General features: G+C 37.7%; 3 protein-coding genes across 7 annotated transcripts; 1 reads left to right on the top strand and 2 right to left on the bottom strand.

The window, feature by feature from the left end:
- Positions 1-3,670: 3,670 nt before the first annotated feature.
- Positions 3,671-30,112, bottom strand: marchf9 (membrane-associated ring finger (C3HC4) 9). The gene is made up of 4 exons (XM_023270997.3): positions 28,550-30,112; positions 11,251-11,406; positions 9,094-9,286; positions 3,671-4,950 (listed from the first exon to the last, which is right to left on the bottom strand). Exons 1-4 carry the CDS (start codon positions 28,886-28,888, stop codon positions 4,619-4,621), a joined length of 1,020 nt encoding a protein of 339 aa, XP_023126765.1. The 5' UTR covers positions 28,889-30,112; the 3' UTR covers positions 3,671-4,618.
- Positions 30,113-51,715: 21,603 nt separating this feature from the next.
- On the bottom strand, positions 51,716-62,726 carry tspan31 (tetraspanin 31). Its single transcript, XM_023296437.3, has 6 exons — positions 62,555-62,726; positions 57,109-57,276; positions 55,798-55,878; positions 55,547-55,699; positions 55,073-55,183; positions 51,716-53,263 (listed from the first exon to the last, which is right to left on the bottom strand). Exons 1-6 carry the CDS (start codon positions 62,615-62,617, stop codon positions 53,189-53,191), a joined length of 651 nt encoding a protein of 216 aa, XP_023152205.1. The 5' UTR covers positions 62,618-62,726; the 3' UTR covers positions 51,716-53,188.
- A 4,425-nt stretch (positions 62,727-67,151) lies between these two features.
- Positions 67,152-111,618, top strand: agap2 (ArfGAP with GTPase domain, ankyrin repeat and PH domain 2). Of its 5 annotated transcripts, none has more exons than XM_055012815.1 (19): positions 67,153-67,448; positions 83,410-83,468; positions 86,229-86,316; positions 86,437-86,522; positions 86,602-86,737; positions 89,766-89,900; positions 90,004-90,122; positions 93,561-93,713; positions 93,830-93,904; positions 94,692-94,796; positions 95,939-96,119; positions 98,257-98,382; positions 98,491-98,625; positions 100,425-100,484; positions 100,789-100,940; positions 104,579-104,669; positions 105,770-105,992; positions 107,411-107,684; positions 110,428-111,618. In XM_055012815.1, the coding sequence occupies exons 1-19, from the start codon at positions 67,289-67,291 to the stop codon at positions 110,635-110,637; spliced, it is 2,568 nt and encodes an 855-aa protein (XP_054868790.1). In that variant the 5' UTR covers positions 67,153-67,288; the 3' UTR covers positions 110,638-111,618. The 5 variants fall into 5 exon arrangements, with proteins under 5 accessions (XP_054868791.1, XP_054868790.1, XP_054868787.1 ...); XM_055012812.1 differs by lacking the exon at positions 67,153-67,448 and adding an exon at positions 75,443-77,682; XM_055012816.1 differs by lacking the exon at positions 100,425-100,484 and having other exon boundaries at positions 67,152-67,448.
- Positions 111,619-111,904: the final 286 nt, after the last annotated feature.

Here is a 111,904-nt window from a genome sequence, read left to right on the forward strand (position 1 = left end):
TTATATTATATTATATCATATTATATTATATTGGTAAAGTTGTATTGAAAGTGTTTTTACGCCCTCTAGCAGCACAAGATGAGATTTGTTTTTTATTTATCCTACAAAGGAATGAAACATTTTGGAGTCAGAGACAATAACAGCAGCTTCCACTGGGGGGCGACAAACTCCGACTGATTTACACTCAGGAGGAGACACAGTACTGATACTTCACAGTACTGATACTTCACAGTACTGACTCTTTATAGTGCTGATACTTGAGTTTCAGTAAAATACACTTTAGTTCTGTCGATGCTTGTAAATGGAGTCCTGCGTTCCAGTAACAGATTGTACTTCCTGTTTTATCAGCTCGTGTTCGTTCATTTTCCTGTAACTCTGACCTGATTCATAGATTCATTTAAACTGCAAATATTCTGACTCATCATCATAACAGGAAAAAATACCATTGATAATAACAATATCTGTGACTCTGTTCAGTTTCTGGTTATAACAACAACAACAACAATAATAATAACATATTTATTGATTATTATTATTATTATTATTATTATTATTATTATTATTATTATTATTATTATTATTATTATTATTATTATTATTATTATTACACGTTGGTCCTCTTTGCCAGTCAGAGGTTCAGTTTTTTGCTTCAGTCTTTCACCATTTTTGCATCTATCTATCTATCTATCTATCTATCTATCTATCTATCTATCTATCTATCTATCTATCTATCTATCTATCTATCTATCTATCTATCTATCTATCTATCTATCTATCTATCTATCTATCTATCTATCTACTGGATTGAAATTAACATGACATTAAATGCAGAGGTTCGTGTTTGCCAGAGGATGAATTTCAGTAACTTTGCATGTGGCGCCACCATCAGGTCAAGTGTTTAATTTGCCTAATATTTAGATTTCTAACCAAATATCTGCAAAAATAGACTTTCCTATGAGTTGATTGTTGTGAAATTTGGTGCAGATATTCATGGTGTCCAGAGGATGAATGTCAGTAGCTTTACGACTGGCGCCACCATCAGGTCTTTTTTTTAATGACCAAAAACCTGCAAAGATACAGATTATCGGATGTACTTTGTGCTTTGTGGTGATGGTAGCACTTGACAAATCGGAACAAAAAATGTGAGGGATGAATCAATAACGAGCTGATAATTAATGATGCGTTAATGAGAATCAGCAGAGTGACTCTGACTAGTAGAAAACTGGAAGATACAAGGTGATGATTAGTTCCCCATTATCTGTGAAACTGAATACATTCTTCCTGAAACACTCATTCATTACTAATTATTTTATCACCAGTTACTGTATTTGTGTTCTCTCTGGTGTGTTTTAAGACTCTAATTATACATCCTAAAGTGAAAACCCTTGTTCGTTCCTGCGTGCTGATGTTTGATTTGCCTCACAAGCAGCTCGTGAACAGTTGGGTCCAAATTTCACACTTTATAATTTACTTTTTCCATCATTTCTCACCCTCACAACTTCATATGTACAGCAGATAGACATGACATTAAACACTGGATAATTTCTGAGTCATTTTTATGTCATATTAGAATATTTTTTTGTAATTTTGGACTTTTTAAAACCATTCTGGATGAGGCTGATCATCAGTGAGCCTTTCAACACCATTAGCTAACACAATGTAGCATTAGAACACAGGAGTGATGGTTGCTGGAAATGTTCCTCTGTACCTCTATGGAGATATTCCATTAAAAATCAACCATTTTTAGCTGGAATAGTCATTTACCACATTAACAATGTCTAGACTGTATTTCTGATTAATTTAATGTTATCTTCATTGAAGAAACTGCTTTTCTTTCAAAAATAAGGACATTTCTAAGTGATGGAATGGTAGTGTATGTCTAAACTACTTTAAGACAGGAAGGAAAAAAATTATTATAATGAAAAAAAAATCTCAGTATGTGACTTTAATAATCAGGGATGAAGTTTTAAGTGATTAATCAATGACTGGAGAGACTCACAACACAAAAGGCTAAACCTTCCCTGAGTTTAAAAATATGCAGGTTCTTCTAAATTACTCATAATGTTAGTTCGACTTTTCAAGGTTAATGTTTTAATGACTAACACAGTTTCCATGAGAACAACTTGACTCATTTGGACCAAAAACAGCCCAAAACATTTTGCTTTCTGTGGAACAAAACAAAGAAAGGCAGCTTCGGCTTAGATTTTTTTTTTCTCAAATCAAGTTATTTTCATTTCTTGTCAAGTTAAAAGACTATTTCTTGCAACTCTGATCAGATGAAAGACATTTCAGTCGGTCTAAGCCCTTAAGCTATGTGCTGTTTTTTTAAAACCTGAAAAAACATTCATAGATTTAGTCCATAGTTGCCGCAAAGAGATGTTTGGGAGAATTTTGAAATTCAGTGACTCTGTCCCAAACAGCACATGTTGATCAAAAAATAGTCATTTCTACCTGTGCCTGGTAAAAAAACAAACAAACTATAAACTAGCAAGTAAAAAATAGCCTGACAAGTGACTCATTAAACTCTGATGTTACTGAACTTGTTTTTAGAACTCATAACTGAACTCTAAGACTATGCACTGAGGAATGCAGCCTTGCCCTCCAATGGTCTGACCCCAAAGTGTTGTCAAAGTAGAAGACACCCTGAAGAAGTCCTCCTAGAACTTGCATTCGCTGATGACGTTGCATTTCTGGAAAACACTCACTGAAGCAGATGACCTTGTGCATCGGGTAGAGCTAGAAACAAGCCAGATCGGACTCTCCCTGAATCCTGGAAAGACGAAGTTCATGCACCTTAACCCAACATCTGAGGAGACATTGCGCGCCCTAGATGGGTCAGAAATTGGAAAAGTTGATGATTTCCTGTATCTTAGAGGCTACACCAACACACTACATGATATAGAAACAAAAATTGGTAAAGCTTGGGGAGCATTGCACTCTCTGCCAACAATATGGGTATTTCCAATTTTAAACGGCGACCAGAATGAGAGTATTCAACGTGTCGATGGAATCCATCTTGCTTTATGGATCTGACTCCTGGTCACTAACGAAGACACTCGCAAAAAGAATTTATGGCACTTATACCAGAATGCTACGGATGGTACAAAACATCTCCTCGAAATCGCACCTCACCAACAAGTTGCTATATGGCTCACATCCACGCTTGTCAGCCATCATTAGGCAACATAGACTAACCCTGGCTGGACATGTGGTGAGACACAACAAAGCAGTTGGTCCAGTAATGTTATGGAAACCTGATAATATCAATGGAAACCTGATACGATCAGAAGGGCTGGCAGGCCTAGCACAACATTAAGGAAGGTGCTAGAAGAAGGCAAAGAGTTTTTGACTGCAATGCAGGACAGAGGGAACTGGATGAAGAACTTTATTCATGTCACCGATTCCGTCGGATGCAATCGACTGACTGACTGAACTGAACTTTGGCCAAATTTGTTGCAACACAAACAAAGCACAACAATCCTGAGTCCATTTTGGTCACAGTAGAAACAAACCACCATCTAAAAATGACATTTTAATACCAGATCCATCCCATTTCCCTGTAAGAGTTAAAATAAGTTAATAAATTTCCTGTTTTATTTCCCTAAAATATCACAGCTTCACCACATTTTCACACCAGAAAACACACAATCCAGGTAAAGAAGAGACAGAGTGAGACTGAGAAGTCAGAGATCATCGGATCCCCATTTTTAATCCAATAGTTTACTTATTATCAAATCTGAATCAGCACACAGCAGCAACAATCTGTATTTTAGCTGAAATAGCCGTAACACACTGCCATTTGTCATGTCGACAAAAAGTTGGTGCAATGAAATCAGATGTTTTTAAAGTGTTTATTTTGGCAAGCACCATTCGAAATAGAGCAAATTTGTCATGTGCTTATGTTATGTGATGAAGAATAAAATTATATACCCATGCAAAATTCCCTGTGAAATGTACATACGTATCTTTATTGCAGAAAGGTTAAAGTGTAACTGAAATCTTTTTGATTTCTTTTTTTTTGTTTTTTTCTTTTTTTCATTTATTCATAATGACTTATTGTTTCTGTCGTCGCCTCTCGTGTTTGTTTCAGTTTTCGGTCTATTTACCAGCATCAGGTTTAGCTTGTAGAAATTTTAAAGATCATTATACATAGTTGTCTGGAAATGCTTGGCATGTATGGAGTTACATGATTTCCTCTAAAATCATACGTCCGTACAAAATCAAAGTGAGTAAAAAAAACAAAACAAAGAAAAAACAAAAAGAATAGATACAAATCAAACCGAGAGGATTAAAAAGAAAATGTGTGTCCTGATATCGAACTGGAAAAAAACGCCTCGTCATCGGCTTGGATCAGGTTCTGAAGCCTGTTTACACTTTTTCCCGCCATATTTGATGTCTTTTAATGCTTTTTTTTTTCTTTTGTCCTTATTTTTAATCAAGTCTTTAATTATTGAAAAGGAGCATCTGGCTTCCTTTTTGTCGTACGAAACAAGAAGGAGAAACCCTCGAGTGTGTGCTGTCTGTTGATGCTCCGGGCGTCGAGGCCTCCGAGTCTTTTAGTTTTTAATATCGGCGAGTCCCTCCGGCCGTTCAACATCTGGACGCATCCGGCACCGCCTCATACAGTGGTGACCCTCATCACCACCTCGCGGTTGGCGGCGGCGCTGATCCGCGGGTCGTTGGGCCTCAGCTGGCTCAGGATGTGCAGGATGGTGTATCCACAGTGGTGGTTCAGAATAGTTCTTAGCCTCCTGCTTGGCCGCCCGCCGCCGCTGCTCGCCAGGCCATGAGGATTCCCACGAGAGCCACGAGCGCCCGCCTTGCCACCCGAACTTACCGGGTCGCCCAAGTCCTTCGATTTCTCATAGTTCAGAACTTTCCACTGCTGGTTGACGGCCTGCCATCGCTTGAAGATCCGATACACCGACGAGCCCTCGTGGATGATGAGGCCTGGAAGAAGAAGAAGAAGCAAGAACATTTTCAGAGGAAACTTTAAGTGCATCAGTGCAACTTTTACCTGTTAATATGTCCGATTTGTAATTACTTCGGAGTTATGTGACAATCAGCCTTGGTTTGTATGTCTGTCTGTCTGCTAGCAACATTACTCAAAAACAGACTAATGGATTTGGATGAAATCTTCAGGGAAGGTCAGAAATGACACAAGGATCAAGTGACTAGATTTTGGCAGTGATGCAGCTTATAGTCTGGATTCATGGATTTGTTAAAGATTTCTGTATCATTGAGAGATAGTGGCACGGTGTCACTGTAACTATGACAACAAGTGAACACTACGTCAGCTGCCTGCTGACTCACATAATTTCGATCCTACTACAAATCCACCGTTGTGGACTTATCAGGACTTATTCATTGGAAATGATCCAAGGAACAATTAATTAAATTGTGGGGGTGTTTCTGAGTCCCATCAATTCCCGCCACCCGCTACATATTTAGGTCACGTGATTTGGTATCCGTATATAATGTACACATGCATAACACATGCCTGTGCTCAGCGCGAGGTCATTTTGTTTGTAGGTACATTTATATTAAATGGCCACGTTCTATAGTACCGTGATTTCCTTCACAAATTTTTATTTAATATTTCAGCCGTTGGAAATGATACAATGAAGGAGCAGCCTTGGCGGAGTACTGCACTCTCTAAGTGCTTTTCTTGTTATAGATGTAAATATGTATAAGGTATCATTTTATTTTGAAAAGCCATATCTTTGAGCTTTTACTTTGAAAGTATCTCAAACAGCCAATCAGCTGTGAGTCACCGGTTGGTTGCAGTGAGCAGAGCAGACAGACTAAGGATTAGACCTTTGAACAGTCACAGCTCAAAAACTGTAAGTGGTATTGAAAACATCCTTTCACCGTGTGATGTACAATCTTGTTGTGAACATTCTGATTCATTTTCATGTCCGTTCTGTGTTTTCTACAGATTTGGTGGCAGGTTAGAGATACTCACAGTTTTTGATTTTAGAGCTCAGATAAAATGGGATTCGAGAGTTTTGGTCGACACCCTCTGAGCTCTGAGGTGATTTATGAAAACACCGTAAATCCTACAGCAATGAGACTCACACTGGGTGAAAGAGGACAAAAATATGTACATTTTTATGTATAAACTGTTCATGTAGAGGAGAAATTGTGAGAAAGAGACGGGGTTAACTGCATTTGTTTTTCAAAAAAAATCATCTTCATTTTAATAAGAGATATTTTATTTTTAATTTCACTTTATTTTTTGTTTGATTCCATTCACCTATCTCTATTTTAATAGTAGGGATTTTATTCTAATTTCATTTTTCTTTTCTTTTATTTCATTCACCTATCTCTAACTTTATAGGAGATATTTTATTTTTATCTTATATTTTATTCGCCTATCTCTATTTTAATAACAGATATGTTTATTTTATTTTATTCACCTATCTATTTTAATATGTATTTATTTTTATCTTATCTTATTTAATTTTTATTTTATTCACCTATCCTTATTTTAAAAATAGATGTTTTATTATTTATCTCATTTTTATTTTAATTTATTCACCTATCTCTATTTGAATCATAGATGCTGTTTTATTTTTATTTTGATCGTATTATATTTCATTTCATTTCATTTTTTAAATTTTATTTTATTCACCAATTACCTCTATTTTAATAGTATATATTCTATTTAATAAGAATTTTATTTTAGTCACCTATTTCTATTTTAACAATAGATATGTTATTTTATTTACGTATCTATTGTAATTACAGATATGTTATTTTACTTTTATTTTGATCTTATTTTATCATTTCATTTTTAATTCTATCTCTGTTTTAATTATATATTCTATTTAATTATATTTTTATTTTATTTTATTCACCTATTTCTATTTTTAGAATATACATTTAATTTAATTTAATTTAATCTTACTTATATATTTATCTTATTTAATCTTGTTTTATTTCATTTTATCTCATTGCGTCTGTTATTAGTGTGTCGTTTTCTGAGTCCTTCATTTATAACTTTATTTTGGGGCCTGTTTGTATTATTTTATTGCATTTTTATTCCTTTTATCTGTGCAGCTCTTTGTTCTGCGTTTCATTTGTGTGACAGGTTTTCTATAAATACAGTCAGACTGTTTTCCATCAAACATTCTTCAGGTAGAAGTTATTCTCCTGCGGATGAGAATAGACAGTTGGCAGTAATGGCGGCGCAGAAATCTGCTGCCATCTGTTCTCCGTGTTGTCTTACACTCACAATTACATAAGAACAGTGAACCTCCTAAAAACACTCTTCTTAGTCTGCAACATCATCACAATTTGTTTGGCTTTTAGCGGAGCTGTTATGTCCTACCTATGCACCATCTGCCGGCTCCATTCTCTCCTTTCTCTGCGACCTTAAGAGCCAAACACCGAATATATGTTTTTTAGTTTGTCCTTGCATAATGCCGCCGATGTTTATTAATATTTTTGTCGTCTCAGAGTGCGTCCTGTTCTGTTTGCTGCTCCTTTCGTTGCATAACGTCCATCAATCGGAGCCTCGAATCTGCATCTTTTCACGTCTTCTGGGTTTAAAGTTGCAGCTGTGAGACTTTCTGGTTGACGTTTTAGTCACTTTTTGCCACGTGAACCTGTGGACATGACGCCTTGTGTCACGTGTGACTTCTGTGCTAGCTCGTTAAATAGGTTTGGAATGTCAATAAGATGTAGTTTACAGGTTATTATAATAATAAACTAGTTAAATATCATGTCTACATTATTCTATAATCCTGTTTGGATGTTTATTCTCCTCCTGAACACAAATGTGCAGATATATTAGCCATAAAATCATAAATTCTACCATCTGACATGTCTGAAATTGAGTTATTTTCTATAGCTGTTAAAAGTATAATCTTAATATGTAGAGTAATTACTAACTATAGTTGGTAAATGTGGAGTAAACTGCACAACATTTATGTCTAAAATGTGTATATGTAATATGTAAATATTGGAAAATCCTGTTTTTAAGTGTCTTAATGTTGCACCAGTCATTATTTACACACAAATAAATTCCAAAAAATGTCAGAAATAAAACTGTAATGGAGTCAATTTAGAATAGATTCAAGTTGGTTTCTAATCTAAACGCTATATTTCTTTGGAAATCACTTATATTTATTGAAAGTAACATATATATTATTGTCTGCGAGTTTAAATTGGAACCGATGTTTTGGTGGCTATTTAAATGGACTCGTCTGCTAGCTTGTTAAATAGGTTTGTAATATGACATAGATTAATGTTTATTATAATAATATATTAGTTAAATATCGGCCCTACACTAATTTATAATCCTATTTGGATCCTCATTAACACAAATATGTGGATATATTATTCACAAAAATCATAATTTCTACCCTCTAACACCTCTGAAATTGAAATAATTGAGTCATAAACCATTTTATAGCAGCTTATATGTGTTTATTTTAATGTATAATCTTAATTGTAGAGTAATTAGTAACTATAGTTGGTAAATGTGAGGAAAAGGTTGAATATTTTTGTCCAAATTATGCAAAAAGTGTAATTTAGCATCAGATGGAAGCGTCTGTCAAAGCTGAACCAGTCACTATTTACACATAAATACTGCAAGAAAATGTAAGAAATAAAAGTGTAATGGAGTCTATTTAGGTTAGATTCGAGCTTGTTTATAATTTAAACACTAAAAAAAGCATAATGAGGAGAGTTTTTCAATCTTATATGTTTTTTAACATATAATCTTAATACGTCCAGTAATTAGTAAGTATAGTTGGTAAATATGGAATAAACAGCACAATATTTATGTATAAAATGTGTATATTTAGTTTGTAAATATTGGAAAATCCTGTTTTTAATTATCTTAACATTGCACCAGTCACTATTTACACACAAATACTGCAAAAAATGTCAGAAATAAAACTCTAATAGAGTCTATTTAGATTAAATTTGAGATTGTTTGTAATTTAAAAACTATATTTGTAGATGTATTAGTCATAAAATTCTAATTTCTGCGTCTGTCATCGAAGCCTCTGCATGTTTTCACATCTTGTGGGTTTAAACTGCAGCCGTGCGACTTTGTGTTTGCGTGTTTTTTGCGTGTTATACCTATGCACACGATGTCCATGAAGCCGTACATGCCGTAGCAGATCTGGAAGAGCAGGTCCTGACGCTGCCACTTGGCCGAGGGGCTGAGCGACGACCAGATGAGCCAGGAGATGCTGGCGATGAGGAACAGCGAGCCCAGAATGATGGCGGCGATCTGGACCTTCTCGATCACCGTCAGGGAGATGGCCTGCCACTGGGAGGGAAACGAGAGTTTTAATTAGAACTAATAATGTAGATTATTTCAGTAAAAGTAGCAGAGAGACAATATAAACACTCATCTAAATGGAGCAGTGCTGCGTTCTACATCCAGGCTTGTTTTGCGTCACTTTACACGCACTAGTTTTTGCCTTGACTACCTTTTAAACTGTCTTTAAGTTTGCACAATTTTTTGCAGCACAAGTTTAGCTAAAAATCTTTATTCATCATTCAGTCGATGTGAGACATGACCAGAAAAAAAATTATATATAATTTTCATATTTATGTATCTCATCATTTTGTGCAGTATTACTTCACTACTTCGGGACTTTTTACTTTTCTGTTCTAGTATTATTTACCTATCTTTATTTTAATAGTAGGTTTTATTTTTACCTTATCTTATTTCATTTCATTTTTATTTTATTTTATTCACCTTTCTCGAATAATATTTTATTTTTATCTTTTCTATTTTTATCTAACCTATCTATTTTAGTAATAGATATGTTTTTATTTTATTCACATAGCTATTTTAATAATAGGTATTTTATTTTATTTTTTTTATTTTATTCACCTATCTCTAGTTTGATAACAGATATTTTATTTTTATCTTATTTTATTCACCTATCTCTATTTTAACAATAGATATTATTTTCATGTTGATCTTTTTTTATTTTATTTAATTTTTTGTTTTATTTATTCACCTATTACCTCTATTTTAATATTATCTATTCTATTTAATTAGAATTTTATTTTATTCACCTATTTCTATTTTAATAATAGATGTTTTTATTTTATCTACATATTAGATTATACATTAAAAAACACACAAAAACATCCCCTCATAGTGCTTTTTTAGTGTTTAAATTAAAAACAAGCTTGAATCTAATCTAACTCTATTGCAGTTTTATTTCTTACATTTTCTTGCAGTATTTGTATGTAAATAGTGACTGATGCTAATTTGGGAAACTGATACTTAAATACAGCATTTGAATTTTGTGCTACATGTCATTTTTTATGCATTTTAGACAGAAATATCCTCATTTAATGATTATAATTCATAAATGATCTACATATTAAGATTATACATTTAAAAAACATATAATAAGCTTGATTTTTTTGTTTGTTTTTAATGTATAATCTAGATTCATTAGAAACTATAGTTGGCAAATGGAGGAAACTGTAGAAAATGGGCAAAAAGTCTAATGTAGCATCAAATGAAGGCTCTGTTTTTAGGTATAAGTCTGTCAAAACTGCACCAGTCACTATTTACACATAAACACTGCAAGAAAAGGTAAGAAATAAACCTGCAATAGAGTCTGTTGAGATCAGATTCAAGCTTGCTTTAAATTTAAACACTAAAAAGCACAACGAGGGGATTTTTTCAAGCTTATGTGTTTTTTAACGTATACTCTTAATGTGTAGAGTAATTAGTAACTATGGCTGGTAAATGTGAAGGAAAATTTTGAATATTGCTGTCTAAAATGTGCAATAAGCGTAATTAAGCATCAGTTGAAGGCGTTTTTAGGTATAAGTCTGTCAGAACTGCATTCGAGACAAAAATCCACACACATGACCAATGCACACACACACACACACACACACACACACACACACACACACACACACACACACACACACACACACACACACACACACACTGATGGCTTCCTTTCAGTAGTTTTTAGAGTTTGGCTGCCTCTGAGGGCAGACGGACGGTGACGCAGAGGGAAAATGTGTCAGCACAATATGGCGAACCGTCGTCACACGCAGAGCTACGTTCCAGAAAAGACTCCGTTTGCAATGTCGGGTGTTTTATTGTGAAAGGCTGGCTCTTCCTGTCATGGAATGAAACCATCCGGCTTCGTTCAGTTGAGTGTTGTGTTTTTACATCAGTCAGGGTGAACTGTGTGAGTCAGAATCAGTGGGTTTGTGTGTGATTTCAGCGACTCTCTGTTGTGTTACCTGCAGCGGGTTCTTGGTGCTGATGGCCAGAACCTGGTACTTGAAGTAGCAGAGTTCGCAGCTCCAGGATCCCCGTTCGCTGATCCAGCGGATGAGGCAGGGCTGGTGGGTGCAGCGCACTGATCCGTCACAGCGGCAGGGGCTCAGCAGCTCACCCTGCAGGACGCACAGGAAACAAATAGCACAAAATAAATCTACTGTGAGGTGAAATATGTGGATGTAGTCTATCCAGAGAGCTGTGGGAAAAGAGGTTAGGGCGACTTTCTGCAGGAAAACACAAGCATCAAACACAATTTCTTCCATTCTGGTGAATTTTTATGCACAAATTCGATCCTTTTCTGCATCGATTTACGAAAAATCATCCCTTTACTAATTTGTAATACTATTTTGCTCCTAAACACAAACATGTGGATGTACACTACTGTTCAAAAGTTTGGGGTCACCCAGACAATTTCATGTTCTCCATGAAAACTCACACTTTTATTCATGTGCTAACATAACTGCACAAGGGTTTTCTAATCATCAATGAGCCTTTCAACATCATTAGCTAACACAATGTAGCATTAGAACACAGGAGTGATGGTTGCTGGAAATGTTCCTCTGTACCCCTATGGAGATATTCCATTAAAAATCAGCTGTTTCCAGCTAGAATAGTCATTTATCACATTAACAATGTCTAGACTGCATTTCTGATTAATCTAATGTTATCTTCATTGAAAAAAATGTTTTTCTTTCAAAAATAAGCACATTTCTATGTGACCCCAAACATTTGAACGGTAGTGTATATTATTCATAAACCCTCTGACACTTCTGAAAGGGAAATTGAGTCATAAGTCAGATAAAAGTTGTATTTTCTTTGCTTTTCACTCATCAAAGTGATGTTTCTCTCGTTGTATGTGACAAGTCTCACATTAGAACGCTGTGTTTGAATTATAGGAGTTTTTTAGCAAAAAGCAGTTCTGTCGACAGCCACTAGAGGCAGCCTCCCAAAGCGAGTCAGTCCTCATAGACCTCCATGTTAAAATGAACAACTTTAGAACAAAAATGAATACGTTTACATCCCAGTACAAAAAAAAAGAGTTTGGTCTCTGTAGCTAGTTTCATCATTCATGTTAACTATACAAGCGATAAATATTTATATAAGTCACCCGTTTTAAATGTATTAGGGTTTAAAGTTTTCCTATCTGTTGTAGTGGAAGAAGTACTTCAAATACTAGTCTTTAAAAATACACAATTACATGTAGAAGTTCTGCATGTATGATATTACTACAGTAAAGGGAGGGAAATGTAATTAACCTATTAAAAGGAATAGTACTGAATGCAGTAAAGTGTCCATTGTGTCTCTTTGTATGTATTACTAAGAGTTAAATAGTTTGGAATGACGACTTTAAAAAAAAAATCTTCTTTTCGATTTTTCAAATTAATGGAAATTTTGGTTTGTAAAAATTCTAAAATAATTCTAAGTGGCATTTTCACAGTGCTTGTTTTCCCCAAACAGCCCTAAAAATGAGTAAAAAATAACAAACAAATAATTAAAACGGTTGAAAGGCCCAATTGGAGAAGTCTATTTCTTTTCAAGATGGCTGTTTGTTTCTGCTTTAATTGTGTTTACTCTTTGGTAGTTTATTCTAATACACAATACGAAAACATAATATTATAAAAGCTCTTGTAAAAATCCTCATTTGTAAAGCAAGTATGCTGTCGTATGTACAGTACAGGAATTTATTTTACTGATCACACGTCTTTTAAAGCAGGTTCTCCCATCTGTCAACCACATAAACAGGACTTTACATATTAAGTTAGAAACTCACTGAGCGCTGAGCTTTTTCTTCCCCTCTTAATATTTGGCATTAGAAGCAGAGTTTAATCTCTTCGGCTCTAAAAATGGAAGTCTGATGTGACTCCATGCAAATTAAATGTTGTACTTCAGCAGGGCAGTAGATGAAATGAAGCCTCCTGGAGAGCAAAAGCAGATTCCCCCTAAAAGCCTCGGTGTATTTTTAACACTGAAGTAAATTTAAATGCTGGGTGGGAATAAAAAAATAAATAAAGGACATCAGACTACTGTCCACTCAGCAGAAATAGAAATGAGAATAAGACGACGGATGAGGCGGCGTTCAGACTGTCTCTTCGGCACCACGGCAGCACCTGAAGCCTGTTGGCAGATCCGCCACATTAGGGATGACCGCATTCAGCCTGTCGCCGCCGCTCAGCATCAAACATCCATTTTGTCAGACGACTTAGCATCTGATGGTACGTTTTCACTTCTCTTCTTCTCCAAACCCAGCCGAATGAGAGCTTTCTGAAACGGCGGCGTTGAGGGACGGATATCAGTGTGAATCATTAGTGAATCAATGAATGAGCACAGCTTGATGCAGGGCCCAGTTGGCGAAGGGACATGCTAGCGTTCTGCAGCAACAGCAGGGAAGGAAGAGGCTTCAAGGGCAGCCAGGTGAAGGGAAGAGGAGGTCTGAAGCTCAACGCTGATTCACAAAAACTCAATTTAACTCCGTCAACCTCTAACAAACTGCATCTTGTTTTTTTTTTTTGTTTTTTTTTAAATTTCATTTTAAGGCGAGTTTCCCCTGATTTCAGTCTTGATGCTAAGCTACGCTAACCACCTCTTGGTATTGCAGTGCCACATTTAACCGAGAGACTTTAGAGTGGTTTTGGTTTATAAATAGTATGTTTTGTCTCTATTTTATTCCCGAGGTGTGGTAAACACAAGACAGACGTAGCACAGGATTTCTAGAGATTTTAGAACTTCCCAATCTAAATTCTCCAGAAATCCTGTGTCATTTCTGCTTCTACCTCTAGAATAAAATTGAGTTCAACTCTGTCAACCTCTAACCAACTGTATCTTGTTTTTTTATTTAATTTTGATGAAAGTTTCCCTCTGCTTTCAGCCTTTATGCTAAGCTACGCTAACCACCTCTTGGCATTGCAGGGCTACATTTAACCAAGAGACATTATAGTGGTCCCAAACACATAAACTGTGTTGACAAGTTACTTAAAACTGTGATAAATTATTCAGTACACATTGAGAATACTTTACCCACTACTCAGCAGCAAAAGGTACCATCAAGACACTTTCTGTCTTTTAACATTTGCAGGATCAAAAAAAAAAAAGAGACGCTTTTGTTTTACAAGCAGCCAGAATACAATCTGGAGGGATTTACTGACCATCCTGCACTTAGTTTAGCCTCAGGTTCTGCTCACAGCTCTCCAGCAAACCAACTACAGGCCTGTTTCACGGCAGGCATTGTAACATGAACAGCATACAGGTGTAGTTACCAACATCAAGGAAGGTTCTGGTCTGTTTATGTACAGAACTTTAACTAATGTACTGCTGTTTTTCTGAAATTGGACTCCCAAGATGAATTTGAACGGTCATGAGATGATAAATTGGATAAATGTTTTTGAATTTAATTCAATTCAATTCAATTTTATTTATATAGCACTAATTACAGTCAAATTGTCTCGAGACGCTTTACAGAACCCATATGCCTGACCCCCAGAGCAAGCCAAAAGGCGACAGTGGCAAGGAAAACACCCTTTTAACAGGGAAAAAAACCTCGAGCAGAACCCGGCTATAATGTGGGGGGACCCATCTGCTGCTGGCCGGGCGGGTTGAGAGGGACAGAAGAGGTAGAAAGGTAGAGATAGAGGGGTAGAGGTAGAGATAGACGGATACAGATAGAGGGGTAGAGATAGAGAGGTGGGGGGGTGGGACACAAGGACCATAAAACACAACCACACATCTGAAGCATCCAGCATCCAGCTCTGGGACCAGGGACACTCGGAGAAAGGACACAGAAAGAAACAGAGTGAATGTAATGCAATAATGGTATATATAGTAAATACATAGGTAGTTAGAGAAAGGCTCAGTGCATCCAGAGAGGTTCCCCAGCAGCCTAGGCCTATAGCAGCATAACTAGGGGCAAACTAAAGGGACGTCAAGAGGGGAAGTCAGTTGTGCAAATGAAAACACCAGCTCACCCCGTCAGGGTCCCCCAGTCAGCCCTAACTATAAGCTTTGTCAAAAAGGAAGGTTTTAAGCCTGGTCTTAAAAATAGAGAGGGTGTCCGCCTCCCGAACCCAAACTGGGAGCTGGTTCCACAGGAGAGGTGCCTGATAACTGAAGGCTCTGCCTCCCATTCTACTTTTAGAGATTCTAGGAACAACAAGTAAGCCTGCAGTCTGAGAGCGAAGAGTTCTGCTAGGATAATATGGTACTATCAGGTCTTTAAGATATGATGGAGATTGGTTGTTAAGAGCTTTATATGTCAGAAGAAGGATTTTGAATTCTATTCTAGATTTAACAGGGAGCCAATGAAGAGAAACCAGTATAGGAGAAATATGATCTCTCTTGCTAACTCCCGTCAGTACTCTGGCTGCAGCGTTTTGGATCAGCTGTAGATGTTTCAGAGAGCTATTGGGACAACCTGATAATAAGGAATTACAGTAGTCAAGCCTAGAAGTAACAATACTTAAGTATATACAACAATATTTAAGTATATTTTTTGCTGAATATTGGAGAGTATTTGCTTTTTTAGGGCCTCAACAGTTGCTAAATAAAATCATGTGAGAAGTTTAGAGGAAAAATATCTTTTCACTGGACTTGCAAGCGGAGTCCAAGTAGACGCAAGTCTCAAAAGCTAAATGAGTTGAAACCACAACTTCAGTCCTTAAATACAATATAATGATAATAAAATACAATTTGATTTAATATGCTTGTAGTATTGTTTTGTTAATGTAGAATCTTAAAATGAACATTTATGTGCAATAAACTGCAATGGGGCAGCTGTGGCTCAGGTGGTAGAGCAGGTCGTCTAATGATCAAAGGGTCGACGGTTCGATTCCCACTCTGTCCTCGTCATGTGCTGTTGTGTCCTTGGGTAAGACAATTTACCCGCCTTGCTTCCAGTGCTGCTACTCACACTGGAGTGTGAATGTTGGTGGGGGTCAGAGGGGCTGTTTGGCGTGGATTGGCGACCGTGCTTCCATCAGTTTGCCCCAGGGTTGCTGTGGCTACAAATGTAGTTCACCACCACCAGAGTGAGAATGTGTGAGATTCATTGTAAAAGTGCCTTGAAAAAGCGCTATATAAATCTAATCCATTATTATAATGCAATGGGAGCATAAAGTGGCATAAAACGGAAATGATAACAAAAAAGTATATTAAACTTTTACTTAAGCACATTAAATCCAGTTTTAATCATGCCTCTAAATGTTACTGGGCTTAAGACTTGTACTGAATTTTCAACTGTAACTACTCATTATTGAAAAAAGTAATCACATTACTGCCAAACACGAGGTACTTAGCAGTTTCTTCTGAGTCACGTTGCTTCGTGATCAACATATAAGATATTCTTTTTAACCAAGATGACAGAATTATTGGAAATATTATCAATGAATAATGAAATAAAGCCATTGCACCTGATTTATTACCTTAAAGATTAAAGGAATTCAGTGTGAAGTGTGTATTTTTTCCTGTGCATTGACTGCAAAGATGGTGGAAAATGAGTCTAATTAGTCAGAGGCAGATTACTGTTTGCTTGTGTTTGTGTAAAAAATGTTCCACTCAGAAATGTGAACCAGAGTCTGTTGACAGAGTATTAACTGCTTAATCAGTGCAGGTTTTATGCAGCAGAGAACAGCGCTGACACAAATAACACTTCATGTTTTGTTTTTTTTCTGTCCGTCTGCATTCTGTCGTTTCCCCATCTGGCTGGTTTGACCTTCCCACTTATAATAAAAGACTTCCAGTGTCCCAGCGTATAAAAAGCAGCGGGTTTGGCAGATGAGCCACATGCCACTCATAAACTTTAAAATAACTTGGCTGCTGACATTATAAAGATAACTCGGAGAAGGTCAGGAGCATATGAGGGGCTAAATAAAAACAATATGGATGCAAACATTTCTAAAATGTCACGCCGCCGTCGTCTGAGAGGTGCGTCTGCGTTACGAGAAAGCGTTTCCAGGGAAGTTAATGCCACGATCAGCAAGAACAAAACAAAAACAAAGACCTTTAGAAGCTGCGATTATCATTTTAAACCTCGAACGGGAGGAGAAAATGTGATACATCAACGATCTCAGTTTTGCTCCAGCAGACATCAAATGAAGTTTTTTTTTCCCCCCATTAATGAGGAATAAAAGATCATATTGTAGTAAAATGGTAAAGCTTGTGTTGTTTGCAGATTCTTCAGTGTCTCCTGAATTTATCCCAAAATCTGCTTCAAGACTGTAAATCTGCGGGTGAACGTTTGATGTTTGCACATATTGATCATCCTGCCGAAGATCACATGAGTGAATTCAGTTGTGGGAAACCAAAGGGAATCTGTGAAAGATGTTTTTGATGTACAGAAGTACAATAATGACTGAACAAGTGAAACAAAACAAACTGGATGCAGCAGAACAAACAGAAATCATTAAATACAAATTCACCACAATTAGAGCTGCAAGGTTATCTCAGAAAACGGCACCACTAATAAGCTGTTAAAGGTGTTTAATCAGCTTTTTGAAATAATAGTGTTAGCACTAAATAGCCTGTTTTTGTTAAAATTCTTGTTTTGCATTCACAGTTTCCACTTTTGTGAGTTGATCCATGTACCTGAAGGCAAAACACAGAGTAAAAAATACAGAATGAGACATAAAAGGTCACATCTGGACCAGCAGGATGAACCCACACTGAAAAAAATAGAGCATGTAGTGAGAGCCTGGGTTTGAGCAAACAAAGAAGTCGACTCTAAAGCAACATCATGCTTAAATTGAACCTAATTGTAAGAGATAGTCTATGATTTATCATGGTTAAATGCCCATTTGTGACACTGAGATGTGACATAAATGGGTCCTAAACATGTCGTTTCCTTTTAAAAGTATGCTTTGTGTTTTCCTTAAACAGCTGGGCATTGTAGTTTTCTGCAAACGTTACGTCAAAAGGTGGAAACACGGCATTTGTTAGGGACTACCTTCAGCAGCAGATTAATACACATTTGGTGCTCTAGTGAGTATTTAGGACAGCAGGATGGTGTATCTGGCTCGGTTTCACAATAAACTGACTGTTCATTGCACACCCAGTACAACGATGTGACACATTAACCCCTTAATGCACTGGGTTTTCTAAAGCTGCAATTTTAGTAACTATACGTTCTTTAAAAGCTCCGAATTTCATGGTTCAAAATGGTGAAAACCATTTTAAGATACCAACATCACGGCAACAGCAATTCTTCACTTTGTAACTAGAAAAGCACTCAGAGAGCACAGTACTCTGCCAAGGCTGCTATGTCATTGTATCATTTCTGACGGATGAAATCTTTAATAAAAAATGACCTTGCGCTGAGCACAGGCGTGTGTTATGCATGTGTACGTTATGTACAGATACTGAATAGCGCAACCTAAATATGTAGCAGGGGGCAAGAATTGATGGGACTCAGAAACACCCCCACAATTTCATCAATTGTTCCTTCTATCATTACCGATGCATCAGTCCCGATAAGTCCACAGCAGTGGATTTGTAGTAGGATCACAATCATGTGATCATCAGCAGGCAGCTGATGTAGTGTTCACTTGTTGTCATAGTTACAGTGACACCGTGCCGCTATCTTGCAATGATAGGGAAATCTTTAACAAATCTGTGGATCCAGACTTTAAGCCGCATCACTGCTGAAATCTAATCACTTGGTCCTTGTGTCATTTCTGACCTTCCCTGAAAATTTCATCCAAATCTGTTAATCCGTTTTTGAGTAATGTTGCTAACAGACAGACAGACAGACAGACAAACGTATGCCGATCGTCACGTAACTCTGCCGCATTCTTTGGCAGAGTAATAAGAGCATGAGCACAGCAGAACAGTAGTTTCTCATGTTTTCTGTTGTCGGTAGGTATGTGTAGAATCCCTGTCACAGTCCGACTCACCAAATGTAGAAATCTTGAGCCTGAAATTTCTTTCACACATTTCACACAGCTCTCTGTTATCAGTTTTAGAATCCCCTTCACTACAGGAGACAACGACCTCCAAACAGCAACGTACATGCTGAAAATTTCTATTTTTGTCGAAGATTTGGATCAGATTTCTGTTGTCTGTAGGTATGTATTGAATCACGGTTGTCATAGTCTGACTCACCAAATGTAGACTTCGGGTGTAAGCCTGAATTCTTCTCCGCACATTTCACGCAGCTATCTGTTATCAGTTTTAAAATCCTTTTCACTATGGAAAACGACAACCTCCAAACAGCAATGCACAGCTGAAAATTTCACGTTTTACCAAAGATTTTGAACACGTAGAACGGCGGCCATGCTGGCTTTTTCAGAGAAATAGCTATTTTAATCACAATGCGCGCCTCTCTCCATGCTGAATAATTCCTCGTCACTATTGTGCAGCTGCGCTAAAAACTAAAACTACTGTGACTGTTTTGAAGGAATATAAATAAGTCATAGTGTGTTTTCCCCCGTATAGCAGAATAATAAGGAGGTGCAGTCGGACTATTCTACAGCACTGAGAAACATCCCTGTAGTGGTACGTTTCTGCAGAATCCCTCATTTCCCATTTATTGTCAATAAAAGCAACTGTGCAATGCATTCTGGTCGCGTCATGTTGTGTTTTAGAAGACACGGTGTCACATTAGCCGGTAATCATTAAATTGAGGCCTCTACTACTTTATGCATATCATGGACATTAAATACGATTTGCCACTCCAATAAAGCCGTGTAGAATTTGTCCAATTATATTATTGCTTTATATTATTGCAGCTTCATTTATCAAAATAAAAGGACAGTAAATGGAAAAAACAGCCAAGGATATCACTTTCCGAATCAAAATGAACAAACTGACTCCTCGACTTTAACTGAAAAAATTACCCAAAAGAGATTCAAAATAACCAAAATGAGACACAAAAGGAACACAATTGAACAAAAAACAACCTTAAAAAGATCCAAAATCACCACATACACTATGGTCTATGGCCACCCTTCGAAAATCTCTAATATCCTTGAAGCTAACTGTTGTCAATCTGAAATGAAGCCAGATTCAACAACTGCATGGTGTATTTCTTGCTTCAGCACCAATTTCAGTGAACAATTTATAAGAGAAAGTTTTCAAAGTGTTCGTCCAATCAGGTACAGCCAGGAAGTGCTTGTTGCAGGAGGTGCATGTTTTACTGCCGGGCAACGATGAAGATTCGTTGTCTTGTTCTGCTCATGGCAAATGACAGCAAGTTGTGCAAACAATCCTGTATTTATACATTATTACTAGCCCTCTAATGTTTAAAATAAAGGCAGGAAATTGAGTTCTTAGCTCCTCTGTCAGGGAAGGAGCGCAAATATAAACCATATATTGTACTTCGACTCACCAGATGTAGGATGTGGGTATGGCTCAGTATCATTTTAGTCAGCTTTGTCCTTTTTTTCCCTCCTTTTCTTTGCTACTGAAACAGCAACAACCTATGAACTAGCAACCTGCCACATTGAAAATTTACAGTTTTGCAGAGGTTTTGGATCATGCAGTGAGGCAGCTTTTGGTCTTTTTGTGTTACAGTTCCATTCGTCACTATTTTGAGGAAAAACCAAACCTGCATTCTTCACTTTGCTCTGCCTATGATGACTCCGATTGGTTTAAAGAAATACAAACAAACCTGAGCATTTCTTGCCCCTATAGCACCATGATAATGTGGTGCAGTCAGACCATGATTCTTTACAGAATGGTCTGGCAAAGAAAGACTAGTGTACATCCATTGTGATACCACCCAGTACGTCGTCCGTCAAGAGTACAATGTGGGAAGAGGTTCAACCCCTTTGTGGATGCATAAAAACAAACAAAATGCTCCCAAGCCTTGAGTCTTTCTTTGCAAAAACGATGGTGAAAGTTATGCAATTAAAGGGGCATGCAAGCTCCCAAGTTTCAATTAATGCAAGTGTCCAGAAACATCGTATGTTTAAGTTTGACTAATCTGATTCCCCCGATGTAAGATTCGGGTATAAACCTGCCATTGATCACTCAGTTCAGGCCATTATGTCCTTCCCTTTTGTTATCTCTGTTAGTTTATTTGCTACGGGAAACAACAGCAACAGTATTCGAACTAGCATCTGACCACACTGGAAACTTCAGATTTAGCAGAAGTTTTGGATCATGCAGCAAGGCAGCCCTGCTGTTTTTATGTGGTACAGTTCCACCATCACTATTTTGTGGGAACACCAAAGCAGCATCATTCGCTTAGCCCACCTCTGATGACTCTGATTGGCTTAAAGAAATATAAACAAACCTGCGCATTTGTTGCCCTTGTAGCTGAATGAGAACGTGGTGGCAAAGTGAGACCACTGTACTTCCATTGTGATACCACCCAGCAAACTCATCCGTCAAGCATCCAATGATTGGATAGTGGATACTTGGAGACGAGTACCATTAGTCCCAATAAGAAAATGCTTTCAACCTTTTACTCTTTTTTTAGTAAAGGAGGTGGGGAATGATGTGTGATTAAAGGGTGATCCTAAAAAGTGGAAGTTCCCAAATTTCAGTGAATACAACCTGGGACAATTATGATCCTCATGTGCAAAACAACAGTATCAGACATTTTACCAAGTGTCCAAAAACAACATATTTGATTAGTTGGACTGACTGGATGTAAGATTTGGGTATAAACCTGCCCTTTGGCCACTCAATTCAGGCCATTATTTGATTCCTTTTTGTTATCTTTGTGTTAGTTTATTTGCTAAGGTAAACAACTGCATCCGAACTACCAACCAACCACACCAATGGATTTCATTTGTGCAGTAAGGCGGCCCTGTTTGTTTTTTGTCTTCCTACATGTAATTGTTCCACCACAACAGTTCCATTGTCACTGTTTTGAGGGAACACCAAGCCACCAAAGCCAGGGAATGATAGTGAGGTGCAGTCAGACTATTATGTTCTACAGAATGGACTGGATAAACAAGACTAATGAACAAGAAAGTCAAATGATAGCATTATAGAGAAACCAAGTAGAGCTACAAAGTTGTGTCAACCAATTATGCCCATTGAATCATTACAGATCATTACCATACCTATGGGCCAGAAGGGACCTTCTCCACCTTATAGTACAAGGAGTAGCAGTAATAGTTAACGGAACTGGAGCTCTTTGTAAAGAAGAGTAATGGTTCCATGTGGGGCATAAAAATCAACTGTAAAGGATACAAGCTATGTCTCTACCTTCCCTCTGACATTTAACTTTGTGGTTTTGTCAAACTGGAAGCATTGCCTGTATGACATACTCTAACCATTTTGGTCAAAAATAAGTTTTTTTCAAGACGTAAATGCAGTTTAGTTGTGTAGGAACATAATTTTTATGGGACACAATTGATTAGGAGGGAATTTTTTTAACGTATTTTTTTGGCACATATTTTTAGACATATAATGGTTCCATGTGGGACATAATATCAACAGTAAAGGATGCAAGTTATGCCCCCACCTTCCATCCAACGTTTTAAAATGTCCTTTGTGGCTCTTTCAACCTGGAATTGTCCCCTGTTACATCATAGTTTTACATTTCAGGTCAAAAATGAGTTTCTTTCAAGACGTAAATGCAGTTTAGTTGTGTAGGAATGTAATTTCTGTGGGTAAAAAAAGCGATTTTTTGACGTATTTGCCAATTGATTTGGTTTCCCTCAAACATTTTAACATGGACTTTTCGGCTCTTTCAGACTGTCACCTGTTATGTCATATTCTAACCTTTTGGGTCAAAAATAAGTTCCTTTTGAGATGCAAAAGCAGTTTAGTTGTCTAGAAATGTAATTTTTGTGGGACAAAGTTGGTTTTATTGGCATTTTTTTCACAATTTTCCAAATTAGGGGAAGTATTTGCCTCTAATTTGGAGGATTTGTATTTTTTTTAATATATGTAACATTGGAGCTCCATATAGACAAGAATAATGGTTCCATGTGGAATATGAAATCCTGGGATGAAGTTTTGATTCAGGTTATACCTCCATGTTCCCATGCAGCCTGCTGCTATTCCTTTAAGTGTTGGGATTTTCACGACATAAATGCAGTTTAATTGTGTAGGAATGTAATTTTTGTGGGACAAAATTAGTTAGGAGGGAATTTTCTTGATTTTTTTTTGGCGCAAAATATTTAGACATAATATGGTTCAATGTGGGACATAATATCAACAGTAAAGGATACAAGGCCATCCAGCCTTCCAAAATGGGCTAGGGTTAGGGCTAGGGTTATGGTTAGGGCTCTTTCAAACTTGACATTGTTGCCTGTTAGATCATAGTTTTACATTTTATGTCAAAAATGAGTGTCTTTCAAGATCTAAAGGCAGTTTAGTTATGTAGGAATGTTAAAGGATTTGTGTTTTTTATCTGAAACATTGGAGCTCCATATAGAGATGAATAATAGTTCCATGTGGGACCTGAAATCCAGGGATGAAGGTCTTGATGCAGGTTATACCTCCATGTTCCTATGCAGCCTGCTGCTATTTCTTTAAGTGTTGGAAACAAGACTATAGTCTATTCAGATGGTGGTGTTACTCCGTAATTTTTGTGGGACAAAACTGATTTTGAAGGCATTTTTTAAAAAGTTTTTGACACTTAATTGGAAGGATTTTTTTTGGATTTTATATGCAATATTAGAGGTCTATGTAGAGAAGAATAATGGCTCCACATGGGACATGAAATCCAGGGTGAAGGTCCTGATGCAGGTTTTGCCTCCACCTTCTCTCCAACATTAAACTTTGTGGTTTTGTCAAACTGGAAGTGTCGCCTACTACATCATATTCTAACCTTTTGGGTCAAAAATAAGTTTCTTTTAAGACAGAAATGCTGTTTAGTTGTATCGGAATGTAATTTTTGTGGGACAAATTTGGTTAAGAGGGGTTTTTTTATGTAGAACTTTTAGACATATAATGGTTCCACGTGGGACATAAAATCAATGGTAAAGAATTAAAGTTGTTCCTCTACCTTCATTCAAACCCTTTAAGACGGACTTTGATTCTGTCAAACTGTAAATTGTCACTTATTGCATCATATTCTAACCTTCTGGGTCAAAAGTAAGTTTCTTTCAAGACATGAATGCAGTTTAATTGTTTTGAAATGTCATTTTTGTGGGACAGTTGATTTAGGGGGGTATTTTTTGATGTATTTGTAAATGAATTTGTTGGATTTGTGTTCCAACATTGGAGCTCTGACCCTGAAATTGAAATTAACCGTAACCAGCAGTCAGAAGGTTGACTATGGTGTTGGTGTCTCAGCCTGCTGCTGTTTCTTTCAGTATTGGAAATAAGACTATAGTCTGCTCAGATGATGGTGTTACTCCGTCATTTTTGTGGGACAGAGTTGGAGTTATGAAGTGATGCCTTCACTCTGACTCCAACATTTTAATATGGATTTTGTGGCTCGTTCAAACTGGAATTGTCATATTATATCCTTTTTGGTCAAACCTAAATTTCTTTTAAGTCATAAATACAGTTTAGTTGAATAGGAATGTAATTTTTGTTGGAATAAATTGGTTTTTGGGGCATTTTTTGATGTATTTGCCAATTAAGTCAGAGGATTTTGTGCTTTTTATGACCAACACTGGAACTCCACATATAGAAACTAGATATACGAGGCTTAGAAAACACAGACAACACTTGTTAGGGGGTTCAGTTCATTGCTGGGGCTCAGTGAGATAAATCTACAGCATCACCAGATTTATCCGACAAACACAAAGGCTGCCAGCTGCACACTAACACACTCTCCTCCCGCTCGAATGATCTGGCGTGGGTTTGTCCCTCAAGGCCACTTGGCCAAGCATGAAGGTGTTAATTTAGTGTGTCACTTCATGACTAAGAAGATGGTCTTCTTCCTCAGACGCAACCTTTACGCAAGAATTCAGTGTGGAAGCTGGTTTGGAGGCTGGCTGAAAGAAGAAAAGGCCGAGCGGAGGGTTCATCACCTCCACCAGCCTCCTCTTCTTCTGTGATTCCCCACCGGAGCTTTGCAGCGACTTCTGTGGATGCAGACGGCGTTAAGTGGAACCGGGCTACTGTAGCTGTGACAGACAGTTAATAAGGATTCATACGGGATGCGGCCCACAGAGCAGGTGATTATGTCTGCAGGTAATTGGCCTGCTGACAGCGACATGATCTCCGGCCCCCGTTGTGACCTGCTTGAATAATGAAATAACAATAAAATGGCAAACGTGAGCTTCCTCTGACGTCGCACCCAAGGAGGCAGGAGGCACTTTACCTTTTATCTACATAAGTTTATTTTTCTTTAAATTATTTTTCTTTGGTTTTGAAAACAGATTTATTAGATTCCAGTCGTATTCCCAATTTTATTTAAGTAGCAGCAGACTCAGACCATTAAGATAAACTGGGATAAGTTGCCCCAACACTATAATCCCACTTCTGATCACTAGATATGGTTAATTTGTGTCATTTTACACAATGCTGTACCTCTAAATTTTTTAATTTTATTTCCTTATTATTTTATCTGCGACCCTGAAGTACTACCTGAGACAGGCCATTGTTACTTTTATTGTGCTTTTTTTTTTGTTATTTTTTAAGTTAAGTAACATTGTTTTTTCAAGACTGTTGTCTTATTCCCAACACTTAGTAAACATCTGTCTGTTCAAATGGTGTTGCTCCAAAATGTACCTTTTTAAAAATATTTGGGACTTCCAGATGGTGATTTGGCTCCAAAATGTACTCTTTTTTTGCTATTTAGGACCCAAAACTAAGACCTAAGACAGGACATATTTACATTTATTATGTTTTTTTTGGTGTTTTTTTTTTTAAGGTTAAGTAACCTTATAATAATAATTTATAATATCAATAAATTCAATAGACAATAGTCTTATTCAACTTAGTTAATATCTATCTGTTCAGATGGTGGTGTTGCTCCAAAATTACGTTTTTTTGTTATTTGGGACCCAAAACTGCACTGAAAAACAAGCATTGTTGGACCAAATTTTGCATGGATACCCTGAGACAGGCCATTTTCACATTCATTGTGGGTTTTTTGTTTTGTGTTTTCTTATTTTTATATTGATTAATCTTTTTTAATTGGTTTCTAAAGTCGATTTAATAGACTATAGTCTTCTGCCCAACACTTAGTTCAATATCTGTCTGTTCACATGAGACCCAAAATTACACTGAAAAAAAGAGAAATATTGGAACAAACTGTACATGGATCCCATTTTTACATTTATTGTGGGGGTTTTTTTGGTGTTGTTTTCTTTTTTTTTTTTTACATGAAGTAACCTTATTTTTCTTGGTTTCTAAAGTAGACCTGATAGGTTATAGTCTTATTCCTAACACAGAGTTTAACATCTGTCTGTTCAGATGCTGGTGTTGCTCCAATAGCAATTTCTTGTGTGTTATTTGCAACCCAAAACTACACTGAAAAACAAGATTTGTTGAACCAAACTTTACTGTGTTGCCCTGAGACAGGACATTTTTGCATCGTCTTTTGTTTTTACATCATCTTTTCTTATTCCCACCACTTTATTAAATAACAGAAGACTGAGACCATTAAGCTGAAGCAGGATAAGATGATCCAACACTATAATCCTCCACCTGACCACTAGGTATGATTAGTTTTAATTTCAGGGTAAAATTGTGTCATTTCAGATGGTGATGTTGCTGCACCATTTACTTCTTTTTTTTACCCAAAACTGCACTGAAAAAAAAGAACTGTTGGATCAAATTTTTTGATTAACACCACCATCTGAAATAACACAAAATAATCCTGAAATTAAAATGAACCATATCTAGTGGTCAGAGGGAGGATTATAGTCGGAGGACATCTTATCCTTGTTTACCTTAATGGTCTCAGCCTGCTGCTATTTAACGAAGTCGACTAAGACTGTATTCTATTAAATCTATCTAAGAAATATAATTTAATTCAATGTGAAAAACAAAAGATGTAAAAATGGAATGCTTTGAGGATGAGAATATGAAAATCTGAGGTCTGAAAACGTGAAAAATTCTCAAAATTCATCCTAAATCATAAATGTTACCTCTTCTGTACATGTGAAAGTAAAGAAATGTTAGAATAAGGCGTGCGGAGCTGCTGATGTAGTAAAAAGTGTAGTTCAGGGTTTTCCCTCGGTGCTTTGTTTGCTTTGCTCTTTGTCTGTAGCTAAAAGAGGCAGCTCAGAGCCACGATGAGTCACCTTGCCGGAGAACCTAAAAGCACCAAAACATGAACCTTTTCATCACGGCAACATGTCTGAGTGGGCAAAGACAGCTACCTGGGGTTGATCCCTGTCTGCAGCAGCATCCACAGCACGCCCCGAGTAATTTATACTCCACAGTTTACTATGTCTCACAATACAAACTCCCAAGGCAGATGTCATAAATTAGCACATGGGCTGCAATAACACTATACGCTGATCTCAGAGAAGTGACTAAATGGTAATATCCATCTGTGCTCCTACAGGATTTACAGTGTTTCTAATTATCTCGGGCTTCAGGGCTACCTGCTGATCCAGGCGGCGCAGGTTTTCTTGCACATCTGGTGAGACCAACATTTGGCTGCAGACCAAAGACGAGCAGCAGCAGCAGCAGCAGCTAGTTATTGTTTTGTTTGGACTCGAGCAGCAGAGCAGGAATGAAAATACATGAGGAATCCGGCGATGCTCATCATCTCAGGATCAATAGTTTGATCATCCTGCTCTGACACACGAGGACAGTCGATTTACATTTTACTAAATGATTGTGACTCATGCATATTCAGTCGCTCTCTCACTCTGTTTGTCATCCTGCAGACCTAATTGGCTAACTTTCTTTGTTGCTATGCTGGCCAGATTTCACGTGTGGGAACTGCTGCCTTTTTTTTCCACCACTGATTAGCTTTAGTTATGAAAACAGTGTTATTTAGATAACCAGATCACTGAGCAGTCATCCTCACACACAGGGAAGAAAGGAAAAAGGACAATAGTTGCCTCTGATGTGATGCTGGGAGGCTTTGCTGCACACTGGAGGCCAATTTGGGTGATTGTTTTTAAGGCTGTGAATGTAAAGATGTTAAGAAACCGCCTGATTTGGCCTCATCCTAGATTGTTTTTTCTCCAAAAGGATGTATTGGAGGGGAAGGTGGGTGGGAGAGAGAGAGAATGTAGGACAGGATGGTTGTAGTAGCTCCACTGAATCACAGAGAGCCTTTGTGATTTGCTGTATAACAAAAAAAAAAAAAAAAAATCAAAATGGCAGATTAGAGGAAAAGATTGTTTGATTTTTACGCATAGCGCTCGTCTTTTTTACGCACAAGAAAATGTGACACAAACAACATCCCCAATCAGCATTAGGAGCCCCTTTCCGGTTCTGCTGCGTGGTTTTTACCTGCTCGGGGCCTTGGAAGCAGATCCGACACTGGGGGGTCCGCAGGCTGCTGGCGGTGCTGGCCAGGGACACGGCGTCCAGGCCCACTTGCAGCTTGGGCTCCTTGTCCTCGAACGCCAGGCTCCGGGGCCGCGGGTCGCTGCCGTAGTACTCCTCCTCGTCGTCCCGGGAATGGCAGTCGACGAAAGGCGGCCAACCGCAGCCGCCCATCCCCAGACCGCGCATGGTTCCGCCGGACCTGGATCTCTCTGCGTCTGAGCCGGACTGTCTCGAATCGGATCGCATAAACACCAGGACTTTCAGTTCATTAAAAAACATGCGGATCCGATACTTGAACATGTTTGGCTACATAAAGAATCCAAATAAATAAACGCTTTTTGTCCACTTTTCTCCCCCTTATTATTATTGTTATTATAATAAATATGATTATCACTCCTCATACACCCGATATGTTCATGTTTAATGCCGTATTTTCCACATTTATTAACAGGAAATCCACAGAAATGAGAGCCTCTCGCCCCACTGATGGCATGTGTGTCTAAGCCAATGCGGATGAAAGATTTTCCCTTTCAGCTGGACTCTTTCAATATTCATCACTCAAACAACTCGTCTAGATGCATCTTTCCACCACCGCACCCCATCCTAGATCATCTCCAGATTTTACATTCGCCTTCCTCTTTTTCTGTTTTTTTTTTTTTTGTTGTTCTTTTAATCTCACATGCAGCAGAGAGCAGCCTACATGTTTTTTTTCTTCTCGTGTTTTTTTCTCTGCTACCCGAAGCCTGCCAGAGAGTGGACGAGTGGAAGAGAGCGCAGCGCCGAGCCACGAACCAGGAGCTGCTGCTGGGAAAGAAAAAAACACAACGACATGCCATCCACAGCACAGTCACATCTGGGGCTCCTGTCAAGAATCATAATCCAAAAAAAATACGCACGAAAAGATGGGAGTTTGGCTTGAATTCAGCTTTTTTTTTCTGGTTTATTGTCCCTCAGTGGAGCGTCCCGAGCGTCAAATCATCGTGTTCGTGTGTTTCATCTCCTCTGCTGTGTGAAGCCTCCACGATGAATCCGGAAAAACACAATCCTCTTCATCATTTGCATTTTCACAAGCCTGGCTGGAAACACGGCGGCGGCACAAAACCCCCACAGAGGCTCCGGATCCGCGCCTCGATGTCCATCAGCTGAAACGTCTCAGAGGGTTTTTATTTGCAGTCAGAGCCAGAAGAAAAACAGAAACGTCTCCGCAGCGCTGCCATTGATTATCAGATAGAAGCCGCTGCTGCTGCTGCTGCTGCTTTTCTTCTCTCTCCTCCTCGAAATGGTCGGTTTGTGGAGATTGAACCGACGCAGCAGCTACTTCCGGAACAGGGAGGTGAAAAAATAAAAAAATAAAAAACCTTCCGTGGCTGTCATCGTGTAAACAAGCCGCTGTTGTTGCTTTGTTTTGTTTTTGTTTTAGTTTTTAAATTATTTTTCTGATTATTTCCTCCGGTCCTCCTCCTCCTCCCTCCGGTGAAGAAGCGCCTCTCCCGGTTCCTCCCAGCGGCTCCGGTGCTGTCCGCGGTGCTGATCCGCTGCTGACGTAACAGCCGCGGCCACATGCAGCGGGAGCGCGCCAAGTACGAACCGGACCCGGAGATCCAGTTTATACAGAGAGAGGCTGGGATCTGTTGGAACAGAGGTGTCAGACTCATTTTAGTTCAGGGGCCACATGCAGCCCAATTTGATTTCAAGTGATCAGTAAAATCAGAGCATAATAAACTATAGGTTAGGTTAAGGAAAAATATGAAAAGAGCAAAAAAGTACATTGTGAACATGTTCACATATAAGGAATCATCTTTTAACAAAACATCATGAACAACCTGAAATATAGGAAAAAACTGTTCAATTTCAACAACATTATGCCTCAGTTTGTTAGTTACACATTACAACTTACAGATGACAGTTTATATACAAAGGCACAAAATATTTAGTCACAGGTATCTGGAGCTGAATGACATAGTATTTTACTTTTAAAAATACAAAAAACAAGACAAAATATTACAAAAAATGAGACACAACGACAAAAGCAAGAAACAAAATGATTTTTTAAAAAGAGACAAATGACATGAAACAAAACAAAAAGAGACACAAAATTAGACGAAAAAGTTACAAAGCAACCAAAAAATGGACCAACGACACAAAACAAGACAAAAAATGACAAAAGCGTGTATCAAAACAGCAAAAATGAGAAACAAAACACAAAAGACAAGAATAAGACAAAAACACAAGTGAGACAAAAAGGAAACGTATAGCAACAAAAGTCAGACAAAAAAAGACAAAAAACAACAAAAACAAGATAAAATATTAGAAAAATGAGACACAAAATTACCAAAGAACAATGAGCCATCTAGTATTTTACTTTATGATCAAAACAACTTGTCATGGTCTAGAAATTATTTTATAGTTTTACAAATTTAAAATTTGCAGTTCATGTTTTTTGTGTAATTTTTACAAAATCGTCCCGTGGGTCAGATTAGACCCTCTGGTGGCCCAAAACCGGCCTGCTGGCCACATGTTTGACACCCCGTGTTAGAATAAGAAGAAAACCAGATATAACACCATTAGTGATCACTAGATGTGGTTAGTTCTAATTTCAGGGTCGTTTTTTGTCATTTCTGATGGTTCTGTTGCTCTAAAATGCACTTTTTTGGTTATTTGAGACATAAAAAACTACACTGAAAAAGAGAAATATTGGACCAAATTTTACTCTGATACACTGAGTTTTAATTTCAGGGTGAGTTTTTGTCATTTCAGATGGTGGCGTTGCTCCAAAATGTACTCTTTGTTTTGGTTATTTAGCACCTGAAATAAGACAAATTTTGAACCAAATTTTACACTTATTTTACTTTTTTCAGTTTTTTACATTAAGTTAAAAGTGTAACTCTTTATATGGAAAAAATACAAAAGCATGTGTAAAAACAAAAGAAAAAAAAATCCCTTAAATCATGCCAAATATTTCACGAAACCTATGTTGCTCCAAGATTATTGCTCCATAATTTGCTTAAACCAGGATAAGATGCCCCCTAAAGCCACCGCCAACCACTAAATATGGTTTATTTAAATGTCAGAGGCAGCTTGTGTCATTTCAGATGCTGGTGTTGGTCTAAAATGTGTTTTGGTTTTTTGGGGGGGGTTTTTGGGTTATTTGGAACCCAAAACTACACTAAGAGAACTGTTGGACCAAACATTTTATTTTGAAGAGCAAAAATTTGTTTAAGGATGAAAATTAGAATATTTCAAGGTCTGAAAACATTTGAAATTCTTACAATTATGCCAAATATTTCACAGAACTTATGTTGCTATGTTTTTGCATTAGAGACCATTTAGGTAAACTGGGATATAATAGGTTAGATTTTAATATTAGAATCAGCCTGTGTCCTTTCTGATGGTGCTGTTGCTCCAAAATATACATTTTTGGTTATTGGGGACCCAAAACTACACTAAAGAAAGACTATTTTAGTGAAATTTTACACTGATGCCATTTTTTATTTTATTTTTTTTAAGTTAAGTCAACTGAGCTTTACAACCACAAAAAGACACAAAATGATGACAAAAAGAAGTAACATGGCTACCACGTCAAGAGATACAAAATTATCACGAAAAAACTGACTACAAAGAGACACAAAATGACCACATAGAAACACAAAATGAATTCAAATAGACATAAAATGATCACAAAGAGACACAAAATAGCTAAAATGCCATAACACAACCACAGAAAGACACAAAATGACAAGAAAGGAGTAAAATCGTTATCAACTACAAAGAGATGCCAAATTATCACAAAAAACAAGAGATTACTACAAAAAGACACAAAAGGATGAGAGAGACGAACAAAATTAACACAATGAGATACAAAATGTTAAACAAAAACAGACCAAAATGAGCACATAGAAACCCAAAATGAATACAAATGGATGTAAAATTATGTCAAATAGACAAAAAAAATTGCCACAAAAATACACAAAATGGCTACAAAATGCCACAATACAACCATAAAAGGACACAAACTGATGACAAAATTACGTAAAACGGCTTCCACATCAAAAGATACAAAATTATCACAAAAATAAGAGATGACTACAGACACAAAATGACAAGAAGGACGAACAAAATGAATACAGTGAGATACAAAATGTTCAAAAAGAGACACAAAATGAGCACATAGAAACACAAAAAGAAGATAAATAGATGTAAAATGATGTCAAAGAGACACAACATGACAAGAAAGACACACAAAATAGATACAAAATACCATAATACAACCACAAATGATGACAAAATGACGTAAAAATGACATAAGTTGGCTACTGAGTACACAAAGATGCAAAATTATCACAAAAAACACGAGATGACTACAAAGGGACACAAAAGGACAAAAGATGTACATAAAACAACCACAAAGAGACCACAGAGAAACACTAAATGAATAAAAAATGACAAAAACATTGCCAGAAAGAGACACAAAATGACCAAAATTACACAAAATAGACACAATTGAACACAAAATGCCAAGACATACATATAAAATGGCTACAAAAACCTTCAGAGAGAGATACAAAATGAACACAAAGACCAAACTAAAATGGCTACCAAAGACATAAGACTTCAAGGAGATTTATAATTACCATGAAGTAGCACAAGAGACACAAAGAAAAGACAAACAAAACGACAATAACGAGACTTTCAGTGGTTGCCAAAGATATAAAACAAGTATTTAAAACAAGGGACGCAAAATACGCAAGGGCTAACCTAATATAAACACAGTGCAGCCACAGAAAGACAACAATGACTAGAAATGGGACCAAACAACCACAATCTGTCATTTTCTTAGAATCCATCCTCGCTCTGAGTCTCTTAAGCGTCTCTGCTGCTTCTTTGGAGTCTGATGAATATTTAGCTCCAAAAAAGTGTGAAAACGGGAATTTGTGGTTTTCTGGGGGGTCATGTATGTGCAGGACTGGTTGTTGGCGGGAGGCCCGGTCGACTGTGCCAACATGACAGCGCTATCAGTCTTCTCATCGAACTCTCAGCAGGAAGGCAAGAATTTTCCAGCATGTCAAACTTATTTTTCGTTTTTGTAAATGTCTCTTGCCCTTTTCCAAAGTACAGTCGGAGGCTGAAAGCTGTGGGGTTTTGCTCAAGGGCACCTCAGCGTGACACCTGGATGAGCACAAATCTGTGAGATAGGTTCCAGATTAGTCATAAATGTATAGAATTTATCTTGAAAACTGTTTCCTGTTCACTGTTTCTGCTGTCAGTTATATTAGTAGACGGACTCAGCAAAGCTACAATCCAAACTACTACTTAAAGCTCAAAGTGCAGTTTCAAGGTACTTCTTAAGCAGATTCTCTTTTAGTACAGGTGGTGGTGGGGGCAACATGATGCTGCCCTCACTGTGCTTTACTGTGTCACCACCATGCATCACATCATGATGCTACCACCTCCATGCTTCACATCATGATGCTGCCACCACCATGCTACACATCATGATGCTGCCACCACCATGCTTAACATCATGATGCTGCCACCACCGTGTTTCACATCATGATGCTGCCATCATCCATGCTTAACATCATGATGCTGCCACCACCATGCTTAACATCATGATGCTGCCACCACCATGCTTAACATCATGATGCTGCCACCACCATGCTACACATCATGATGCTGCCACCACCATGCTTAACATCATGATGCTGCCACCACCGTGTTTCACATCATGATGCTGCCATCATCCATGCTTAACATCATGATGCTGCCACCACCATGCTTAACATCATGATGCTGCCACCACCATGCTACACATCATGATGCTGCCACCACCATGCTACACATCATGATGCTGCCACCACCATGCTTAACATCATGATGCTGCCACCACCGTGTTTCACATCATGATGCTGCCATCATCCATGCTTAACATCATGATGCTGCCACCACCATGCTTAACATCATGATGCTGCCACCACCATGCTTAACATCATGATGCTGCCACCACCGTGTTTCACATCATGATGCTGCCATCATCCATGCTTAACATCATGATGCTGCCACCACCATGCTTCACATCATGATGCTGCCACCACTATGCTTCACATCATGATGCTGCCACCACCATGCTTAACTTCATGATGCTGCCACCACCATGCTTAACATCATGATGCTGCCACCACCATGCTTAACATCATGATGCTGCCACCACCGTGTTTCACATCATGATGCTGCCATCATCCATGCTTAACATCATGATGCTGCCACCACCATGCTTCACATCATGATGCTGCCACCACTATGCTTCACATCATGATGCTGCCACCACCATGCTTAACATCATGATGCTGCCACCACCATGCTTCACATCATGATGCTGCCACCACTATGCTTCACATCATGATGCTGCCACCACCATGCTTCACATCATGATGCTGCCACCACTATGCTTCACATCATGATGCTGCCACCACTATGCTTCACATCATGATGCTGCCACCACCATGCTTAACTTCATGATGCTGCCACCACCATGCTTCACATTATGATGCTGCCACCACCATGCTTAACTTCATGATGCTGCCACCACTATGCTTCACATCATGATGCTGCCACCACCATGCTTAACTTCATGATGCTGCCACCACTATGCTTCACATCATGATGCTGCCACCACCATGCTTCACATCATGATGCTGCCACCACTATGCTTCACATCATGATGCTGCCACTACCATGCTTAACTTCATGATGCTGCCACCACCATGCTTCACATCATGATGCTGCCACCACTATGCTTCACATCATGATGCTGCCACCACCATGCTTCACATCATGATGCTGCCACCACTATGCTTCACATCATGATGCTGCCACCACCATGCTTCACATCATGATGCTGCCATCATCCATGCTTAACATCATGATGCTGCCACCACCGTGTTTCACATCATGATGCTGCCATCATCCATGCTTAACATCATGATGCTGCCACCACCATGCTTCACATCATGATGCTGCCACCACTATGCTTCACATCATGATGCTGCCACCACTATGCTTCACATCATGATGCTGCCACCACCATGCTTAACTTCATGATGCTGCCACCACCATGCTTCACATCATGATGCTGCCACCACTATGCTTCACATCATGATGCTGCCACCACCATGCTTAACTTCATGATGCTGCCACCACCATGCTTCACATCATGATGCTGCCACCACCGTGCTTCACATCATGATGCTGCCACAACCATGCTTCACGGTGGGGTTGGTGTGTTTGTGATGATGCGCAGTATTTGGTGCCTGACAAACATAGTATCTACTATGATGGAAAAAAAACTAAATTTTGGTCTCATCGGACCAAAGAACTTTCTTCCAGTTGACTTCAGAATCTCCCACATGCCTTTTTGAAGACGTCCTCTAGTCAGATTTATTCATGTTCCATCTTCCTTCCATTTCTTAATGATGGATTTAACTGGACTCCAAGAGATATTCAATGACTTGGAAATTTTCTTGTATCATCTCCTGACTGAGGCTTTTTAAAAACCATTTCACGTAGTTTCCTGGAGTGTTCTTTAGTGCTCATGGTGTAGTTATATCCAGGAGTACTGATCCACCAGTGACTGGACCTTCCAGAAACAGGAGTGTTTATACTACAATCACTGAGACACATTGCGTCACCTCAGAAAATCTCCATTTAGCTGCAACTGTGTTGAATTAGATGAATCATTTTGAAGTGGGGTAAAGACTTATGCAATCACTTATTTTATATTTTCAAATAATTGACATTACTTTGTAGAAATCTGTCTTCACTCTGGCAAGAAAGGGTCTTTTTTAAATGTCATTTCATGTCAAAAAAGGCTAATTAAATTGACAATGAATCAATGTTGAGAAGCAATTATAGGAGAGGGGGTGGATGTTTTTTTATAGGGACTGTAAATAAAAGATCTGAATACTTCCTCCACCAGTACTCCTCCTGGACTGACGCTTGATGCTAACAGCAGAAAAATCTGAGATGAGGTTGAAAGTTCGATCTTTTATCCTTCAGCTATTACTCACACTGCTGCTGCTCTGTAATACAGACAGCTAAAAATTGTAAAAATACCTGCACAGAACTTTCTTCTGAAACTTGCACTTCACGGACCCGATCTTGGTTTTCAGGCTGTAAACAATGCTGTAAACAGAAGAGGAGGAAACCGTCTCAGCGCTGTTCCTCAGGATGGTGAGACAAGGTAATTAGGGAAACATCAGAGGCTCAGGTCAAGAGGTTGCTGTAATCTACAGTTTTCAGAGAGGAAGCTTGCTGCCTTATTGCCTCTCTCTCTTTCTCACACTCTGCATTCTCCACCATAGCAACACTTCCCACAAAATCCCCTGTCACATTGATCTTGATTGATTTTTCACACTCTGCTTGTTACAGTTATGGATTTATTTTAAGCATAACACTTGTTTTAAAATGCAGTGCCAGGCATCAGCTATCATGCCACCATTCCTCTCCTTACATATATATATATATATATATATATATATATATATATATATATATATATATATATATATATATATATATATATATATATATATATATATATATATATATATATATATATATATATATATATATATATATATACACTAACCAAAGATCTTAATATTCTGTATATGAGAAGTCAGATATTAATCAAGAATAACATACAACCACTAAGAGACAATTTTTTTCTATTCAGGAATGCAAGCAAATAACTGTAATTTGGCATCTCAATCAAAAAATAATAATGTGCTTTACTATTTTTTTCTCCTTTTTTGTAAAACAATCAGTTTGAAAATTCATGGATAACGACCATAATTATATTTTTGCATTAAAGATGTCATTAGATTAAGGAGCTTGCACACACTGGCGGATTAACCGTGACAGAAAACTTCAAAAAATATTTTGGTAATCAGCAAATGCTGTTAATTCGGGGCAGCGGTGGCAAACACCTTAGACCACCTGTCATAAAAACGAGAATGTGCAAATATTTTAAAAATCTGTGAAACTAAAAACACAACACATTGTATTGTTATTTGTTAGGCAAATAACAAACTGGAACAACTAAATAGCCCTTATTCACATACATTAATCAAAAATCTTAATATTTTGTATGACCAGCTCACATTCTTGCTGACATTGTTTTCATGTGCTTTTCGACAGTCTCTTTTGTTATTGAGTTCAAATAGTTTCTATCTGTTAATCCCAGATCTTTTCAATAGGATTCAAGTTTGGACTTTGGCTTAGCCGGTACATTAATTCCAGAAGTGCACATTCCTTTTACTTGGTCCAGTAGTGTCTGCACAGCTTTGAAGTATGCATGGGGTCGTTGTCCACTTGGTTTATGAACCCACCACCAATCAGATTCAATCCAGAAGGGATTTTCATTTTTATGACAGGTGGTCTTATAAATATATACACCAATCAGGCAAAACATTATGACCGCCTGCCTAATAAACAGCCCTGACCCGTCTAATGGACTCCACTAGACCCCTGAAGGTGTGCTGTGGTATCTGGCACCAAGATGTTAATAGCAGATCCTTTAAGTCCTGGAAGTTGCGAGGTGAGGCCTTCATGGACTGGATTTGTTTGTCCAGCACATCCCACAGGTACTGGATTGGATTGAGATCTGGGGAATTTGAAGTCAACACCTCAAACAGGTTATTGTGCTCCTCAATCCATTCCTGAACCATTTTTGCTTTGTGGCACGGTGCATTATCCTGCTAAAGAGGCCACAGCCATCAGAGAATACTGTTTCCATGAAAGGGTGTACAGTGCTGTGAAAAGGTATTTGCCCCCTTCTCAAATTCTTAGTTTTTGAATATTTTGCCCACTTAAATATTTAAGACCATCAAACAAATTCAAAGATTAGACAAAGATAACCAGAGTAAATAGAAAATGCAGTTTTTTAATGCTGATTTAATGTTTTAAGGGAAAATGCTATCCAAACCTACCTGGCCCAATGTGAAAAAGTAATTGCCCCCCCTGTTAAATCATAAACTAACTGTGGCTAATCACATTTTTTTGGAAAGTCAGTTCAATTTCACTGACCACATCCAAGCCTGATTACCTCCAGACCTGTTTGATCAAGAAATCACTTACGTAGAACCTGTCTGATATGTCTGAAATGAAATCAGCCCCAAGATCTCAAAAAGCTGCAAGAAAATGCTTGATTTCACTTGTTGCTGCTGAGTGTGGCCCAACCAGTTATTAGATTTAGGGGGCAATTACTTTTTCACAGGTAGCTTTGAACAGTTTTCTTTCTTTAATAAATAAAATCATCCTTTAAAAACTGCATTTTGTGTTTACTTTGGTTATCTTTGTCTGATACTTACATTTGTTTGATGATTTCATCTTTGTTTGATGAAATTTAAATTGGAGAAAAAATGCAAAAAATTACAAATTTGAGAAGGGGACAAATATTTTTTCACGGCATTGTACATAGTCTGCAACAAAGCTTAGGTAGGTGGTACGTGTCAAAGTAACATTCACCTGTCAGTGGTCATATTGTTATGCCTGATCGGTATCTATATACACATCTATATTGTATGTATACGTTCAGGTGTTTTTTTTTTTTTGTTTTTTTTTTAAAGTTATTTTTTTGGCCTTTTATCGGCTTTATTGGATAGGTGCAGTGAGAGAGAGACAGGAAATGGGAGAAGAGTCAGGGGAAGACATGCAGCAAAGGGCCGCGAGCGGGAATCGAACCCGGGCCAGCTGCGTCGGGAACCAGCCCCTGTACATGGGTCACCCGCTCAACGCGTTGAGCTATACGGGCGCCCCACGTTCAGGTGTTTTAAAATGATTAAACAAAGGGCTGTGAGAGTAGCCCAAATATTGTATCATTGATTTTCAACCATCACAACAGCAGGGTAATAAGTTCAGTTTGCTCACATTGTGCTCACACAAAGCACAAACAATTAATGACACAACACAAATGATTTTTCCAACATAAATTAGCACTACGCACCATAAATAAATAAAATATTCTGCGAGTGTGTGTGATGTTACATTGTGTGGGAGGGCTTTTTATGATGATGCTGTGGGGGGTAAGGTGCTAACATTTATGGTTAATGGCCTGGAAACCTGATTTTCTCAACTCATTTTCAACCTTTTTACGCTGCAGTTCTTTTTTCCTTCATATTACACATCAGCTGCAATGCTGGTTCACAACATGTTCTTTTGCCTGATGTACCCGACAACCTGTCTGATGAGCTCATGTACCTGCTCATCCACCATCAACACCACCTGCCATGTTATAAATATGATCATTCAAATGAATTCAACTGCATGTTGTTTACCCCGTTTTATATTATGTTGTTACAATAGTGTTTTGGTTGTTTTGGGAGAGCTTCTACCATGACTGCAGAATATGGACATTTCAGTCATCTGTCAGTTACTATTGGCTAACAATATTATCCATTTAGAGGACAGTCAGCTATCTATTTCAGTGATATACAGTCTACTACTAATCTACTACTTATATATCAAATTTTAAGCCACTACTCTAATCTACACTACTGTTCAAAAGTTCGGGGTCACATAGAAATGTTTTTATTTTACAAAGAAAGGCAGTGTTTTTTTCAATTAAGATAACATTAAATGAACCAGAAATCCAGTCTAGACATTGTTAATGTGGTAAATGATTATTCTAGCTGGAAAAGGTTGATTTTTAGTGGAATATCTCCATAGAGGTACAGAGGAACATTTCCAGCAACCATCACTCCTGTGTTCTAATGCTACATTGTGTTAGCTAATGGTGTTGAAAGGCTCATTGATGATTAGAAAACCCTTGTGCAGTTATGTTAGCACAAGAAAAAAAGTGTGAGTTTTCATGGAAAACATGAAATTGTCTGGGTGGCCCCAAACTTTTGAATGGTAGTGTATGTTAACTGTTGAGTCAGAAATTTTAGCTGTGTGAACTGTTTATCCATTAGTTGTACCTATTTAAACAGTTTATACATACTTTTAACTGCTTAAAGTGTTTATTCATTACTGTTTAGACGTGTAGCTAACCATTACTTTTAGTTAAGAAAAAACCAAGCTGTTTATCAGTTAACTCCTTTAGTCATTAATATTAACTACTGGAACAATTTCAAAAATACATAAAATAACCATGAAGAAACACAAAATATATGCAAATACACATAAAATGAAAACAACAATAGTTACAATGGCTCTTTAATGGCATTGCCTTTAGCTAAAAGCTAAATTACTGTTAAATTAGCTACTTTTAACCACTTAACGAGTTTAGTCAATAGTTTTAGAGAATTATTCGAACTAGGTACCCATTGCTTTTAGTCAGCAAAGAGCTAACCAAACTGTTTAGCATTCAGCTGATTGCTTTAGCCGTTAATTTTACCTATTGGAACTATTTCAAAAATACATAAAATAACCATGAAGAAACACAAAATAAATACAGACATAAAATGAAAACAACAATACTTAAAATCGCTCTTTGCAGGCATTACCTTTAGCTAAAAGTTAATTTACTGTTAAATTAGCTACTTTTAACTGCTTAAAGAGTTTATTCATTAGTTTTTGATTAGCACTGGACTAGTTAACCATTACTTTTAGTTAAGAATTAACCAAGCTGTTTATCCTTCAGGTAACTCTAGCCATTCATTTTAGCTATTGGAACTGTTTCAAAAATACAAAAAATAACCATGAAGAAACACAAAACAAATACAAATAGACATAAAATGAAAACAGCAATGCTTACAATGGCTCTTTACAGGCATGACCATAAACTAAAAGCTAATATACTGTTAAAATAGCAACAGCTTAACAAGTTTCTTCATTATCCATCCATCCATCCATTATCTATACACCGCTTGATCCTCACTAGGGTCATGGGGGGTGGAGTCTATCCCAGCTGACTCAGGTGAAGGCAGGGGACACCCTAGACAGGTCACCAGTCTGTCACAGGGCTACATATACAGACAAACAAGCACTCTCACATTCACACCTACGGGCAATTTAGAATGATCAATTAACCTCAGCATATTTTTGGACTGTGGGAGGAAGCCGGAGTACCCGGAGAAAACCCACGCATGCACAGGGAGAACATGCAAACGCCATGCAGAAAGATCCCGGGAAAGCCGGGACGTGAACCAGGGACCTTCTCGCTGCAAGGCGAAAGTGCTAACCACTACACCACTGTGCAGCCCCAGTTTCTTCATTAGTTTTAGATAATTATCTGAACTAGCTAACCATTACTTTTAGCTAAGAACTAACCGAACTGTTTCTCCATTGCTTTTAGCTCTTTTAGGTATTAATGCTAGCTAGCTGTTTCAAGGATACAAAAAAGAACCATAACATGACGCAAAATGGATACAAATAAACGTACAGTTGCGACAAATATCTAAAAAGTTAACTACTAAGAGATATAAAATGACAACTAAGATACATCCAATAGCTCTTTGCAGTCATTTCCCTTAGCTAAGCGCTGATTTAACTGTTTATCACTACTTTAAGCTAACCATTTAAGTTATTCAGCCACTAATTTAGCTATTTGTTACTTTTACCTAACTCTTTTAGTTCTTTAGCCATTAATTTTATGTATTGGTACTGTTAATGTATTACTTTTAACTAAGTATTTTAAGTGTTTACACTCTAAACTAACCTATTAAACTGTTGAAGATATTTAACATTTTAAGATGATTAGTCACTGCTTTTAGCAAAAAGCTGACTGAACTGTATATTTGTTGTTTTAAGCTAACTCTGAAAGCTGTTTATTGTTCATTTGCCATTTTTAGCTAAGTATTTGAACTCTATACAGCCTGAACTAACCATTTCAACTATTTCCACAATTCTACTTAAGATAATTAGCCATTGCTTTTAGCTAAGAGCTAACTGAACAGTTTATTTGTTGTTTGAAGCTAACTCTTAAATCTGTTTAGCCAATAATTTTAGCTATTAGTAGTATTTTTCTACCATTGTTAGCTAAGTATTTGAAACCTAAGCTACTTCAACTATTTCTTCAATGCTAGTTAAGATAATTAGCTATTACTTTAAGCTAAGAGCTAACTGAACGGTTTATTTGTTACTTTTAGCTAACTCTCATAGCCATTATTTAAGCTGTTGGACCTGTTTCAATGATATATGAAAGGACCATAAACACGTACAAAATTAATAGAAATAGACATAAAATCACCATAAAGATACATACAGTGGCTCTTTGCAGCCGTTACTTTTAGCTAAGTGCTAATATTACATTTAAAGAATTCTTAAAGTTGTTTAGCCATTAATCGTAGCGATTAGTACTGTTTCTCCAGTACAATTTAGGATGATTAGCCATTACTTTTAGCTAAGAGCTAACTTGTTTTTAGCCAAGTCTTTCAGTTGTTTAGCCATTAATTTAGCAAACTATAGGGACAATTGCTTTCATTTAAGCTTCTTTTCAAACATTCATTATATTCAGCTCACTATTGGAGCTGTTAGCATAATTTTTACTTACCTATTGTGTATTAACTATAGATGCTGTTACAGTAAATACACAGTCTACCACTAGTAACAATAGTAATAATATTAATGAAAATAATAATAATCTAATACTGACTCCCAAAAACTAATTCTGTAATGATTTTAATTCACATGGAGGTGGAGGTATAAAAAATAGATATCTTACAAAGATGAAATATCAATTTAGGATGCGACTGCCTGGAATAAATCCTTTCATCACCTGTACTGGCTTCCATCTGCTGCTAACAACATGCATCCCTGCTCTGTTTCATTATTGATAGGCCATATTGACCTGTTTGTCTCTCTTCACTGATGAGAATGATTTACCTTCCTGTTTGTCCTCGCTGAGCTGTGAGAAGAATCCAGATATAGACCCATTAAAACCACACAGGTTCATCCAGTCAAACTCCCAGTGTTACTGCAGCTGGAGAAAAACACGATTATTGTTTCTAAATGGGAACAGCTAATCAGCATTTATTCAACAACTGTAGTTTCAGGTACATGAGCTACCCCATAGCATTTATCTGACAGCAATATGTTAGTATTTTACAGGAGAAATAAATAAAATCTGAAAAAAATATTCCATTTGACATCCATGAAGGTCAACACATTCATTATTTCATTGAAACCTGTTGATTTATTTAAAAAGTCAAAAGAAAAAATACTAATTTGTGCAGCAAAACCTCATTTATCAGTCTTACTATTTTAAATTTCCAATTTATCCAATTCTGCTCGACTACATTTATCTCACATATGTAGTGATTAATTTTTTTTGTCACAATTCAGAAATCAATGACTAGTTAGTACCAAACCACCAGACATTTGAAGGCAAAGTTAGCCTTGACATATACATAACACTGCAGGAAATTTCAGGATTGGCAACATTTTATTGAAAAACTGGAATAATAGGTGTTTTACCTTAGTTTCCTCAGTTTTTTAGCTGACCTGAGTTACTTTAGATGCTTTTGAATGGAGGACTCAGACATATCTGTTGATTTCATCCACTTATTTCAAGATTTTTGGGGTCTTGAAGTCAAATTTGTGCCATTTGGGAGTAAATTTAGCTTTGAAATGCACCAAATACTGCAGAAAATATGTAAATTGGTAACATTGTATGTAAAAGCTGTACTTTGGTGTATTTTTCTTCTTTGTTTTCCCAGTTTTTACTTTACATCCGGTAGTGTCGGTCCTTTCCTTCGTCCTCCACTAGAAATGCTCTTGTACAGCAAACAGTTGGCCTCCATTGGTCTGAATGCAGCCCTATGGTGCCTCATGCTGATGAGCTATATATAATTAGTTGTCTATAGGACGAGCCCCTGGAAAAATCATTCACCACAGTGCTGTGATATAATGGACCAAATGTTTTAAGATCCTGTCTTGATGCGCTCGCCCAGCCCATTCTATATCTATAAAAAAGAAAATAGCAGACTTTGGTGTATTTTTTAATTTGTTTTCCAGTTTTCAGTCTACTTAAATTAGATGCTTTCAAATGCAGAGCCTGAACATATTTGTTGATTTCATCTGCTTATTGCGCGATTTCTGGGGGGGGCCTGAAGTCAAATTTGTGATATTTGGAAGCAAATTTGGCTTTGATATGCATGAAACACTGCAGAAAATAACTAGATTGGCAACATTCTATTAAAAAGCTGTCATTTACGTGTACATTTCACCTTTGTTTTCACAGTTTTTCAGTCTGCCAGAGTTACTTTAGGTGCTTCTCAACGCAGGTCCTGGACATATTTGTTGATTTCATCCACTTCTCAAGATTTTTAGTGGAATGAGTTCAAACTTGCATCTTTTGGAGACAAATTTAGCTCTGAGAAGCACAAAATACTGTAGCAAATAACTGCATTGGCAACATTTACTTAAAAACTGCATTTTTTATCTTTGTTTTCCAGTCTTCAGTCTACTGAACTTAAATTAAATGCCTTTAAATGCAGGGCCTGGACATATTTGTTAATTTCATCTGCTTATTACATCATTTTTACTAGAAAATGGACAAATTTACACATTTTGGAAGCAAATTTAGCTTTGAAATACATAGACTAATTTGACACCACTGCAGGGCTTCGCCGCCCTGCTGCTGAACACAGAAGAGAAAGGCTACCTTTGTATCCAGGGCAGTCCAACTCCTCAACTCATAAACCATAACATGCCCCCTCCATTTTGCTTTAGGAAGCAAATTTAGCTTTGACATACACAAAACAATCAGACACCACTGCAGAAAATGACTGGACTGGTAAAGTTTTATTGAAAAACTACACTTTGGTGTATTTTTCACCTTTGTTGTCACAGTTTTTCAGTCTGCCAGAGCTACTTTAGGTGCTTCTGAACGCAGGTCTTAGACATATTTGTTGATTTTATCCACTTATTACAAGATTTTTATAGGAACGAGTTCAAACTTGCACCTTTTGGAGACAAATTTAGCTTTGAGCTGCACAAAATACTACAGAAAATAACTCGATTGGCAACATTGTACTGTAAGTGTACTTTACCTTTGCTTTCACAGTTTTTTTAGCCGACCAGAGCTACTTTAGGTGCTTTTGAATGGACGAATCTGACATAGCTGTTGATTTCATACGCTACTGCAAGATTTTTGGGGGGCTTGAAGTCAAATTTGTGCCATTTGGAAGCAAATTTAGCTTTGAAATACACAAAATACTGCCGAAAATAACTGGATTGGCAGCATTTTATGGAAAAATTGTACTTCAGTATATTTCTCATCTTTGTTTTCCAAGTGTTTTGGTCTACTTGAGTTACTTTAGACGCTTTTGAATGCAGGATTTGGGCATATTTGTTGAGTTCATCTGCTATCACTAAATTTTGATTGGATAAAGGTCAAATTTGCACCTTGAGATGCACCAAACACTTCAGAAAGCAGCTAGATTTGCAATGTTTTTTAAAAAGCTGTCATTTAGGTGTATTTCACCTTTCTTTTGTCAGTTTTTTCCTTTCCGTGCTGCAGTGTCGGTCCTTTCCTTCGTCCTCCACTAGAAATGCTCTTGTACAGGAAACAGTTGGTCTCCATTGGTCTGAATGCAGCCCTATGGTGCCTCATGCTGATGAGCTATATATAATTAGTTGTCTATAGGACGAGCCCCTGGAAAAATCATTCACCACAGTGCTGTGATATAATGGACCAAATGTTTTAAGATCCTGTCTTGATGCGCTCGCCCAGCCCATTCTATATCTGTAAGAGGACAGATGGCCATCCCTGTTGGTGCGAATCTCCACAGCTTCTCCAAACTAATACACCCGGCATATGGACCAGCGTGGCAGGGTGGGGACTGGCACCGGGCCCTCAGGAGAGCACGCTGACAGGACAAGGAAGATGCAAAATGTGGCGCAGTCTCCAGTAAAAAATACAAAAATGCTGCTGGTCCCCCGGAAACACTCAAGACCCAAAACCCTGAGCAGGCACATTTCACTTACATAAAAGTTCTGAGGGTCGAAGCCAGAGATTAGGCCTCACGGCGTCATGGCGACTGGCTGCCACGGGCCATTAGGACGAGGGCAGAGGGGCAGTTTATCCTCGTTTAGGACAACCTTGGATGAAAGGTGTGGGGATGATTTCCTCGCCTCTGTTCTGCTATCAGAGTGTACTTGAGCTCTCCTTCTGCTCGGCCCACCCAACGCCTCTGGACCGGGCCCAGCTGAAGGGATTAATGGCCTCCTGAAGGAGTATCACAGGGAATCAGAACCCGCTACCACAGTGAATTGATTTTACAGCCGCCACGTCGATGCTATCCGCCTTCAGCTGGATGCAATCAATCTGAGCGATAAGAGGAAGACAGAGGAGGTGGCTCGGCCAGGAGAGGCTTCGCTCCTCTCGAGGTATTTGGCCATGTCAGACTGGAGAACTGAGGACGGTGGGAAAAGAAATGGAAGCTGCACAGACTCTGTACTGCCATCATGTGGTTTAAACGCTAAACTACCATCCAGCAGCAGAGATAGGACGAGATCAAATGAACTTTATTCATCCCCCACTAGGGAAATTCACAGCAGCTGGATACAGATGAGACATGAAAGAAGCAGGAAAACAACACAAAAGCACAATAAACATATAATAAAGGTAAAATAGAGACAATGATGAATATAAATATGGATATATAAGGGTCATTCCAGAATTGGAGGACATTTGAGCTTCCAAATCTTTGAAAAATTAACCTTCTCTTTCACAATTTTCTGCTCCATATTCATCAATAATAGGTAATAAAATATGAAAGGCTTGATTGTCTCAGCTTACACATCAATGTTATCATTTTTATTCCATGTTTTCTGTGTTGTTTGCTAACCCTACTCTCATCACAGTAACAGGGTTGCTAATCCATGCTAATGTGATCTTTTTCTCAGCAGTAGAAGCTAGATATTTAGCTGCTGTTACTGCTGACCAAGAGGACAAACTGACTGATGGAAAAAAGTAAGAAGAATTAGTCTGATCCTGATAATATGAGGTAGAGTGAGACGTTCAATCAAGGCTGACAATGTTATGAAAATATGAAAAACAGAAGAGAGGATATACACACGTGGACAAAATTGTTGGTACCCCTCGGTTAACGAAAGAAAAACTCACAATGGTCACAAAAATAATTTGAATCTGACAAAAATAATAATAAATAAAAATTCTATGAAAATTAACCAATGAAAATCAGACATTGCTTTTGAACTGTGGTTCAACAGAATTATTTTTTTAAAATAAACTCATCAAACAGGCCTGGACAAAAATGACGGTACCCTTAAATTAATATTTTGTTGTACAACTTTTTGAGGCAATCACTGCAATCAAACCATTTCTGTAACTGTCAATGAGACTTCTGCACCTCTCAGCAGGTATTCTGGTCCACTCCTCATCAGCAGACTGCTCCAGTTGTCTCAGGTTTGAAGGTTCCTTCTCCAGACGCCATGTTTCAGCTCCTTCCACAGATGTTCAATAGGATTTAGATCAGGGCTCATAGAGGCCACTTCAGAATAGTCCAATGTTTTCCTCTTAGCCATTCTTGGGTGTTTTTAGCTGTGTGTTTTGGCTCATTATCCTGTTGTAAGACCCATGACCTGCGACTGAGACCAAGCTTTCTGACACTGGGCAGCACATTTCTCTCTAGAATACCTTGATAGTCATGAGATTTCATTGTACCTGCACAGATTCCAGACACCCTGTGCCAGATGCAGCAAAGCAGCCCCAGAACATAACAGAACCCCCTCCATGTTCCACAGTAGGGACAGTGTTCTTTTCTTCATATGCTTCATTTCTGCGTCTGTGAACATAGAGCTGATGTACCTTGCCAGAAAGTTCCAGTTTTGTCTCGTCTGTCCATAGGACATTCTCCCAGAAGCTTTGTGGCTTGTCAACATGCAGTTTGGCAAATTCCAGTCTGGCTTTTTTATGATTTGTTTTCAACAATGGTGTCCTCCTTGGTCGTCTCCCATGAAGTCCACTTTGGCTCAAACAATGATGGATGGTGCGATCTGACACTGATGTACCTTGACCTTGGAGTTCACCTTTAATGTCTTTAGAGGTTGTTCTGGGTTCTTTTGTTTCCATTCCTATTATCCATCTCTTCCATTTGTCATCAATTTTCCTCCTGTGGCCACATCCAGGGAGGTTGGTTACAGTCCCATGGATCTTAAAATTCTGAATAATATGTGCAGCTGTAGTCACAGGAACTTCAAGCTGCTTGGAGATGGTCTTATAGCCTTTACCTTTAACATGCTTGTCTATAATTTTCTTTCTAATCTCCTGAGACAACTCTCTCCTTGGCTTCCTCTGGTCCATGTTCAGTGTGGTACACACCATGTCACCAAACAGCACAGTGACTACTGTAACCCTATAAATAGGACTACTGACTGATTACAAGTTTGTAGACACCTGTGATGCTAATTAGAGGACACACCTTGATTGAACATGTCCCTATGGTCACATTATTTTCAGTCTTTTCTAGGGGGACCATCATTTTTGTCCAGGCCTGTTTCATGAGTTTATTTTTTAAAATAATTCTGTTGAACCACAGTTCAAAAGCAATGTCTGATTTTCATTGGTTAATTTTCATAGAATTTTAATTTGTTTTTACTTTTGTCAGATTCAAATTATTTCTGTGACCATTGTGGGTTTTTCTTTCATTAACCAAGGAGTACCAACAATTTTGTCCACGTGTAGCTTTGCTCTATCCATTCTTTAGGAAAACAGTTTAAAGATGTTAATTCCAGAGTTTCATGTGATTCACTGTTTTCTTCTTCTTCTACCAGCTAAAAATGTTATGCTAACAGGGTTGTTGTGGGACACATGTTCAATGCATAATAATTCTTATTTAAAATACTATGTTGATTTAAAAAAAAAAATTCCCGCAATTACAAGAAACATCAATTTAAAAAATAACACGGAAAAAGTAGATTTAAATTTCATTTTAACTGCTTTACTTGAGATTCAATTTGGTCATCAGGGGATTGGAGAGAGAAAAATGACATTTTAGAGGGAACACCAGACTTATTTGGTATTTTTAAAAATATTTTCAAACATTCTTTTTTCCTAGATTTTTTTTTTTTTTTTTTTTTTAAAAAGATTTGGTCTCGGGACAAGAACATTTACACAACAACTGCATGTTTTAGTATTTTGTACATGGATTATTTGAAATTTGATGGATGGGACGTAAAATGTTCAGTTCTGAAATGACCCATATAACATTGCAATGTGGCTCAAGATGCTTCTATTTTGCATTTTTCACGTTTATTACATTTTTTTCATTATAAATAATCATACTAGTTGAACAACTTGAGGAAAATATCTGAAAAATGTCCACAAATGTCTGAATATCTCAGCATGTTTGCCTCATTTTGCTTTAACAGCAGCAAGTCGAGTTCATGATGTGACAACATTCCAAAATTCTGCTGAAATCAGGTGAATTATCGTGTGTTTGGCTTCATCATCATGAATCCTTCTGCACAGACATGTAAACCAGAAGGCGGAGGATGTTTCTGAGCAGTAAAACACTGCTTCATCTTGGTCAGGATGGAGTTTATTAAACGCAAACTTGAATAGTTCCAGCAGCATGTTTCACTGTGGCTTTGGTATCATTTTCTCTCCTGTTTGTCTCCTTATAGTCAAAGGTCAATAGTTTGATGTAAAAAGAGAAGCCATCTTAAACAGAGAGTAGCTGTAACTCCAATAAACACAGTACAAATGCCAATAGATAATAAAAGAAAAGAAAGCAAAGTAATTCTATTTCTGCTGATTTAACATAGTGAAAAGTAGTTTCATTTTCTGGTCAAACGTTGTAAAACAGCAAATTGCTATTTATAAAATTAATCTTTTTATTTTGTGATTTTGCTAGTTATTATCTGTCATTAACAAAACAAGGAAAACCTGATCAACAACAGTTTAAATTTATTCAGGTTTTCTTTTTTCAGTCCTTAATACACGTTTTTATTTTCAAATATTGGAAAAGAATGACTATTTTCTTTCTTTTTTTAAGCTTATGGTGATCAAACTGTTAGGAAAAAAATAGAATATTTATATGGACAATATTTACAATAACATAGTATAATAATTGTGTGTGTGTGTGTGTGTGTGTGTGTGTGTGTGATTTGTGTGTGAAAGTGTAATTTTAAGGTTGTGAAAGAACAAATAACTTTTTTGTAAAACAGATTTTTGATGTGGATATTATCTACAATTCTGACTAGATTTATTTTGTTAGTATTATTTTACAGTTAATTTTATAATTTTTATTTTATATATATATATATATATATATATATATATATATATATATATATATATATATATATAAAATTATTATATAACATACATGCATTATATGATATATATGCATTATTATATTACATAATAGAAATAGATTTATAACATTACAATGGAGCTGAAGATTTTTCTATTTTGCATTTTTGTTTTAAATTTTTTTTCATTATGAATAATTATACTAGTTCAATAATTTGAAGAAAATATCTGTTTAATATTATATATTTTATCTATATACATTATAAATATCTTTTATTTATATAATACATACATATAATGTATATTATATCAATATAACAATATATACTACTAATATTGTTTTATTATGTTATTTTGAAAATCTGTAAAATAACAGTTAAAAAAATGATTTAACATTTTTCCAATCCTTTATATATGATTATTTTATTCAGATAATGGAAAATATCTGTAAAATAATTATATTTTTTGCTGATTTTGGTCAAATACTGTACCAACAAAGGCATGGCAACAACATAAAAGAGCACAACAGCCTTTAATAGAATAATAATAATAATAATAATACAGTTTTATATGAGTATTAATGGAGGCTTGTAGCAGAATACACCAAAGTAATTTCCATATGAAGACTAAAGCTCTCAGGTGACGTTTCAGTTTGTGTACTTTCACTTTAAAGCTGAATTTATCTAATGATGTGTGTAGCACTAAGCTTAAAGCATAGAAAGTCGATTATAGGTTTAATTTCTGAGACACGATCTGTAATTAAACTAACTGAAGAAACAGGTTTGTGCAAAAAAAGGTCAAACATCTAGTCATTAAATGCTTCTAAAACCTCAGATTTTCTGCTTTTTACAGGTTTACATAAAAACAACAGATTTTTGATGCCGGCAATGACTCACGGAAAACAGTTTCTAATTTGAGGTTTTTTTTATTTGGAAAATTAAGTCTCAAAAATTCAAGGTACATTTGAATACCAAGTGCACACAAATTCAAAGTGAGGTTTAATATTACGGCATCATAATGCTTAAGATCTGCTTAGTTTAAACCAACGAGAACCAGCAGCAGGAAAATCCACATCAGCAAAGGTGACGAGTTCAAGTAAGACAAGTAAATTACAGTTTGTTAGTCCTTTAAGTTAAAAGCAGTTCAAAGGAGGAAAAAAAACATCTTAAAAGACAATTAATGAGCAATTATTTACCAACTTCAAATATCAAGCAAAAGTCCTTAAAACTACAACATAACATCTGCTCAATGTGCATCAGAGAACTTAAATAATCCTGAAAATATTTAACATGTTCTTGTTTTTTCTTTTTACAAAGCTTTTAACACTGATGAACAAGAAAAAAAGGTGAAATAACTCCACAAAGGAATCACAATTTTTTTTTTTAAAAAAAAAAAAAAAGAAAAAAGAAAAAGAAATTCATTCTCACAATTAACACTATAAAAACAAACTTTACAAGAAGCAATTTTGGCCGAATTCATTCGTTTCACTTATTTCAAAACCTAACAGCACTTTTATGAACGTTTTGTGATATCTTCCAGTTACATCGGAGGTAACGAAACGTACCTGAAGTCTAAACTAAGCGACGTCACATAATGATATTAAATATGGGATGGGTAGAGGCCGGTGGAGTCTGCAAGCTAGAGGTGAAACTACAGCGTTTAAAGATTATGTACAACATCGAGGCTGCAGTCCGTTGGCGGTTAAAAGTTAGTTGGCTCAGTTACAGTTCATACATATTTGAACCCGGATGACTAGCGACTAGCTAAAAATCTACATCCTAAACCCTAAATCCTGGCATTTGTGGCATCTGGAAAGGAAAAAAAAGAACAAAACAAAACACAACACACATACAATTGGAAATCTACTTTACAACACATGCCCAGTTTGTGTCTTCCTCGCTGGACATGATGGAGTTACATCACTGACACGCTGACCGGAGGAGTATATTCGCGGTGGCACTACATTAAAGAGGAAACATGTCAAGGTGCATACGAGTTTGACTTTTTGCCGCACAGTCATTTGGTTGGTGTGGAATGAGATCAACGAGTCGGTCTGTTTCGCAGGCGTCATGCAGAGATAGCGGGGGGGGGGGGCCGCAACCGGGAAGAATCCGGAACTCGAATCGAGGCTTTCGGCGAGTCGTCCTTTCATGCACGAGTGTCCGGGCGCTCCGGGTTGAGCTGTCCGGACAGGTTGTGTCTCGGAAGGTGAAGGTGTGCGTTTCGTTTTCTCAGTGTTTGTCAGGTGCTTCGTGCGCTCGTCCATCCGGTGTTGTTGCTGTTGTGGTGGTTTGTTGTACTAATCGGCCTCTATACATGATTCTGTGTGTACCAGTGTGTTGAAACTGCTTCCGCTGCACCGACGGCGTTGGACCCGACTATAGGAAAGCACTCGGGTTCGCTCGAGGATCCTTCTGGTTTCTGTAGCGCACAGCCAGCCAGACGCCCAGGATCTGACGGAAAGTTCATACAGGTCAGAAAAGGACATGAAAAGCCCTGAAAAGTTGGGTTTTCTTCCCTTCAAATAGCCACATGCTACAGCTGATGGACCCAACATGAACACAGAAGGGTCATTTCAGAATTGGAGGACATTTTGTGTCTCACTCATCAAATTTCAAACAATCCATTTACAAAATACAAAAACATGCAGATGTTGTGTAAATTTATTTGTCCTGAGACAAAATCTACAAAACTAGGTGAGAAGAATGTTTGAAAATATTTTTTAAAATACCAAATAAGTCTAGAGTTCCCCCTAAAATACCATTTTTCTCTTGTTCCACCCCCTGATGACCAAATTAAATCTCAAATGAAACAGTTAAAATAATATTTAAATCTCCTTTTGTTGTTACTGTTTTTTTCATTGACGTGTCCTGTAATTGTGGGACCACCACCATGGAGATCTAGCTCCACAGCATCAGTTACCATGGAGATTTAGCTCCACAGCATCGGTTACCATGGAGATTTAGCTCCACAGCATCGGTTACCATGGAGATCTAGCTCCACAGCATCAGTTACCATGGAGATTTAGCTCCACAGCATCGGTTACCATGGAGATTTAGCTCCACAGCATCGGTTACCATGGAGATCTAGCTCCACAGCATCGGTTACCATGGAGATTTAGCTCCACAGCATCGGTTACCATGGAGATTTAGCTCCACAGCATCGGTTACCATGGAGATCTAGCGCCACAGCATCAGTTACCATGGAGATTTAGCTCCACAGCATCGGTTACCATGGAGATCTAGCTCCACAGCATCGGTTACCATGGAGATCTAGCTCCACAGCATCGGTTACCATGGAGATTTAGCTCCACAGCATCGGTTACCATGGAGATCTAGCTCCACAGTATCGGTTACCATGGAGATCTAGCTCCACAGCATCAGTTACCACGGAGATTTAGCTCCCCAGCATCAGTTACCACGGAGATCTAGCTCCACAGCATCAGTTACCATGGAGATTTAGCTCCACAGCATCGGTTACCATAGAGATCTAGCTCCACAGCATCAGTTACCACGGAGATGTAGCTCCACAGCATCAGTTACCATGGAGATGTAGCTCCACAGCATCGGTTACCATAGAGATATAGCTCCACAGCATCAGTTACCATGGAGATCTAGCAGGTTAAAAGCCTTTGAGACTCTTAAAACTCTGACTTAAGGCTCAACATACCTGTTAACTCACTAATCTCACTTCATAGTTCAGCCCACTGGACTGACAAATGTGTGTATATGATATATACGTTTTATTTATCTCATGTGCCACAACTGTTTTATACTTGACTTGTACGATAAATAAACAAAAATGTATGACTTCAACATATTCTTGTCACATTTTGCTGTGTTGTGACATGATGTGTAAATATCTATATATTAAAAAAAGTTCTATAGTTATTTTATTTTTCTCTGTTCCTTATTCCTGGAGTGATACCAACAGCAGAAACCAAATTCCTTGTATGGTGTGGACATACTTAGGCATGAAAGCTGATTCTGATTGAAATGTAGGTAAAAATAAACATTAACTATATACTATCTTGAACACTTCTGACAGGTGATGCAGCTGCGTCACATTTAATTAATGTCTGTTTAAACTGACGCTCCGATGTCTCATCTTTTTAGAATCCTTTTGCCTTTCTCTCTCCTCACATCTCCTACCTTCCTAACAACTTAGAAATCTTAAATCTTTCTTCCCCCCAAGAAGCAGGCAGCCTGTTTACGAGATGGTGTTAAAATAAATCCAGCGTTTCTGAAGATGGGGACGCTCACCTCTGTGAAGCTGAAGAAGAGTCCGACGCCCCCGAGGATCTTCAGAGCTTCTGTCGCATGATTCAACATTATTTCCCCGCAGGTCACACACTCACCTTTCTTTGTGCACGGCTGGATTGAAAGAAGCGGGAAAAAAAAGGAAGAAAAAGCAGCGAGTCAACAAATGTGCCAGTTAAGATAGTATTAGCTTCCAAAATCTATTCTGAGAGTAACTGTAAGTCAGTGGCCTACTTTCTCTTTTTTTTGCACTTAAAAGAAATGCTTTTATTCAGCAGGACATATTGTGTAACTGGAAATATCCTGTAAAAACTGCAGTGTTGATCTGTGACGCTGGCTATATATAAAGTGAACTAACCGGATGTTAAATACAGCTCAGTTACACAACAATTCAAGAGTGGAGCTGCATTGCTTTTTCTATAGCAGCATGTTTTTTCCCTTTTACTAAAGATGAAAAGTGTGATATTTAAAACTTACAGCAGTGCAGTTTTGCAAATCCTTATTAAACTGCTGAACGTCAGCGACTGTGCTGTCGGTGACGTTGAGCAGCCCACAGCAGTTCAGTTGACTCTCCAGGTCCGTCTTGATCTTGTTGTCCAGCATCCCCCAGGCAGATTTCAGCAGCACCTCCTGGAGAAACAAACAGGACAAATAAAGCACACTCAAATAACACATTTACGGTTACATATAAACACATTCTGTTGAAATTAAACCCAGCGTTAGCTCACCTGCTGCCCGCGGTTCATCGCCAAGCAGGAACAAGAAACACCAAACTGGAACAGGAACACGATGAACAGGATCACCATGTACTGGGAGGACGAGGTTAAAGAAGCAACAACATGATGGAAACCACAGCAGACACAGCGCAGTGACCATTTAGTCACATTTTTCCCCCATTTTTTTGAAGCAGTGCAACTATATTCAATACTATGAGCATCTGCCCAACTTGCAAATATGTCTCATTATTTTCTACTTAAACTAACCATCATGCGAAACACCAGAAAGAAGCAAGGAAATAAGAATGAGCCTTCTAAGTGACAATGAAACAAACTATCGACTCAAACTATTGGCTTTTTAACTTAGCCGCTAGCTGTTAGCATAGCATTAACCACTGTGAGAGAAGCTAATTTCCTGGTTTGTGTTTCTTGTTCAGACATTTCTGAGACCACAGAGTGACAACAGACAGAGAGGAGGCTGCATCAGACCTGAAGTATCAATACACAGTCAATAAAAATATAGATAATTGGAAAATTGCCAGATATCAGCCCACTAATCCAACTTTAAAAGACCTTATTTTGCTCTTCTCAAAACAATTTTTGCTCACACACCTGTCTGAGTCCACTTAACGGCATCTAAAGCGGTCTGCAATGTGAGGCGTTTAGGGAACATCGGGAAACACGAAAACCACTCCGAGGGCACAGTACTCTGCCAAAGCTGTTCAGTCGTCGCATCATTTCCGATGGCAGAAATCTTGAAAAAATCTGTGGCAGAAATTGTGATAACATAGAATGTGGCCATTTAATATAGATGTACCCACAAACAAAAGTACCTTGTGCTGAGCACAGGTGTGTGTTATGCATGTGTACATTATGTATGGATACCAAATCACATGACCTAAATATGTAACGGGTGGCGGGAATTGATGGGACTCAGAAACACCCCGACTATTGTACTGTCAGCCTCCTGCAGGACCAGGAAGAAGGGCACGGCCCTGTGATGTACAACTTCATGGAATGGTTCAATAAGTCATGCTTACAACTAAATGTCAGTAAAACTAAAGAAATGTTGATTGATTTTTTTTTTAAAAAATCCACCTTCCTGGAAATTTTCATCTCCGTTTTTGAGTAATGTTGCTAACAGAGAGACTCACAGACAGACAGACGTACGCCGATCGTCACATAACCCTGCCGTTTCTTGGCGGAGTAATTATGGCGTCTATTGATATATTTCCTGCTTTAAAAAGTGAGTCTGAAGTCCTGATAATTTCATGCATGAGCACCACCTGCAGGACAGACTTCAACATTTGCATCGAAGGATACGAAGAAGAGCATGACTTGGTGGTGGTGTATCGCTCCGATGAGTCCCACGATGGCGATGAGCAGCAGGAAGACGCCCACCGCGATGACCCCTCCGATGATGTGGATGCTCGACACCAGGCCGAAGCCCTTCCCCCATGCTGCCACCCCGATCAGCAGCAGCCCGACCAGCTGGAGGGGAACAGAAAGGAGGAACTTAACTGCAGTCGGCCGAGCACTGAACGGATCGGAGCTTATCACTTCCAGATCTATTTACCACAAACACCACTTATCCCATCAGCGGCAGTTTGTCTTGACGGAACTCCGAGATTATTAAAGTTCAAGTGTGTGTGAAGGCGGCTGATAAAAGCTGAGGTTTGGTTCTTCTTCACAGAGCTGTGGGTCATAAGACCGCTGGACCCTGAAGACTGTTTTCATGTTTTTCATCATCTGCAACTAATTGAAAACAGTGAGTTCTTTGTTGGGTTTTGTTCTGTTTTTTTTTTTTTTTTGCTTCTTTAACTGCACTACATGCAAAATGGGCAAATCTGCTGCAAATAGTTTCATACACTGGTAAAAATGTCTTTATATTTGACATGATGGACCTCCTAATTGCATTAAATAATTAAAATTATTAGTCAATTGATATGTTTTTTAAGGCTGACACCAAGAAATCTAAATATTTAAGGAGAATATTATAGCTAAATTGAAAAACAAAAATCTTAAAATGACACAAATTCCAACACAAAAGTTTGCTGAAATTTAAATATTTTTTAAATTAAAATAGGATCCACTTATCCTTCAGTGTTAACAGGATATTACAGTGCCTATAAAGTATTTTTACACCTCTTGGAAGTTTTCCTTTTTTGTTACTATTAAGCACTGAATTGTGACTAATTTAACTTGGCTTTTTTTTTACCTAACAGTTTACAAAAAAAAGACTCTTTCATGTCAAAGTGAAGCCCAAATCAGGAAAAAGACACCAAAAATAATCGAAAAAGTGCTGAATATTGTCCAACAATTATTTTCTCAACCAATTAGCATGATGATTGTTTTCTCTACTTAATGGTAGTCCTACAAAACATCAGTAAAAAGTGGACATACCACAAGTGGAAGAACATTTCAAAACGTTATTGTTCAAACTCTGACCAAAACATTAATTTTAATGTTACACAAATCAAACAAAGACTCTTCTTTTAGGTCCAAAGCTGATAAAGATCATCAGTATTTAAGGAGACTGATAATATAGATTTGAAATCAACATATATTTTAAGTAAAAAATAAAATCTTGGTGTCAAAATTTTCAACAACACAAAGTCTAACACAAAACTTGGTTAAAACACCAAATATGTTTCATTAAATAAGAATTTTTCAACATCTATCTGTCCGTGTTGTGCCTTTCAATACTGAATCATGGTCAGTTTAATTTCCTTTAAAAAAAAAAAATACAGATTTACAAAAAAGTCTTTCATGTCAAGGTGAAAGCACGTCAGAAAAAACTGCTTAATAATAATTTTTTTAAAAGCTAAATATCAGCCAAAAGTCATTTCCTTAATCAATTAATGTGAATGCTTCCTTTATTTATTGGTAGACTTGGTGCTTTTCAAACTATTTTTGGTCAAATCAGTCCAAAAACATTCACTTCACTATCACATGAATCAAGCAAAAGTTCAAATTTTTGACTTTTTGAGTGAATTTTTAGCAGTTTTGCAAAAAGATTTGATGGTTTATAAGTTATGAATATTATTATTACTGATAAATTGTTTAAGCCCTGCAATAAATCATGTATTCTTTTGTCTACAGATGTCTTGTTTACTATCTTCTGTCCTGATTCTACATTATAGGATCACACTCAGTGACTGATTATGATCAGTGGCCGGTTCCAAAGTTTTCTAAATGGGTGTTTCAAGGGTTTCTTTCAGTGCTGAGTCGATGGGGACGGCCTCTGGTGTAATGTCCCAGCGACAGATAACAGCTATACAATGTGAGCTTTAACTCCAGTGTGTTTCACAAAGGGCAGATTTCAGAGGAATCCAGAGAGCGCTTACAATGACTTAATACTTAATGACGTGTTGCGTCTAAACTACGCAGTGGGAACATAGCGATCCTGTGCAGGTGTGACACAAATCTTAGTGCGCCTGTAAGACAAGAGGATTTAACAAGATATTAACCTAACTAGAGCCCCAGAAAAAAATGTAAAACAGTGAATTATGAGAGCTGCAACTGATATATTATCATTATTGGCTGATATGACTGCAATTTTTTGGCATTTTAGTTGCATTTATTGTGATTTTAAAAAGTAGAAAACTCCTCAAAGACACCATGTGATAACAGCGACAGTTCAAATCCCAAATAAGTTAAGTTTACTGAAATAAAAGACAAGTAAATGCAGTAAATTGTAACATTGCAGAGGCTGGAACCATCAAGTGTCTTTTACTAAATTATTCAAAAAGCTGCCAATTCGTTTTCTGGCGTTTTTAATGTTAAAGACGTGACAGAACAGCTCAGCAATAAGGAGGTGTTGGTGAAGTAAATCACTCAACAATGCAGAGGAGAGCTAAATATTAACAGCAGGCTAAACATCTGCAACGCTGAGCGATTACACAACCAGTGACTAGAACAGCAGAAACAACAATAAAACACAACTCTACAGAAGCTCTGCAAGTTCAATTTAAGACTTTTTCCAACACTGCAGAGTGAAATTTAGCACCTCATATCAGCCAAAATATGAAGTGGAAATAGCAGAGTTATTACAGTCTGGAATTAATTAATATTTCATCACATTTTCAGTATTTCCCAGCAGTATATAATAATAATTCCTAATGTCATAATTAATTTAGTGAACGTAACTCTGACCTGGATACGCACAGAGAAGCAAGAGATGGTAATAATTTAAGGCACTAAAAACTCCTCAGTTAAAATCACGTTGCATGTATTGAGACAAGTGTTTACAGAAAATTCTAAACTGAGTAATTTCTATTTCACTGAATCATAAATCTATTATGTAGATCAGTGTCTCTTCACAATCTGTTATCGCATTCAGAAACATTTTATAATTTTATTTCTTCACTGTCAAACACAAACCGAAAGAGGAAGGTTAAGTAAATGAATGAATTGTAAATTGCTTCTAATTAGGGCTGAACATATATTTGGGGAAAACATCTAATCGTGATTTCTTTAAAGTCACATTCAGTTAAATATTTACAGATTTAAAAGACAAATTGTTAGAGGAGATATCATAAAAAGGAGGAATGTTACACAAAGAGGATGGGATTGATTTATAGAACAGCTGCACAACATATTTCTCAAACTTTGTGAGTTCAACTGTATCGACTGTTATGTTTACACAGGTACATTTCCAGGCTGTTTTTAGTGGTGAAGATGTTTCAGTGAATGTGTTAAAAAAAAAAAAAAAAAAAAAAAGGTTTTCATACCTCGGTCAAATATATGAGGGGGAAAAACTGAAAGAACCAGTCTAAAAATCCCCATTTAATCAAAATGCCCAACCCATACTTTTAGTTCTGTGTGTGTGTGTGTGTGTATATATATATATATATATATATATATATATATATATATATATATATATAGATAGATAGATAGATAGATAGATAGATAGATAGATAGATAGATAGATAGATATAGATATATATAGATATATATATAGAGAGAGAGGGAGAGAGAGAGAGAGAAACTGCTTGGCCTTAGTTCCTTTTTTATGGTTTTGCTTTTACAGTTCTACCTCTTGTCTTTATAACCAGCCAGCCAGCGTGCTTTACTTTTGCTATTCTAAACACAATGATTGTCTTCACGTGTTTATACTTGAGTTTTCTGTGATTCTTGTCACTTCCTTCATATATTTATAAGCACTATTGTATGATATTAACTTTGTCTTTTTCTGTAGTTTGTGTTTTGTCCTCTCTGGAGATATTTCTGGCTCTGGAGTTGTACAGGTTTGATCTACAGCTACTGATTCCACCAGTCTGTCCAGTATTCATGGCTTATTGTTTGGTATTTGCTCCTCTGCTTTCCTTTTCTTCTTACGCTCTTTACGCAGAACCATCAGCCCAACCGGCAGATCTCCTCATGTTCAACAGGAGTTTTTCCTCCATATCATCACCAATAATCAGCTCTTAGAGAATCTCTGGATTCACTGAAGTTTCCATGCATGAATTTGTAAAGTCTTAGCCTGTTAAATGAGTTGGGCAATATTGTTAGCCCATATAGTATTGTAGATTCTTAACCATAACATTTAAGTTAGTCAGGCTGATTTGTATTAAGGATAGTATTGTAGGAGTTTTATCCTTAGCATTTAAATATGTTCAGTATATTTGCATAACTAAGATGACTGACTGGCTTTCATCTAGACATTTAAATGAGTAAATTTGTATTTTATATACTACTTTAGGGTTTGCAGGTCTTAACCATAACAACTAAGTTAGTATAACAACATTGTAGCGTTTTTTAAATCAATATTAAACCTTGTTGGGTAAATTCGTAGCACCAATCCTATTTCTCAACAGCTGTTTTAAATATGCTTTTAAAAAACAGTGACTTGAATAATCATGTGCTGTTGCTTTAATTATTCCACTTCTATTCATTAATATCGGCATTTTGTAAATTTGCATTTGTAGGTTTTTTTTGTTTGTTTTAATCTCATTTTAATTGTTGTTATGTTGCCTTCTGGGCGTCCTGCGTTAGCTTTGCCTGTCAGAGCACTTTTTTAATCCTTGATTATATAATATATACTGTATTAATATAGTTATTATTGTTACGAGGGTGTACTTACTGATGGAGATGATCAGATTAACAATGATCATATAGTCTGATCTAATCTCTGGCACTATTCACAATATTCATCAAGTGTTTAGATTTACAGAAATAATCTATAAAGGCAGAGCTGTTGTGTTTAATTATTGTGCTGGACCTGATTAGTGCAGACAGTGTTTTCTTCCTATTTATCTAAAGCATCAGTTGACATGAGTTTGTCTGAGCTGATCTGAAGCCAACGTGTTGACTGTCACAACTCACATGACCGCCGCTGAGGCACATCCATCAGCTGATTACATCTTGTTGTGACAAATCAGAGTGACTCATATCGGGGTGGGTGCAGAACATAAAGCATTCAAGCTTGTCAGATTCACATTTTAGGTCAGCTGGCCTCCCAGCTAACGGTAGCCTTCATGCGCATAATGGCGATAGCTAACAGGCTAGCTAACACGCTAAGGCTAGCTGCTACTTTCTACATTTCTATCTAACCCACAGCATATTTAATCTGGTTTTAATGTAGTATTAGTAAAAAAGGTACATACCAATAATCATCTGTAGAGTGAAACCAGAGGCGGGAGAAGCAAAAGGTTAAATCATCAGTTATATTTCTGCGCTGCTAGCTAGCTACTTCATTCACAAGCTAGTTAGCCTGAGAGCTAATGCAGCTAGCTGGAACTTAGCATCCATTTTGTCCACTCACCATGTAAACCACGTTCAGGGAACAAAGCGCATTTTTGGAGCAGGTGAAGCCGCCACAGACCATATTCGAAAAACCTTTTTTCGGCGGAGTCCAGCTGAAGAAAAAGGCCGACAAGAGGCTCTGTTGTCCGGCTGTGAGCGGCGGTGACGTCTGGACACAAACAGCGGAGAGGGCGTTCCGCTGACGTCAGCTGACGTCCGGGAGGCCGCATACGTCATCGATGTGAGGTAAAACAAAGTCCAACAGATGTCCGCTGTTGTTTGTTAATGGACAGATATGAAGTTACATGTAATTAACCATAAATCTGGTGTTAAGGCAAAAAGCGATCACCACTCAGTTTACATCCATCTGCAGCTTCTGATACACTATTGGTTAAAAGTTTTAGAACGGCTCAATTTCTATTTTTTTAAAATTGAAATTCAAGTAGTTCATGTCCAATGAATAGCATGAAATGGTACAAAGGTAAGTGGTGAACTGGCTGAGGTTAAAAAAGGTAAGGTTACCCAAAATTAAAAAATAATGTACATCTCATAATTTTACAAAAAGGCCTTTTTCAGAGAACAAGAAATGGGTTCACAACTTAAAGCTGTTCTGCAGCAATGGAGGTTGATCAAGCCTTGAAAGTTGGTGCTACCAAATCCTACAGGTGTCCCAACTTTTCTTGATTACGTACAGCCCCCTCTGTCTGCATGAAAGTAGTGCTGGAACACACTGTGAAACCAGACCGTAATGCAGAAAGTAGTGTGTTGCTATAAAATGGTTAGGAAAAGGCAATTGACAACAGAAGAGAGAAAGACCATCATAGCACTTGTGATGTAAGTCTTTCCTACAGAGAAATTGCGAAGAAAGTTGAGATGTCAGTGAGTACAGTTTTCTTTACCATCAAAAGGCATTCAGAAACTGGAGGAAACTCTGACAGGAAGAGGTCTGGAAGACCCAAAGGTCGAGTTGCAACTGGTCTAATGTCCATTCCTTGTGTTTCTTGGCCCAAACAAATCTCTTCTGCTTGTTGCTTTTCTTTAGTAGTGGATTCTTAGCAGCTATTTGATCATAAAGGCCTGATTGGTTCAGTCTCCTCTGAACAGTTGATGTAGAGATGTATCTGCTACTAGAACTCTTTGTGGCATTTATCTGGGCTCTAATCTGAGGTGTTGTTAACTTGCCATTTCTGAGGCTGGAGACTCGGATGAACTTATCCTCAGCAGCAGAAGTGACTCTTGGTCTTTCTTTCCTGGGGTAGTCCTCATGTGAGCCAGTTTCATCGTACCGCTTGATGTTTTTTGTGACTGCACTTGGGGATACATTCAAAATTTTTGCAGTTTTCCGAACTGACTGACTTTCAGCTCTTAATGATGGACTGTCATTTCTCTTTACTCAGCTGATTGGTTCTTGCCATAATATAGATTCTAACAGTTGTCTGTTGGTACTCTGTACCAACCTGACTTCTGCACAACACAACTGATCATCCTATCCCCATTAAGAAGGCAAGAAAATCCACAAATGAACCTTGACAAGGCACACGTGAAGTGAAAACCATTTCAGGTGACTACCTCATGAAGCCCATCCAGACAATGCCAAGAGTGAGCAAGGCAGTAATCAAAGCAAAGGGTTTTCTATTTTGAAGAATCTAAAATTTAAAACATGTTTATCAATCAATCAATCAATCTTTATTGGTCATTGCACATTTTCATATACAACGAAATTTCATTCAGTTTAGAGATATTTCCCAATTGATTGTTTGCTACATAATTCCATATATCTTGCTTCATAGTTTTGTTGTCTTCAGTTTGTATCTACAATCTAGAAAGTAGTAAAAATAAAGATAATAAAGAAGAAAAAACATTGAATGAGAAGGTGTGTCCAAACTTTTGACTGGTAGTGTGTACCGTAGTTTTTAATTAACTTTCTTGCTTTTCTCATGACTTTTTTCTTTACTTCTTTTAAAAGAAATGATGGGTTGCAATAATGAAGCTGACATTTTTTCTTTGTTATCTCAAGATTGTAATTATTATTTATTAATGTTTCTGTTGTTTCTCTCCAACCAGTTATACACGTTTATATGTATACACCGGTACACTAAGTGATTGCCTTTTGAGGTACATGTGAGAAATCAAATGCATATAAAACAGCAGCTCTGTGCATGAATTCTACTTTTATTAAGCATCTGCATTATCAGTTTTTGTAAATACTCCAGAGGCCCCAATTTGGGGTCACAAAATGTAAAATACGTCCATATTATTGTATTAAATAATGTTTTCTTAGGTATATTCGGAAAACTTTTGAAACTTCAGAACTTCATTCTACTTGGACTAAACAATCTACCATTATTTTTTTTGTGGTAGAACTTGTCAAACCAGCTCAATCAGTTTTGATATTTCAATGCAAATAACGTGCTAATTTTTCCTTTTTATGTACAAATATTTCATATATTGAAGAATATTATATCTTTAGTTCTGTATTATTGTGACATGCAGCTACATGTGGTTCAGAAAGTATTACTAGTTGCCTTTTTGTTATCAATGTTTATGTTATTATGAGCTCAAAGATGGGACTTTTCATGAGGGAGTCAATTTTTTTCATAGTTTAACTCATCCAAAATCAGATTTGATCTACTTGTCCAATACTGGAGATTCTGAATCAATGACATGACGAGAAAAAAACAATGAAGATTTCCTTTTTATTATCTTTAATAGTTCGTGAGACATCAAGTTTCAGTGTGAGAAAAAACCTGCTAAAAATGGGTCGCTAGGCAAATTAAAAAAGATGAATCTCAGAAAGTATTTGATATGTGAAGCTAGAATTTCAAAAATATCTTTATAAATATCTGTGACTTATGCTATAAAATTTTATTCAAATGAAAGATAGTGGAGTAGAAACTGTTCTAAAGATCTGAATGATCCTGTCGGTAGTTGGATTTCCTGTTTCCTCCTTCCTGATGACATCACGCAGGTGGTGAAGATATGATTGGCGGATGACCAATCTGTAGTTTCTTTATTTGTCAAGTCACAGCAGAATTTAATGATATCAAACACATAGTGTTGACTGAACCCCGGATTAGAGAACTTGTGGCTTCAGAGGATCCAGCAGGTTGATGCGAAACCTACTGTGTTTATGAATAAAATGACAAAATATCATTTATAATGAAGCCGCCATTAATTTTGGCACAATTCACCATGGGAACTGTAAATATGCATCATGATCAGGGGTCACTGCAGATACTTTATGCGTCAAACATGTTGGACTGCCTTTAGCTTTGAGTATAGCACATATTCACTGTGATAAGCTTCTGCAATGTCACAGCATTTATTTCTGTCCAGAGATGCAATCATTTTTCACCAAGATCTTATATTGATGATGGGAGAGTCAGACCGCTGCACAAAGTCTTCTCCAGAACATCCCAAAGATTCTCAGTGGGGCTGAGGTCTGGACTCTGTGGAGGTTAATCCATCTCATGCTCCCTGATCCACTCTTTCTCAATGTGACCCCATGAATCCTGGCATCATCATCTAGGAACATGTCCATGTCATCAGGGAAGAAAAACTCCACTGATGGAAAGACCTGGTCATTCAGTATCTTCAGGTATCAGCTGACCTCATTCTTTGGGAACATAACGTTGCTGAACCTGACCAACCCCAGATCATAACCCAAACCCCCACAGGCTGGTAGACACTAGACATGATGAGGGCATCACTTCATCTGCCCCTCTTCTTACCCTGATGCCCTCATCACTCTGGAACAGGGTAAATCTGGACTCATCAGACCACATGACCTTCTTTCATTCCTCCAGAGTCCAATCTTTATGCTCCATAGCAAACTGAAGCCTTTTTTCTGATTAGTCTCACTGATCAGTGGTTTTCTTAGAGCTACAGCTGTATAGGCCCAATCTCTTGAATTCCCTTCACGTTGTTCATGTGGAAATGTTCTTACTTTCACTATTAAACATAAACGTGAGTTCTACTGTTGATTACCTAGAATCCTCTAAGAGTTTGTTCCAACCACATTTGTTCCTCGAACATGATGGTTCACCACTATCCTTCAGGTTTTAATAAAGTGTTGTACGGTTCTTAACCCGACTTTGGTAGTTTCAAAAATCTCCTCAGTTGTTTTCTGTGCTTGATGCAGCCCAATAATTTCACCTTTCTGAGACAGATAAACATCCTTTCTACGACCACAGGATATGTCTTCCAACTCGGTTCTTCTCACTGCATCAGCTAGGGTTAAATAAGTTGCTGCAGCTGAAATGTATTCATCACTGCAGTAATTATCCAATGAAAGGCTACTACCTATTTGCTTAGTTAAATCCAGGTGGCGACTTTTTTTTTTTGGACAGGCAGTGTAAAACATCTACACAAAAAACAAAGATTAGACCCTAAAACTAAAACACAAAAACTGTCTCTTATAATGTGGTGTTTTTATAAATTCTGCAGCCTCAGACCTCTTTCCAGTGCTCTTACACCTCAACACTCAGAGCTGCCTGATAGTGAAAAGTTGGTTTGAAATGAGGAAGTGAGTTCGGTTCAGTTCAAAACTGCAGAGGAAACTGAGAGGCACATTGCCGTGATGTGACTTTTGTGGTCTGCACAGCGACAGAGAGAGAGACACCCTGAGCTGCTGTCGCTTCTGTTTCTGCTGCATCTTCGCGTTTTAAGTCCAACTTCTTCCAGTGGAACCAAACGGTTGAGAGTTCAAATGGGCTGAAGCGACTCTCGGCTTCGGTTCACCATCGATTCCAGGATGAACAGCAACAAATCGGTGAGCTCGGCTGCAATAAAAGCCGAGATCAAGCGGCACGGTTCACTCCAGAGCACCATCAACAGACTGTACAAGCAGTTTGAAAGAGTCGAGGACCAGCAGCTGCGCTCAGGCCTTAAAGTTTACCTGCACAGCATCGAAGGTCAGAACCTCTTTATTCAGACGTATTTCTGCTTTGTTGCACGTATGAAAGTTAAATATTACCTGAAGGGCAAACAGGTGAACTAACCTCTTGCTATTTTAACACTTTAATGCACCTGTTTTTATGATAAACAGTAGAAATCTTGTGCAAACCGAAGCTCATCACCTTGCTGGGGTTCAGTTTTGGGGTGTGGAGAAACTAGACGGTGGAGATGATCGTATCTTCCTCTGTGCTTCCTGTGTTTTTTCCGGGAAGATGTGTTAATTTCTATCATTTCTAAACCTCCCATCCCGGCGGCCGATACGCTGGTGGCATTTATTTATCAGTCGGCCTTGTGGACACCGAGGCCGACCAATGGCGACGTCCTTCAGCAGCCATCGCCATGGCAGCAGGATGAGACCTGCTGAGCGGCCTACTTCCTGGCTGCCACTCTGCAACTGCCCTCAAAGCCACTTCCTCTCAGACAAACAGGCTCTTTACATGTGAAGTCGATCACTTTTACATCATTTCCTCATATCTTCACTTCCCACCTTTTCTTGTTAATGTGACACAACGCATTATACCGTCAAAGGCGTCAGGTTTCTTTTCATCCTGTCGCAACACTGATATACAGATCAGTGACACGTTTTTAACACAAGATTATAAAAAGAAAACTCCTTTGTAGAAGCTGATGTTTTTGAAGGAGAATATTCCTAAACCTGTTTCGTATTTTGTCCTTTAGCTTGAAGTAGTGAATGACTCTAGGTGGTTGTTTTTATACACACTACCGTTCAAAAGGTTGGAGTCACTTAGAAATGCCCTTATTTTGTGAAAGAAAAGCATTTTTTTCAATGAAGATAACATTAAATTAATGATAAATTCAGTCGAGACATTGTTAATGTAGTAAAAGACTATTCTATGGAAACAGCTGATTTTTAATGGAATATCTCCATAGAGGTACAGAGGAACATTTCCAGCAACCATCACTCCTGTGTTCTAATGCTACATTGTGTTAGCTAATGGTGTTGAAAGGCTAATTGATGATTAGAAAACCCTTGTGCAGTTATGTTAGCACATGGATAAAAGTGGGAGTTTTCATGGAAAATATGAAATTGTCTGGGTGACCCCAAACTGTTGAACGGTAATGTATGCCAAATGCTGAGTCAGAAATGGTATCTATGTGAACTGTTTATCCGTTAGCTATACCTTTTTAAACAGTTTATACATTACTTTTAACTGGTTAAAATGTTTATTCATTACTGTTTAGACTTGTAGCTAACCATTACTTTTAGTTCAGAACTAACCAAGCTGTTTATTCTTTTGCTAATTCCTTTAGCTGTTAATTTTAGCTATTGGAACTGTTTCCAAGTTACATAAAATTGCCATAAAGAAAGACATAAAATGAAAACAGCAATGCTTACAATGGTTCTTCATAGGCATTACTGTGAGCTGAAAACTAATTTACTGTTAAATTTACTACTTTTAACTGCTTAACAAGTTTATTCATTAGTTTTAGATAATTATTAGAACTAGCTAACCATTGCTTTTAGCTAAGAACTAACCAATCTGTTTATTCATTACTTTTTGCTAACTCTTTCATCCATTAATGCTAGCTAACTATTTCAATGATACATAAAAGAACCATAACATGACATGAAATTAATACAAATAAACGTACATTTGCCACAAATATATAATAAATGAACTACAAAGAGATATAAAATGACTTTTGAATGATAGTATATCATAAAAGAAAAGCATTGCTTGGATGTTTTCAAGTTCAGAAGTATGTCATGCATTTTGTAACCACACAAGTAAAAACTAAACAAACTGAGTACATTTAGGTACTGTAATAAAGTATAATTTTGAGAAACTATACTTTACTTGAGACAGACACCTTTTTAAAATTAATTTTTCACAATAAAACTGATAAATTTAGCCCAGAAAACACAGTTTTTAAAAAAAAATTAACAATTAACAGTGTCTTAGCTCATAGACGTCTGTAAATAACACTTCCAGTGATGGAAAGTAATTAAGTACATTTACTCAAGTACTGTAATAAAATAGTTTAAAATTGTTTGTACTTCAGTTGATGGCTTCCATTTTATGGTATTTTATATTTCTATATTACTACACTTTTTTGATAACTGTAATTACTTTGCAGATATATGGCAGTAAAAATAAAAAAATACGATCAACAAATACATTTTGATTTAACATTATAGAAAAATAAAAACTTTATTGATCCTCGAGGCGAGATTCACAAAATAGCCAGCAGAAAAACAACATAAATCACCTTTACTAGCTTTGTGAAAGTCATAAAAGTTTCACAATGTGAAAATACTTTATTTTATGCAAAAGTCCCGATCTCAGCATTTATCACCAAAATGCACTTACAGTAACAAAAATAAAACTCCTCACGGTGCAAAATGGTCTAAAAATGTTTCATTGTGTTTACATAGGTGCTATATTCAGGTGCTTACTGGAATATACTAATTTTTCCAGTTCAAGTTCACTTTAATTCCCTGTAACTCAATATATTATTTTTCAATTCTTAAATTAAGTCTGAATTTGCTGGAAGGACAGTGTAGAGTCTCATCAAAATGTTAAATTACAGATATCTTGCGTCAGAACTTTGACAAAATGACGCTGCAGGTGCCTGTAGTTATGTCAGTTTACTTTTGAAACACACTATCTGCCACTGAAACCACAAACATGACGAGTTGTTTTATCACCTCTTCCGAGCAGCTTGAACAGGAAGTTCGAGGGAATTTCAACCACAAATCTCTGATGAACGAAGCTCTTGTTTTCCATAAAATCCTCACTGATGAGCTCCTATTATTTTACAGCATTACTGGAATATACTATGCAATCTTGTTAGCTAGTTAGCTACATTTTTTTCCCATTCAAACTGGCAATGTTGTTAGCTAGCATTAGCTTTAAAGTTATTAAGTTAACTTTCAAAACACAACCTTAACTTGTGTAAAAAAACAAAACACTGCACAGGTTGCTTAAAATGTTATTACATCATTGGACAGCTGTTGCACAGATGTTTCCATATGCCCTTTTTATGGCATTTAATAGCTAATTGCTAACAAAGCGATCAGAAATCCGAAGTCTGTAATTCAGCCATCTTGTTTTTTGGACTCGGAAGTGACGTGAAACAGTCTTCCGCTAAATTTGACCATAATTTCCAAAATAAACACCATGTTGTATTGAAAAGGCTTGAAACTAGCAGTTGAGGCCATCTTTAATTTAAAAAAAAGTATGCTTGTCATTCTCTAGATAAAACATGATAAGTAACTAGCTGTCTTGCTAGCTAGTTAGCTACTACCTTTTCTGACTATGCTATTAGCTAGCTTTAGCATTAAAGTTACTAATTAAGTTATCCTTCAAAACATCAACTTAATTTGTGTAAAAAAAAAAATGCAAAAGTCCATCAAAGTGTCAGTTAATGCAACATCAGACAGGTGTTGAACAGATGTATTCACACGCCTTTTTACAGCATCAAATCGCGACTCAATAACAACTTTAATCTAAATGTTACAATAATTCATGTTTAAGGGTAAAAGATTTAAAACTAGTAGTTCAGACCATCTTTAAAAAAAACAAAAACAAAGTATGTACGCTTATTATTGTCTAGATAAAACATGATTAGTAGTTACTAACTCTCTTGCTAGCTAGTTAGCTACTACCTTTTCTTATTATGCTATTAGCCAGCTTTAGCTTTAAAGTTACTAATTAAGTTACCCTTCAAAGCATTAACTTAATTTCTGTAAAATACTGTCAAAGACCATCAAAGTGTCAGTTATACAACATCAGACAGGTGTTGAACAGATGTCTTCATACGCTTTTTTATGGCATCAAATAGCTAATCAATAACAATTGTAATCTAAATGTTACAATAATTTATATTTAAGGTGAAAAGATTTGAAACTACCAGTTGAGACCATCTTTTTTTTTTAAAAACTACGTACTCTTAATGTGTTCCACTATTAAACATCACTAGTAACTCTTAGCTGTCTTGCTAGCTGGTTAGCTACTACATTTTCCCGCTCAAAATGGCCAAACTGTTAGACTGATTTAGCTTTAAGTTAATAAGTTAACCATCAAAACACAAATTCAATTTGTGAAAAAAACAGCAAACAACGTTATTACAGCATCGGACAGCTGCTAAACAAAGGTCTGCAGGCTCCTTTGTGTACTCTTTTTATAGCATTAATTAGCAAATACCAATGAAGTCAATCCAGTGATCAAAGAAATATGATAAGAAGAAGCTAATATGACAGAAACTAAATTTCTGTTTTTTGAGGAGATCAGTGCAAAAAAAAAAAAAATTACGAGGGGTCCTTAATTCTGTTCCTTCAGCGCGACATAACTCGATTTTCGCCATAAGTTGAAACTCGTACAACCAGCGAATGTAAACAAAGCCGTCTTCCTCGTATAGCGTCGCATGACGACATATTCATTCGCTTTGCTCGCTAACTAGTTCCAGCATGAACTTTGTTTTAACATCGCAAACGCCGTACATCAGAATGATGGAACAAAACTTTCTTAATAAATTCATGGGCGATGGCGTTGTAACCACGAAACGCCGTAGGTCGAGGACGTCGTAAACTGAGGACCTACTGTATTGCATTGTATTTGAGTACAATAATTGAGGACTTCCCACCGCTGCTGAGGTCTAAACAAGCATCTCACCTCTTAATGCATCAGTTTATTTGTTAATCTGTTGCCCTGTTTGTCTGTGAACTGAAGGTCAGTCGTCTCCCTGGTGGATCTGGGCGAACTTTCGAGGTCTTTTTATGCCCTGGCAGCTCCTGACACACTCTGAGAGGCTTCCCCAACGTGTAAAAACATTCAGCTGAATAATTTTCTTTCATATAATTAGGCTTGTGGGGTGTAGTGGTGAGGATCAAAGCCAGAGAATCCTCACAGGAGGCCTGGATCAGCGAGCGTAGAGTTCACTGGTGCTAAAAAGAGAGTCACCGCTCTGTTTGGACTTAATAAGGTGGTGGAGGCTGCAGAAATGGAGCTCCTGGGAGTTGAATGAAGACATTTAAATGTGAATCTGACTGTGGTGATCGCTGCAGCGTGGCGGCAGAGGAGGGGGAAGATAGCGAGGGCAGCTCACGGTGAAGGAGAAATGAAAAATCACCCAGCATGACCACTGCCCTTGGCCAGCGTCCATCTGACAGCACCTGACAGACTGTGTTGCTTTGTCTGTATATGAATGCGCACGGACGCCTGCATGCATATGATTTTCTGTCATACGTGGGTGTTAATGACATTCACCGTGCAGCACCGCAATCTGCTGCAACCTTACGGGCACTTTAACTCACATAGGCGCCGCTTTATAAATGGATTCTTGGTGCTCCAGAGTGTGTTTTGGTTTTTAAAGAGCAGCCAGTCTGAGGTTTCACCAGCGTCGGGGCTGCAGCTCTCAGGTCGAACGTTTTCCCCTTGAGCCGACTCCGTTTTTTTTGGAGGGTCTTTGGTATTCAGTGCGAGTAGTTACTGGCCTCTCGCTGACTGAGGATGGGAGGAGGGAGCAGGCTGAGCAGGTGGACAGTCACATCCTGGATGATGGAGGCTGCTGCACCGAGGGGGGAAAACACATCCTCTGATTCCACATCATCAAGGCTTTTCTGGGATCAATTAACATGAAATTATACCCGGTAATAACAGGACGTGTAATCATGTTTACTGCAATGCTGCAAACAGAATCGTAGCAGAATTCCTCCTCTGATTTTGGGTGTAGTTTCAGTTTACAACATAAAAAATTTTTTTTTGGTTCATTTCATTAGAAAATTTATTTTTCTCATCTTGCATTGCAGTAAAGTGAGTTTTGAATAAATAATGGGACTAAATGTAAGAATAAATGAGGAAATTGAGATGCATCTCTGTTTAATCCATATTTTCTCTCTCTCTCTCTCTCTGTTTTTTTTTTTAAATCAGAGATAAATTAACATGAAATTAAACCCGGTAATACCTGGATGTGTAATCATGTTTTCTGCAGTGCTGCAAACAGCATCATAGCAGAATAACTCTTGTGTTTCTGGGTTTATTATCAGTTTAGAACATAAAATTTGTGTATTTTGAGGAACATCTCATGAGAGATTTCATTTCCCCCATCTGGCATAGCAATAAACTGAGTTTTGAACAACTGGTTGAGCTAAATATGACTATAAATGAGGAAATAGTGATGCATGTACTGGTGTTGCACACAGAATAATTGCAGCAGTTCCTCTTGAGTTTCTGGGTGTATTATCAGTTTATAACATAAAAATTGTGTATTTTTAGGATCATTTCATGAGAAAATCAATTTTTCTCATCTTGCATTTCAGTAAAGTGTGTATTGAACTATTAATTGAACTAAATATGACAATAAATGAGGAAATTGTGATGCTTTTTAATTTTTTTAGCAATATAAAATATATAAAAATATAATATTATTGATATTATGCTGCAATCAGCATAATAGCAGAATTTCTCTTGAGCTTTTGAGTATAGCAGTTTAGAACTTAAAAAATGTATTTTTTGGCTCATTTCATTAGAGATTTTGGTTTCCTTGTCGTGCATTGTAATAAAGTGAGTTTTAACTATTAGTTGGAATAAACCTAAGAATAAATGAGGAAATTGATGTTTTTTTGGTTAATACACATTTCCTCTGTGTCTCTCTCTCTTTCGTTTTTCTAAATCAGAGATTAATTAACACTAAATTACACCCGGTAGTAACCGAATGTGTAATCATGTTTGCTGCAGTGTTTCTGGTGTTGCACAGAGTATAACTGCAACAGTTCCCTGTGTGCTTTTGGGTGTATTATCAATTTAGAACAGGAAATTTCTTTTTTTTTAGGCACATTTAGGCACATTTCATGAGAGATTTTATTTCCCTCGTCTGGGATTAAAGTAAAGTGAGTTTTGAACTATTAATGGGACTAAATATGGCAATAAATGAGGAAATTGAGATGCATTTTTGGTTAATACACACCATTTTCTCTCTCTCTCTCTTTAAAATAAATCAGAGATTATTTAACACTAAATTACTCCCAGTAATAACTGGACGTGTAATCATGTCTGCTGCAGTTTTTCTGGTGTTGCACATAGAATAATTGCACCAGTTCCTTTTGTGCTTTTGGGTGCATTATAAGTTTAGAACAGGAAAATTGATTTGTTTTCTGAGACAATTTATTTTCCTCGCCTTGTATTGCAGCAAAGTGAGATTAGAACGATCAGTTAGTCTAATTATGACAAGAAATGAGGAAACTGTGATGCATTTTTTAAGAAACAGTTTTCAGTTTGCTGCAGTGTTTCTGGTGCTGCACTGAGAATACTCAACTTGTTTTGAGGAACATTTCATGAGAGAATTTCTTTTCCTCGTCTTCCATTGCAGCAAACTTTGAATAGAATGGAATTCCTTCAACAATCCAGTGAGTGCACTCACACAAGCAGACATTTTTAAAAGTGCACGAAGAAACGCACAAATACTTAATATAACACAAAAATATAGTATGTGCAAGTGTATCTATGAAAACAGTTGGATTTGATTTAGATTAAAGATGAATTATAAAGAATTAATTGGACTAAATATGACTCTGGACAAGGAAATTGTAGTGCATTTTTCACACTTTTCAGTTAATGTTCACAAATAATCACTGAAACATACAATATAGTGGCATTTTGTGTTAAATTCTGACTTTTTTTTACACTCTGTGGCCAGATATTGATGAACGCTCATGCTGTGAGCCCACTTCTGTTAATGAACACATGCCGTAGAAGCGAATAGACTGCGGATCAATACACTCCCAGGGAATCTCTTTCACTCACATGTTCAACACACACACAGAAACACCATTTTGATATCCTGGGAGCGATACAGAATGTACCAAAGGCAGAAGAGGAGGAGGAGGAGGAAGGACATGGAGGAGATGATGATGGTGCCATCAGAGCCAGGAAGATTGTAACACCTTAGCAACAAACAAGCCAAACCTCCCACTGAGGAGGAGCCACACAACCAGAACACACTCCTGCAGGAGGTTGATGAAACTAATCTGGCTGCTGCACTGATAACAAATCTGGAAATCACACCCAGTCTGATGCATGCATCTGTCTCTTTTTTAAATTCTAATCTGCAAACACTTAGCAGTTCATGTGTGCTGCTGCTTCACCACCAGCATCCCCCTCCTCCTGCTCAGGAGGAAGATGGATGGGAGGGGACGAGCAGTAAAAAGCAGCAGAGACCCCGCACAGGCTGAGAGGAAATAAAAAAGAGCTTCTGCATTGTATGGATCTGCTATCGGAGCGAGGAGGGGCCTGTGGAGGGAGGAGATTCCTATCAGTGTGTGCGAGGGCGTGTGCGTGTGCTCGGACTCGCTGAACCTGCGTCTGTCGGGAGGCTTCGGAGCCGCCTGATGCGCTCGGAGGACGCGGCGCGGCCCAGGAGACGGAGAGAGGGGCGGGATGGCCGGACGCGCCCTCGGTCGGTCGTGCGTCTGCAGATATCCGCCCGGCTCGGCTTGTGTCGGCTCCTCCAGCCCTTCGGCGGTGTCCTTCCTGCGAGGCAGCCCGAACGGCTGCTGCTGTCAGCGCACGTGAGGCTTTTTGCGGTGATCCGGAGCGGAGCGCAGAGCCACGCTGCTTCACGGTGACACTGATGCATTTTTAAACACTTTCACCTTTTGCTGCTGATGACGTCTGATGCGGGCCAGTTGTTATTCCGAGGAAGGACTGAGCAACATGTAAGGTGATGCTGCTGCTGCTGCTGCAAGAAAAAAAAAACTAAATAAGGTCAAGTAAATAATTACCATCAGGAATGAGGCACCAGACTCCATAATGAAGATTTATTTACCTCAGCAGCTGCACACATATGCAGTGGACAGAATTTAATTGGGTGTTTTCGAGGAACAAAAGAGCTGCTCGGACTGTGAAGGGTTGTCAGAAAGAATGGATTTAGTGTGAAAATTACAGTGTGAGTGGAATTAAAATCGGAAACGAAGACAAATAGGGATTTTGGGGGATGGATGAAAGCGGCAGACGCTCTGCTGTTGTGTCTTCCGAGGAGAAAGTTAATCTCCCTCCATGTAAGTTTTTTGTCTCCGTCGCGCCATCAGATTCTTCCACATCCCAGCAAACTGGCAAACTGTCAGTTGTTCATGTCGCTCCGTCTGGTTTCCTTCGTCTGCCGAGTGTCCACTGAAGCCTGACCTCATGAGCGGAGGCGGCGCCCTGCAGCAGCGCACCACCTACCTCATTTCCCTCACCCTGGTCAAGGTAGAGGCCGTGGAGGAGAATGGAGGGGAGGCCAAGACCGGTGCCCAGGGGAAAGAGGTGGAGGCCGAAGGTGGAGCTCTTACACGGGCCGAAAATGGAGCCGGGGTGGTTTTGGGGCAACCACAAAGAGTCGAGGACGGTGGCGTCATTGGGAAAGGAGGTGGTGATGAACTCAAGGATGGAGACAGGAAGAACCTGAGTCCCCTGACGGACAAACTTCCCCCCAGTGGGAGTGAAAAGCCACTGTGCAACCTCTCAATCCCACTTCCTGCTGACAGACTCCAGAAGTCTTTAGTCGAGCAGACCACTCCGGAGGCGAAGCAATGCAGGTCTCCAACGCTGACAACGATGGAGGCGGTGGAGCCGAGCCGCACCCCGACCAGGACCAGCCTTCCCATCCGGCCGGCGGGGCAGCGGCCGGTGAGTCTGCTGAAGTCTCACAGCTCTGTGGCCACCCGAGGTCGAGACTCCAGGGAGGGCCGAGAGCGAAGCCCGACGTCGGCCCAGAGCCTCGACCGCAAGGACTGCCGGGTGGTAACACGCTCGCCGGGCCCCTGCAGAGCCTCCTGGGCCGAGGCAAGCCGGCCTGAAGGGTGGAGGGACCTCCGGGACGACGATCAGGGTGGTGGGATGCCGCTGGAGATCGGAGGCGGCATGGCTGCAGTGATGAGGGATATACCCAGGAAGGAGAGGCTAAAGACAGGGTCGACTTCCCTGCCTGCACCTCCCAGCCAGGCTGCGAAACCGGCACGAAAGGGCAAAAGTCGAACGCTGGATAACAGCGACCTGAACAGCCTGTCTGAGGATCTGGGTCTGGCCAGAGAAGCCCAGCAGGCTCAGCAGGGCCAACGAGGCTCCGCAAAAGACCGGAAGATGCTAAAGTTCATCAGCGGCATCTTCACCAAGAGCAGTTCGGGAGCGGCGGGGTCATCTTCCACAGCACCTCCGGTTTACATCCAGAGAGACTCCAGTGAGGAGGAAGGTAGGAAACACAACATCTTCAACCATAGAGGTGGCTGAGGTTCAATTCCCAGTCCTTCTGCATGCTGGAGTGTCTTTGGGCAAGACCCTAAACCCCAAGCTGCAGCTGGTGACAGGCAGCATCTTGCATGGAAGTTCTGTTGCTGTTGTTGTGTTAATGTGTGAATGAGAAACAGAAAGTGCTTTGAGTACCACTAAGGTATAAAAGAACCATATAAGTTCAGACCATTTACCATTTAAGCCAAATGTTCATTTACATCCAGACGGAAGCCTTCGTCTTTGCAGAGGCATTTAGAACCAGTCTAGCCAGGGTTGGGTGGGGTTGATCTCATTAAAGAACCCCAACATAGAACACATTTACAGGCGATAATTCGGTCACGTGTTGAGGAACGTTCCTCCCTGAAGCCAAACTGACGATAGATGAAGTTCTTTGATCTGAGGACTGACAATGGAAGCGTCTTGGACAGTTTTAATCTAATTCCCCTCAGAGCTCGGCCCGATTTCACACCGCTGGAGGGGTAATCTGCACGCTGACTCTCAACCCCACACAGACACACTTAAGCAGCGTTTCCCAGTATGGCTTTAAATCTCATAATGAAGCCAAAGGGGAGATGGAGCCGGCGGCGGGATCACAGATGGATTGCACTGCTCCAGCTGATTCCTGCTTTTTTTTTTTTTTTTTTAAGCTGGAACGGCTGCAAATTGGTGGTGGTGAGGGGGTACCAGAAGACATGATATGTGTTCACCCACGTCAAAAAAAAAGGGGGGGGGGGAGTGAGGATCCATCCACAGCCAATCAAGAACATTTCTAATCCTGTCTTTTATATTCCACCCACTGCATGTTCTACCGGCGTTTTTTCCCTCCAAGCTCACCGTCTTTGTCTCGTTTTAGATTAAATCCTGAAGTATACATGCGGCGCTTTAAGATGCAGGATTTCTGGCTTGTGCGGGTTGCCTCCTTTTTTTTTCTCTCTTCTACAACAGAGCGTCTCTTTCACAACCGTGTTTGCTCAACGACAGTGAGTGTGTTTGTGTGTGTTTTCTGCATCCATTCACTCATTGTGCATTCACACTGTTAATACATGCACACTGTGGATTCACTCAAGTAGTGAGACTAGCCCTGCCGACCACACAACACACAGCACACACACATATACATTCATGCACACACACACACACACACACACACACACACACTCAGGGCAGGAGGAAGTGTTGCCATGGCAACCGGCAGGACTGCTGCTTCTTCTGCTGCTGCTGCTGCCTGATGAAACCGAGGGGTGGAGGATGATGATGGAGGATGGAGGAGGTGGTGATGTTTTAGTGCATCAGTGAGGATTCTGACGGGGAAAAAAAAACACTAAAAACAGAATTAAGTTATGAATTTGGCAGCCTGGATGTCAGCTACAGGCCATGAACTGGGCGGCTGCAGCTGATTGGTTTGGAGCCGGCACTGTGGATAATTGGCTTTTCCATTTACAATGTGTGTGTGTGTGTGTGTGTGTGTGTGTGTGTGTGTGTGTGTGTGTGTGTGTGTGTGTGTGTGTGTGTGTGTGTGTGTGTGTGTGTGTGTGTGTGTGTGTGTGTGTGTGTGGAAGCAGCAGAAGGATCGCGCTGTCTGATCACTTTTGACGGCGGCGGAAGGGCCATAAAGAAAAGCTTTGAGTCACAAGGACACACAAAGACAAAGTCAGTGTGTCTCCGTCGCTGCAGCTCGTATGTTAAAAACCCCTTTTTGTTTCCTCCGTCGTCACCACCGGCTGCATCTGGGCGACGACGGCGGCCTGCGTAGATTCAGAGCCAGGCTCGAGTTTAATCATCAGCTGCTTTTGAAGGACACATCACACGTCCATGCCGACTGCCAAAAACCCTCCTCTGATTTATTTGTTCCCTCATTTTTGTGTTTTGTGATAACAGCTTATTATTTAACACAAACAGGGACAGAACTCTCGCCGGGTGGCTTTTGGATGGAGGCGGAAACATGTCACCGTTGGACAAGTTACAGATAAATTCAGTTCAAAGGCGCTTATTGGTATTAAAGTTTAAAGACCAAATATGGCCACAAATCTAAATACAGCATCTCACAATAGCAGCAATTGAGCATTAAGATTGATAAACATTAATTATTCATGTTCGGTACATCATCTGCATGTGTTTACTGAGTGTGCGTCCACACTAAATCCATTCTAAAGCACATAACTTCTCCTAAAACACAAACTTTTAAGCCTGTTTCAGTGTAAAAACTCCAAAGTTTTCTTATGGATGAGCAGAAACCGAAACTTTAGGAAACTGTAATGCAGACAGATTCACTTCCTGGTTGGGTTTTGTCACCATTTGTTTCCTGATTTGTCAAATGAGTCCTGGAAACAAACACCAGAGGTTTAATTTAACATGTTTAATGAATTCTAGGTGTTGCTGAGGTTGTTAGCGGCTGTTGTGCACTTAGTTTTTGCCATTGCTGTTCATGTTGCATAGTGTTTTATACAAAAAAAACCAAACAAAAAACAGTCAACACCCTGCTTCTTACACTTTTTAAAGGTGTGTCAGTGTGCTTGGAGAATATGTCTGAAGCCGAGCTGAAACGCTTCTTCTGGATGGGGATTGTTTCCATCGTAAACTGTTGTTTTATGAGTTCCAGACAAAGCTACGTCCGCACTAATACGTTTCCATCGTAAAACATATTAGTGCGGATGTAGCTGAGGTCATACAGGGTATACTGAGCAGCAGGTATGTCTCTTTCTCTAAGGATGCTTTTAAATTTTGTGAGCTCAGGAAACTTCTTGAAATCTGCAAAGATAAAGTTGAACTTTTTTCAATCAAGTAGCACCTTAAAGAACCCATATTCTGCACATTTAAATTTATAATATTATTTTCTGCTTCTACTAGAGTCTGTTTAAATGCATTAATGTTAAAAAAAACATTTTGTTTCATACTGTACATTACTGTAACACCTACTCTTATTCTTTTATTAAAACGCTCCATTTTAGCTCCTGTCTCTTTAAGACTTGCCTTCTGAAAAGCCCAGTCTGCTTTGATTGGTCAGCTGGTCTGATGTAAGCAGCACGATGTTGTTTATGTACGTTAACGAAAGATCTAAGTATGAGGATATAGCTCTAGCAGAAGTGAACTATTAGGAAGCTGCTCATGATTTTGTTTGAAGGCTCAAAATAGTCGCTAAGCAGGTGTTATGCAAATGTGTTACGTGTAAATAAGTAACAAAAGAAATGTTTTAACTTCAAATTAGGTGTTTTCCTTTGCATTTTACATGCACAGAATTGCTATATAACACACCAAAGCAGATGGGAAAAACCCAAAAATGTAATACCACCAATGGCCACTAGATGCTGGCTCCAAAAACTCCTGCCTCAATTGACTCCTATTCAAAAAAACATCAACTTCTCTCTAAAAATACTGAGTCAATAATTGTATTTAATGAATCATTATAGTGTCAACTGCTTGATTTGAGGCTTCTAATTAATGTTCTGGTGGTTATTTTGGATATTATTGCTCCATTAATTAGATCTGAAGGTTTACAGAAATGCTTGACATCTCTTTGGCAGTTGTGTTCTTTGAGAATAAACTGAAATTTTCATTTTAACTTACATTAGTTTGCATCTTGCCTGTTAGGTCAATATAGCTAGCTGGACCATGAGTGGACTGGTTGATGTTACCTGTAAGCTGGGGTTGCTTATTTCAACGAGGAGCGGCTAATGCACTCTGTCGGTCTGATCTGCACCATTTAAACACTCTAAAGACCGACCACACGGAAAACAAAACCGCGTCAATCGGTTCATATGTTCCCCACGAAACGGGCAAAACATCACCCGCTCGCTTGGTTCACCATCAACTACAACCAAAAGTAGCATTAGCAGCTCCTCGTTGTCACTTCCGGTTCAACCCCGGAGTTGGGACATTCCCTTTCCGGTTAAATTTGGATTTGTAAAAGTGTTTTTGGACTTGTAAAAGTGTTTTGTCGCTTGTAAATTTGTCTTGGAGGTTGTAAAAGTGTTTTGCATTATGTAAATTTGGTTTGCACCTCTCGGCCACCGTAGTTTTCCTTTGCATTTTGCATGCATAGAATTGCTATACAACATACCAAAGCAGAGGGGAAAAACCAAAACGTGCAATACCACCAACGGCCACTAGAGGCTGGCTCAAAAACTCCTGCCTCCAATTGACTCCTATTCAAAAAAACATCAACTTCTCCCTAAAAATACTGAGTCAATAATTGCATTTAATGAGTCATTAAGGTGTCAATGGCTTGTTCTGGTGGTTGTTGTGGATATTATTGCTCCATTTATTAGATCTAAAGGTTTACGGAATGGCTTGATGTCTGTTTGGCAGTTGTGTTCTTTGAGAATAGACTGGAATTTTAATTTTAACTTACATTACTGTATGATCAAACATATTTTCTGAAAAAAAATGAACAATATTTCACAAATTTTGCCAGGTTATGTAAACTTATACCATAAATCACCATAAATGCCTTTTATCATTGACATATAGAACTGAGATCTATTCACTCTGATTAACAGTTAAAAATACATGTAGCACAATACAGAATAAAAAATGAGGCAAGTTATATTTTTATGGATTAGGAACATTTATTCAAATCAGCAGTGCATGACAAATCGTAGTCTAATAATTCTATTTTAGAAAGCAAGTGAAAATATAAGATACATTTGTTAAAATGGCTGTCAGTGTAAAGCTGTCAATAATATTTTAAGCTACATGTCTGAATTGTACTTTGTGAAAATGTTATGCCTACTGTTTGGTCACTTTACATAAAAAAACAGTACACTATTATTAGAATTTAACTAAATTTTACTCATTTATTACACTTTAGTTAAAGTTCATGTACTTTCACCTGTGCAACATTAAAGAAAAACCCTAATGTTTGATGCAGGAGCATTTTTACCTGTTTATTTTTTTAATATTATTGTACTTGTACTCATAACAAATAAAAAATAATGCGGAAAAGCAGCAGAAAAATGATGTTATAATGTAAAAACCTATTTGTGTGTGAAGTATTTGGAACCTTTCTCATATAGTGGAACATTGGAAATAAGTAAAGAGCTGCTAAAGTGGAGATTTCTGGCTCAGATTATGAAGAAAAAAATTAATTTGAGGAGAAAAAAGCATTGTATTTGAAATCTACACACAAAAATACAAATTTAAATGCCTAAATGCGTATGTTGGATACTTTCTTTTCTGCTAGTCAGAAAAAGACGTGTCATAGACGCAGAATATCCCAATATAGTTAAAGAGATGGATAAAACTGTTTTAAAAACTGTTTAGAAACCTTTCGCTTGTTGAACCGTGAAGAGCAGAGACATATTTTAGTGAATATGTAAATGTGACAACAGGAGGTTATTTCAACTTCAAATGTCCTTTTTTCTGTCATTTTTCTTGCTGTTTGTTGTTCACTTTGTGTTTTATTGAGCCTCTGTAGCGCCAGTTACCAAATTAATAATATATTTATCAATAATAAAACCAGTTTACCGGCCCTTCAGACATAAATGGGGGCCTCAGTAGGTCGTTTCCAGTGAAGCCGACTGGATAATGAACATGTGGCTGCAGCTGGTCGGAGCCCCGCAGTGATTGAAAGGTTACATTCATTAAAAGTCTTGTGTGATTTATCGTCTCGCTGTAGGACGTTAAGATGGCTGCCACCGTTTATTTCCTGCACGTGATGAATCTGACTTTCTGTCTGTCTGTCTATCTGCAGTGAACATCGCTAACAGCCAGGAGTGGACGCTCAACAGAACCATCCCAGAGCTCAGACTGGTGAGATGTGTTACATTTACTCACCATTATTTAAATTCTCTTAGCAATTCTGCTGCAAGAGGGCAACAGATTTAACACATTTTAAGTTGCATAGAGGTGGTGAGGAAGTTGAGATGTTTAATTGCAGAATTTTTTCACATTCAGCAAATTACTACATAAATGTACCGTTCAATTCAAATAAATTTTCTTTACATAGCAAGAATTTACAACATATTTCATCTCATAGCCACTTCACATAGTGAGACGATGAAGATTTTATGAATGTTAAAGAACAAAGAACCCAACAATACCCAAATACTTATACTTGTAATGGAGCATTTTTACTTTATCATAGCCTTGTTTTGGTGTTTGCAGCCTGAAAGACAAGGCTCTGGGCTGGAAAAGCGCCTAACCGCACCCCCACCCCGACCAGTCGGGGCAGATTGCTGCCTTCCCTGAACCTGGCTCTGCCAGAATGTTTTTTTTTTGTTTACCTGTTAAAGTTTTTTTTTTGTTCCTTCTGATCTTCTCTCCAATTCACTCTAAATATTGTAGTAAGATAAAGATATGGTTTGGCCATGGTTCGTCTGGTTCTGTCAATCCGAAGTTGCCTTTGGATTCCCTATGAGCAAGCAGTTGGTAACTTTTGATGCAATACTTTTACTTGTAGTGGAGGATTTTTACTTTTACCTTATTAAAATATTTAGGACACAGCCTTGTTTGGGTGTTTGCAGCCTGAAAGACAAGACTCAGGGTTGATACAGGTCCTAATCGCACCCCACCCCAACTAGTCAATGCAGATTGCTGCCTTGCCGGAGCCTGGCTCTGTAGAATTTTTTTTTTCTCCCATCTTCTCTGACCGCTTGCAGTTTAAAATTCGGACATTAAAAAAAAAAAAAAAACTTCAACGGGAAGGCAAAAAAACCTCCCCAAAAACATAACCAGGCTCAGAGAAGGTGGCCATCTGCCTTGACTGGTTGGGATAGGGTGCAGAGGGGAGCTTTTTCAGCCCAGAGTCTTGTCTTTCAGGCTGCAAAGACCCAAAGAAGGCTGAGTTCTAAATATTTTAATAAGACAAAAATATAGTTTGTTTTTTTTTCCTCCCTGTTAAATTTTTTTTTTTTTTTAACGTGCACATTTTAAACAAAGAACAGAGAACCCAACAATCCAAAGTTGCCTTCGGATTTCTATGAGCAAGCAGTCGGCAACTTTTGATGCAATACTTTTACTTGTAATGAGGCATCTTTACTTTTATCTTATTCAAATATTTAGGACACAGCCTTGTTTTGGTGTTTGCAACCTGAAAGACAAGACTCTGGGCTGAAAAAGCTCATAATGCACCCCACCCCAACCAGTTGATGCAGATTGCCACCTTCCCTGAGCCTGGTCCTGCAGGAGGCTGTTTTTTTTACGTTCAAATTTTAAACAGCAGCAGTCAGCAGAGATGAGAGGGGAAAAAAAATTTAACAGGGACACCAAAAAAACCAAACAAACAAAAAAAAAACCATTCCGATGCTTGTTTTATTAAACTACAGCTGCTATATTTAATAAAATGATCGTAATATCTGTACATTTGCAAGAAAACTGCCTGTTAAACAAAACAGTTGGCATTTTATTCAGGTATATAATCAGTGTATCAGCTAATTGTTGGTGCCCAAGATAAGATAATTAGGCCTTTTAAGAGTCCCACAGTGGGGTAATTACAATGTTGCAGAGGGGACAGAGCAAATGTGCAGGAAAATCAGGAGACAAGGAAATACATACATAAAAAATGCTGATCTTGTAGAGATTCTGATGCATGCACAAATTCAGGTGTTGCACAGATTCTTCTGAATGTAGAAAATTAGATATTGCTTACATTTATGTAAAAACACCAATGTTATTCTACAAATTCTTCCTTAACTAGAAATATTGATAAGAAGTGTTAATATTGCAGATATTTTCATCAGTGCACAGAATATTCTTAATGCACAGCGACAAACTGCACAAACACAACAAATAGTACTACAATACTTCTGGCTGAGTATTTTTATGATGTAAAGTGTCATAAAAATAAAGTAAATTAAGAAAATACAGCTATTTGTACTCAGTTATATACCAGCAGTGCCTGTATGTAGCCTGAGAGGTGAAACACAGGGCAAAAAACCCCCAGAAAGCTCCTCCGTCATCACTCATTGCTGGTTTTAGCTCGTTACTTTAAGCCAAAGAAAGAAATCAAATAAACTCAGAAGTGTTTATTCAACATTTATATCCCTTAAAACTAACTCTTTTTTTTTTTTTTTGCGTTTTTGTGGTTGCACGGTCAGAGGATGCTGAACTTGGAGGCCTCTAGAGTCACTAAAGTTCTAAAATGTCACTTTTTTAAAAATATTTTGCATGAACAAAATATCTGTTTTATGTGTATAGTAAAAGTAGTTCGGTTGGATTAAGTGAAAAATATCATGTTTTTTTGGGTGCACAAGGCTAAAAATGACAGAAAACAAGACAAGGGTTTTGTTTGGTACTGCTCTGTTGTGGTATCATTTTAAATGCAGTATTTTTATGCCCTGTCATAGTTCAACTACTTCCTTTTTTCACCTCTAACTGAACATTCATAACAACAGATGACACAGATTCGATGTCAGACAGGTTAAACCGGCTAGAAGGAACCAAAACGTGTTGAATGGAGGAACTGAGAGTCTGTGCTGGATTTATTTTCATTTAGTGTCAGAGTTATATTTAAGACGTGACAGTAGATACCCCCTGAATGAACTCGTCGTGCTTCCTTCCCTCTTCTCTCAGGGCATTCTGGGAAGTCTGAAGAGCGGCAAGTCGGCGCTGGTGAACAAATACATCACGGGCAGTTACGCTGCTCTGGAGAAGCCTGATGGTGGGAAACAGTCACGCAAACACTGTTAAAAAAAGAGTTTTGTATTTAATTCATGATTCAATCACTGAGCTGTCTGAGCGTGCTCAGTAGAGCCTGAGTAACTGGTCTCTTCCTTGTCAGGTGGTCGCTATAAGAAGGAGGTTCTGGTGGACGGTCAGAGCCACTTACTGCTGATCCGAGAGGAGCCTGGACCTCCTGATGCTCAGGTGAGCAGTCAGGATGTAAAAGTGTTAACAGCTGCAGGTTTTCCTCCACAGACAGCTGACGTCTGCCTTCCTTTTCCAGTTCAGCAGCTGGGTCGATGCAGTGATTCTGGTCTTCAGTCTGGAGAACGAGGCCAGTTTCCAGGAGCTTTATCAGCTGTACAGTCAGCTCAGCTCGTACCGGTCGGACATCCCAGTTATCGTGGTTGGAACCCAAGGTCAGACACAGATCATGTAAAAATTACTGGTGGGATGTGATTTTAAAAAAAAAAAAAATCTAATTAATTAGAGGCTTTGTGATTAATTAATCGCATTTGTCGAATAGAAATATTTGGTGCAATAAGTACAGTTTTCAAATAAATTTTGGTTGACGACTGAATCGATGAATAGACATATACAAGAACTTAAACAACAAAAATGTTTGTTTCGTTCTGCATTTTTCATCTGTCTACTACATTCACAGATTACTGCAAACTCAAAGTCCAATTATAGTGATTATATTCAACATTTTAAGACTTTTTATAAACTCAAGAACTTTTAATGTTTTGAAAAGTGATCTGTTATGGGATGGCTACACCGTTTGCCGGTATCAGGACGAGCTGTTCGTTTGTACCTTTACCCCACCCTTCAAAAGTTTGGGGTCATTTAGAAATGGCTTGAAAAGTGGTCTATTATGGGATGGCTACACCGTTTGTACCAGGACTGTTGTGTCCACAGATTCCGTCAATTTCTCACATCCCGTTCATTGTCTATGTGGAGCATGCTGGTTGTGTTGCGGCGCGTTTTGAGCTGCGTTCCAGTGTGTCATTTGCATAAACTAGTTTCATTTCTACTTTATGCAAATTCGGTGGGGGCAACGGAGGCCCGACGCACCAAGTAACTTTCGTCAAACGTCTAAACCAGCCGTCGTTTAACTAAAATAAGGAGACTCAGCAGCTTATTTCTCGCCTCAAATGCTTTCAGAAATAGTTTTTGCTGAGCTGTTTTCATACTAAAAGAGAAAGTTTGCGACCCAGCCACCATGTTGGTCCAATGCATCTACTGGACTGAAGGTCTGAAGGGCTGTCATGTGACCACCTAGTGGCCCAAAACTGACCCACCCACCAAGTACCGATACTCAGATGTGGTGCGTTTCCATGCGAGAAAAAACAGTCTTGTGTAGCTTCAGCTCTGGTGTCTGTGCTCGCAGCAACATATTTTGCATTGAGGTGATACCGTTGGCGTGAAGTGCTGCGGTGATAAGAAAATTTATTGTTGCACAATTTGCACACAATCACACTTCTATCCAAGCTGCCATCGGTACGTCTTTTAAAAGAAAACTTTCCACCCAACAAGCTCAATGCGGTCTTGTCTTCCTTCACTGTTCACCAAACTTTCTTGTGTGCTGACAGTGCGTCCTGTCCATCTTCTTCGCGGCTGGAAAACAGACTTTAGGTTCATTAGCGCCACCTACTTGGCCGGAGTGTTCTTCAGTGTTACCGGTGTGCTAGAAATTAGGGAACCGAGAAAGATGTGATTAAATGTGTTAGTTTTTTCTGTAATTAATTAGTTAATTGACATTAACACGTTAAAGTCCCTGCCCTAATAAAAATATAAGTTTCTCTGCTGCTTTACAGATGTGATGGATGATTTAAGATCTTTCTCTGTTCATTATACAATCTTTCAGTCACACGTTAAAGTTGATTCTGAAACAATTTTACGAGTCGCTTCTTCATTTGAGCTGCTGGAGCCACTTTATACCACATTTAGTGTATACAAAACATGCAATACTGCTTCTAGTCACCTTTTTAACTATATATAAACTCACTGCTAATCATCACGGTGCAGCAGAAGACTGTTAAGCTGCTGGTTTTTCTTTATGGAGCTTAAATGTAATGATTTAAATCAACTTTCTCCACATGTTAAATTAAATAATGTATATATAACATGACTCCAGGGTCAAAGCAGTGGTTCTGCCAGACTGTTCCTGTCTGATGCATAAAAGAAGCTTTTTAGCCAAAGTTCCAAAGATTTTTGGCTGATTATTGCTAAAAATGAAGGAAAATGGAGTCGGACAGGTTACAGTGCAGGTGCCGGGAAATATTCAGTACATTTAATTCAGAATCAGAATCTGAAATACTTTATTGATCTCTGAGGGGAAATTGTTTACGTTTCAGCTGCTGCCATTCAAAGTCATAGAAATATATAAACTTTTATATTTCTAAGACTTTTTATTAAAAAGTAAAAAATACATAGATAAACATAAGTAGAAAAATCTGTCTTACAAATATAAACATAAGTAGAAAAATACATCCAAAAAAATATAAATAGAAAAATATTTACCAAAAATATAAAGATAAGTAGAAAAATATTTTCTAAAAATATAAAGATAAGTAAAAAAAATATTCCCTAAAAATGTAAACATGAATAGAAAAATAGGTCTTTGGCTTTATTTATTTCTTGGTAACAATATTGTTTAATTTATGTACTATTCTTCTTTTTATTATTATTGTTATTATTAATTTTAACCTTTTTTATGGTTTTATCCTCTATTTTTTATTTGATCTTTTAGTTTTATTCCATTTTACTCGTTATTTATTTACATGCTTATTTGATTTGTTATTATTATTATTATTATTATTATTATTATTATTAATAATAATAATAATAATAATAATAATAATAATAATAATAATAATAATAATAATAATAATATGATTGTTACTTTTAGCCTTTCGTTCATGATTTTATCCTCTATTTTATTCAGTTTTTTATTTTATTATTATTATTATTATTATTATTATTATTATTATTATTATTATTATTATTATTATTATTATTATTATTATTATTATTATTATTATTTTATTTATTTTTCATTTACTTATATTTATTGTCTTTTACCTTTTATATATTTACTTAATTTTATTATTATTATTTGAGCATTATTTTTTTTCTAGCATTGTCTACATGGTATTTCTCTTTATTTTCTACTTTTCCACTTGTTCTTTTTCCTTAATTTGATATGGCATTTTAAAATTTTTTCTTTCTTGAATTATTTTATCTGGCATCGTGTTGATTTATTATGAAAACTATGTTTAGCTACATTTCTACACTTTTGCCTTTCGGGTCTTTTTCCTTTTGTTGTTCAGTAGCTTTCTGAGTTTTTTGCCCTGTCTGTTAAGTTATTATTAATATTAAGACTCTGGCAGCACAGTTTCATCATAATTTACAGTTTTCTCCTCACTGTTCTTGTTTGTTTACCAGATAAAATCAGCAGCACCAACCCCCGTGTGATCGAGGACCAGCGAGCCCGACAGCTGTGCATCGACGTCCGTCACTCGTTGTTTTACGAGACCTGCGCCACCTACGGCTTCAACGTGGACAGAGTGTTTTCAGAGGGTGAGTCCCAGAGAAAGGCATTAAAGACGGGACTCGCCAAGAAAATAAAAACACACCTTCAGCCAGAGAAATGCTGTACACAGAATCTGTTTTGTTTTTCCAGCTGCTCAGAAGATTGTCGCTCAGAAGAAACAGGCGGCGCTTCAGGCCTGCAAATCTCTGCCCAACTCGCCGAGTCACTCTGGAGGCTCCACACCTGGATCGGCTTCATTCCCCGGACAGGTAGAACCTCCTTTTATTACTGATAGACATCTGGCCGACGCCAGAGGGCTGAACTACGAAGAGAAATTAGTGGGTGAGCAAGCATATGGAGCCTAAAGTCAGAGTTTTTACTATCATGAAGGTGGCTCTCTTTTAATCTCCATGGTAACTGATACTGTGGAGCTAGATCACCATGGCAACTGATGCCCTGGTGCTAACCTGGTTGAGTTCTGTTCAGACTTTCAACTGTAAGAAGTGTCTGATTTTACCCAAAATAATTCCTGATGATTGTTTATGAGCGATACAGATTCACAGCTGAGGGAACAAGTTTTGTCTGCAAACACCTTGATCCTGATACATTACTAAAACCACTGAATGTTGGTAGTTACAGTAACACACACTGTATGCATCGTGTTGCCATGGGAACCTACATGTGTTCAGCCGGTGATGCAGAAATCGTATAAATATGTTAAGTTTGATCCTGATTTGCTGCCAAGACCGTTTACACTGCAGCTGATAGAACACTGATCAGACCATTGATTATTCTACTGGTTTTATTATAGAAAATATTCAATGATTAACATTAGTTTCTGTCATTATGAGACAGTGTCAGACCTAAATACGCTGCAATACATTATCATGTTTAAATATATAAAGTTTAACAGCTTTAATAACTTTATTGTGCAGCTGCATTGATAAAATCGATAAAATAAATACATTAACACACAGTTAATAGTTTTCTACCAGCATTCCTGTCCTGCATTATTTCCAGTAGCAACTTTTCACCAATCAAACGATTTATATTCCTCATTGTTCTCTATTAAAACAACCTGTTCACTGAAACAGCTGCACATGATTGGGTTATTTTGAATCTCCTTTTCTGTTTGAAGCAGAAAGTCTGAATTAACAAAAAAAGTTGAGAACCACCTTCATGATACCCGATAACTCTGACTGAGGTTTTAGTTTTTGTCAAGCTGACTTACACAAAAAAAGTCTGGATATGTTGAACTGGCTTCACAGTTCAGTCCTCTGGGACGTTGCAAGACACAAAAACAGAAGAAGACAAGTCCCAGTCATGTCTACACAACCACATTTTGGACTTTTAGAGAGGTTTTACACTGAGTATTATCAAAAAGCTGCACTAATCTCATGTGTTTGCATTTGATCAGTTAGGTCAGTTTGTATTTTAAAAAAGAAAAAAGAAAGAAAGGTGTGGTGTGGGAGTTTCCACTATAGAAGACAATAGCAAACAAAATGAAACTTATTTTCATTGATCAGATCCGCTTTTCATTTTCAGACTGACTCAGTAGCAGACTGTCATGTTTCACCACAAAGTGTCTTCTTGAAGAGTTTCCTCTCTTTTCATACGTTGAAACTAAATAAAGCGTTATCTTTTCAAATGCTGTTTTGACCAGAACTTCCTGGAAAAAGAGATACATAAATAAATGAATTGGTCGGTTATGTGATATTTTTTCAGTTGACCAAACCATTAAACAACATTAAAATTTTACCTGGAAATCCAGCGATGCACATTAGCTTGGAGGACTTTTAAACATCTCAGAAGAAAGAACACGTGGATTAGAAGTTAAATTGAAGCTAGAATCTGGTGGATTAAACTCAGCTGTTAGTATGTGAACGATAATCTGTCAAAGTCTGACTTCTACAAGTGGAAGTGTATCATCACACAAGTCTGAGGATGTCAGAAAAAGATCATTTCTGCTGCTCATTGGGCAGAATTAAAATTACAAACCATCTCTGTAGGTGACTGTAGGTGTTAGTATATGGCTCTGCAGGTACAAATGGATAAAGTAATATGAAATAAGTTCTACAAGCTGATTTAAAACAAGCAAAATAGTGCTAACTTTCATATCTAGCGTTCCTAGATTGTTTTGACAAGTCAATGGAGCTCGTTTAAAGTTGCCACCCTCAAAATATGTTGGTTTTAAAACCTTATTGTTGTTGCATTTTTCTAAAATTGTTGTGGAAGCAGCAGGATTTAGAAAACTGCTCTTAATGTTTTATGAATTCCTCTCAAACCTAAAATAATCCCTAAAGTTACAAGTGACAGCTCATTTTTAGGACTTGACGCCAATGTAAAGCTACTTGTAGGACACGAATGAGACGTTTTAAGTGCATATATAATAACAACAACTCCTACTGCTATTACTACTATTACTATTACTGCTCTTCCTGTTATGATATTGTTGTTATTATTATTATTATTATTATTATTATTATTATTATTATTATTAGTAGTAGTAGTAGTAGTAGTAGTAGTAGTAGTAGCATTATTATTATTATTATTATTATTATTATTATTATTATTATTATTATTATTATTATTATTATTATTATTATTATTATTATTATTATTATCTTTCCTTGTTAGAAATCCAACTATGATGTTTGTTCCAGCTGAAATTTCTGACTGCTTTGACATTTAAATGCACTTTTACAACTGCTAACATCAGTGTTAGTATTGTGAGCTTGTTAGCATGCTCAAATAAGCAAATCCGCATATAGGACACCAAAGAAGAGAATGTGACAGTAAATTCTGTCGACACTCAATTGCCAGTTTAGCTTTTAGCTCAAATTGTGTCTGTAAATGTAATTGGCTTCAGTTGGTTTCTGTTGTGTGCATTAATTTTAGCTGGTGTACCAAATAAACTGGCAACAGAGCACATAATTAAAAAATAATTAAATATATTCTGTATAAAGACATAATATATAATAAAACAATAAAAATATATTTCAGAAAACGTGACATAGGCAGTGGTGGAATGTAACTGTGTACATTAGGTCAAGTAAAAAAATCCTTTTAATTTTATCTGTACACTTTTATTCTGCAACAATTCAGGGAAAAATATTGTGTTTTTTTACTCCATTATTCTGACAGCTGCAGTTACTTGAGTAATTAAAACATTTGGAAAGTACATAAAATAGGATGTAATATTTATTATATGATATATCTGGCTTCACTCTGATGTGGATTTATTGTGGATTTATCGATGAATTTATCCCAGAATTGAAATAAAATGATTTAAAAAAAACGCTCTGAAGCTGAATAGCAACACTTTCCAATAATCAAGTTCCCGTCGACATTTCCAGGTTATTTTGTCATTTAAACCTCAACATTATTTCTTAAATTAATTTTAATACATTTTTAGTTTACTGTTGGGCAAAAATTGCACATTTGCTGGATTTTCAGAATAAAAGTAAGAATGTAGAGATCTCTGGTGGTGAAACATGCATTTTAAAGTGGCATCTGATAATAAAACATCATCTCTGAGATGGTTCATCACCTCCTCTGCATCCATCGACTTCGATCATGATGATCGATGATTCACGCTGTCGATCATCGCCTTGTTTCTGTAAACCAGCTTCATTTTTCAGCCCATCCTCACTGTCTCCACCTCCATCTCTTCCCCTCTGCATCCCGACCTCCTGACCTCCTCCCAGGCCGTTAACGGCCCCGGTAGCGGCTATGCCTACTCCCTTCCCTCCACCCCGGTGGTGGCTCACCGGGAGCTCCGGGTGGCTCAGGGCGAGGGGGGAGGTAGCATCAACTCTCGCACCCTGAAGGGCATCCCCAGACGGCCGTCACTCTTCAAGGTCAGTGGTCACCTTCCCGTCATCTCACCATCATTTCACCTCATCCACCCCCTGTGACCCTCTAATGATCTCCTCTAAATCCTCTAAATGCCTCCCTACTGCTGGATCTGTTTCAGAACCGGGAGTCGGATAAAAAGGCCGGTGATGCTAAAGGAGACCTGAGCGGTGTGCGAGGCGTTCCAATCAAACAGGTCGGATTTCTATTACAACAAAACCCCCAAAATATTCAATAAAATGCACTATTTAACCTTTGCTGGGGCTCCAGACTGTGGTCAGGTGTAGCCTGTTTACTTTTAATAGGCTTGAGATGCGTCTGGAACCTGACTGAAGTTCTCCTGTGGCAAACTGAACATAGTGTATTTTTCTAAGGTGTCTTTGAGGATTCCCAAGAGCATTTGTGAAGTGAAAGATCATTTTGAAATGGAAGAAGTCGGAAAACACCAGGGCTCTGCCTTTAGTTGGTAACTGAGTAATAAGGCAAGAAGGACTTTGGTCAGGGTAGTGACCAGACCCAACAGTCACCTCCTCTAGAGCTTCAGAGGTCCTCAGCACAGATTAGAGAACCTGCCAGAACGATGACCATCCCAGCAGCATCTCAGCAATGAGGCGTTGTTTTTGGGAGCATCTTTATGTAAAAAACGCTGTTGTATCTACTCTCAGATATATTTCGCTTTGGATAAAAGCATCTGCTAAATGAAATTGTAGAATTGTAGAACTATTTACATGCCACAGTTCCCCTGTTAGGTGGGAACAAAAGTGCACTATTTATTTCGCCTTACATAAGCTGCACAAAAATCTGTTGTTTCATCCTTTTTCAACCTTTCTCAAGGGTGTTCTATTAATATAAACGCTCCCAGCTATTGTTGTCGAACTCTTTCTGTTCTGCTGCTGCACTTTTGAAAGGAATTCTGGTGTCGACGCTAAATTTAGGAGGCTACATGGCTTCGTTTTGTGACCTTGGTTCGTTGTTTTCTACAGAGCATCCTGTGGAAGAGAAGTGGCAGCTCTCTGAATAAGGAGTGGAAGAAGAAATACGTCACCCTGTCCAACAATGGCACGCTGTCGTACCACTCCAGCTCCAGTGTAAGAAAACACCACAACGGTGATCGATATGGCAGTAAAACAGCAAACAGCCAGCAGAGGAGAGAACATCTGCAGCTTTTTAGACTTAGCTGCACTTTAAGATTCATTGTGTGGCACAGCAGTAGTTCTCTACTGTTTGATGGATTTTGTTTTTTACTGTAGTCTTCAGTCATGATGATTTATTTGATCTCTGTGGCAGCAAAACACATTACATGAACCATCAGATGCTGCTACAGCTTAAGATGTGTTCAATGCATTGAAACTTACAGTAGTTACAGATCCTCTCTTTTTTTACCTCCCCTTTTTCAATCCTAATTTTCATATTAATATGGCTTCTCTTTTTTAACAAGCCATTATAACATTCAATTCAGTTCAATAGTATTTCTATACAGCATTATGAGTGAAATTTACGATTTAAAAACATAAAAATTGAAGCAGAAATATAACCGTTAAGGAAGTAATCCCGGGACTTAACGATTTATATTTTTTATTGTCATACATTTAACCCAGTAGGAGATGGTGTTTTCAACCAACTCCGATGCTAGCATTATCTTGAAGGTAGCCTGTGTGGCGCTAATGTTAGCCTAATAAGCTAGCTAGCTACAGATTTTTATTTTAACCGACAAAAATTGTCATTGTTGGCTATAAATGGGAAATTGGGTTTCTTTTCAATTGAGAAATGACACTAAAAAACTAGATTTTTAAGTGTTTTAGCTGCTGGTTTTGTCATTGTAAACTACTATGTGTGTTGCATCAGAATTGACAGTTTGAGCGGGGCAAGGGCAGGACAATGCTAAATTCTAAAACTAAATTTTAGCACAACTATAGAGTAATAAACTGGCTCAGTGATATGGAAGTAGCACAGTAACTTTGTCTTAAGTCTGCTAACATTAGCCACCATCTAAAGAAGCAGGGCAAGAGTGGAACAAGGCTAAAAGCTAAAGCTAAATTTTAGCACACATACAGTGAAAAACTGACTTGGTGATCTGTCAGTAATAGAGTAACTTTGTTTGAAATTTGCTGGCATTAGCTAGCTACCAGCTAATGACATGGGGCAAGTGCTACCTCTTTTTCTCAAACTTTACCCTTTCCAAGATAATCAATATCAGTGCTAAACATGTTCCTGACTTTGTCATTTACAGGACTACACACAGAATATCCACGGAAAGGAAATTGACCTGCTGCGTGTCACAGTTAAAGTTCCTGGGAAACGTCCTCCGAGAGCCGTCGCACCTGCAGGCCCCTCACCTGTTCCCCCCAGCTCCACACCTGGAGTCAACGGGCTGAGCAAAGAGCCAGCCGCCGCTGATAGCACCAGCACAGGTACGTCTTTATGGGCAAACATGGAAACAGAGCGTGCATACTTGTGACTGTGCATTAAAGTGCACATTGAGTAAGATGATTTTGCTCTGTGTTCAGCATTTTGGTTGCTGTCAATACTTCTCATTAACAGACAAAGACCGGGCACCCGTGTAGCTCAACGGGTTAAGCAGGCTAGTCCCCGACGCAGCGGCCGGGGTTCAATTCCCGCTCGCGGCCCTTTGCTACATGTCTTCTCTCCTGTTTCCTGTCTGTCTCTCACTACGCCTATCCAATAAAAGCCAAAAAAAAGGCCAAAAAAACACCCAAAATCTTAAAAAAACAATAAAACTTTCTGACTTCATACTGCTTTCTGTTGCTGTCAGGCCCAAAAATCATCAATCAATTATCTATTCAAGATGTTAATCTTTTAAAAAATAAAATAAAAACTGTGAAATATATACACTACCGTTCAAAAGTTTGGGGTCACCCAGACAATTTCATGTTTTCCATGAAAACTCACACTTTTATTCATGTGCTAACATAATTGCACAAGGGTTTTCTAATCATCAATGAGCCTTTCAACACCATTAGCTAACACAATGTAGCATTAGAACACAGGAGTGATGGTTGCTGGAAATGTTCCTCTGTAACTCTATGGAGATATTCCATTAAAAATCAGCTGTTTCCAGCTACAATAGTCATTTACCACATTAACAATGTCTAGACTGGATTTCTGATTTTTAAAAAAAGCTTTTTTTTTTTTCAAAAACAAGGACATTTCTAAACTTTTAAACGGTAGTGTAGTTTAAATCATTACAAAGACAGTATTTTCCTAAAACAGCAGATCACAGTAGCTTTAACAACTTCTTGCAAAATTGCAATTGCAATGTCAGGGCGTGAATATCAACGTCCTGCTACAGACTGATAAGATAAGACTGCTATTTTGGGGACAAAAGTGCAGAAGTTCACATTTTACAGCTCTGTACAGCTACAGACAACATGATAACAAAGTCATAAACACACAGCTATGAAGCCCTACATATATAAAACCATACATTAGACACTTATATTGAAGTAATAAATGTGCATTCACACATATGTCCAAACACATGCACATATTCCTATTCTAAGAGCATTGTATTACATCCTGGGTTGCATCTTGTTTCCACGGTGGTTCTAGAACAGTTCTTGAACTAGAACTTTTATGGTGGAAAGCTGAAAAATACCAACACTGAACATTAAACCAGGAGCCATATCTTCATTCTGGAAACTGCAACTACATCTGGTTGAATTTTCAAATATGTAAGCTAGCATGCTTCTCTGACCATTCTGACCCACAATCCTCTGTGGAGTTCCGTCACACTGTTGCACACAACACAACACAAATAGCAACTCATTTCACACTACAAACTACAAAGTTGAAAGTGCATTTTTATGACAAAGTCTTGATTTTATGCATACTACAGGAAACTTTACTGCCCTCTCAAAGTACGTAGTTTGAGAGGTTAGTACTTACATCTCATTATCCAGATATTGCAATATTTCTTTATTGCTCATTATATTGGTATACTTGCCAGCATTACTTTTTACTGGTTTATCCTAGCCTCATCTTAGCTTACTTATTTTGTTTAGTATGTATTTAGCATGTAATTTTCTACTTCTCATGTTATATGTCATTTAGTTTTTTCTGAGCAACTTCTGGAATTTTCGTCAAGATTAATAAAGTTTTATCTTATCTCATCTTATCTCGTCTCATCTTACCTTATCTTACCTAATTGTATCTTATCTCATCTCATCTCATCTCATCTCCTCTTACCTTACCTTACCTTACCTTACCTTATCCTATCTTATCTTATCTTATCTTATCTTATCTTATCTTATCTTATCTTATCTTATCTTATCTTATCTTATCTTATCTTATCTTATCTTATCTTATCTTATCTTATCTTATCTTATCTTATCTTATCTTATCTTATCTTATCTTATCTTATCTTATCTTATCTTATCTCATCTTGTCTTATCTTCTCTTGTCTTAAAAAGAAATGGTACAGGATTTGGAAGGCTGTGCTCTATGCGATCATGGCTCCTTTTGTTTTGCGCATCATAAAAATGTGATGTACTGCATATATAACCCCTTCACTTTCACTCTCGTCATCAGTTCCCCAGTTATGTCCAGCCACCCTGTCTGTGGTGGATGATCGGTCTGGTGCTTTGTCTCCTCAAGGAGGTGAGAGAGGACTTCAGCGCTGCCCCTCCTCGCTGTCCACTAAAGCACAAAGTGTCGGTACGTATCGAAAAGAGCTAAACCTCTCAGCCTATACAGCCACTTCAAAAACACTGTAGCTCCCTTACGACTGCACAGATTATTTAATATTTTTGCCCAAAATGTCAGATGCCCTCGAAGGGACGGCCAGTCCTTTTGCTGGAAAAGACCCCGGCCAGTCGTCTCCCATGAGCGACAGGAAGAAGAACAGGAGGAAGAAGAGCATGAATCAGAAAGGAGATGCAGCCGTCGGACAGGCTGAAGGTAAAACAGATTCTACTGAGCAAACTGTTTCTGCATGACGTCAATCTGGTGCTGCAAGGAGTAGCATTAAAGTAGGCTTTTTGCTGTGTAAATATATAAACACACATTAAGTATTAAGATATATGATGAGTAAGCAGGAAAATAACGCATTCGTTTGTTTTGGGGGCTTTATTCCTGCTGTCATCAGTTGTTAAAATGAACAGCTTGAACATTTTTAAAAATATGCTCGTATCATCGTTTTTCCTGGCTCAGAATGCCGCTGAGGGGTGACTATACACGACAGTAAGCATGATAAAGCATAATTTGCTGAACAAAAATGTCTATTATGCCTTACCACACACACACACACACACACACACACACACACACACACACACACACACACACACACACACACACACACACACACACACACACACACACACACACACACATATAGTTTTAAAAATTATTCTCATTTCTTATTATTATGATGTTACAATTGTTATTAATATTTTATTAGCCATTAGCCTAACAACATGAACAAACAGGAGCAAGGGCTGGACATTGCTAAATGCTAAAATGCACTTTTAGCATAAATAGAGAGCAGTGACAAGTTAGGTACACTGACGTGGTAATATGTCAGTAAAACAGTGATATCTATCTAAAGTTAGCAAACATAAGTTAGCATTAGCCACCAGCTAATGATGCAGGCCAAGAGCCAAATGCTAAATGCTAAAAGCTAAAACTAAAGTCTAGCACAGATACAGAAGGAGGAATGACAAGCTGACTGTAATATTTCAGTATAACTCTGTCTGAAGTTTGCTAACAATAGCTTACATTAGCCAACAGCTAATGAAGCAGGGCAAGATGCTACAACAAAATGTAGCACAAATACAGAGCAGTCATGACCAACTGAATGAGTAATAAGTCAGTAGCAGAGTTGGCCTGTCTAAAGTTTACTAACATTAGCACGCCAGCTAATGAAGCAGGGTACTGGTGGGACAGCGCTAAATGCTAAAATTAAATTTTAGCACAGATACACAAGATAGACAAACTGACTTGGTATTATGTTAGTAACATGGGAACTTTTTCTAAAGTTCATCAACATTAGCAAACATTAGCCACTAGCTAAGGAAGCAGCTAATGAATACTGAGGAATAACAAACTAAGAGATATGTTAATAACAGTAACTTGGTTTGAAGTCTGCTAACATTAGCTAACATTAGACACCAGCTAATGAAGCAGAGCAAGGACGGGACAACACTAAATGCTAAGACAAAATTTTAGTACATATAGTTACACATCTGATGAGTAAGCAGCAAATTATTACATTCATACATTTACATTTAAATATGTTTTTGGGTCTTTATGAAGAAGAGAAAGACTTAATTCCTGGTGTCATCACTTGTTACTATAAAGAGCTTGAACATTTTAATACATTCTCATATATTTGGGTTTTTACTGTGTCAGAACACCAGTGGGGGGTGACTATGCATGACAGTAAGCATGATGAAGCATAATTTGATGAACAAAAATGTCTGCTATGCTTTAATTTTAAAAAATATTCTCAATTCTTATCATTTTGACTCTGGGGATTTTCCTAAAATCTCTTTGTAGGTTGTACCAAAACTAATCATTTAAGCAGGAAAAGCTCTGATTCTGACAGTTTCCTGTTTTCTATCTTCCTCCTGGGTTTCTTCTGTCTGAATACAGATTAATGAATTTGTTTCTGTTAATATTTCTCAGCAGCTTTTCTCTTAACACTTGTCTCCTTGTGTTTCTTTTTCCTTTTCCTGTGCTTATCTCTCGCTCTGCAGCCAAACGCAAAATGTGGAAATTAAAGAGCTTTGGTAGCTTGAGAAACATTAATAAGACAGGTAACATGTGAGGCTGATGGATTTACACACGACATGCATGCTTCTCTTTGACTGTTTTGCTTTTCCGTGTGTCTGACTCATTATTTACATCCCAAAGTTCATTCGACTTGTTTCCAGTTTAACAACCCAAAGATTTCTCTGTTCGCGCCTTCTATCAAGCTGCTGTTTTGTCCTGGTTTACATTTGTTCTTTGTTTTTTGGTTTTTTATTCACTGACTGAATGCTCCGTAGATTAATCCACCATAAATCTGTCACACACTTGCATATCTCACTGGAGTTTCTTCTGCTTTTATTTTCCTTGCAGAGGAAGAGAATGCCGACTTCATTGTTGTGTCGTTTACCGGGCAGACGTGGCACTTCGAGGCCCCAAGTCTGGAGGAAAGAGACTCGTGGGTGTCGGCTATAGAGAGTCAGATCCTGGCCAGTCTGCAGTCCTGCGAGAGCGGCAGGAACAAGGTAAGAAAAAAGTCAGAAAACACATTTTCTCGAGCCGTTTATTACAGTTAAAGAATGGATTCAGTCTTGGTTATCTCTGTTTACCCTTTGAGAAAGAAGTACATTGTTGACTTGTACAGACACATAATTTATTGGAATTGAAACAGACTTTATGGCAAAATCTGCTTCCACACTGTGTCTTTAAACATCTACCTGAAGGTCTGATTGATTGATTGATTGATTGACTGACTGACTGACTGACTGACTGATTGATTGATTGATTGATTGATTGATTGATTGATTGATTGATTGATTGATTGATTGATTGATTGATTGATTGATTGATTGATTGATTGATTGATTGATTGATTGACTGACGGACGGACGGACGGACGGACGAACGGACGGATGGATGGATTGGAAATACACTGATCAGCCACAACATAAACCCTACAGACAGGAAACAGTGAATGAACTAGACTCTGGACTAGACTGTCATGCAGAGACGGAGGAGGATTTAACTTACAGTTTCTGATTTGTAAAACGGTTATTCTATTCATGAAAATGGCAAAAAAAAAAAGTAAAATAAAAATTGGAGATTTCACTGTTCTTTTTTTTTGCATCTAGACCACATTAAACCAGGTCCAGATCAAAAATGAGGTCCTTAGTCGGATCTGGAAAAGATTGTCTTACAAAGGTTAAAGACTCTTTAAAACATACATTTTAATACAGAAAACCATTATTTTGTGTCAAAATATAAATATTGAGATTTTAGTAAATTTTTTTTTGCATCTGGACCACTTTCGACCAGGTCCAGATGAAAAACCAGTGAGATCAAATCTTAAATTGATTGTCGTACAAAGGCTAAAGCCTCTTTAAAACATACATGTTGATATGGAAAAATACATGATGTGCATGGACACTTTTTGAGGTCAATATATAAAGAAGAAATTCACATAATCAGTTTTCAGGCACTAAATTAAAAGTGTCCTATATAGTAAACACAGCATGCACTAATTAGCATGCTAATTCATAAATTAGCATATCGTTGTAAGTTCTTTTTAAGTCACAGAGCCTTTTTCTGTCCTCAGTGAAACTCTCTCTGTGGGTGAAATGATGTTCAGCCCCAAGGATAAAATGCCTACGGTGTTTGCTCTGAGAAAAGGAAACAGAAAGAAGCTCAGAAAAATGTTGTTTCCGAGCAGCGTTAGCATCCGTTTGTTAGCAGCTAGCCACACATTTACACTGTGCCTCTTTGTTTATTTAGTCATAAATATTTAATGGGAAAAAGACTTAACATTTAAAACCAGATTTTTAATACCTTTAAATATTGGCTGTAGATTATCCAGTTCTTTTTTTTCTATACGCTACACACATGAATCTGTACAATCAGTCAATCAATCAATCAATCAATGTTTTACTTTTCATACAAATGCAGTGAAACTATTCACATGATGAGAAAACGAGAGATGAAATAAAATAATGACAATAAATAAAATAAGATATACAATTCAGTAAATTACTAAAATATGTAAATATGTGCAGATATAGAAAAAACAATTAATAAAATTTGTTCTCGAAAGAGTAATAAATACACTCCAATGAATCAATACTAATCAATACATGTTACTGTTCAATACATCCACATAGAGGCAGAGGTGGATTTAAACAGAGCTATATAAAACTTTAAATACATCCAATCTGTCGTGTGTATATTGTAGATTTTAAATGTAATTATTATTTTAATTACTGAAGGGATCCTATTAATTTATTTGTCCTTTTTATTTTTCATGAAGTTATTTGCCTTATTTTCAAAACTGTTTAAAGTTTTAAAAATGTTATTATTATTTATTATTTTCTTTATTAATTGTATTATCATTTATTGTTAAATTATTTTATTATTATTTATTATTTCATTTTCATAAATTCTTAACATTCCACCCATATACATATGGCACATGTATAATATACACTATATTGCCAAAAGTGTTTGCTCACCCATCCAAACAATCAGAATCAGGTGTTCCAATCACTTCCATGACCACAGTTGTATAAAATCAAGCACCTAGGCATGCAGACTGCTTTTACAAACATTTGTGAAAGAATGGCTCGCTCTCAGGAGCTCAGTGAATTCCAGCATGGAACTGTGATAGGATACCTCCTGTGCAACAAATCCAGTCGTGACATTTCCTCGCTCCTAAATATTCCACAGTCAACTGTCAGCTGTATTATAAGAAAGTGGAAGTGTGTGGGAATGACAGCAACTCAGCCACCAAGTGGTAGGACACGTAAACTGATGGAGTGGGGTCAGTGGATGCTGAGGAGCATAGTGCCAAGAGGTGGCCAACTTTCTGCAGAGTCAATCACTACAGACCTTCAAACTTCATGTGGCCTTCAGATTAGCTCAAGAACAGTGCTTCAGCAGAGAGCTTCGTGGAATGGGTTTCCATGGCCGAGCAGCTACATCCAAGCCATACATCAGCAAGTGCAATGCAAAGCGTGGGATGCAGTGGTGTAAAGCAGCCACCACTGGACTCTAGAGCAGTGGAGACGCCTTCTCTGGAGTGACCAATCACGCTTCTCCATCTGGCAATCTAATGGACCAGTCTGGGTTTGGTGGTTACCAGGAGAACGATACTTGTCGGACTGCATTGTGCCAAGTGTAAAGTTTGGTAGAGGGGGGATTATGGTGTGGGCTTGTTTTTCAGGAGCTGGGCTTGGACCCTTAGTTCCAGTGAAAGGAACTCTGAATGCTTCAGCATACCAAGACATTTTGGACAATTCCATGCTCCCAACTTTGTGGGAACAGTTTGGAGCTGGTCCTTCCTCTTCCAACATGACAGTGCACCAGTGCACAAAGCAAGATCCATAAAGACATGGATGACAGAGTCTGGTGTGGATGAACTTGACTGGCCTGCACAGAGTCCTGACCTCAACCCCATAGAACACCTTTGGGATGAATTAGAGTGGAGACTGAGAGCCAGACCTTCTGGTCCAACATCAGTGTGTGGCCTCACCAATGTGCTTCTGGAAGAATGGTCAAAAATTCCCATAAACACACTCCTAAACCTTGTGGACAGCCTTCCCAGAAGAGTTGAAGCTGTTACAGCTGCAAATGGTGGACTGATGTCATATTGAACCCTATGGATTAGGAATGGGATGTCACTTACGTTCATATGCCAGTCAAGGCAGGTGAGCGAATACTTTTGGCAAAATAGTGTAGTTTTTTAATGTTCAGTTAAATAATTTTAATTACCGACGGGATCGTATAAATTTTATTTGTCCTTTTCATTCTCACTTACTTTAAGATTTTTGTCCATTTATTTTCATTCTATTTAAAGACATTCCAATGTCATTATATTATCTTGTGTGATGTGGAAGTATTTGACTTTATGAAATATTAATAAACAGAAATAAATACTTCATATTTTAAATTATTTCCAGAAGTTTTATAATACTGTCAACACTAATTACAGATTATAATTAAATTTGACGATAAATGTATTAATAAACACCTGCTTACAACTACATCATGAACTGTTTATTTAATTGAGTTAAATGTTGTTGTTGCTCTTCTGTGTGCAGAGATGGATTTAAAACACGGTGTGTTTATGAAACACAGTGTGGATGTAAATAAATGATGTTTTGTGTTTGTTCAGGCCCGGAGGAGCAGCCAGAGTGAAGCTGTAGCGCTGCAGGCCATCAGGAACGCCAAAGGCAACGGTCTGTGTGTGGACTGTGAAGCACCGAGTGAGTTTCTAAATGTCATCGTGTTTCCTCTGGTTCTGTAAAACCAAATGAGATTAGTGCTTTTAGCAGATATGTTGAGCCGAAATCAGACTTTTTAATGTCACAAACCTGCTGGATTTCCATGGTAACCGATGGAGCTGAACTGGTCCGGAGCAGGTTCTGACCAGAGTTTAGATTTAAATCTGCTGGAAGAAGCGTCTCCATATAAACAAATTATTTCCTGATGATTTCATGAGAAATACAGATTCTCTGAGGACTGTAGCTACGTTATTTGAGTCAGAAACTGTCTAAAATCCTTGGAAATGGATTTAAAATTGCTTAAAAATGTACCCTGGGACCCAGAATTGCCTAAATTATTTGAAACCTGTCCAAACCAAGTTGCAAAGTATTTAAATGCTTTGGAACATCCCCAAAATTACAAAAAAAATGTCTAAAAGAACCCAAACCCGTCCAAATGAACTTGAAGCTCAACCTAAAATTGTTAAAAATGATCAAAAATGCTTTAAAACGTGTCCAAAATGACTTGGAAATGTTCCTAAATGACTCAAAATTCGTCTAGAATGTCTTAAGACATGTCTAAAATGATTTCAGACTTGTCCAAAAGGAGTGGAATCCCGTTCAAAATGACCAAAACCTGTCGAAGTAGACTTCAAACTTGACCTAAATTAGTTAAAAAAGATCTAAAATGCTTTAAAACGAGTCCAAAAGGGCTCAAAAATTGTACAAAAGGACTCAAAATTGCACAAAAATGACTGTAATCATGTCCAAAATGGGTTCAGCCTGTTTAAAATGTTCTGAAAAATGCCCAAAATGAATTTTCCTAAAGGACACAAAATTGTGCAAAATGAGTCAAACCTTGTCCAAAATGTCTTAAAACATGTCTAAAATGAATTAAAAATTGTCCAAAAGGACTCAAAATTGCCCCAAAATGACTGGACTCCTGTTCAAAATGACTTTAAACTGTTTAAAACAGTCTGCTTGACTTTTTTTTTTTGGACGGACAGTGTACAACAATCAGTCAGATTGAAGCTGGTCAGACGTGACTGATGACCCGTGATCAGATCAACTCCAGTAACCGGTTCTCCTCCTTTGCCCTCCAGATCCCACCTGGGCCAGCCTGAACCTGGGAGCTTTGATCTGTATCGAGTGTTCGGGGATCCACAGGAACTTGGGGACTCACCTGTCTCGTGTCCGGTCCCTGGACCTGGACGACTGGCCCGGAGAGCTCACCCAGGTCCTGGCCGCCATCGGGAACCACATGGCCAACAGCATCTGGGAGAGCTGCACCCAGGGCCGGACCAAACCCACCCCGAACGCCACACGGTGGGTCCAAAGAGAACATCTAATTCATTTAGTCCACGCTCCAACACAAACAGGCCTCAAGTTGCTGTTACACTCATCAGTTTATTTACCAGCACAAATATTTCTTTTTAAACAAACAAAGAAATAAACAATGCAATTAATGAACTAAAATATGTAAATGAATAATTAAATAGTTAAATCAATAATAAATAGTAAGTGTAATAAATAAATAAATGAAAAAAACACATTCTAATCAGTCATTACTAATCAGTACATGTTACTATAAAACTTTAAATACACCCAGTCTGTCACATGTATATTTCAGTATTTACAGGTATATTAAATGTATTTTCATCCCCAGTAATGTAACTAGTGTAATTGCTAGTGAGGTACAATTCATTTTATGCTTTTTAAAAAAAATATATTTTGTCCAAGCATTTTTGCTTTTGTTTTATTTTATTTGATCTTGTTTTATTTTAATTCATTTAATTTTATCTAATTTTGTATTTTTGTCTATGCTGTTTTAATTTATAGTTAATTTATTTATTACTGTCGTTATATTATCTTGTGTGATGTAAAATGATTTGACTAATTATGAAATAATAGTAACGATAAATAAAATAATAACAATGTTCTTTTTATTATAATAAAGATAAATAAGTAAATAAATAAATAAAAGATTAAGGATTTTAAACAGGATTATGTCAAACTTTCAATACACCCTGTACGTCATATTTATGTTTAGGTATTTAAATGTATTTGTAACATCTGTTTTATTATTTAACATACTATTAACTTTATTTGTCTTTTTTTTATTTTAATGTACTTACAGCTTTTTGTCCAAGTATTTTTAATTTAATGTTTAATTTAATATAATTATACATTAAATTTTATATTCTGTTGTAAGTGTATTATTTTGTGTGATGTAAAATTATTTGACTTTATAAAATAGTAATTATGACAAATAGAAGTTTTTAAAAATAAAGAAAAAAAGATAGATTTCATATTAGCTAAAGCTGTTTTATGATACTGTCAAGTGTTTTTCCACTAGTTACAGATTGTAATAATTCAAATTTGGAAAAAAATAAATCTAATATGAAACACTTAAAAATGTCCTTATACCTGCTTCCAATAACATTATGAACCATTTATTACAACATGAAGTCAAAAGTGTTGCAGAAAAATTGTTGGTGCTTGTAAGACACAAGTTTCATATGAAGTATTTGTTATATGTACAAATATATTAATTCACTTATTTATATTTATTATTAAATCAAATCACACAAGAAAGAGGAACTGTGAGGTTAAAACTTGCAGTGATACAGACTTCAATTTTTATCTAAATGACATTTAAATCTGTCTTTAAAACACCCATGAAGTTGGATTTTACACCTTTACATCCCAGTTTTTTTCTCCTCTGTGTGATTCTGTTCCACCAGAGAGGAACGGGAGTCGTGGATTCGAGCGAAGTACGAGCAGCGAGCCTTCGTGGCTCCTCTGCAGCCTCCGTCAGGACCTAACCCTCCAGACAACATGCCGGTCTGGCTGCTGTCGGCCGTGACCGACAGAGATCTTCCCCGACTGCTGCTGCTTCTGGCCCACAGCACCAAGGACCAGATCAACGCTCCGCCGGCCGGATCGGCCTCGACTCGGTCCGCTCTGCACGCCGCCTGTCAGCTGGGAGACGTGGTGATGACCCAGCTGCTGGTCTGGGTGCGTTTGGTTTCGCTTTTTACCCAGAAAACATTCACTGATTCATTTAAAATTCACTGATACCTGCTTCTTTACGAGGAAGATTAGCCAATATTTATCGTTTTATATGACAAGAAACTCGACATATTTAGATTTTTCACTGCTAGTCAGATAAAAAAGAAATGTTAACCGTGTAGTCTCTGAGCTGTTTTTTATTTCAACCTGTAAAAAAAAAAACAACAAAAAACATCCACAGTCAGATTGACAGAAACTTTTTTGCAATAATTAGTCATTTTTTAACCCCAAATTCACTGATACCTGCTTCTTGAAGAGGCAGATTTGCTAGTTTTTATAGTTTTATATGACAATAAACTCGTCATTTAGTTTTTTTCACTGTTGTTTTATTTCCACATGTAAAAGAAAAAAAATCCACAAATCCCAAATTCAGATTGACAGAAACTTTTCAACAATAATTACTTATTTTTAACCACAAATTAACCAATACCAGAAATTATATAAAACTCAGTTTGTAATTTTTGTGGGTTTGACTATTCTGCTTCTAACGCCGTCACTTCAGCTGCATTGCTAACTCAGGGTTTCTGCAAGGCATTAAAAAGCATTAATAGTCATTAAATTGATTTTGCGAAAATTAAGGCCTTAAATGGCATTAAAAAGCATTAAATTTAATTCTCAGTGGCATTAAAAATTCTGTCTGCCGTTTTCATGAAAAATATTTGATAATAATAATATATAATTATAGACTGCGATCCGTCAGATATGTGCATCTGCATAAACATGCCGAAGCATTGCAATAATTGCTCCGGCCAGTCGGGTACAATTGCCAGAAATTGCATGTTTAGAAAGTGGAGGAGAACTGGGAAATGGGGAAATGCCAATTCCAGCAAAAATGGCTAGAAAACATGGATTTCATAGAATGACTACAGCCCATGACTGGTCAGGGGTGGTTTCCGGATTCAGAAATAGTGAAATGAGGTAACAGTTTTCATATAAAAATCATCTTTTACAAAAAAACAAACCCGTGTAATTTGTTGAGTTCATGGTCACGGCTTTAAAATTTTTTACAATATAGCATTAAAATGGCATTAAAAAGCATTAAATTTGACTGGCTGATTTCTGCAGAAACCCTGTAACTGCTTTCTATGATTTTAGTCGTGTAGTTAGCTTCTGCTATGTCTTTAAGCGTGTAGGTAGCTTTTTTTTAGCAGCTTTCTTTAGCTGTGTAGTTAGCTTCTTTCTATTAGTTTAGCTGTGTAGTTAGCTTCTGTCTATAACTTTGGTTTTGTAGTTAGCGTCTGTCTTTAACTTTAGCTGTGTAGTTAGCTTCTGTCTCTAACTTTAGCTGTGTAGTTAGCTTCTGTCTCTAACTTTAGCTGTGTAGTTAGCTTCTGTCTATAACTTCAGCTGTGTAATTAGCTGTTTTTCAGTTACTTTAGCTGTGTAGTTAGCTTCTGTCTCTAACTTTAGCTGTGTAGTTAGCTTCTGTCTCTAACTTTAGATGTGTAGTTAGCTTCTGTCTCTAACTTTAGCTGTGTAGTTAGCTTCTGTCTATAACTTCAGCCATGTAATTAGCTGTTTTTCAGTTACTTTAGCTGTGTTGTTAGCTCCTGTCTGTGACTTTGATTTTGTAGTTAGCTTTATTCTTTAACTTTAACTGTGTAATTGCCTGTTTTTCAGTTACTTTAGCTGTGTAGTTAGCTTCTTTCAATTAGTTCAGCTGTGTAGTTAGTTTCTGTCTATAACCTTAGCTGTGTAGTTAGCTTCTGTCCATAACTTCAGCTGTGTAATTACCTGTTTTTCAGTTACTTTAGCTATGTTGTTAGCTTCTCTCTATTAGTTTAGCTGTGTAGTTAGCTTCTGTCTATAACTTTAGCTGTGTAGGTAGCTTCTGTCTATAACTTTAGCTGTGTAGTTAGCTTCTGTCTATAACTTCAGCTGTGTAATTAGCTGTTTTTCAGTTACTTTAGCTGTGTTGTTAGCTTCTGTCTATGACTTTGGTTTTGTAGTTAGCTTTCTTCTATAACTTTAGCTGTTTAGTTAGCTTCTGTCTATAACTTCAGCATTATAATTAGCTGTTTTCGGTTACTTTAGCTGTGTTGTTAGCTTCTGTCTATAACTTTAGCTGTGTAGTTAGCTTCTGTCTATAACTTCAGCTGTGTCATTAGCTGTTTTTCAGTTACTTTAGCTATGTTGTTAGCTTCTGTCTATGACTTTGGTTTTGTAGTTAGCTTTCTTCTATACCTTTAGCTGTTTAGTTAGCTTCTGTCTACAACTTCAGCTTCATAATTAGCTGTTTTCAGTTACTTTAGCTGTGTAGTTAGCTTCTCTATGACTTAGCCACATTGTTAGCTTTTTTAATGACCTAAGCTGTGCAATTAGTTTTTTTATATGACTTGAAGTGTTTGGAAGCAGAGTGGTCTGACCCACTTATTGTGGTTTTTGAGAAAAAATGGGTTCAAAGTTTTGTGTTTTCAAGACTGGTCTAACATTCAAAGTATAATGCTTTATTTGGGTTGTAGGTTAGACCACTAAAATCTAGATCATAAAATATTACAGAAATGAACTCAATTCAGATTTTTTGTGGCTTAGACCACTCTGCTTCTAACCCCCTCAAATAAACCGACTGTCTTCAGTTTCAGCTGTAGATGCAGCTGCATTTCTCTGCTCACTGTCCTGCCCTGTGATCAATACATAATCTATAAACATGATTAAATATCCTGTTCTGGCTCCATCTGCTCCTCTGCAGTACGGCATCGACGTGAGGGCGAAGGACAACCAAGGCCAGACCGCCATGATGATGGCCAGGAAGACAGGGAGCAAAGGCTGCATGGACATCCTGCTCCAGCATGGCTGCCCCAACGACACGTCACCCACCGCCGCCGCCACGCCCATCCTCGCCCGCCGCTCCAGCACCGCCAGCCTGGGCCGAACCAGCTCCAGGAAACGGGTGTCGTAGCCTGGACCGGACCGGACCACGTCTAGTGTAACGATAGTATGAAGGATTAAAAACATGTTTTTCTCAAGACTGAACAACATATCAAACAACTTATAAGCAATATCCATTCAGTTTGTTGATGACAGACATATTGCTGAAATACTGTGTTGTTGTTGACCTTATCTCAAAGCGACTCCAGTAGAACTGTAGCTGTCTTCTGCAACTGTAGAGCAGAAAAACTCCAACCTGCTTCTGTTCCACTTCCTCCAGAAGAAGTGCAATAATCCGGCTACGATGACGAAAAGCAACAAGTTTTAGTGTCGAGCGACCGCGCTGACAGACGTGGAGAGGTTGATGCTTTTATTCAGATTTGTTGTGACTGGACCAAAACTGCTTTTTGTTTTCATTCTTTTTTTTTTTTCCTTTGGCTTTACAAATAAAACCTACAATATGTCATGTTGTTAGTTCTGTGTCGGTTCGACCAATATAAACTGTCTTTCAGTGACGAATCCGCTGAGATAATTCTGCTTAGACTAGAAAAATGAATGGTTTGGAATATGAAATATGTCAGTGTTACAATCACAGGTCCAACATATGCCGTTTTAATATACTGTAAATGTACCTATACTACATACTTAATGTTAAACTGTATCAAAGACACAACTGAAAAACCAGACTCGATTTTTGTAAATGATTTCTTACTGGTAGTTTTAAACAATACGTTACTTGATTTTTCATTGTCTTTTATAATTTCGTATTCTCCTACATGTCATAAAATAAGATGGTTTTGCATACGTGGCTATTTGTTAAAAGTTTTATTTGGGATTTAGCCGAGAGACTTTACATGGAGACATTATTCACGTTCATATTACTGTTGTGTAGGTTCGATCCCATGAGTTTACAGTGAAGTACGAAGAGGTTACAGGTGTTCTTCTGTGAATCCCTCATGAGCTAAAACAAATGGTTACTGGAATAAAATAAACTTTTTTTAATTAGCATTAATACGATCAGTTGTCGTGCCTTATTTTGTGATTGTGTGTGGACCCAAATTACAAATGAAATTGGCTTCCTGTGTCAATATTTCTCTAAATGGTCAAAATATTTTTCTTTTACTAAGAGAAATATTTAAAGATTTATTACTTAAAATTAGCATAAAATTTGTGTTTCAGTAAGTCAGTTGGCAGGGATTGTTTGATAAAGACAAAAATGACAGTTACATGACACAAGCTTGAAAATGTTCCCTGCTTTATCATCTATTTTACTGTAAATGAAACCATAAAATACAAAA

The sequence above is a fragment of the Amphiprion ocellaris genome, chromosome 8, assembly GCF_022539595.1.
Source record: "Amphiprion ocellaris isolate individual 3 ecotype Okinawa chromosome 8, ASM2253959v1, whole genome shotgun sequence".
Taxonomy (NCBI): Eukaryota; Metazoa; Chordata; class Actinopteri; family Pomacentridae; genus Amphiprion; species Amphiprion ocellaris.

Excerpts from the sequence above, each read along its gene's own strand:
- marchf9 (XM_023270997.3), bottom strand. The coding sequence starts at position 28,888 with ATGTTCAAGTATCGGATCCGCATGTTTTTTAATGAACTGAAAGTCCTG. Across the intron at positions 11,407-28,549 it reads GCTTCCAAGGCCCCGAGCAG|GGTGAGCTGCTGAGCCCCTG; the intron begins GTAAAAACCACG and ends TGCGTCCTGCAG. Across the intron at positions 4,951-9,093 it reads CATGGACATCGTGTGCATAG|GCCTCATCATCCACGAGGGC; the intron begins GTATAACACGCA and ends TTCTTCTTCCAG.
- tspan31 (XM_023296437.3), bottom strand. The coding sequence starts at position 62,617 with ATGGTCTGTGGCGGCTTCACCTGCTCCAAAAATGCGCTTTGTTCCCTG. Across the intron at positions 57,277-62,554 it reads CCCTGAACGTGGTTTACATG|CTGGTCGGGCTGCTGCTGAT; the intron begins GTGAGTGGACAA and ends GTTCCCCTCCAG. Across the intron at positions 55,700-55,797 it reads CGATGAACCGCGGGCAGCAG|GAGGTGCTGCTGAAATCTGC; the intron begins GTGAGCTAACGC and ends TTGTTTCTCCAG.
- agap2 (XM_055012812.1), top strand. The coding sequence starts at position 76,638 with ATGAGCGGAGGCGGCGCCCTGCAGCAGCGCACCACCTACCTCATTTCC. Across the intron at positions 100,485-100,788 it reads GAGAAACATTAATAAGACAG|AGGAAGAGAATGCCGACTTC; the intron begins GTAACATGTGAG and ends TTTTCCTTGCAG. Across the intron at positions 105,993-107,410 it reads CCCACCCCGAACGCCACACG|AGAGGAACGGGAGTCGTGGA; the intron begins GTGGGTCCAAAG and ends CTGTTCCACCAG.